General features: G+C 43.2%; 3 protein-coding genes across 5 annotated transcripts; 1 reads left to right on the top strand and 2 right to left on the bottom strand.

Annotated features, from left to right (window-relative positions):
• The first annotated feature begins 27,543 nt into the window (after window positions 1-27,543).
• On the top strand, window positions 27,544-52,085 carry LOC310645777 (ligand of Numb protein X 2-like). Of its 2 annotated transcripts, none has more exons than XM_083371774.1 (9): window positions 27,544-27,999; window positions 30,325-30,551; window positions 34,222-34,418; window positions 35,966-36,322; window positions 41,922-42,107; window positions 44,966-45,140; window positions 45,712-45,940; window positions 47,144-47,302; window positions 49,368-52,085. In XM_083371774.1, the coding sequence occupies exons 1-9, from the start codon at window positions 27,611-27,613 to the stop codon at window positions 49,501-49,503; spliced, it is 2,055 nt and encodes a 684-aa protein (XP_083227900.1). In that variant the 5' UTR covers window positions 27,544-27,610; the 3' UTR covers window positions 49,504-52,085. The 2 variants fall into 2 exon arrangements, with proteins under 2 accessions (XP_083227900.1, XP_083227899.1); XM_083371773.1 differs by having other exon boundaries at window positions 41,892-42,107.
• Window positions 52,086-53,233: 1,148 nt separating this feature from the next.
• LOC310646102 (pre-mRNA 3'-end-processing factor FIP1-like) lies at window positions 53,234-96,188 on the bottom strand. The gene is made up of 15 exons (XM_083372333.1): window positions 96,062-96,188; window positions 88,649-88,685; window positions 87,641-87,722; window positions 84,395-84,495; window positions 83,448-83,506; window positions 82,667-82,777; window positions 79,482-79,612; window positions 72,825-72,949; window positions 71,350-71,455; window positions 68,030-68,195; window positions 66,049-66,106; window positions 63,642-63,697; window positions 58,602-58,770; window positions 56,387-56,545; window positions 53,234-54,606 (listed from the first exon to the last, which is right to left on the bottom strand). The coding sequence occupies exons 1-15, from the start codon at window positions 96,132-96,134 to the stop codon at window positions 54,477-54,479; spliced, it is 1,563 nt and encodes a 520-aa protein (XP_083228459.1). The 5' UTR covers window positions 96,135-96,188; the 3' UTR covers window positions 53,234-54,476.
• Window positions 96,189-103,305: 7,117 nt separating this feature from the next.
• CHIC1 (cysteine rich hydrophobic domain 1) lies at window positions 103,306-128,497 on the bottom strand (the record flags this gene model as incomplete). Of its 2 annotated transcripts, XM_083372253.1 has the most annotated exons (6): window positions 103,306-103,948; window positions 107,249-107,308; window positions 107,888-107,944; window positions 109,156-109,311; window positions 113,336-113,390; window positions 128,304-128,497. In XM_083372253.1, the coding sequence occupies 6 exons, from the start codon at window positions 128,495-128,497 to the stop codon at window positions 103,898-103,900; spliced, it is 573 nt and encodes a 190-aa protein (XP_083228379.1). In that variant the 3' UTR covers window positions 103,306-103,897. The 2 variants fall into 2 exon arrangements, with proteins under 2 accessions (XP_083228379.1, XP_083228380.1); XM_083372254.1 differs by lacking the exon at window positions 107,249-107,308.
• Window positions 128,498-136,908: the final 8,411 nt, after the last annotated feature.

Genomic DNA, 136,908 nt, shown 5'->3' with positions numbered 1-136,908 from the left:
ACCTTAGGAACTTGAAGATGCGTGGACTTCAACTCCCAGAATTCCCCAGCCAGCTATGCTGGCTGGGGAATTCTGGGAGTTGAAGTCCACGCATCTTCAAGTTCCTAAGGTTGGGAAACGCTGGTTTAGAGGTATCCTCACTGGTCAAACCATGATGGAGAGGAAGCTGGTTTATTTATTAGTCTACCAGTGAGTTTCTGCGGTTGAGAATGGAAGGAATCTGGCTCTTCCTTGCCTAGCTTCGCTGTGATAATATGCTTGGGAAAGGAGGATGCCTCAATTCCTGGCTTGGTGCGAGTGCCTTTTGTTTATCTTACAAGGAGTCTTGTTCATCAAGAAATTTAGACAACTGCTGATAATTGGGGGGCAGTCATTAGGGGTAGTCCTCATTTAGTAACCGCAATTGGGACTGGCAATTCAGCTGTTAAGTGAAGTGGTGGCTACGTGAAATGTAACCATGTTTATGAGCTTCCTTTAGCTTTCCTTTGCTTTACAAACTTGCAAAGATAGTTAGTGTGAGGCTCGGTCACAAAGTTCCTTTTTCATCACTGTTGTAATTGCAAACAGTGGCTTTAACAAGATAGTCACTAAACAAAGAAAACCTGTAATTTTTAGCCTGGGTACTTACAGGGTTGCTGGGAGGGGAAAATTTTTCTCTGCCTTGGGGATAAAGCAAATAGCTACAAACACACAAAAATATATTCTGTACAAACTATCAGTATGTTGGACAAAAACACAAATGGGGGTTGCATTTATTACAGCTCTGTACAGGGCAAACAGTTTTTAATTTCTCAAAGTGTTTTGAGCTGCCCGCAAGCTACAGGAAGAGTGGGGATTAGAGATTTAAACTTTTAAAAACACTTTTTGCCTGCATAATCAGCATGATTAAAGAGTCCTTGAGATTTCCTCCCCCCCCATTTACTTACTCAGTAGCAACAGCTTTTGTTACTTGGTGCATCCCTGCATTGTTGAAACTACATATATTATCCATTTCGGACCCAGTATTAACTATTTCCCCCCCAATGTGAGAAACCATGTTTTTTTTTAGCCCTGTTGCACCTTTTGCCATTTCTGTTTGTGCATTCTTGACCTGTACCTGAAGGGCAGTAGCTGTGCTACTCCTGGATACTGTGTAATAAATAAAGTTCTAATAAATGTATTTAGGAGCATAATTCAGGATTGCTTTTAATTGGAACTGCCATATGCTCCTGTTATACCTAATAGGGATGCTTTAAGAAATAGTAGCTGACTGTAGAAATGCAGTAATTGTTCCTGAGCCAATCATATTTTTTTAATAATTTTTATTAGGTTTTTTTATGTTTACTGTTCATAAATGTTTATTAAACAACATGTTGTCTGGGTCTTAGTCTAATAACATAATAAAATCCTAATCTCTACCCCATTTTCCCAGCCATTGGTAAAATACATCCTATATTTGAAAATATTCTGTATCTTCTTTTTCTTTAATCTTCAACACGAGTCTATCCATTTCTGCACATTCCAGTATTTTCTTAATTATGTCATCTTCAAATGGCGTTTCTTCATTTTTCCAATGCTGCGCAAAAACAATTCTTGCTGCTGTTAATACATGTACCATTAAATATGCATTTTGTTTCTCATACTTTCCTGAGATTATACCTAATAGAAAAAGTTCTGGCTTAAAATCTACATGCTTTCTTAACACTTTTCTAACTAGGTATGAATTTTTGTCCCAATTTTTTTTGCTTTGCTTTTGCTGAGCCAATCATATTAATACGCATTACCTGATATAATTGTCCATCTTGCTTTCCTCTTTCTCTCCTTTTTTTGTTGTTGATACGTTTAACACCTGGGTTCCCATGGAAAGGCTGTATTTGGAATAACATTGTGATTCACGGTTGCCTTTTTCATTGGTTTAAATGTGGACTCTGCCCTTTTTGATTAGGTAACCACTTGTTTGTCTTCCATTTGAAAGAGAATTAACTGAATTTGCTCAGCTTTAAGGAGAGCTTTGAAATGAAGGGATAACTTGCTGTTTTGCAAGTATAGTTCGTTTTTGAATGTTAAATGTTTCACCTATGTGTAAAAACTGTGTAAAACATTCTGAAATAGCATCTTTCATTTTACAATCACTCCAGTAAGAAAGGTGCATAATGACACAGGAATGAAGTAGGTATGAAAAATGTACATGCAAGGAAGAAATGTTTCTGATAATGTTTTACTTGGGTGAGGCTAATAAAACACATCCAAATAAACATTTCATACATGGCAAAATATGCAGCAATTTTAATGTAAAGTTCCATCTGGGCTGGGATAAAATAGGGCATTTCTTATATTTGAGTATGTAGTGGGGGGAAAAATCTGCATTTGTAATTTATAATCCAGAGGTTAGAAACATGGATAGAAAATGCTGCAATGTCAACATCTGGTGATTAAAAAGAGCCCCATTGATATTCCCATAAAAATGTTCTTTTTAAAATTCAGATAAAGATGTTTTTGGTTCTCTAAAGAACTCGCCTTATAAAATCCCTTGTGTTGCACAGGAAATTCCTGGGTAAAGAAAGTGGAGCCTTTGCATTTAGAGGCAGCATAATAGCTATACTTCTTTACTGAAAAGAATTAGGTGGAGCCTTAGATGGTGTGCTGATGTATTATATAAAAACATAAATTTGAGACTGGGAAGTATAGAATACATAACTGTTGTATCATAATTTTGGAGATGTATCTTTAGTAACAAAGGTAGCTTTATGCCATCAATAATGTTATAACTGAAGAACATTGGGTCATTTTTAGCGGCATGATGCTGCTGGCTTTTCTTCCAATTTATGCTATTTTCATTCCCTAAGCATTCAAACAATCTTTGCAGAGAAATATTACAGTAGTATTATTACCTATTAAGAACCGATTAAGATCCAAATCATGGCACTTGGTTTGGGTATAGTTGTGAAAAACAAATTTGCTCAAAATGAGAATGGAGGTCTGTGGTTTAACAGTTCAGAAATTACGTTTTACCAAAGTTTGATTCAGTTGTCATTAGATTTGCCAATATGCTTTTCTGCCACGTATTAGCTATCTGAGTACTGTATATTTATTTTGGAATATGATACTCTCCTAATAAACATGACACAGGAAAGGCCAACTGAAGTGAGAAACATTGACTTTCCAGTAATACAACTAACCAATAGCTGATGTTATATGCCCTAAAATGCTAATTTTTATAAATTCAGTGATTTCTAATATTATCTGCTAAAGCCTATTGTGGCAATGTTGAGGTCTGATAGCTTATATAAGATGGAAATGTATATGATGGCGATCAGACAAGTCTGAATTAAAGAAACAATGTATGTCCAGAATTTTCTTTTTCTTCAATTGTACTTGATTCTCAGAGAGTGCCTGGACAAGTTCTTGTAGTTTTCTTGGTAAGGTTTTTCAGAATAGTTTGCCATTGCTTCCTTCGTAGGACTAAGAGAAAATGATGGGCCTAGGGCAGCGATGGCGAACCTTTTAGAGACCGAGAGCCCAAACTGCAACCCGAAACCCACTTATGTATCATCGGGTGCTGGGTGGGCATGGCCAGTTGGGTGGGCATGGCCAATTGGGTAGGTGTGGCTGCAGTGGTAACTGCACACTGGGTGGGACTAAAAAGTTCAATCAATCAATTCCAACTTTGTGAGAATTTTTTTTCCCATGAGAAGTTGATTAATGGAACCTTTTTTGTGGGGTACATGGCGGCAGAGGCCTAAAGCGAAAAGGTTTGATAAAACCCAGCTGAAGGCCTAGGACTGGGGCGATGGCATGCGTGCCCACAGAGAGGGCTCTGCGTGCCACCTGTGGCACCCGTGCCACAGGTTCGCCACCACGGGCCTAGGTTCATTCAGCCAGTTTTGTGCCCAAGGCAGGATTACAAGTCCCTTAAGCACTAAACCAAATTGGCACTCATGAGTCCAGAATAAATTATACTAATATGTGTATTTGGCCTGTTGTTAATTTTCGGGAAATAATAGCAAAACCTCTAGGCTGGAGGACTATTTCAATTAAAAACATCTTGTTCTAGAATTGATATAACACAGCCGTTCTCCAGTTAACTGTCCTCAGAAGAGCTTACTCACCATCTGTATAGGTCTTTGTGCTGTACCTGTTGAATATCACCTGCAGCTTTGGTGAGAGTTGGAGATTCATTGTTAACTGTTATGGCATCGTTTTTGTAAATCTGGACTGAACTAGTATTATCCCCATCAGGCCTTGATGCTGGCAGAACTGTGTCCTATAAAGCTTAATATCTTTGCCTTCAAGAGTTTTACTGCCACTGAGACAAAATTATCGCCTCTGCAAGCTGGCAAATTGACCTGGATGTCATTTGGGCAGGGGAACTGATATATTTGTTAAGGAAGATTTTTTTTGTTGTCGTTCAATCTCAAAGACTGCCTAGACAAATCCCCACACTTTTCTTGGCAAGGTTTTTCAGAAGTGGTTTGCCATTGCTTCCTTCCTGGGGCAGAATGAGAGTGACTGGCCCAAGGTCCCCCAGCTGACATCTTGCCCAAGGCAGGACTAGATGTCACGGTCTCACAGTTTCTGGCCTGGTGCCTTAAGCATACACCAAACTGGCTCTCATAGTAATTATGCTAAATAATGTGTGTATTTGGCATATAGTTTTCAGGAGTAGATGTGTTTTGGACAGCCATTGTAGGGGAAAGGAGTAATGGAAAAATGTATTATTGGTTATGACCAGGCCTTGAAGTAGTGCACAGTTACAGGGAGCAGTCATAGGGAAAGGAAGACAAATTGTATAAATAAATTGACATTTCAACTATTCAAAATTACTTCGCTTGTTTCTAAAAAAAACCTTTGAAATTAGGCCATTCTTAACATATTTTGCAAAGGTAAGAAAATGGCCTTAAAATGGTGAGATATATCAGGACGCTGACAAAAATAAAATTTTTGGGAGTCCTGTCCTGTGCTGTCACTGTAATTGTGTGAATGAAGAATGTGGTTTCACAACAGAATCATAGAATTATAAGGGTGGAAGGGGTCTTTTATTCCAAACCCCAGTCTGACCTTGGAGGTCTGGAATGGTATAGGAGACCCTATACCAGGGGTAGGCAACCTTGGCTCTTTTATGACTCGTGGACTTCAACTCCCAGAATTCCTGAGCCAGCATGGCTCAGCTTGGAAACCTCTCCCTTTGCTCTCAGCATGGCTGGCTCAGGAATTCTGGGAGTTGAAGTCCACGAGCCATAAAAGAGCCAAGGTTGCCTACCCCTGCGTCTATACCATTCCAGACAAATGGTTATCCAGTCTGTTCTTAAAAGCCTCCAGTGATGGAGCACCCACAACTTCTGGAGGCAACCCGTTCGATTGATGAATGCTCTCACTGTCAGGAAATCTTCCTTTGTTCCAGAGTGATTCTCTCTTAAATCTTCCACTTTACTTCTTGCCCTGCCCTCAGGTGCTTTGGTGGATAAGTCGACCCCCTCTTCTCTGTGGTAGCTCCTCAAGTACCAGAAGACAGTTATCATCCCTAATCCTTCTCTTTATTAAGCTAGACACATCCATATCCATCAACTGTTCATACAAGCGGCACTAACACTCCATGTGATCTTGATACTACAGGTAGTCCTCAGCTTACAACAGTTCATTTAGTGATTGTACAACGGCACTGAAAAAAGTGACTTATGACCATTTTTCACACTTGCAGCCAGGGTCATGTGATCAAAATTTGGAGGTTTGGCAACTGACTCATATTTATGACGGTCGCAGTGCCCCAGGGTCATGTGTTCACCTTTTGCAACCTTCCGACAAGTCAATGGGGAAGCCAGATTCACTTAACAACCGTGTTAATAATTTAATAATTGCAGTGATTCACTTAGCAACTGTTGCAAGAAAGGTGGTAAAATGGGACAAAACTCAGTTAATGAATGTCTTAGCAACAGACATTTTGGGCTCAGCTGTGATTGTAATTCGAGGACTACCTGTATCCTTCTATTTATTGATGTAGCTTAGGATTTCATTGGCTTGTTTGGCCGTTGGTGGTTCATACTTAAATGGTTGTCCAATATGACTCCTAGATCCCTCTCACAGTTACTACTGTTGAGCATTTGGTTTTTCTTACATAAGTGCAAGACCTTAATTTTCTCACCTCTGAACTGCATCTAGAATTATTGTCGAATTCCAAACAGAAGCTGTTGTTTCTTATCACCGTTCTGTTTCTGGCATGAGTTGTTCGTGGTATGGTATGCTAAGGAGTGTCTGACTATCTCTTCTGAATAATATTTCCAAATTATATTAGATAAGAGGATTTATTGCTATGCCACCTTTGAGGAATGATTGGGTACGGGAAGGTGCATTACTGTTTGGCTAGACACTCTGATTAACATTTCAAAATTCTGTTGGATAAGGAGTTTTTCTTGCCAAGTAATTTTCAGGGAGTATTAATGACGAGGTAGGGCAAGGAGTGTATCTGTGATTAGTATTGTATGGACAGCTTGCCATTTCCAACCATCTCTTTCATGTCTGAGGCTGCTAAAAATGTTCTACGTGGCATGATTGGGCTAGAGTGAAAAAAAGGGCCAAACTAAAAATGTGGCTGTAGGCATTGTACTTCGCTAATACTTCTTAAGATAGAATAATTATTTAGGATTAACTCTTGTAAAAGCAACTAAATGTAATTTTCTAATAGTGATTGAATGATGCCGGTATTGAAATGGGCTTCTTAAGAAAATTGTTGGTAGACATTCAGTCTCAACCTTGTATTTGTTGTTTAGAAGCTAAACATTTTATTGCTAAATCTTTTCAGTGAATGTGCTAAATCCTTTCTCATTTTCTTTTGTTTAGGGATTTTTTGTTTTAATTGCAGCAGACGTGATTTGTTCAATCTTGGTCCTTAAAACTGCATAGCAAATTCTTTTCTCTCTTCTCTGAAATGAAAAATATAGAGAGTAAGGTGTGACATATTGTGTCAAGACTTCAGTGTTTAAGAGTGAAGGAATATATTTTTGAAGATAACTTAGTTTGAGAGTAGAAAATATCTATAGCTACTGAAATAATCATTTTTTTCAGAAATTTCATTTCTAGAGTAAACAAAGCTAATCAACTAAGAGGAATTAAAAATATCTGGGTATGTTATTATATGACTATTTATTTATTTGATACAATTAGTTTTTTGTATCCTGTTTTAGTTTGATATTTGCAAAAGGTTCTTAAAAGCAATATTCATACTAAAACCTAAGAGTAATCACAGTCCCCAAACAATTAGAGCATCATGTGAACACCACTGGCATTGACAAGATCACCATCAGTCAGTTGCAAAAGGCAGCTTTGTTTAGAATAGCTTACATCCTGCAGTGATACCTTTAACACCAACGACTTCTGCTATCCCAAGTCCTTGGGAAGGATAGGAGGACGAAAATGTCAAATCCAGTCTAAACATCTGTGTGACAAACCATAATTACAAATCAAGTTCAACAAGAAGAGGATATCTGAAAAAGAATGTCACAGTTCTGGAAAGAACATCACCCAGAATCAGAAAGAACAGAACAGTGGCTAGCAGATCAGTGTTGATTTGTATTATCAAATAAATGATTGGTGGAAGCAGACTTGGTAGAACTGCAAAGGTATAACTAGGGCAAAGAAATCGAAGCCTTGTCAGAAGAAGCTCAGATTGTAGAGGCAAATCGGGGGGAGTCAGCAGGAAGAGGAAGCCAGTATAATTTCTGAATTCTTTTCATCCCCAAAGCAAGCATCCCCTCCTCTGCCTTCTCAGAAAAACCAATGTCCTCTAACTAAAGAAGTAGAAGAATTGAAACACAGAATGACTGAGCACCTAGGACAGCACAAAAATAACTGAATATAGTTGCCTGCATTGAAGCTTGTTCCAAAGAAACAGCTAGCAGAAGCTTTACAAAATGCCAATACTGTAATATCAAATATAAATACTAGTTCACTGCAAGAGAAAAGGTAAAGGTTCCCCCGCACATGCGTGCTAGTCGTTTCCGACTCTAGGGGCCGGTGCTCATCTCCATTTCAAAGCCGAAGAACCAGCACTTGTCCGAGGACGTCTCCGTGGTCATGTGGCGGGCATGACTAGACGCCTGCCAAAGGCGCACGGAACGCTGTTACCTTCCCACCGTAGTGGTCCCTATTTTTCTACTTGCATTTTGATGTGCTTTCGGACTGCTAGGTTGGCAGAAGCTGGGACGAGTAACAGGCGCTCACTCTGCTACGCGGCACTTGGGATTCGACCGGCCTTCTGATCGACAAGCTCAGCGTCCTTACCCACTGAGCCACTGTGTCCCTTTCACTGCAAGAAACAAACCAACTAATTTACAGCATGGCTGCAATTCTATCTGAATATCTGTGATGCAAAATCAAGAAAAGTCAAACAGCGCATCACCAAAATGAAAGATTTGCCTGGGAAATAAGATCAGCATGCTAAGATCCAATGCAAGCCAAGCTAGAAAGAATGAAACAAAAGAAGCTGAAGTACAAGAAGACCAAAGAATACTTGATCAATACTTAAGGAAGCTCTGGAAAGAATAAAGCAGCAAACAACAGCTATTAGCCAAAGAAGATCAGCAGATGCAAAGCTCAAATTGCCCATTACAGACAGAATCTCCAAATTCAGCCAAATCAGAAACGTTTCTACTACTTTACCATCTGTGGAGAGACTATAATGAACAAATCAACATCTGACAAGAAGAATGTAGCTTGGATAAAGGAGATAGATAACAATAAAATAAAGGTGAAATGAAAGAACTTGTAATAAAAGCAGAAATGGTGGGAAAAAGGTAAGAATTATTCAGTGCCAGGTGAAGATGAACTGCATGGTTTTTGTTTGAAACATCTGACTGATCTACGCCCACTCATTGCCAAGTAGTTTAACAGCATACTGCAAGCAGATGCAATTGAAGATTGGTTAACACCTGGCAAAACCTACCTGATAATGAAAGATTCAAAAACGGGGCAACACCAGGCAACTATAGACCAATTAATTGTAATTGCAATTGCACACTGAAGTCAAGAAGAAGGTTAGAAGTGACATATATCATGAGAGTGATGAGAGAGATTTTAACATTCAAACTCAGTGGAGGAAATATCCTTAAGACAATACCTAGGCAATTCCGGTCATTAGATACACAGCTGGAATAATGGGCTGAAGTCAAGCAGAACTAAAAGCTCTGGATAGAAAAACCGCAAAAAATAATGTCAATGAATCATGCCCTTCATGTTGACAGACTCTACTTACCAAGGAAAATAGATGGGCGTGGAATGTTGCAGATACATCAGGCAGTTGAAGAAGAAAAAAGGGCGCTGGGAGAATATCAGAAGGCCGTGAAGAAGATGTGCTGAAGCTAGCAGACCACGATGGCTTACTGAATACTGGTGTGGGAAGTCAGCTCCCCAGAGAAGGAAATATTAAAAGGGCAGGAAAATATATTTCCTAAAAGGATCTTAAAGAGACAGAAAAGCACCCCAAGTCTCCCTCCCCCAAGCGGAAACCAACTCTATAGAAATGCAGATGTCAACCATTCAGGGAAGTTGAAGCTAAGAAGACTAAAATCTACATACCTCTGCTCCAGGGAGGTGGGCTGGGACAGACAACCAGCGAGAATCCTAGAGTGGCACACCTAGGCTCAGGACAGAATACATGACAAAGGAAATACAAAGCTTGAAACAGGAAATAACTCCAGACAATAGAGTCCAGGGGGTATAAAAACCCACTACCCACATGTGCTCAGCCCTTCTTTTCCTGTTGGATCCATCTTTCTGTCTGCCTTTCCTCTGCAATAAACTACAACCTTCTTCCCAAAACAGTTGCCATGTTTATTCCCCGCTTGGAGGAACCATGATGGACACTTTTCTTCCTACACTGGAGAGGCCACAATGGCCCACAAGAAAGAACAGATGAAAATAGAAAAGAGAGTGTCAAGCATTACAACAGGGGTGTCAAACTGCCGCGGGCCGGATGCGTCATTCTAAAACACTGCCCACCCCATTGCCGGCCATGGAAAAAAAGTCACGCTAGGTCGCGACATGTCACGTGACGCTGCAAGTTTGACACCCCTGCATTACAAAGTACTTTAAAAACAAACCTAACAGGTAAGGCAGATAACAAGAACACCTGGCAATGGCTGCGAGCAGTAAAGTTGGATAAAGAGGCAGAGGGGCTAATTCTGTCCGATTTAAATGGCTTATTAAATTAAATGCACACAAAACCAGAATTGAGAAGACAGCAACAGACAGCAAAGAACCTCTGCAAAGAAGCTGAAGAAGCAGTGGAGCCCTTATTTAGCTGCCGCAAGAAGATCGCACAGACTGACTACAAACAACGGCATGACAAAGTAGCAACAACGGTGCATTGGAAGATCTGCAAGAAATGCTATTTGTCTGCAAGCAAGAACTGTTGGGACCTCAAGAGTAGAAAAAGTAATAGAAAATGAAGAAGCAAAAGTGTTCTGAGACCTTAGAATTAAAAGAGACAAGTACCAGACGTTACAATTGTTGAGGAGAAAGCCAAAAAAAAAAAAATCTGGATAGTGGATGTTGCAGTACTTGGAGACAACAGAATAAGGGAAAGAACTGAAGAAAATAAAAAAAAAACAAAGACCTGCCAATAAGACTAGAGTGACTGTGGCAAAGAAAGTACAAATAGTAACAGATGCCTTGGATGAATCCGAAAACATCTGGAGCACCACTTGAATACCATCGGCATTGGCAAAATCACCATCAGTCAATTGCAGAAGGCAGCTTTAGTTGGAGCAGCTTACATCCTGCAGTGTTACCCCTAATACCATGAAACAACATCTGTAAACAACATCTGCCTATCCCAGATCCTTGGAAAAAACTCAACAGCTGGATAAAAATATCAGATTCAGTCTAAACATCTGACTGACATTGTGACCAACCATTATACTGTAGCTCAGACATGTCAAACACAAGGCCCAGGGGCCGGATCCGGCCCGCAAAGTGGTTTCATGTGGCCCGCGAAGCCATCCTGGAAACAGTGAGGGAACGGCCCCCACTGCCTTGGCCCTGGCCCAGAGACCCTCCTTCTGCCAGAGACCCCCAGATTTGTCCCACTCCTGCCCAGGCCCCCATAGGCCCCCTTCATGCGAACGTTGTAGAGCTGGCCATGCCCACCCAGTAGGCCATACGTACTCTAGCCACGCCCACCCAGTAGGCCATGCCCACCCTGGCCATACTCACCCGGCCCCCTGAGGGCAACTGCAATGCTGATGCGGCCCTCAATGAAATTGAGTTTGACACCCCTGCTGTAGCTAAACGGCACAAAGTAGCACAGAATACTAAAACTAGCAATTGGAGCAGTGGGCTAATGCCTCCTTAAGTAACAACAGCTGCCTGCCATTAGTGCAAGGTTCGAGTCCCACCAGGCTCAAGGTTGACTCAGCCTTCCATCCTTCCCAGGTAGGTAAAATGAGGACCCAGATTGTTGGGGGCAATTAAGCTGACTTTGTAATAATGCCGCTTGGGGGCCCCCAAAAGCCCTAATAAGCAGGCATATACATAGAATGAAGGCTATTGCTAAGCACATTGATTTGTGCTTCTTAGATTGTAAGCCGCCCTGAGTCTTCGGAGAAGGGCGGGATATAAATGGGATTAAAAAAAATTAAAAAAAATTTGAGAGCCTGTTTTGGGAAAATAAAGATTTTAACCTGGCTTTGCACATACCAGTGCTAACTACTTCTCTTTATATTGTGTGTTGTGTTGTATTTCATAATTGAAGAATCACAGCAGAGGTCTGATGAATTAATAAGTGCTCTTCTCATTTCAGAAGATGAGACTATACAGAATATAACTGAGAGGAAGGAATTTAAAACTCTAGCAGGTTTCGGCACGTAGAGATAGGCCTTTCAGGGTGACCAGAGACTTAAAAGTAAAACCTGGTATTTTGAATTGTGAGCAAAAATGAAGTTTTTCAACTCTGGTTCGATGTGTCTTTGAAATCTTGTCCAAGCATAAATTTAACTGCTTTCGTGCAAGCTTAATACTTTCAAGTTGTCTTGTATGAAGTTTAAGCAATTAGAGAGTCACCTTTAGAAGACAGAATTAAAAGGTACTTGAGCTTCTTTGGGGCTAACATATTATTAACAAAACAGGTTTCCTTCATTTTATAACTGTCCATTTCTTCCCCCCCATGTGTAATGTGAAACATCAAAACGGGGGGGGGGGGAAGGGAGTTGGAGTAAGGTGGCAGATTTTGCAACCCAAATTCATTGGCAGATGTGCTCATAAATTGTCAGAGCTGTATTCTTAAAGCTCTACATTCCTCAAATGGGCTTCCTTCTTTGTCTCGTACTATTTGGAGTATTTTATCCATCTTTTTTTCAGCTGGATTTCTAACTTGTGTAGCTGTGACAGTGGCAGAATGCATCACAGCCCTACAGATTTTATTAGCATTCTTCTTACATTGGTTCACAGTAGATTCCCCAGGTCAAGAGCTCATTTTAGGGCTGAAGATCCTTTTCCAGCTTTGGAACCCAAGGTGGTATATCCAACTTACTTTCTAGCGTTCTGGTGTCCCTTTATATTTTGCTAAATGTGTTGGACAAGATGTTGATGGCCCTTTTGATCTCATAGTAACAATACAGTTTTTGTTCAGCGACCATTCAGAGTTAACAACAGCGCTGAATGAGGGAACATATTACTTTTCCTGCTGAAACCACATTGGATTTGTCTAATTATGACAACTGGAGCTGCCAGAACTGCCAAAATTGCCATTGCAAGTCGGCACAGTCATGCTTAGCAATGGAGTTGCTGGCTCCACAATTGGGTCCAGAATTTCTCTTGCTAAGCAAAACTGTTTCCAAGTGATTTCACAACCTTTTTTCCATGGATAAGCAAATCAGTACAGTTGTTAAGTGAATCACACGGTCATTAAGTAAATCCATCCCCCCCTATTCGTTTTGCATATTGGAAGGGTCACAAATGGCAGTCACAAGACCCTGTAACAGTTATAAGTGCTGTTGTGATTTTGAATGGTCACTAAGCAAATGTTATAAGTTGAGGACTAGCTCAATAACAGGTACAGAAGTAAGTGGGAAATGGGACACAACACTGCACAATATGAAGGTAAATGGAGAAAGGAGTTTTGGCAAGGTGATCCCTTGGCACATTTCCAGACCTCTGGCACAAATTCAGTGTGCTGGTGCAGATTCCACAGAGCAGTTTTTTCTGTTTGAATTCTTGGATGAAAATGATCAACTGCATTATAGCACATTTGCATAAAAATATTTCTGTCAAACAAGGGAAAACCCTACCTCCTTTTCTTTTGATTGAACATCACAACGTAAACTCTCGGTCCATAATTTATTCCAGTTTCTTGTTCAGCCCTGTCACCCCTTCAGTTAAATGTTAGCAAGGTGAAAAGAGAATGGAATATTTGTGCACTGATGACCCTTCAGTTCAGGTATTCTGGTCAGCTCGTTTATCGTGTTCATACAGTTCTTAAATAGACAAAAGCTAAACTTGGTAAATAGGAAAAGTTTAAAATTCAACAAGCAGGCTAGAAATAAAACACCCACTAAGTAAGTCGTTGGTAGAGGACAGGAAGGCCTGGAGGAATGTTGTCCATAGGGTCGCGATGGGTCGGACACGACTTCGCAGCTAACAACAACAACAAAGTAAGTCGTATTTCTTTGAATGTTAAGATTTTCTCCCTTCAAGAAATGCTCTCCTTTGTACATTTGTGCCTGGATCTTTTGGCATTTTGGACCATTTTGGGTGACTTAGTGCAGAGGTCCCCAACCTTTTGGGCACCAGGGACCAGTTCCGTGGGGAGAGGTTTTTCCGTGGACCAGAGAGTGCATGGTTTGGTGTGCTGCCTGCATCTCGCGGATAGGGGTTTGCTTGTTTGGGCGGACCGGTTCCTGGCATGCTGCAGCCTGGTACTGGTCCACGGTTGGGGACCCCTGACTTAGTGTGCATTGACAGTTTATACAAAATGTATTTAAGCTTCTTTGATGTCTCCTTTGGCTTTCTGTGAACTTAAACAAGCAACATATTACAAGCGGTACTCTGCCAAAAATTGGTGGCTGAGGGGAGATTCTTGTCCTGAATCTGATGCCCTGAAAAACCTCCTGAGGCCTCTAGAAGCCGAAGGCTTCAAATGTGCACAGAATGGGACAACTCGCTGTGGGGCAATTCGCCATGGTCTCTCGTGGTTCCGACAAATGAAACTCTTGAAAAGAACTTTGAAGCATTGTTTAAAGAATCTTATTCCAGAAGCATAATGTCGGCACTACATAATTCCCTCCTCCAACTAAAGGTCATAAATCACATTCCCCAATTAGCTTGAAACCTGGCTCCAGCCTGCCAAATCGTTATCACCTCTGGGCTCAGTAACCTTGAATTCTCACGACTTGAAATTGTTGTTGTGACTAACCGGACTCTCATCCACATCCCCCCTCCCAGCATCAATCAGCTCTAAAAGCAAAAGAGAAAAATGAATTCATTTCCATCTGTTGTCAAAGCAAGAACACCCGAGCATTGACACGGTCAAGTTGCCGTGGGACAACTCACTGCAGGGCAATTTTAACAATTCAATTTAATTATTTAAATATTTTAAATTTTTGTCGTTCACCTTTCATTTTGTCCCTCTTTTTGCGTCTGTTCTGTAATGATTCTATTCCACCATTTCTTTGATATTAGTGGAACTCTTGTTCCGCAGTGAGTTTTCCCATAGCGAGTTGTCTAGTGACGAGTTGGCCATGGTGAGTTGGCTGTGGCGAATTGTCATGGACCCAAATGTGCAAACCGTACGCCATCTCCCAGAAAAAGGGCTATAATTTTGTGGTAGAGAAATTACAAGGATTCTAGTTTTGATTTTGGCCCTCTGGAGACCGAGCTAAGAAATGCTGCTCTACGAAGTATCCAACAGCGATTTCCAGTCAGTGTGTGGACTATTGAATTACAGATAGTCCTCAACTTACGGCTGGCTGCTTAGCAACCTTTTTTTTAATTATAACAGACCTCCAAAAGTAAGTTACAACCCAGTTTATTTATTTATTTATTTATTTATTTATTTATTTATTAGTTTTTATAAACCGCCCTTCTCCCGAGGGACTTGGGGCGGTGTACAGAGGAAGGAATGTATACAGATTGAACAATAAAAATAATAAGAAACACTAATGAAAACAAACTGGGACCCCAATTAACGCTATCATGCCAGGCCGGACTGCTGGAACAGGAAAGTTTTTAAGTCGCGACGGAAGGTACGGAGGTCAGGGGCCATCCGGATTTCGGTTGGTAAGCTGTTCCAGAGGGCTGGCGCACCCACTGAGAATGCCCTCCCCCTGGGGGCCACCAGCCGACATTCCTTGAGCGGTGGCACCCTGAGGAGGCCCTCTCTGTGGGAGCGCACAGGACGGTGGGGTGCTGACATTGGCCGAAGGTGCTCCCGTAGGTAGTCCGGACCCATGCCATGTAGGGCTTTGTATGTTTCCAAGTTCTGATGTCACACACACCCTGTGATCATGTGCCTGCATTTTTGGTGCCCGGCAACCAGCTCTCATTGACAGCCAGTTGTTGTCCTTTGTGGTTACGTGACTGTGATTTGGGACGTTTTTGCTGGAAATCAGCATTTATTTCTGGTTTCTGGCAATAGAGTACAGAGCCCTGTAGTGAACAATGGGTTCTCTTCACAACTGCCATATTCGCTTAATGACTGCCACAAAACGGGGCATCGAATTGTGTTCTGTCATGGGGCGATCTGTTTTACAGTCATCACGACTTAAAACCGTAATTGCTGGGCTCACTTGTGGTCCTAACTTGAGGACTATCTGTAGGTCCAATGCTTTGATTTAGTGTAGAGAATTTTTCTTTGTTTCTATATTGCTAACTATTCTCTTGCCCTACATTCTGTTATTTTTATATTCCTCCCACACTGTGTCAGTAAATACAAGCTGCTTGGTTTGAATTCTTCTTCCTCTTGAAGTTTTTCTAAACTTCTATCGCAGTTCCTTTCCTGTGTAACCTGACATACAAAATACCTGTCAAGATCCTTACAGCAGATAAATTTAGGCTGAGCAGAAATGCCTAGGCTTTAAGCAGTGGAAAGGGAGTTATCTACAACTTAGTGCTTGGGTTTAATTATTCAGAAAGCTAAATTGTTTATAGATTTGAGGCTAGGGAAGTTATTTTCTAGCTAAGGAGGCCATGAACGAAAAAGAATAAAGATCAGTACTCGCACTTCCTACACCTGTACAGTATTTGATCATTCTGATATTTACATAACCATATCTGCATTGTACTGTTGCAATATTATTTCTTAGAATATTGTTGGCATTGTATTGTTGGTTATCTCTCTGATGCCGTTTTGCGATAATTGAAATGATGGTGAAACTTATTTGCCTCAAAAGGGCTTCGATAGGTTTGTTAGGATACAAGACATGCAGTTATATTGCAAGTGCTTTAATATGTGTGTGTGTGTGTGTGTGTGTGTATTGAATATATATATTGAAGCTACAAGTGCTTTTTGTTGTTGCCATCTTTACAACAAACCTGTGAATAGCTGCTCAGGGTGTGCAGAATATGGGTGGCTGATAAGACAGGGCTGGGGATCTAAATTCACCTGTTAGGCTGCCTCTTGGTTGTCATTTTGGTCAGAGCTCAGTGGCAGAAAAATGGCCGTGATTCCATGCTGATATGGATGCAGAAAGTGATAGATAGATAGATAGATAGATAGATAGATAGATAGATAGATAGATAAACTTTATTGTCATTTTTTTACTGTGGGCACAATGGCACAATGAAATTTAGTTGCTCTGCATACATAACGCACATTTAAATACACTATATAAACATATGTATAGACCTACACTCTTACATATAAGTAACATATAAATATTAATCGCTGTCCATCTTGAATACATAACAGAAGGAGGAAGCATCAGTACAATACAGGTACTCCTTGACTTACAACCATAGGCAAGGTAACAGTTTCAGGAGTGAGAGCACGGTGTTAGAAATGCCTCTCCCAGGAAATTCCAGATTTTCTTGCACCCTGCACCTTCTGTTATGCCTTGCAAGTAGTCCTCAAGTTACAACCATTCATTAATGATTTATTTGAAGTTACAAAATGGCACTGACAAAAGAGACAGCGGGTCCATTTACTTATGACCCAATTGTCACCGCCTCCATCACATGAATGAATTTCAGGCACATGGCCATCACTAGACATTGGCAACGGCTGCAGCAGCCCAGGGTCTGGTGATAGCCACTTGCAACCTTCCCAGCTGGCTTCTGAATAGATGATGAAAGTCAGATTCGCTTAACAGTTGCGTAATTCACTTAGCAACTGCAGTGATTCACTTAACAACCATGGCAAAACTTGTCAGGTGCTTCACGACCATCTTGTCTTAGCATTGGAAATTCTGGTCCCAGCTGTGGTTGTAAACAAAGGACTTAACCTGTACCCTTGTTTTAGATTGCCTGGGGTTTCCAGACCTTTAACTAGTCCTAGGCAGTTGCATAGGCAGTTGCAATAATACCGGTATATTTGTGAGACTGGAATTTATAGAAGTATTTCCACCTTACTCAGCAACATAAGCAACATATTCAGCATGTGGTCCTTAATGGAACTGCATCTAAATGGAGGGAAGTGTGTAATGGGGTGCCCCACGGCTCTGATCTGGGTCCAGTGCTCTTCAACATCTTCATCAATGATTTGGATGAGGGGATAGATGGGAAACTCATGAAATTTGCAGACAACACCAAGCTGGCAGGAATAGCCAACATTCCAGAAGATAGGCTTAAGATACAGAAGGATCTGGACAGACTTGAACACTGGGCACTATCTAACAAAGTGAAATTCAATGGTGAAAAAAGTAAGGTTCTACATTTAGGCAAGAAAAACCAAATGCACAGGTACAGTATATGTGGTACCTTGCTCAATAGTAGTAACTGTGAGAGGGATCTCGGAGTCCTAGTGGACAATCCCTTCAATATGAGCAGGCAGTGTGCTGCAGCTGCCAAAAAAGCCAACAGAGTGCTAGGCTGCATTAACAGAGGGATAGAATCAAGATCATGTGAAGTGTTAATACCACTTTATAACGCCTTGGTAAGGCCACACTTGGAATACTGCATCCAGTCATGGTCACCGCAACGTAAAAAAGACGTTGAGACTCTAGAAAGAATGCAGAGAAAAACAACAAAGATGATCAGGGGACTGGGGGCTAAAACATATAAAGAACGGTTGCTGAAATTGGGTGTGTCCAGTTTAATAAAGAGAAGGACCAGGGGTGACATGATAGCAGTCTTCCAATATCTCAGGGGTTGCCCCAAAGAAAAGGGAGTCAAGCTATTCTCCAAAGCACCTGAAGGCAAGACAAGAAACTATGGATGGAAACTAATCAAAGATAGAAGCAACCTAGAACTAAAGAGAAACTTCCTGACAGAACAATTAACCAGTGGAACAACCTGCCTCCAGAAGTTGTGAATGCTCCAACACTGGAAGTTTTTAAAAAGGGACTGGACAACTATTTGTCTGAAATGGTGTAGGGTTTCCTGCCTGAGCAGGGGGTTGGACTAGATGACCTCCAAGGTCCCTTCCAACTTTACTACTACTACTACTACTACTACTACTACTACTAACCAGACTTTTCAAGATCAGATGTCATTAGTCACCAGGTGGCAATTGTATGTGTTTATGTACAGCCTTTACTGCAAGAAATGTTCCTTTGTCATCAGCTGATACTTCCTGTTTAGCTGTCATTTCTTCTTTCTGATCTTTGCCATAATTTCAGTTCCTTCTCACTGTACAGTCCAGTGCTGCAGTATTTTTCTAATGGCATCTTTTTTAGAGCTATTTTAGTTGTATTACCATATTAAATGTATCCTATTAAATGCAAATATTAAATGGGGTCAAGATATACTGTGGTGTCTTGGCTGCATCATCTTTCAATTTATTAAAATTGCTTGGGAAAATGAGGCAATTTGAGTACCTTCCTATAATTAATATTTGTACTTTGAGCAGGCTGCTAGCCTATTAAATGCATTTGTATCTGCATTGTGCTGAATTGCGGGTTTCCAAATGGTGCTTTATGGAACCCTGGTCAGTGATAAAGGTTAAGCTGATTGCGGCTTTCTCCCAATTATAGCCTGAAAAAAGCCAGTGTGCTCAATTTGGACATCAGCAATGAGACAGGCCCATGTATCCACCAATCAGAATAAGAAATAGATCTTCCTTTAGGGCAGTGCTTGAATTAAAAGGCTAAGAGCCAGAATTTCAAGGTCACTGCTTTTTATAAGCTAGTTTTATTACAGATACTGGAAAAGCCACATCTAGCTACTCCCAACTATAAACCTCAGGTTTTATATATATTAATAGTTCCAGGATTCAGAGCTTACATCTGTTTTTATTAAAGCACCTTAATGGAATAAAAGCAGGGGAGGAGGGGGCTTAACATGTCCGCCATTTATTATTACAGAATAAAACCTCGGGCTCTTTGCTTGGTCCTTGTAGCCCTTACGCCAACTTTTATTTATGTCCTCTTCTCCCAAGAACAGATTAAGCATCTTAAGGTCTAAAAAGAGAGATTTGTGGTAAATCAAAATTTTAAGCACTGAGAACCAAAGCACGGTTTGCTGTTGTAGAAGCAATTTCCCGGTAAGCTCAAACAACGGTGAAAGTGTTTTACCAAACTTTGCGTGCAGTGGCCCAAATATTTACCTATTTTTTGTGATAATGTCACGATGCAGATGTTTTTACATCCCTTCGATAACCTGTTCTCCAGCAGACATTCCTCAGGATTGAAGAATACCTGTGCTCTGGGCCACTTCTGTTTGCTCAGTGTACGGCAGGGGTCCCCGAACCCCTGTCTGCAGTCCAGTGCTGGAACCGGGCTGTGGAAGTGATGCATGTGTGTGCAAAGCTGCATTTGTGAAAGTGGTGCACGCATGCATGAAACCATCCCCTCTTCCCCTACCCCGCTGTCGCCTCTGCCAGTCTGCCGAGCTGGAAAGTTTGGGCAACACTGGTCTATGGGGTAGAGGCAGTCAGAGCTCCAGAGAGACCACTTACTAGTCACTAGTTCCATGAGGAACTGTGGGATATGAACCGACTGGACAGCTGCATAGCATCATAGCGAAAAGCAGAAGTGGCATTGACTTGAGTTCTGGTAAGAGCTAAGTCTGAACCTGTGCACTGGTGATAACAGTGGGAAAACTTTGGTTCATGTCTGCAAATTCTGGCCTAGCAGCTATCTTCAGCAGCTTTAATCTGGATCCTGCTGTGGAAAGATGGCTGGGACGAAGCTCCTGCTGGTATGCCTGATAAATCATGAGCAGAGTACCTTGTATTTATTCTGGGCTGGAATAATTAGGGCAGGGCCCCTGGGGTTGAACAAGGCAGAGTCTTGTGATGTGATCTGGATTCTTTCAAGCATGTGGAACATGAGGAAGTGGATAGGGTTCTCTGCAGTTTGAGTCAGTAGGCTTGAGCTGTGCATTTTTCTGGTTCTTTTTGGTGGTCAGACAGGGTGTAAGATAATTAACACTTCCTTGTGTGAGGAGGCGGCAATGCTACCTGCCCTAATCAGATAGTAATCCTTTGGAATCTCTCAGAGTAACTCGGTACCATCAACAGTATCTTTGTACTGTTAGTTAAAGTGATTAATGTTAGTGATGGCTGTTGGCAGCAATCAACCCTCTTGCCTAAGTGAGTGATTCCAATCAGTAATTGTTTGTGCAGAGAATGCAGAATAATGGAATTGGATGGGACGTTGGAGGTCTTGTAGTCCAACCCTCTGCTCAAACAGGAGACCAGGGGTCTTCAAATGTGGCCCTTTGATGACTTGTGGACTTCAACTCCCAGAATTCCTCACCCAGGCATGCTGGCTGAGGAATTCTGGGAGTTGAAGTCCACAAGTCATCAAAGGGCCACGTTTGAAGACCCCTGCCTTACACCATTCTGGATACATGGCTGTCCAACTTCTTTGTAAAAACCTCCAGTGAAAAAGCACCGTTGAAGTCCTCAAGTCTTGAAGTTTGCCAAGTTTGGAGGCCCTTGTTGTTAGAGGGCAAGGAAGATGATCTACATGGAGACACTCAAGTGATGTTGCTGAGGCAAAATAGTGCAGGACATGTTTAGATCATGTTCAGAAGCTGCTGAGACAGATGCCTCCCTCAGAGGAAGGAGGAGGTGCAGCATGATCAGACTTGCAAGTTTCTGTTCTTATAGCCAATCTCAAAAAAAATATGGTTGTGGTGGTGTTGATTTCATGGTCTGGTCTACCTACAGTTCTTCTTTTGGCCCGAGCTCATGGTGGACTCTTGAGTATTTGTTGGGCATACGTTGGATCTAATTTAAGACATGGAACCCTGCCCAGAATTCATTAGTTAGAAATGTTTAAGAAATAAATAAATACAGCGTTTCACTATGCAGAGAGGTAATGAATAAGAGATAATTAATTGTCTACCCGTAACCACAAAGGGCAAATTTGCCACAGCTGAAGAATGAAAGTAATTCTGGGCTTGTTGCTCTGGCTGTTACTGGGTTGTGGGTCAGGAGGATTGGAAACCCTTTTATTTTCCTCCTGTGTCCTATCTTGGATTCTCCACCAGCCCCGTGTTTTTATAGAAGTCACACATGCTTCTTTTTCTGGTTGGCTTTGTAAACTAACTCTCCTTTGGGGAATACCAGGAAGTGAGTGTAGTTTTGTCTGTTGGTTCATAGTACAATAGAGTTTTGAAAATAAAAATAAAAAACTTGGTTCTGTGTCAGGAAAATCCTGATCTAGAATAATAACGCCCATTTCTTCCTGGGTTAAGAACAAATTGAGCTCAAATGTCCAAAGTATCACTTTCTGTCTTTCCTAAAGCAAAGGAGACTTTGTTGAATTTGGACCAAACTTGAATTCCCAGTTGACCTCAATGCTCAGAGGATGACTCTGGACAAAGTCTCTCCTGTTTGGGTCACTAGATCTTTTTTAGCAGGGGTAGGCAACTATGGCAACTTTATTTTTGATTTTTATTTTTATTTTAATTCCATTTATATCCCGCCCTTCTCCGAAGACTCAGGGCGGTTTACAAGCTTAGCAGTAGCCTTCATTCTATGTATATGCCTGCTTATTAGGGCTTTCACACACACCCCGAGCGGCATTATTACAAAGTCAGCTTAATTGCCCCCAACAATCTGGGTCCTGTGTACCTGTGTACCAACTCTCCAAATTCCTGAATCAGCCATGCTGGCTTGGGAATTCTGGGAGTTGAAGTCCACATGTTTTAAAGTTGGGATAGTTGCCCAGCCCAGCTTATAAAATGATTATACTTTCCTTAACATACCTATTGCTTCTTTTTCCTTTCTCTCTCTTCCCTCGTGAAGAGAATACAGGGCACCCTCAGCTTACAATTTACAGGCATCAGCACCAACAAATTGGAAAGCAAAAGTTCTCTGACTCTTTGTAGGCTGTGAATGGTGTGATTTTGAGTAGGTTACAGTAGGATTAGGGACGCGATGGCTCAGTGGGTTAGGACGCAGTTAGGTCAGCAGTTTGGCGGGTCGAATCCTGAGTGCTGCGTAACAGAGTGAGCGCCTGTTACTCGTCCCAGCTTCTGCCAACCTAGCAGTTTGAAAGCACGTAAAATGCAAGTAGAAAAATAGGGACCACCACGGTGGGAAGGTAACAGCGTTCCGTGCGCCTTTGGCGTCTAGTCATACCGGCCACATGACCACGGAGACGTCCTCGGACAAGCGCTGGCTCTTCGGCTTTGAAACGGAGATGAGCACCGGCCCCTAGAGTCGGAAACGACTAGCACGCATGTGCAGGGGAACCTTTACCTTTACCTTTACCTTACAGTAGGATTAGATTCTGACCCATATGGGACAGAAAGGCATTTCAATATTCCACGAATGGTACTGTGAAGTTGGCTGTTAGTGAACTCAGTAGGAAAGAAATGTTGGAAGGGTTTTGCAAATCCTTCTTTTGGGGAAAGATCCTTTGGTCCTGTAAACTCCTGGTTTTTCTGGTTTCCATATAGGACACTGATTTGTTGCATATGTCCGTTGTTCTTAATCTCTGGTGGAATTGTTTGGCAGTCTTGGCTGTAAAAACAGAATATATCTCAGCCAGCAGGCTTAGTTATATCTTTTTATCTACTACACACCAAAGCAGTATTGGGGGTTGCTACCCTGGTTTGTTCTGGAATGTTGTACCTCCTGCCTCATATTCCTATCTGGCAATTTGCTTTTCTTCTGCTTTTCGTCGAAATGATTACAGAATTAACTATGCGCAGGCTTGCAGAGGTATTAGGATTAGAACTAGAAAATTAAATTAGATCTAAATTCTAAATTAGAACTGGCTAGCGATATATTGAGTGGGCAACCATCTGTAGAAGCAAATTCTCAAAACGGTCTTAATTAAATACAAAAGTTAAAAAAAAGCAGACTTCCTTTGGACCATTGTGTTCCATTGTTTATTTGTCGATTGAAAATTCAATCGAAATAAAACTCAACTAAAAAGACGCCTTGCTTTGTTTCTTTCAAATGTTTCCTGAAATTACTGATTAAGTAAATACCTAGAGAAGGTTGTGTGACTCAATTAAAGATGAAAAGCACCATGAGGCAGGCATGGTAAAAAAAACCAAGAATGAGCAACTTGCTAATATTGTAGTGAATAATTTTAACCAACCAGTAGAGCTGGGCTGGTTTTGAAGAGCAAGGTGTGATGTGGAACGTCTGTAGGTGTGCGCAGAGCACCTGTCCATACCATCTCAAGCCAGACACATCGTTCTCTGTGGTCACATGGCAACTGCAAAAGGAGCTGTGCAAATTGGGCTGCTGCTTTAAGATCCTCTGGGCAGGTGTGATAGATGTGACTGCCTGGGCTCCAATCATGTTTTCTCATCCTGTTCCTTGCGTATGCAGGTAGTTCTCGGGTTATGACCCAACATTTCTGTTGCTAAGTGAGACATTTGTTATACCAAATCACCCTTGAAAGGAGGGCGTGGAGGAACCCATGGGTAGCTAGCTGCCAAAGGGAGTCGATGCATTCCCTAGTACAGGGGTAGGCAACCTTGGCTCTTTTATGACTCGTGGACATCAACTCCCAGAATTCCTGAGCCAGCATCGGTTAGGGTTAGGGCTGGGGCTCAGGAATTCTGGGAGTTGAAGTCCATGAGTCATAAAAGGGCCAAGGTTGCCTACCCCTGCCCTAGTTCAACAACTCTCATGCTGGATGTGACACCCAGCAGACCTTACTATGCTTCTGCAGTTTTTTTGGTTTTGGTTTTGGAGGTTGGGAAAACCTCAGCCATTGGGCTCTTACTGTTCCCTTTCAAAAAAAATCTTCAAAAATCAGAATGATGTTTTTTTGTTTCAAGGCAAGAGAATGGAGAATGAGATTTGACTAACCGGTGCATTCTGACAAGGCAGGAAGATACAGCATTGATCTAAACTTAGATCAGCATAGTATGAAAATGAATATCGCATCAATTGAAGTTTTCTCCAACTTTCCCTTTTTTTCTGGAAAATGATGAAAAACAATACTCTCTCCCCCAGCCTCATAGTATCAATTTTTTTCTAGAATATTTGCACCTCTAGAAGGGTTCCATTTTTATTCTCTGGAACTTATCCAAAACTGATTTCTTTGTCCTTGAGTGTCTGCTGTGGTTTGCAGAATATTTTGGAATAGATTCAGATATGCAGGTGATAGTGACAGAAAACCTCAGGGCTTTGCAGAAGCTAAAAATGTGCTTGGTATAGATGTAGGTTGTTTGTTGAGGCTCTGTGTTGCCAATAAAAATTGGCATTTTTACTGCTGCCCTTCTACTAGAGCTATTTTTAAAAACTTCCCAGGGAAGCAAGCTTTCTTAAGGCAGGCTTGAAAAAAAGGGTGGGCTAGGTCTGTAGGGGACCCCCCCTCCCTTTCTCCATACCCAAGTAGAAAAACTGAATAAATGAAATCCACAATAATGAAACGAAATCTTCAACAAAATTAATTGAAACCCCCATTAAATACATGTTTAGCGTTGCAGACTGAAGGAGCGTTGACTGTAAGATTCTTTTTTCAGGAGACCCAATTGACCAGTTGGAGCTTGTTGTCTCCAAGAAGGCTGCTCAATTTCCCGTTTTGCAGACAGGTGTGGATTACCTTTTATCTCCAGCTTCAAGTCTGATTTCCAGGAATTTAAAGCAGCTTCGTTTGATGTGTCAAAGAGATTATTGAAGCTACATCCAGCAGTTGCTTGAATGCTAAAAAACTGAATGAATGCTCAGTGATGAAACTCTAAATCAGAGGTGGGGAACTATGGCCTCTTTATGAGTTGGCTGGCTTGGCATGCTGGCTTGGGAATTCTGGGAGTTGAAGTCCACAAGTCATAAAGGGCCGTAGATCCCCACCCCTTCTGTAAAATAGATCAAGAAGAATGGTGATGTTCAGGCAGAAATTAACTGATTAATGCAGGACCAAACAATAAAAAGGCTCAGAGTGTTTCTTTTTAAATCTTAGAATTCCTTCCTTCCTTCCTTCCTTCCTTCCTTCCTTCCTTCCTTCCTTCCTTCCTTCCTTCCTTCCTTCCTTCCTTCCTTCCTTCCTTTATAAATATTTCAGTTTCTCCCATGTATAGTTTGTTTTGATTTGCATACTTGACATCTTACCTACTTGTCTAGACCAGGGGTCCCCAACCCTCGGTCTGTGGATCGGCACTGGGCCACAACATGCTAGAAACCAGGCCACGCAAACAAGCAAAGCCCCATCCACGGGACGCAGGCAGTACACGATACCAGGCCCCCTCCGGTCTGCAGAAAAACCTCTCTCCACAGAACCGGTCCCTGGTGCCCCAAAAGTTGGGGACCTCTGGTCTAGACTAGTTAAGACTAGATCGGATATGCGTCTAGTCGTGTATATCCTTTCAATCCAATTGCAGTTCTTAGTTTTAATATACCAGAAAATATCTTTCAGTTCAATGTACAAGGTGGGTCGTAGATTGCGTTCGTCTTTCTTCCTCTTTTAATCGATGTGTTCTCCTGCTGGCTTCTAAGAAATCTTGCCATCAATGGACAAAATTGGAAAGCTAGGGATCATTGAATTACATGTTCATGCCATTACATGTTAGTTAACTGTGCTTTAGAAAATCACATTTTTGTTTTACAAATACAGGTAATTCTTGACTTAACAACAGTTTGTTTAGTGATCGTTTGAAGTTACGACGGCACTGGAAAAAGTGACTTATGACCATTTTTCACACTTGCGACTGTTGCGGCATCCCCATGGTCGTGCAATTTACATTTGGATACTTGACAAACCGACTCACATTTATGACGGTTGCAGCGTCCTGGAGTCATGTGATCCCCTTTTGTGTCTTTCTGACACACAAAGTCGACGGGGAAGCCAGATTCACGTAACAGCCACGTTACTAATTTAACAAATGCAGTGATTCACTTTACAAATGTGGTTTTAAAAAGCCATAAAACGGGGCAAAACTCACTTAACAAATTTCTCACTTAACAACAAAAATTTTGGGCTCGATTCAGTCAAGGACTCCTTGTGGAATAAATAAAATCCTTTTCTATTTCATGTTTACAGTAGATGTGGTGTATTTGTCAGCCATCCTTGGTAGATGAAAACAGCGGATTGCACACGAATTGTGCTTTATTGAACTAGATTAGATTAACTGAACTTTACAAATCTGGTTGTGTTTTTCCTCTCTCCCCCCACTGAGTCAGGGAGAAGCCAGCCCGAACTTCTTCCTAATACCATCTCCTTTCCCGGGCTTAAGAAATGATTCTGCCCTTCTGATTTCTGTAAAGGCTTCTGAATATTCCCTTCAAGGTCATCTCTTTGGCTTTCCAGAGTACTTCAGAGGAAACCGTGCAATGTGAAAGTCTGTTTCCCCCACCCCAGAAAAGATTGGCATTTGTTAAATAGCTGATGGATAGAATAAGAAGTATGTTAATTTAGATAAGAGACAATACGTATTAAAGGAAAAAAGAGAGGAACTATTGGCTACAACAAATTGGAGATTTGTAATAACATACATCTGTGTGAAATGGAACTGTGGTAACCCAGACACCACGTTGCTTTTCAAAGATAGATGCCATGTTTCCGATTAATGAGACAGTTCAAACAAAATTCAGGCCTTGTTTATTTAAAAAGCCTTAGTAATGAAACGAAACATCGGCACTCATAGAGGGATGCCAGAATCTGAAACCTCCTCTCCCCTCAAACCCATCCTATCATACACAATTCCCACCCTTGTTTACACGTCATTAATCACGTTGTCCAATTAGTTTTACATATGAAGTTTCACTTCCCTTTCTGTGCACGGCTATTTCTTCTCTTCTCCAAATAGCCGTTTGACATTTCCCTCCCTTCTGTGATTCAAAGCGAAGCAGCTTTAGCAAAAGGCTGCCTCTTATATCGTCGGTGCAAAAACACGTCAATGTTTGCAGCATTGGCAATATAATTGTAATATTGGGAAATTAATTTAAAAAATTGTAAAAAAAAAGAGAGAGAAAAGATTGGAATTTGACCATCCTACGGGTGATTTTACCAATCTAGCCTGATCTAAAGCGGTACAGTTCTCATTTTCTCTTTTCGTTTTAGGAACTTGCTGTTCATCCACGCCAGCTGAAAAGGAAGAGCGGCTGACGTCGGCTCATTAAACGTTTGACGCCATGGCCAATCCTGCGGGAGGAGAGCCGGTCTCCAAAGCTCGGGATCTCTGCCATGAATGTGGACAAATTCACCTGTTGCCAGACAATCATCTTTACAACTTCCAAGATGAAGTAGATGATGACTTGACTTGTCACATTTGCCTTCAGCCTTTGCTCCAGCCGATGGACACGCCTTGTGGGCACACCTACTGTTTCATATGTCTTGAAAACTTCATGCAGGAGTACAACTTCTGTCCTATGGATCGGAAGAAACTGTCCTTCCAGAGCTGCCGGAGGTCTAGCTTGTTGGTACGGAATCTGCTGGATAAGCTCATTGTCCTTTGTCCTTTTCAAGAAGACTGTGCACAGACGATGCAACGGTGTGAACTCGAAGCTCATTTGAAGAACAGGTGTGCCTAATTTTTCCTTGCGGCCTCAGCGGCGCTTGCAGGTTATTCTTTATCCTTGACACGGTTAGGAACTTAACCATTTTCTGTCAGCCTTGTGCTGAAGGTTGCACATAAGAATGACACATTCAGAGGGAAACGTCCTCGAGTGACTCATTTTCTGTCCACACGACTGAGCTCAAAAGTCGTTAGGTGTCAGAATGACTCTAGGATGACATTCTGCTTAGTTGCCTTTTAGTTTTGGGAAGAAGCTGAAGCTAATTAAAAAAGGTTGGGCGGAAGACGTTGAATTGAGAAATTTAGGTAGGGAGTTATTAAAGGATGTTTTTTGAAAACAGAATAACAGAGTTGGAAGGGACTCGGGAGGTCTTCTAGTCCAGCCCCTTGGATACTGGACCCGTGGTGGTGAACCTATGGCACAGGTGGCACGCAGAGCCTCTCTGTGGGCACTCTTCCCGTTGCCTCAGTCCTAGCCTTCAGCTGGGTTTTATAAAACTTTTTCGCTTTAGGCCTCTGCCACCATGTGCAAAAAAAAAAAGGTTCAATCAATCAATTTCAACTTCTTGCGGGGGAAAAAAAAGATCTTGCAAAGTTGGAATTGATTGAACTTTTTAATCCCACCCAGTCTGCCGTTAACCACCACAGCCACACCCACACAATGGGCCACGCCCACCCGGCAACCGACGATACATAAGTGGGTTTTGGGTTGCAGTTTGGGCGCTCGGTCTCTAAAAAGTTCACCATCACTGTCTTAGACCATACATATATGGTGGACGGCCTGAGTTTGGGCTGATACAGGCAAAAAGATTTGGGCCGGCAAGGTGTTCAAAATACTCAAGACATATCTTGAATATATCTATATATATCTTAAGATATATCTCTATCTCTATCTCTATCTGTCTGTCTATCTATCTATCTATCTATCTATCTATCTATCTATCTATCTATCTATCTTAAATTAAATAAGCAATCCATTGCCGCTTGGCCTATTTTTTTAATCCAGATGACTACAAAATTGTATAGAACTGGTCCTTTGCTTAAATTTAAATTTTAAAATTGACAAAGCTTAAGATACCTGTAAGTTACCTATAGCCTTGATTTTAAACACACATTTTGACCTGGTGGACAGCATTGATACACCCCCCCGCCTCCCCCCCTCCAAAAAAAGAAAAAAAAAGAAGCTCAGTGACAGTTGGGGTCATCTTGACATCCCATTGACCTGGGGCAACTCATTCCAACCAAGACTCTGGAAGTACTCATCTGTACTTTTTTTTTTTTTTTTTTGCTTCTTGGAAGTTTTAGAAGGAATGTGATACTTGGGGAAAAATATACTTGGCTCAAGGTAAAAATATTTCTGACCATTTACATAATGCACTTGAGGAAATCTGGCACATAAGAAGCATCTGTTCAGACATGTAAACTGCCCATGTGCCTGCTTCTTCTCTGTTGCCACTGTCTTTCTCGGACTCACCTATTTACTTATATCTCAAAAATAGTCTACAGCCATACCTGGGTACCTGACTGCTTTGAAACTGGTCGAATGTGGGATGCGTCGAATATTGATGTGAAAATTTTGTCCCAGTGCAGGTAGTCCTCAGCGTACGACCACAATTGAGCCCTGAATTTCCATTGCTAAGCGAGACAGCTGATAAGTGAATTTGCCCCATTTTGTGACCTTTCTTGTTGAATCGCTGCAGTTGTTAGGTGAATCTGGCTTCCCCATTGACTTTGCTTGTCAGAAGGTTGCAAAAGGGGAATCACATGATCCTGGGACACTCTGCAACCGTCATAAAGAAGAGTTGTTGCCATAAGTGGGAGAAATGGTCATAAGTCACTTTTTCAGTGCCGTTGTAACTTTCAGTGGTCACTAAATGAACTGTTGTAAGCCGAGGACTGCCTGTACTTGTTGTTTGGCATTTGATACTTAAGCTAGAACTTTGTCAGTGTTGATTGCCTTGTGACTTTCCAGCCAAAACAGAGGGTCACACATTTTTCACGCTTACAACGTCACATTCAGGGGTAGGCAACCTCGGCTCTTTTATGTCTCGTGGACTTCAACTCCCAGAATTCCTGAGCCAGCCACGCTGAGGGGAAAGGGAAAGGTTTCCAAGCTGAGCCACGCTGGCTCAGGAATTCTGGGAGTTGAAGTCCACGAGTCATAAAAGAACCGAGGTTGCCTACCCCTGGCTTAGACTTTCTGCTGCACTTATTAACCTGATTGCTGTTCTTAATAGAGTTTGGATGGTGGAAAACATCCGTTTCCACCCAAACTCGGACCCAAGACAGACATGGAACTCTTTTGGGAATCGGTTTTGCTGTCTAATGCAGGTGCCCTGGCTTCAAGAAATACACGGCGCGCCTGGAAAGGAAGAGGAACCCTCAGTCCAGGGCGAAGGGAGAGTCTCTTTCCAGGCTGGAAGCAAAGGTCGTCAAAGATCCCGAGGTATCAAATGGAGGGTCCTCTTCAGAGACCGGAAGCTCAGGAGCTGCTGTTCTGTCGCCAGAGACCCCAGACCCTGGAGTGGTGAACCCAGCCTTTGTTGGGAGCGAAGAAGGTAGGTGTGCATCTCTTAGGCTGCTGGAGAAATGAAGGCTGGTGTAGGAGCACGTGTGAGCAAGTTTCCAGAATAACAGAGCAGAACAAGAGAGTTGGAAGGGGGACCATGGAGGTCTTCTAGTCCAACCCCCTGCTCAAGAAGAGGCCCTATACCAGGGGTAGGCAACCTTGGCTCTTTTATGACTCATGGACTTCAACTCCCAGAATTCCTGAGCCAGATATGCTGGCTCAGGAATTCTGTGAGTTGAAGTCCATGAGTCATAAAAGAGCCAAGGTTGCCTACCCCTGCCCTATACCATTTCAGACGCATGGCTGCCTAGTCTCTTCCTAAAAACCTCCAGTGTTGGAGCACCCTCAACTTCCAGTGGCAAGCTGTTCCACCGGTTAATTGCTCTCAGGGACCCTGGAGGTCTTCTAGTCCAACCCCCTGCTCAAGCAGGAGACCCTATACCATGGGTAGGCAACCTTGGCTTTTTTATGACTCATGGACTTCAACTCCCAGAAATCCTGAGCCAGATATGCTGGCTCAGGAATTCTGGGAGTTGAAGTCCATGAGTCAAAAAGAGCCAAGGTTGCCTACCCCTGTCCTATACCATTCCAGACAAGGTCGAGGTCATCCAGTGGTGTCAGGGGACAGCCCACCTCCAAGGTCCCTTCCAGCTCTATTCTATTCCATGTTTCTGGTTGTTTACTTCTGGTTGCCAGCAAAAAAATTGCCCCTTTAGTGAATAATGTCCTTGTTTAACAACCCGCGCAAAAAAGATAATAAAATCAGATGTGGTCACATAGTCACCTGCTGCTTAATATGTCCATCGTGACTCATGACTGAAATTTCAGGTTCAATTTGGTTGTAACTTGAGGACTGCCTTAATAAATATCCACTGATCTGATAGATGGCAAATCTGTAATTTTAATTTACAAAATTGTGTTTATCTTCTAGTTCTGTGGGTTCTCAGAATGTGATGCAACTTACCTTTCAAAGGCATTATTTCGGTTTTTTCTCCTTGGCAGCTTTAAGACTTGCGGAATTCTGGGAGTTGAAGTCCACAAGTCTTAACGTTGCCAAGTTTGTAGACCCCTGCTGTAGGGAATGAAAAAGTGAGATTCAAATTTTCAAATTCTCCTCTTGGGGTGGTTCATGAAGTGTGCGAGTAGTGTGGCCACGTTGCAGCTCAATTTCCTTCTTCTGATTCTGAACTTAATCATTGTTTCAAAATGTCAAGGGTTGCGGCCCTCTGCTCTGAGTTGATAGTGGTTCCAAATTCAAGGAAATCCTTGGGAATAACACCATCTGCCTCCCAGAAAATTGTCACCATGAATTTTGCTTGCAAAGACTAGATTTATTATTTTTATCCCATGGAACCTTTGTAATTATATGCTGTAAACTGACATTCATTTCCCAGGTCGGTCTACTGCAGGAGTTGAAGTCTGCGAGTCATAAAAGAGCCAAGGTTGCCTACCCCTGGTCTAGCGGTTAAGGCACTAGGCCAGAAACTGGGAGACGGTGAATTCTAGTCCTGCCTTAGGCTTGAAAGCTGGTTGGGTGACCTTGGGCCATTCAATATCTCACCTCACAGGGTTGTTGTTGTGGGGAAAATAGTAGGAGGAAGGAGTATTAGGGATGTTTGCTGCCTTGAGTCATTTATAAAAAATAAAGGCGGGATAGAAATAAATATATGATCCCATGTTTTGTCAGCTGTCCTTCTCTTCCTTCTCATTGTTTCTTTCATTCCCATGGGAAAAATGCACGTAGCTCAGGGTAGAATTCTGGACTCTGGAATTCAACCGCTAGCACCGACGATGAGAATGAACCGCCTGCAAAAAAAATACCAGCCTCAGAGAGCACCAAGGACTCCATGGTTCTTTCATTCCCATAAGATGAAAATGGTTGGAAGAATTGGGCACGGCTAGTTTAACGAAGAGAAGGGTGAGGGGTGACATGATAGCAGTGTTCCAATATCTCAGGGGCTGCCCCAAAGAAGAGGGAGCCAAGCTATTCTCCAAAGCACCTGAAAGCAGGACAAGAAGCCACGGATGGAAACTGATCAAGGAGAGAAGCAACCTAGAACTAAGGAGGAATTTCCTGACAGTGAGAACAATTAACCAGTGGAACAACCTGCCTCCAGAAGTTGTGAATGCTCCAACACTGGAAGTTTCTAAGAAGAGACTGGACCGCCATTTGCCTGAAATGGTAAAAGGTTTCCTGCCTGAGCAATGGGTTGGACTAGAAGACCTCCAGGGTGCCTTCCAACTCTGCTATTCTGTTATCTGTTCTCTGCTAGCAATTTTCAGCTGCGAAGCTCTCTACTCACCCACCGGCGTTTCATCTTTGCACAAGCCTTCCCATATTGAAGAACATCGGTGACATGACCCACGTGTTCCTGTGAAATGCCAAATGTCCCTTTGAGTGATACGGTGATTGTCCTTCATCAGTTTATCAGTCTTTCTCATGTGCAGAAATGCATCTGAGCATTTTTTTGGCCAAGTGATGCATTGTAACCATGTCAACAAAACCAGAATTTCAATTGGAAGGACTCCTAAAAATTCAGTCACAGCGCTTAGCTTTTATGCACATTAAGGAGTACTCAGCGCAGGCTTCCATTTAACAGAATAACCGGGATGGAAGGGACCTTGGAGGTCTTCTAGTCCAACCACCCTGTTCAAGCAGGAGTCCCTATACCAGGGGTCTTCAAACTTGGCCCTTTTATGACTTGTGGACTTCAACTCCCAGAATTCCTTAGCCAGCTTTGCTGGCTGAGGAATTCTGGGAGTTGAAGTCCACAAGTCATAAAAGGGCCAAGTTTGAAGACCCCTGCCCTATACCATTCCAGACATGTGGCTGTTCATTATCTTCATAAACAGTAACAAGACAAGATTTTTACACAACAAATACCCACCAACTGAACTGAAACCACAAATATTGTTATCTGTTGCCAACATACTAAATTAGAGGCATTATTTTTTATTTTAACCCTGTAATGTCTGTCTATAGGCCATTATCACGAATGGACAGTGGACAATTAATACTTGCAGATGTAACAAGGAGGCAAAATGCAAAAATATATTTGGCCTCTTTTTCCATTTTATGTTCCTTTTAAGAGTTGTAAGATATCCAGGAAAAATTCTATATCACTTAAAAAATTTTAATTGGGAGTGTAAACTAGCCAGAAGGCAGAGTGAGATTTATGGTAGATAAATCTGTATGAATTTCTGTAGAATTGCAAAAAAAACTTTAATTAAAGTTTGTAATTCTGTTCTTCTTATGGTTATACTTGCGTTGATGGAATAGGACTGTGGGATTATGTTGTTCAATATGAAAATTGTGTCTTGTAATTTTCATTCGTAATAACACTTCTACTTACGCATCTTGGCTCACAAATATAGTGGGTCAAAGTTTTTCCAAACTTTTCTGCTTTGAAAGCTTTTCCAAAGTAGATTTCAGAGACCCGAAGTCAAGTTATTCCGGGGTTTAGGTACTAGCTGCTAGAAACGAGGAAGGACAAACTCTAGATACAAAATTGCATCTTCAAAAAGTTGGAGATTGCAGGATTACTGGTGAGAAAGGATGGGATGGATGCAGGTTGCCGTATTTGCTGTAAATTGTTAAAAAAATAATAATAATCCAGCACTTTAATCCTGACATACACTTTCTGACTTTGCTCTGTCAGATTTACCTCAGAGAGCAAGTCTTCTGGCGGAGACGAGCACAATCGAACTCCGCCGAGAGGACCCCGAGGAAGAGCTTGGCATGCGTATAGTCGGTGGCAAAGACACACCTCTCGGGAACATCGTTGTGCAGGAGATATTTCAGGATTCCGTGGCAGCCACAGATGGAAAACTCGCGCCTGGAGACCACATCCTGGAGGTGGGTTTGCTGTCATGAAAACATCGAGGCAACATGACTAGTTGATAATTGGCTGTAGCAGATCTTAATCAGATTTTTTGGAAGGTTGTACAAGATAGTCCTTGGCTTACGATCACAATGGAGCCCAAAATTTCTAAGCAAGACAGTTGTTAAAGGATTATCACCCTGTTTTACAACCTTTCTCGCCCCGGTTATTGAATGAATCGCTATAACCGTTCAGGTAGTAACACGGTTGTTAAATGAATCTGGCTTACCCATTAGACTTGTCAGAAGGTTGCAAAAGGGGACACGGCAGCGGTCAGAAGTAGGAACCAGTTGCCAAGTGTCTGGAGTTTGATCATGTGGCCTTGGGGATGCTGCAGTGGTCATAAGTGTGAGAAACGGTCATGTCACTTTTTTTTAGTGGCGTTGTAACTTGGAACGGTCACAGAACGAATGTCAAGGACTAATTGTAAAGCAAGGAGGAATGGTAGGAGTGGAAGGCATAAAATAGACACGGAGGTCGGAGGTGTGTGGGAACTGGACAGAGCTTTGCTAAGCTTTTTGAATGAACACCTGTGTTCTACATACCTTTGCAACTTTTCTGGTTTACTTTTTCTGATTTTTATGAGAGAGAAAAAAATGCTGCCATTGGTCCGTTGTCTTCCTTACTTTCATAAGGGATTTTCATGACCTTCCCTGGCCATGATCTGCAGCTGTCCTCCATGAATGACCTCTGGCACAACCAGTATATTTCATATTTCAGAATAATGCGAGCCATGGTGATGCAGTGGTTAGAATGCAGAATTGCAGGCTAACTCACTGCTCGCTGCCAGCAGTTCGATCCTGACTGGCTCAAGGGTGGCTCAGCCTTCCGTCCTTCCCAGGTCGGTAAATTGAGGACTTGGATTGTTGGGAATAACATGCTGACTCTGTAAACTGCTTAGAGAGGGCTGTAAAGGACTATGAAGCGGTATATAAATCTAGTGCTATTAATACCTTACCTGCCTTTCCCATTTCCTTCCTTCCTTCCTTCCTTCCTTCCTTCCTTCCTTCCTTCGCTCCCTCCCTTCCTTCCTTCCTTCCTTCCTTCCTTCCTTCCTTCCTTCCTTCCTTCCTTCCTTCGCTCCCTCCCTCTTTTTCTTCCTACTGAGCTGTGATTGCACAGAGGTTAGAATGAAGTATTGCAGGCTAGCTCACTGCCCACTGCCAGCAGTTTGATCCTGACGGGGCTCAAGGTTGACTCCGCCTTCCATCCTTCCGAGGTTGATAAAATGAGGACCCGGATTGTTGGGGGCAACAGGCCGACTCTGTAAACTGCTTAGAGAGGGGCTGTAAAGCCCCGTGAAGCGGTATATAAGTTAAGTGCTCTTGCTCTCATCCTATTTTATTTGCTCTTATGGAAGCAAGTCAGGACAAACTCCTGGAGAAGTCCCCTGCTTCTTCGTAGGATTTCCTTCCTACAGTGCTTAAACCCCGTTGTTTTCTTTTGCCCGTGATGCAGAAAGGAGGGAAGGGCCTTTAGGAGGCCATCTTCTGACCAGCCGCTGTTTCTGCCCTTCTCCCAGGTGAACGGTGTGAACATCAGCAGCGTGAGCCACTGCCAAGCCATCTCGCTCTTACGCCAGCCCTGCGAGGAGCTCCGCCTTCTGGTGCTTCAAGAGAAGGGCTTCACCAACCGGACAGGGCCGCCAGTCGTCAACCAGGAAGTGGTCCATGTGGTGCTCGTCAAAAGAGACCGATCCGAACCCCTGGGCATTAAACTGATCAGAAAAAACGACGAACCTGGGATCTTCATCCTGGACTTGTTAGACGGAGGATTGGCAGCCAAGAACGGGAAGCTGCGTCAGAACGACAAAGTCCTTTCTATCAACGGTCAGGATCTGCGCCAAGGGACGCCAGAAGCAGCTGCCCAGATCATCCAGGTGAGTTTGAAGGACAGCAGACAGGTAGCCCTCTACTGATAACACTTCACTTAGTGACCGTTCGAAGGAACAACAGCGCTGGAGAAAAGTGACTTGAAGTTGGAATTGTAGTCCACAAGTCGTAAAAGGGCCGGGTTTGAAGGGCCATGTTCTAAACTTGAGGACTACCTGTGCTTAGTGTTGTGCTTCAGGGTCAGCCTGTGGGTTCGGGAGTTGGGTCGGACGACTCAGAGGAGGAGGAGGGGGGTGTTGAAGAGCTTGATGAGGGGGTTGGACAGCTTGATGAGAGCCCTCAGCCAGGCCCCTCCCACCTGGTCACGACGGAGACCCAGCTGTGTGAGCCTGACAGCGTGGATGAAGATGACCCACAGCTGGCCCTGTTCAAGGACGCCCGACACAGGAGGCAGTCAATCAGGAGTAAACAGAGGAAGGCAATGGGGCACCTCGGAAGGAGGCAGAGAGAAGCCACGCCCTGAACTGTTTAAAAGGGGAATGCGTGGGAGGGCTGGTTTGCTGAAGGCAACCGCTTGGATTGTTCCTGCTTCTTAGCTCCTGTTTTATGGTTGGTGTCTTGTCTTGCTCTTGTTTTATGTGAATAAATTTGGCAGGCTTTATTCCAGCCTCTTGCCGTTTGTAAAGGGGTCGTCCCTGCTTTTGCTGCAGGGCCGGTAGCAGGCTGGTACAGAACACTTAGTAAGAAATAAGAGGGATAAATGAATCTGCAAGAAAGGTTGGGCAAAATAAGCTAAGTGTGTTGCTTTGTAAATTCATGGTGGTGATGAGGAATTAAACAATAAAATGAAATAATGACAGCTAGTCCTCAACTTCATTTCATTTAGTGACCGCTCAAAGTTACAACGGCACTGAAAAAAAGTGACTTTGGGCCGTTTTTCACACTTAAGACCGTTGCAGCGTCCCCACGGTCCTGTGATCAAAATTCAGTTGCTTGGCAGCTGACTCACATTTACGACGGTCGCAGCGTCCCGGGGGTGACGTGATCCCCTTTGGCGACCTTCTGACAAGCAGAGTCTATGGGGGAGCCAGATTCATTTAATAACGGTGTTACCAACTTAACTGCAGTGATTCACTTAACAACTGTGGCAGGAAAGGTTTGCAAAGTGAGGCAAAGTTCACCTAACAACTGTCTCACTTAGCAACAGAAATTTGGGGCTCAGTTGTGGCTGTAAATCGAGGGCTACTTCCAATCTGGAGAAGCTCAAGACCGAGCCTTGATCCACATCCTGTAGTGTTGACAAATATTTTGGATGGCTGCAGCTGTCCAGGAAATCCTGTCAAGGGTTTCTTCACCCTTGGAGAATACAAAGTCCTCGACTTTGGACCGCGAATGGAACCAAGCAAGACCATCGTTGTCACACCTGATTTTGTGACCTTTATGCCAGAGTTAAGCACTTGTTAACTTTGCTGGTCGGAAGCTGTTCACAGGACCCCAGCATGCTACGAGGGCGGCCAATGCCCGCCAGTGGCCAAGTGCCCAGATTTTGATCACCTGAGTGTGGGGGCGCTGCGACGATCCTAAATGTGAAGACTGGCCTTAAGTCACTTTTTTCAGCGCTGTTGCAACTTTGAATGGTCGCTGAGCAAAGGGTTGTAAGCCGAGGACCGCCTGTCGTGACTGAAGGTGGCTCGTCCTGCAGTCAGAGCGTGTTTGCCAGCGAGGAGACAGGGTCTCTCCCCAAGACGAGCAACACACACACACACACACACACACACACACACAGACACACACACACGTGATCAATCCGGTTAATTGCCTCGCACTGCTTCATTTTCCTGTAGGCTCAGAAACAGACACATCAAAGCAAATTGGAGTCTGGCGTTGGGTGCTTTTTTTGGTTTTTATTTTGGCAGGGAATTCCTGGAATTTGTTCTTCTTGCGCATGGTGTTTTTTTCCCCCCTAAATGAGGTTAAGCGTTTTATAAATACTTCATAAATAACAGAAACCTGAGATGATTTAAATTTTCAGCTGCAGAATTGGGAAGAGACAAATAAGTCTTTGACTTAACAACCACATCTGAGGCCAGAATTTATGTTGCTAAGTGAGAAATTTGTTATGTGAGTTTTGTCCCATGATATGACTTTGCTTGCCACGGTTGTTAAGGGAATCCCTGCAGTGGTTGTGTTAGGGACTTGGTGGTTAAGTGGATCTGGCTTCCCTCGTTGACTTTGCTTGTCAGAAGGTCGCAGAAGGGGATCACGTGACCCCAGGACGCTGCAACTGTCATAAGTACGAGTCAGTTTCCAAGCATCTGAATGTAAACCACATGACCCCGGGGATGCTGCAATGGTCATAAGAGTGAAAAATGATCCCAAGTTCTTTTTTTTTCTTTTCATTTCAAATCTGGGAGTTGAAGTCCACAAGTCGTAAAAGGGCCGTGTTTGAAGGCCCCTGTTCTAAACTTGAGGACTACCTGTGCTTAGTAAGAAATAAGAGGGATAAATGAATCGGCAGGAAAGGTTGGGGAAAATAAGCTAAGTGGGTCGCTTTGTAAATTCATGGCGGTGATGAGGAGTTAAACAATAAAATAAAATAATTACAGCTAGTCCTCGACTTACAACAGTTCATCTAGTGACCGTTCAAAGTTACAACGGCACTGAAAAAAGTGACTTTGGGCCGTTTTTCACACTTACGACCGTTGCAGCATCCCCACGGTCCTGTGATCAAAATTCAGTTGCTTGGCAGCTGACTCCCATTTACGACGGTTGCAGCGTCCTGGGGATCACTTGATCTCCTTTTGCGACCTTCTGACAAACAGAGTCAATGGGGGAAGCCAGATTCACTTAACAACCGTGTTACTAACTTAACAACCGCAGTGATTCCCTTAACAAATGTGGGGAGAAAAGTCGAGGACACTTATCTTTACTGGTAAAAGAGGAAAGAGTTGGGCCATGCCACATTTTATGGAGTAAGGATTGCGAGCACGTGTGAAGAAACACACATACAATAGAAAGACAAATACAAGGAGTTAGAGCAAATATTTATGTAACTGAGCAATCTATTTATTTATTTACTAGATTGATAGAGCCGCCCATCTCATGCTTGTGACTCTGGGCGGTGCACACAGCTAAAAGGAAAAAAAACCCACCATGACAATAATTAAAAAACCATTAAAAATGCAGTTAAAATTAAATTACCCGCCCAGAGTTGCTGTTGCAGTCAGATGGGTGGCATATGCATTTAATAAATAAATCGAGTTAAAGCTATAATAACAAAGATATGAGAGGATACCATGCACACCACACAACCATTTAATGGGCCCCGCACTGCCACGGGATTGTTAGAACTTGCTCTCGTGGCTTCAGTGACCTCTTAAATTAAACAAAGAAAAACACCCCTTAGGTGTATCTTTTTTATTTTTAAAATTCCAAGAAACTGAAGTTTTAAGCTGAATGTGTGATTACTACAACAGGAAGATAGTCCCCCATTTGAGGGCAAAAATTTCAGCTTAGATTGAAAAGGTATAAATGTATGTAGTGAGACAGACCCACAGACCTCAAATGCAGCATGCAGCCGCTTGCAGATATTCCTTTATTTACAACCATTCATTTAGCAACCGTTGGAAATTACCGTGGCTCTAAAAAAAAGTGACTTTCCACTGCTGTTCATGCTTACGGCTGTTAGAGCATTGATTAAAATTTGGGCACTTTGCAACTGGCGTCAATGGGGTGTGGGGAAGTTGGATTTGCTTAATGAGTGATGTTTCACTTAACAACTGCAGTGATTCACTTAACAACCCTGGCAAAAGGGTTGTAAAATTGGGTGTGATTCATTTAGCAACTGCCCTTGCTTAGCAATGGAAATTCCTGTTTCAATTGTGGTCATAAGTCAAGGACTACGTGTATTTATAGAAGGGAATATTTGTAGCTGAGGGTTGAAGCGTGGGTTCCTTGGTGACCTCTGAGTTTGGTGGTTTCCTCGCAGACTTTTCATTACCAAACTAGGTAACCCCACCAGTGCTGCTGCTTATGCTCCCTTGTTTGGTAATGAAGCATCTCCCCAAAAAAAGCCTACCAAGCTCAGAGTCCATCAAAGACCCCAGTATGTGTTGTAGTTTGGATGCTGATGATAAATAGCAGCGGAAGAAATGCTGCATTGTTCCTTAGGAATTCCATTTGGTGATTAAGATAATGGGTAACTAATCCCATCTTTCTTTCCAACAATGCCAAGAGAAACTCTGTTGACAGCTTTGGCACGCTGACTCATATTTTTATTGTGTAAACCATAATTGGTGGGGATGTGCAAACCTTAAGCTTTATACTGTGGTTTACAAACCGTAATTACGGGATCGCATCGAGTAAACAACAACACTGTGCTCCAGTGTGATGTATCAACAGGCTTTGGAATAAGTGTATTAGTAAATGAGCAATTATTTTAGGCCACAGTTTAAGTATTCACTTGAGCTGGCTTAAGGGTAAATCCAAGACTTTATGACAGAATAAACTAACTGCTAACTTGCATTAACATTTCAAGGTTATGCATTGTAAGCTGCAGTTGTCCATTCTGACTGTTTTTTTTCTAGATGTGTATCGTAATCTTGACCCCTCCTGTTATAAGATAGGGATTTTTTTGGGGCAGCGGGAATCAGGAACTCCTTCTCGGCCTTTTCCACGTTGATTTCTTGTTCTGTCCCTAAATTTTGGATTCAAGACTATGTAGCTGAAAGAGAAACTGCTGCTGTTTTGTAACATGCCTGTGTCATGCTTAATAGTTACGTAAAGCCAATTTGGTTTAATGGTGAACTGTGAGTTCTAGTCCCACCTTAGGCAGGGCCGGCAGCTTAATTGCCAAGAGATGATGAGTTCATGCTTTAGGCATGAATGGTGGCTGGGGGGACTTTGGGCCAGTCCATCTCCCTTAGCCCAACCCACCTCACAGGGTGGTGGGGAAAATAGAAGGAGCATTAGGTGTGTTTGTCACCTTGAGTTATTTATATACAAATAATAAGGTTGGGATATAATAAATAATGACATTCCACAGTTGTGTATTGATTGTGGAAATGGCTAGTTGTTCAGTCAAACACTATTATTTCACTTATTTTAGTTCCCTGTGTTTATATATACATACATACATACATACATACATACATACATACATACATACATCACTCTCTCTGTCTCTCTCTTTACACACACACACACACAATTGTGTGTGTTATATATAACACATTTGTTTACAATGTATATTTCATTTTTTAAAACTGGCTTTATGACAGCCTTAGAAACAGGAAATTCAATATATATCAAAAGTGGGCATCCTATGTGGATGGATGGAGATGGATGGATAGATGGATGGAGATGGATGGATGGATGGATGGATAGATAGATAGATGATAGATAGATGATAGATAGATAGATAGATAGATAGATAGATAGATAGATAGATAGATAGATAGATAGATATGTATTGGAGGCCCACAAATACACATTGAAAACAAACCCTTAATGGAAGCATCCTCTAGCTTTCCCGGAGACCCTTGGGGGTCCTTAAAAGCCTCTGAGAGTAAGGAACTCATCAGGTGCTAAGGTGGTTTGGGTTATTTCTCTCCTAAGCTTCTCCTTTTTCGTGATGTCCCCCGACAGGGCAGTGAAGCCCAGGTGACCTTTGTGGTTCTCCGCCAGTCCGGTGTGCAGCTCTCGGAAGCCGCTGAGGACAGCAGCGCCTCCAACGCCAGCAGCAGCAGCAGCAGCAGCAACGGGGGAAGCCCCCGGCACAGTCGCAGGAAGCCGGAGCAAAGTCACTTCCGGCAAAGGTCCAACTATCAGAAGGTATTGGTTGACGTGATCACTTCTCTACTTGAGCCGAGAGCGCTACGAAAATGGCGTCTGTGCAGAGAGAGTATGACATACAACCGTTTGTTTATTAACCATTTGAAGTTACTGTGGTGCTGGAAAAAGTGACTTGTGACGACCGTTTTTCACACTTACGACCTTTGCAGCATCCCCACGGTCACGTGATCCAAGTTCAGCCACCGGGCAACTGGTTCATACTTATGACGGTCGCAGTGCCCCACCAGGGGTGATCCCCTTTGGCGGCCTTCGGACAAGCAAAGTCGAGGGTTCATTTAACAACCGTGTGACTAACTTAACAACCGTGGCTAGCAAGGTCACAAAATGGGGCAAAACTCAGAACAGCGGTCTCGCTTAACAACGAATGTGGGGCTCAGTTGTGGTCATACGTTGAGGACTACCTGTAAATGGTTAAAGATCTTTCCACGGGAATGTTTTTAACTTGCAGGGTTAAGATGATCTCCTCTACAGAGGTCTAGATTGCTCCGGGTTGCAGACGCTACCCTTTTATTTTAATGTGGAATGTAGCCCCCACCCATCCCCCCAAAGCCTTAAGCCCCTCCACCCACCCCCGGGCCCTCAAACATGGCTCTCAGATTGTAACGTTTAAAACATGACCTGGGTGGGATTGTTAAGTACATTGTGCAAGAGTAATTATATTAACCACATTTATGTAAACGGAAGTGAAGTGAGATGAAATTTTAATTTTTCGCCTTGGCTCTGCTCTCTGCTTTTGGAATGCAGCCTTTGATCGTGGGCCCCTCTCAGCCTGGCAAGGGGGAGCGCCATTTTGTGTAATGGCTTGGGGGGGCCTAATGGAGGCGCTCTGGGCTGGAGGTGGTCGGCGCCGCGACTTAGGAGGCGCCAGGCCACTTCAGTAGCGAGATGGGCAGCAAATAAATTTAATAAATAAATAACTAGGAACTTAGAAGTTGTGCAGAATAGGAAACTGATGACCGCAGATAAGAGAAGAGCAGGCGACAGGCAGCCATTTGCAGTGATTTGATGTTCTAATATCATTTTAAAGTGACTTCACAACATTTCTCCCCTGGCCACTTAATAAGGGCTCGTGTGGAATCTTCTGGGTAAAAACACGAAGAATGTTGTGAAAATGGTACAAAGTGGCCAGTCATTAAAGCAGCAGAGAAAGTGAAAAGTAAGGCAAGGCAGAATAGAATGTAGAGGGGGGAAAAGAAGAAAGGTGTGTGTGTCTGTGTGTGTGTGTCTGTGTCTGTGTATAACTAAATCTGTGTTGGTTTAGGGAGAGAAATTCAGCAGTGGAAGTGCTGTTTGTGTGAAGGCCTCTTCCAGCGTCACCATCAAGGTCTTCTGGTAGAGAAACATTTATTCCACTGGAAGGGATCAGGTGAAAACCTGATCATAGAACAGAAGGCTGGAAGGGACTTTGGAGGCCTTACAGCATCCTGGACTAATGGTTGTCTAATGTCTTCTTGAAAGCTTCCAGTGATGGAGCACCCACAGCTTCTGGAGGCAACTTCCGTTCCATTGACGAATTGTTCTCATTCCTTCTTCATGCCAAGTTGGAGCTCTCTCTAATGATCTACCTATTGATTCTCATCCCGACATCAGATGCTTTGGAGAATAGGTTGACCCCCTCTTCTGTGTAGCGGCCCCTCAAATATTAGAACACTGCTATCATGTCACCCCTAGTCCTTCTTTTCACTAGACTAGACATACTTAGTTCCTTCAATTGTCCCCAGACTCCTTATCATGGTTAATTAAAGCATAATTAAAGGAGCCGTGGTGGCACAGAGGTTAGAATTCTGCCAGCTGCCAGCAGTTTAATCCTGACCGGCTCATGGTTGACTCCACCTTCCATCCTTCTGAGGTCAGTAAAATGAGGACCCAGATTATTGGGGGCAAGAGGCCGACTCTCTAAACCGCTTGGAGAGGGCTGTAAAGCGCTGTGAAGCGGTATATAAGTCTAAGTGCTAGTGCTATGAGGTTCCACGGGAGAAAAAGACGGGAGAGAGAGAATAGGCAACAATTGTAAGGGTGTCTGAACGTGTTTTGAATACATCGTTCTAGCCTTCTCTTAGCCTACTACCTAGGAATTCAAACCTAAAAAATAGGTTTTCAACTCTGAAAGTTGTCCCAGACAAAATACCTCTGGGTGTCATTTAAAAATAACTCTTTTTTTTTCCTTTCTCCAAACCAAACTTTTTAGAATTTCTCATGAGAAATGTCTATGGAGATTCTCAGTCATCCCGGTCATGGTTGTCTCAAAGATGCTTTTTCAAAAGGCAACTGGACTTTTTTTTTCCTTTTCCCCTTGAAGACGTTTCACTTCTCATCCAAGAAGCTTCTTCAGTTCTGACTCAATGGTGGAGAATGGAAGGATTTATATTCCTTGCACTATTCAGGTGATCTTGAGGGCAGATAAACCTCCAAGTGGCCTCAACGACTCTCAGAGAGAGTGCTAATGACCAGAGGACTGCAAGGAATATAAATCCATCCATTCTTCACCATTCAGCCAGAACTGAAGAAGCTTCTTGGATGAGAAGTGAAACGTCTTCAAGGAAAAACAAAGTCCAGTTGCCTTTTGAAAAAGCACCTCTGGGATTCTCATGAGAAACCTCTTCTAATGTTTTTAATCACGGTGTAGCTCCTTTGGCTGTTGCCATGGTATCCTCCATCCTTTGCAAAATCTCCCTTGGGAATGAAAAAAAAAGAAAAAAAAGAGCTGTTTCAGTCTGGCGTAATGGGGAGTCCGCTGGCTTGGGATTTACATCTCCTCAACGTAATTAACATTAATTATTCTACATTTAATATACGGGTTGTTTTTCTTAATTCCCTGTTCTCCTCTGAACTTTTAGATACTCCCTCAAGGATACTTCAGCCAGGAAAAGGTGGTTACCATAAAAAAGGACCCCAAAGAGTCTTTGGGAATAACTATAGGGGGAGGAAGAGATAGCAAAGCGAAACTCCCCATTTATGTAACCAGCGTCCAGCCCGTTGGATGTCTCTTCCGGGATAGGAGAATTAAGAAAGGTAGGATTGTCAAGGTAAAAATCACCTTTGTAGAGGGCGACGGACCGTGCTTCGGAGAATGCATGATACACTTGCAGGAAGGCAAGAAAAACACGACGCATAATCTTACTAAATACCTTTTACTAACAAAAATATAAAAACTAAATATATATTATACAGAGAGCTGGCTAGCTACATCCTAACGTAATAGACAGTAACAGCAAAGTGAAGAAAAACAATACAGATAATAACTCTGGGAACTTCTTCTAGACATGCGCACTAAACAGACTGAAACCATAACATAGCTAGTCATATGGGATTCACTATGGTTACCAGATAAGTTATCACAACAGGTGCAGAGAACAGGGGAAATGTACAGTTAGAAATGCACTTTTCTGACGAACAAAAAAAAAAAACGTGCAGTGACAAGGATACCTCCTTTTAAAAAAAAAACATTTGTTGATTAAGCTATCCCTGACACAGGGAATGTTGCTTCCATGAATTCGTAAAGCGTGAACCAAACTAGGAAGGTACCGTATTTTGTTTACCCAAATCTTGGTTCTAATCTGTCTCCTTTGGATTTCTGTAACAGGAGATGTACTTCTGAGCATCAACAATGTCGATTTGACTCATCTGAATTATAATGAAGCCGTCTCTGCTCTGAAATCAAATGCGGCCTTACAGACGGTGGTGCTGAAAGCGCTGGAGGTTGTCATCCCAGAGAAGGCATCGGAAGGGGCCGAGAGCCTGGACAGCCGGGAAAACGGGCACCGCTGGGCCAGCTGGTCTCCTGTCTGGATCACCTGGCTCGGGTTGCCAAGGTCAGCCTGGTGATGGCAGTGATAAGAGGTTCTTGCTTACTTTAGCCTGATCAAAAAAACCGTAGGCGTTTTTCTTGACTTAGCCTTTCAAAAATCGTGCTTGAGAGTCTTCTTAGAATGCCACCAGAATTAAAATCCAGAGCGCAGAATAATAGAGGTGGAAGGGATTCTGGAGTCTTCTAGTCCAGTGATGGCGAACCTTTTAGAGACCAAGTGCCCAAACTGCAACCCAAAGCCGACTTATGTATCGTCGGGTGTCGGGTGGGCATGGCCCATTGGGTGGGTGTGGCCCATCGGGTGGGCATGGCTGCGGTGGTAATGGCAGACTGAGTGGGACTAAACATTTCCACCAATCAATTCCAACTTTGCAAGATCTTTTTTTTTCCCCGCAAGAAGTTGAAATTGATTGATTGAACTTTTTTTCTTTTTTTGCACACGGCGGCGGAGGCCTAAAGCAAAAAGGACTTATAAAACCAAGCTGAAGGCCTAGGACTGGGGCAATGGCGCGTGTGCCCACAGAGAGGGCTAGGCGTGCCACCTGTGGCACCTGTGCCATAGGTTCGCCGCCACGGTTCTAGTCCAACCCCCTGCTTGAATGGGAGACCCTGTACCATTCTGGACAAAGGGATGCCCAGTCTCTTCTTGGTGAGTGATGGAGCACCCACAACTTCTGAAGGCAACGTGGCAGAACCTGCTTTGAGGAAAGAGATGATGGACCTTGGCGTGATTGAGTGAAGCAAGTAAAGCAGGGTGGACTAGAATAATTGAAGCTGACCCTGCTTCAGTTACGGTGGGATGGACGCTTGTGTGTTCATGACTGCAGCTGATGAAACTCAGGGGAATGGGAATATAAACTACAGAAGCCCACTTTGACATCCCCACTTTGACAGGTCCATTTCCTGGACACTGCAGGGAATGTTACCTGAGATGCCTGCAGGGTTGCCTTGTGTCAGAGTTCTGTCACCTGGTGCGCTTCCCCACCTCTACATTACAGGAAGTTCAAATCCACAGGTCGTAAAGTGTACTTTTGGCAAACCAAGTCTTTTCTTTTCTAAATGGTTGAGTTGGAACGGCTGACAGTTGCCATAGTTACCCACTCCTGCCGTGGTGCTTCTTTCATCTCCCTACCAAAGGTAAGCGATAACGCCGAGGGGCTGTTCTACCCAGAAAAGCAAGCCGTGTTTGTTTGTTTGTTCCTTTCAGCCACCTCCATTGCTGTCAAGATGTCGTCTTGCGCAAGAGCAACTCGGACAGCTGGGGATTCAGCATCGTGGGCGGATTCGAAGAGAGCAAAGGAAACCAGCCCTTCTTCATCAAAACCATTGTGCCTGCCACTCCTGCCTTCTGGGACAGCCGGCTGAAGTGCGTGCGTTCTTGCTCCTACGGTTTGGGTTTTCTGCTTGAGAGGCAGTTTGGTGTAGGGGTTAGAGGCCCCAGGGCGGAAGCTGAGAGATCCTGAGTTCCAGCCCTGCCCTAGGCACAAACCAGCGGGCTGACCCTGGACCACCCTGTCTCTCCCACTCGTAGGAAAGAGAGGGCAAGACCAAGCTGAAAAATGTTGTCTAGAAAACTGCAGGGCTAGTCTGGGCAGGCGCCAGAAGACAAGATTGACTTAGGGAGGAAAAAGTCAACATTTAAGATTTCCCCAGAGCATGCAAAAATTGCATCTGCCTTTATGCAATTCAGCTAGCTTTTCATGACCCTACAGCCAACAGCACTAGCGACAGACTTATATGCCCCTTCACAGTGCTTTACAGTCCTCTGTAAGCAGTTTACATCGGAGGCCCCCAACCCTTTGGACACCAGGGACCGTTTACATGGCAAGAGTTTTTTCCGCGGACCGGAGGGGGCCTGGTTTTGTGTACTGCCTGCATCCCGCAGATGGGGTTTTGCTTGTTTGTGTGGCCGGGTTGCTGGCATGCCGTGGTCCAGTACCGGTTGGGGACCCCTGGTTTACAGAGTCAGCATATTACCCCCAACAATTTGGGTCCTCATTTTACTGACCATGGAAGGATGGAAGGCTGAGTCAACCTTGAGCCAGTGAGAATTGGAACTGCTGGCAGTTGGCACAATTAGCCTGCAATTCTGCATTCTAACCACTGTGCCACCACTGCTCAGTGTTTGGGAAGGAAGCATAGTTCCCCCCCTTTTTTCCCCCCTGAAAAACGGAGTGTGCAGCATGTAAGAAGCAAGGCTGCAATTGATTGGGAGAGTCAGCAAATGTCACCTTTGTAAGCTGTGTTACATACCCGTCGTATAGTGGTACCTGAGTACTCATTGTTAATTGGTTTTGGGAGGTACGATGAGTACCAAAAGTGATGAGTACCAAACAAATTATTTCCCTAAGGCGGGTAGGCAACCTTGGCTCTTTTATGACTGGTGGACTTCAACTCCCAGAATTCCTGAGCCAGCCATGCTGAGGGGAAAGGGAGAGGTTTCCAAGCTGAGCCATGCTGGCTCAGGAATTCTGGGAGTTGAAGTCCATGAGTCATAAAAGAGCCAAGGTTGCCTACCCCTGCCCTAAGGAATAATGTAGTGAGTCACAAGGCAGTCGACACCGACAAGTTTTAGCTTATGTGTTGAGTACCAAGCAAATGATGGGTACCGGAGCAAAATTTTTCCATCAAAATGTCTTGAGAACCAAATTCAATGAGTTTCCAAGCAGTTGAAACATATTTTACAGGAACCGCTGTAAACTCATTTGCAATGGGGAGTTACTGTGCGAGTTGGCTTGAAAACCTTTTGGGCTGATTGTTTGTCCTTGTTTGTGTGTTTGATCACATGGTATTTAAATACTTTAATATTTTTTATAAAACAGGAAGATTAGAAGCTAACAAAAACAAATGGCTAGAGAAAGAAAGAAATAGAAAAAATAAGTGCAAAAACGTAAACACGATAGGAACAAACAAAAATGTACAAGAAACATGGCTTGTGTGTGTTTAAAAGTGTTGTAGGGCAGAGGTCCTCAACCTTGGTGACTTTTTAAGACTTATTTTTTATTTATTTATTAAATTTCTATACCGCCCTTCTCCCGAAGGACTCAGGGCGGTGCACAGGGCAATAAATATTAAAAAACAAAGTACAAAAGTTAAAAACAATTAAATATTGTGCCCGATATATACAATAATTAAAACCATGTTAAAAACCCCAACCCCAACCCCATCAAACCAGGCCGGATTGCTCAAATAAGTAAGTTTTTAGATCCCGCCGGAAGGAGCGAAGGTCGGGGGCCATCCGGAGCTCAACCGGCAAGCGGTTCCACAGGTCTGGCGCGCCCACAGAGAACGCCAGCTGGCTGAGGAATTCTGGAAGCTGAAGTCCACAAGTCTTAAAGTTGCCAAGGTTGAGGACCCCTGTTGTAGGGGATTTAGCATGATGCACGTCGAGAATGTTGTTGTAACAGTGCTGGTTCGTTTTCCCCCACTAGGTGCGGGGACGAAATTGTGGCTGTCAACGGAGTGTCTGCGGTGGGAATGAGCAACAGTCAGCTCATTCCAATGCTGAAGGAACAACGGAATAAAGTGACTCTAACTGTGGTCTCCTGGCCTGGCAGCCTCATCTAAGGGGCCGATTGTAATAATAGGATGCTTAATCGGAAACGCCTCTGGGGGAGCTTTTCACTGGAGTGAACCAATCAACCAACCGATGAATGGCTGAGCTGGTCTCAGATAGGCTTCCTCCAAGGTGCAGATTTTTCTACGGAAAAGACCCAAAAAACATAGCTTGTTGTTGTTGTGTGTGGTTTTAGATCCATCCACTCAGTAAGTGGAAAGCTGTCCTGCGATCAGCAGTTGGAGGTGCATCGTGGCAGGGTTATTTTTTGTTGTTGTTGAAACTCTGAGCCACTGCCTGCTTCTCCCGAATTCTTCTCTTCAACCTGCTGAACTGAAGGACAGCCAGCCAAAAGGTAATCTTGGCTCCTAGTGAACTGAAGTAGCAACCTTGAAGATCCTGACTGATCATTGCAACGGGTGAATCATTTAGATCTGCCGCACTGTGCCTTGCAAAGTAGGAGGCCTGGGAAGGCTCAGCCATTGTTGAGGTCTGTTTATGCCTCTTGCTCAATCCGACTGTTCTGCCTTGAGCCAATCTCCCAGTTATGTAACGTGTCACAGCCTTGTTTGACTTCAGGAGTTGCTTTCAAGAAGATCTGGAAGCCCAACAGAAGGGTGTCCTCACTCAGCTGATCCCCTTTGCAGGCTTTCTCTCCTGTCACTTTATTTCCCACGTTAGAGGGGGTGTGAACGACCTCGGGAAGAGCTGTTCATTCCGGAGGAACGCCACTAAAAGGCAGACTTTGGCCATTGGATATACATTAAATAGAGGCCCGCTGTGACTCTGCAGACAATGGGGGCTTTCCGAACAGGGCCAGCTGCCCAATTTCCCCCCCCCCCCCCCAGTGTCTTGAAGAAAAATTCTCTTCCGGTTCATTCCCATCCCGGCACGCTCATCAGGACCCCAATCCTGGTTAACTTCTGATCACAGCAGCTTATTAAGACGGCCAAAGGCAACACTTAGGAGGAAATAAAGCCATCTACCCACACTGTCCTTTTAAGCGTGTTCTCCCTCTGCAGAGAGAAATTTGCAGACCTTCAAGCGGTCTCTTTTCTCTCTGCGGTTTACTAGAAAAAGGAGGAGATGACCAGGTGTTCAGCATATCAACCTTGCCCGCTTGAGGGGAAAAAAGCAATCAAAAGCCAACTAACTCCCTGTGTTGTTTTCCTTTTGATCTGATCCCTGCAGTGTTTGCTTGTTTTTTTTTAAGATCGGTCATATCCCTTAACTAATGGAGCATCCTTGTGACTGCTTAACAAGTGTGATGAACAGTCTTAGCAGGATTGCTTAACAAGTGTGTCCTTTTGTCCGTGGCAGAGACTTTGTCCTGTGAACAGTTGCACACCGAATTAAAAAAAGGAACAAGCAGCCCGCCCTACAGAAAGGTAGTAAGAACTGGGCCTAAGGAAGGCGTTTGCAATGTTTTCTTGCACATGCTGACACTTGAACATAGAAATTTTCTTTTTGTAAAAGTAATCTCTTTTTTCCTTAAATAGCCTTAATAACAATTATTTTTCTAAGCATAGGATACACTACATTTGTTTCACCAGTTTGAGGACCTGCTTTCTGTTGTCCGTGATCTACGACGTTTCATGATTTACAAAGCGATTCCACCAGCCCGTTTGCAAATATTTTGTGGTTGTGGAATAAGTTAAGAGAATTTATTAGGTTGTCGTAATCAGGAAATTAAATAGGGCCTGCTACCTCCAGTTAAAGGATTTCTCAGACCTTGATTTGCACAGAAATTTTAAGTTGCTGACGGCAAATGGTCTACTACGGAGGTCTCCAACCGTGGCAACTTTTAAGACTTACAGACTTCAACTTCCAGAATTCCCCAGCCAGCATGGCTAGATGAGGAATTCTGGGAGTTGAAATCCACAAGTCTTAAAGTTGCCAAGGTTGGAGGCCCTTGCTTCTCTCACTTGCTGACAAGATGGGTGGGTGGGAGGTACACACATCTCAGGAAACAACTTGCAAGGGCATTCTGCTTCCCTCAGGAACATGGGACCTCCACCTCCTGGAAGGTCAGGTGTGTCTTTCAGTTTATTTCAACTGAACAGCAAGTCAGGCTGATGGAAACACAGGGCTTAATATTCACATGGGCTGCGTGAAATAGCAAATAAAAAAGATCTTATGGTTTATGTTTAAATCTGATTCACGCTTGGACTCCGTTGCCTCATTTGAATCTGGCAAGTAGGTACTAGTGCTCCATTTAAGGAGGTTGATTCACTTAAAAATGTATTTGTCGAAGTATATTTCCGAAAGTCAGCATCTGCATTCAGATCTGCTTTCAAAGGATATTGGTCTGCCTAATTGATAAGAATATTGACTTCCGTCTTTGAGTCGTGTGTGACCACTGTACTGTGTGACTCTTGCAATGGCTATAACAAGGACGTCAAGCCTTTTTTGTTTTTGTTTCCAAATGAAGGGGGTGCGCATTTTCATTTCATTGTATTGTCTGATTTCAATGTGCCTTCAACAATCAGCAGGAAATCTAGTAGCTACTGTATTATTTTGCACCAAAGAATTTGTTGAAATGTACAGAATGTTTGTCACTGCTCTGATACATTGATAAATTATTCTGAAGTTACTGAAGACGTTTAGGTTCTCTGTTCGGGCCAGATCAACTTCCACAGACTTCTTTCGTTTCTCCTTGTGACGAGTTGCAAGCTATTTTCCTATTACGCAGAGAGTTCTGAGCTGCTGCAAACGTGAGGTATATTCTTACCTTAGCTGTGGTGTGTGGAAGGTCATATCCCTTCCTAGCTCTTAAGCATCTGAAATATTCCATGAATGTAAAACACCACGGCCTGCCCTCCTCGATGCTTGTTTATCAAGATGTTTTAAATTGCTATTCAGTTTGGAAGGAGAAGGCAGAGTTACGCCAGCCCTTCTCTTTCAGAGTGATGAGTTTTTAATCTTGCAAAACATTTGAAGGGACAAAGATAGATTGGGTCCTTAACAACATCCCTATTGAAACATTAGGGTAGCTTTTATCAGCCATAAAGGTAAAAGACTTAAGAACCATACACTTTATAAGTAGTCACCTTTGAAGGCGGCAAAGCCGTTGAGACAACCAAGTTGCTGGAGGTTTTCTTCTTTTTTTTAACAAAATGCTCTTTTTAAAAAAAAGACCTTTTGGCTATTCTGCAGTATCCTTTCCGTGACTATACAGCATGTCTAGAACAGTGTTTCTCAATCTCAGAAAATTAAGAGACGCAGATTTCAACTCTCCAGAATTCCCCAGCCAGCATGGCCACACGTAAACAATACTCTGGAGCAATGTTTCTCGACCTGGTGACTGGATGATGTGAGAACCAACTTCCAGAACTGCCCCCCCTCCCCATTCAAGGGGCCGCCACAAAGAGGAGGGGGTCAACCTATTTTCCAAAGCGCCAGAAGGCTGGATAAGAAACGATGGAGGGAAACTAATCAAGGAGAGAAGCAACCTGGAATTAAGGAGAAACTTCCTAATAGTGAGAACAATTAGCCAGTGGAACAACCTGCCTCCAGAAGTGGTGGGTGGCCCATCACTGGAGGCTTTGTCTCAAAATGTATAGGGTCCCCTACTTGTGCAGGGGGTTGGACTAGATGATCTCCAAGGTCCCTTCCAGCTCTATTTTGATTCTGACTGATTGCTAAGGTTGAGAAACAGTACTCTAGAAAGTGAAAAGGGAACTTCTGGGGTCATTCTTTGCCCTTCTGAAGACGCTGTTAGCCTGTATCATCTGAAGACGCTTAAGAACACACGACTTCCACGTAACAAACGAAACAGCAAGCGAGCTTCTATGAATTAAGTTTGCAGTGTAAAATTTAGTATTAAGTGCTGCTTTCGCCGAGTCCTAGATGCCATGGCCACAAGAAACCAATCACATTTTCCAAAAAAAAAATTCTTTCCTACGTATTTTCTGTTGACCCATTCACTGCACCATCATGGCATACAAATCAAAATACAATGGGTATACTGGCTCACGTGTCCAAGGTTGTTAGTTTCATATAAACACTCAAACTCGCATAACTACAATACAAAATAAGTATAAATTTGAAATGAATTTTTTTTAGGAAGTGTTTTTAAACTTTTCCCACGGGTGGAAGATAATGCAAGGATGGATGTGCGCAAAAGAGCGATGTCCTTAAGAGTCTCTCACGTATTCTCACGGAAACCACGAATCCTATGCCTACATTTAGGGTTTTAAGAGTTGTGAAAAGTGACTCAGAGACTTACAGATAAGTTGCCCATTTTTAAACTTCGCCTGGGTAAAAAAAAGAGAGGCTCTTGATAGCCACAGCAAGTAGCTTGTGTCCAACTACTTAAAGGCCGACTTTGAAAGGGTGGCCTTACTGAAGTTCACCACGAAACCCACTCAACCTGGTCATAATAAAACACTCTGATCTGGAAGGTTCCAGAAGCCTAGGTAGAAATAGCCTTCTCGGAAAAACTGGACGTTTCATGGGGCAGAACTGTCCCACTGGCTGACTTGTGATGTCCCATCAAGCTTTCCTTGAATGAAGTCCAAAGTTCAAAGCTACAATTAAGGGGCAAAGGAGAAATGGGACTAGCTTATAGGAGCCAGATTGCCTGGCAAGGAGGATGATCCCTAACACTTGTTTCTTCTTGTACCAAAACAGTTCCACGTGGTTGCTGTCCTGCTTCTTTAAAAAAAAAAGGAAACAGTAAATAATTGCCAAATATTGTCCTGGTCTCTAAATGCATTCATTCCTGCTGAAGCGGACTCCCATCAGAAGCCATAGGATCTGACACGGTGGAGCTGGCCTGCATATAGAACCACTCCAGGCCAGAGGGGCTGGATTGGGTCCTCTCCGCAAAGTCCTGCCGTTTGGCTTTCCATGTTGGCAGCCCAGCCTGTGTTCACGTTTGGGCGCCTCTGTCGTCTCAGACCACCTCCCAGGAAGGAGACGGTCACCCAAAATGGAAACGTTGGCCGGAGAGGCCAACTCTTGGTTGCAGAGTCCAAATTTGCTACTCCTTGGCGTCCTGTTCGTTGCCTTCTGCAAGTCCATCTTCACTCGCTTCCTTCTCTTTGCTGCGCTTGTTCTTTTTGTGCTTGTGTCGACGATGGCTTTCCCCTTCTTCACTCTCATGCTGCTTGCTGGGGGGGGGCGGGGAGTGGGAAAGAAACACAGCATTAAGCTCTAATGACGGATATGTGGCAGGGTTCAATCTGGGTCAGTCATTGGAACCAGAGGTTTCGTCTTCCGAGCTTTTGGACTTGTGCTGGAGCCCATCCTCAAGGAACTTCTCTCTCTCCAGGATGTTCTTACCAAATTCTGGTGTGAGATAAGAGAAGTTCCCCGAGGACGGGCTCCAGCACAAGTCCAAAAGCTCAGAAGACGACCGACCCAGATTGGATTCCGCAACATTACCCTGGGACACGTATATTTGCCTTCATTCGTGAGGGCTGTTGACGTTGAGCTTTTTCAAGCCCTAACCCAGAAGATAACACTTCTTTCAAGAGATTCCACAGTATATTAGAATTCAGTAGCTCCAGGCGATAGGCAAGGAAAGTATTGCAGTCGATGGAAAGAACTGCTTCCAGTATTCAGATAAAGTCAAAGAGAATACGTGAGTGTGGTCATCCCAAATGAGGCTGACCAGCAGGTTCTCAATGGAATATCTTGCCTCCTGGGGTGGTGGATGTTCCGTCACTGGAGCTTTTCAAAAATAGCCTGGATAACCATTTGACTGGGATGGCATAAAATCTCCTGCCTCAAGCAGGGGTGGGGTTGGACCTCTGAGGTCCCCTCCCGCCCTACGATTCTATGTTCTACCTTTTCACGGTGAGGGTCACCAATTCATTACCTGCTGTAGCAGAGACATTTTTGCAGCCACTGCTACGACCAGCCCTACAAGACAAGACTAGCCAAAGAAACTAAAATGATATATAGACAGTGATGACAGTAATGGGAGCCTACCTATCGTGGTTGCAAGTTATGATGGTCATAAAATGGGTTGTTCATGTGATTTTACCTTTTTTTTTGCATACATTGGAAGCAAATCACTCGGTCATTAAGCAAATCTTCATTGGTGGTCATTATGCAAACCGATGGCTTGCTATGGATACAGTTTTGCCCAAAATCGGAAGGAAGTGTATGACAATCGTAAAACACTACCGTGTGATTTTGAGACGCTGCAAACAGGTGTAAATGTGACCTGGTGCCCCAAGGGCAACAAGTGAGCACAGAGGAATTTTGAATCCGGGTCATAAGTAACTGAGGTAAGTCCAACTGGTCTCTTAAGTGACTGGTAACAAGTCAAGGACTACCTGTAGATCAAGGCTACCTTCATTGTAAAGCTTTAGTAACTCCTCCTCCTCCCCTTCATATTCATGTAGGAACCAGACACGGCCTGATGGAGGCATTCTCTCAGGTAACTTCCTTGACCAGGGCTCAAGAGTCTTATCCAGAGGTCTTCAAACTTGGCCCTTTTATGACTTGTGGACTTCAACTCCCAGAATTCCTCAGCCAGGCACGCGTGCTTGGCTGAGGAATTCTGGGAGTTGAAGTCCACAAGTCATAAAAGGGCCAAGTTTGAAGACCTCTGCTCTTATCTAACTGTTGTCTTGGCGATGGCTCTTCCTCCTGTCCTCCCTCGGCCCTCTGCAGCTACACTACATGGCAATGCTGGCCGAGGGATTCCCTGTGGTGGAGACTCCAGACTTGTGAAGAGTTTACTCCAAATCTGACTGAAAGATATGGGAACAATATGGGAACAACCTTTAACTGACCAAAAGCTTTTAACTAGCGCAGTTTAGGGAGAGGTTTGTTTTCATTAATTCAAACTTAGTTTGGAATACAATTCAGTGCTACTCTTATCAGGGATTTGGCCTACACCAAAAAGAGGAGCTAGCTGAGGAGCAGGCAATGACCTACCGGCGTGACGATTTATGTTTGCTGCCCTCTTCTTTGTCTCTATGCCTCCTTTCCCGGTGACGGTCTTCACGCTCCCGACTGCGATCTCTACTCCTGCGGTAGTCGCGCTCAAAATCGTAACTGCGTTCCCGGCTGTAATAACGGTATCTCTCATCGTCACTAGGACAGAAGAATGAAGTATAGGCGTCAGGCATAAAAACCAAGAAGAACACGTGGACAACTTCTGAGTAACAGAATAACAGAGTTGGAAGGGACCCTGAAGGTCTTCTAGTCCACCCCCTGCTCAGGCAGCGAGACCCTATATCAGTGATGGCGAACCTTTTAGAGACCGAGTGCCCAAACTGCAACCCAAAACCCACTTATGTATCGTTGGGTGCCGGGTGGGCGTGGCCCATTGGATGGGCATGGCCCACTGGATGGGCGTGACTGTGGTGGTGACGGCAGACTGGGTGGGACTAAAAAGTTCAATCAATCAATTCCAACTTTGTAAGATTTTTTTTCCCCGCAAGAAGTTGAAATTGATTGATTGATTGAAGCTTTTTTTTTTTGCACATGGCGGCGGAGGCCCAAAGCGAAAAGGTTTTATAAAACCCAGCTGAAGGAGTAGGACTGGGGCGACGATGCATGTGCCCACAGAGAGGACTCTGCCCCGTGGCATGCGTGCCATAGGTTCGCCACCACGGCCCTATATCATTTCAGATAAATGTCCAATCTCTTAAAAGTTTCCAGTGTTGGAGCATTCACAGCTTCTGGAGGCAGGTGGTTCCAGTGGTTAATTGTTCTGTCAGGAAATTCCTCCTTAGTTCCAGGTTGCTTCTCTCCTTGACTAGTTTCCATCCGTTGCTTCTTGTCCTGCCTTCAGGCGCTTTGGAGAATAGCTTGACTCCCTCTTCTTTGTGGCAACCCCTGAGATATTGGAAGACTGCTATCATGTCACCCCTAGTCCTTCTCTTTGTAAGACTACTTTGTTGTTCACCTACAGACAGAATCTTGCCAGACTAAAGCAACTATCTGCATAAATATGAATATACTCCATAGATGCTCTTCCTGCCTACCAGACATTCCAACCTCCGCTGCCCCTTTGCCCTCTGGGGGGGGGGGCAGCCCTTCCCTCCTGGGGCTCCAGACTACATTCCACCACAACAGAACAGGAATTGGGAGGTTATTCACTGTTCAAACTGATTTCTGATCTAGAGTAAGGCCATCTGTGGGGTCAACATCTTAATTTTCTGCAGGAGCACAAAAAATCCGTGACATGCCTATACAGTGCAGGAGCTGGCTGGGGGAAGACAGGAATTTCACACTCCGAATTTGAGAATCCAACAATGGGCATCCCCATTTTTAAAATGCTAATCCCAGCAAACAATTTGGGAGGTCTAAGGAAGGGGTGTGATCAGCTTGTCTCCCCAAAGCTTCCTTTTCCATTTCTACTTTTAAACCCAAATAAATTCTTTTAAAAGCTGAAAAACTGAAAGCCTATCATTATGGCCTCAGGTAGTCTCAACCTAGTTACTCATTTCTTGTCATTGTTGTTTATTCTCGGAATTTCCACTTGTGATACTTAGTGGATTTAAGATTACACTGTCAAAAGAACTTGACTTCGCTGCCAAGAAAAACTGAAGTGTGTACCTGCAATTACACTAAGCTTATCTCTTAGCAGCCATGAAATTTAACTTCCCAGCTCTTTCTACATTAGTTCACACTTTGTCTTACAACATGAAAGGGCTACGTTCTTATTTGAAATACAAGCCTAAATCTTGAGTGTGCAGATTGTTGACCAGAAAGAAAGGACAGAAAGAAAAGAATGAATACGGATAGTCCTTGACTTAACAACCATTCATTTAGCGGCCATTCAAAGTTACATTGCAGCATCCCCATGGTCAAAAGATCAAAATCTGGATGCTTGGCAACTGATTCGTATTTATGACGGTTGCAGTGTCCCGGGATCGTGCGACTACCTTTCGCCACCATTCGAAAAGCAAAGTTAATGGGGAAGCCAGATTCACTTAACAACCACGCTAACCACTGCAGCGACTCACTCAATAACCGTGGCAACCGTCTTGCTTAACAACATACATTTTGGGCTCAATTGCGATTGCACGTCGAGGACTACTTGTGTATTATTGTAATGAGTAAGTTGTGAGTCCAGCGTCTGTTGCAAACTTGAATTATGTAGCTGTACAATGACTAATATTGTTGCAGAACCCACACTCACTTGTTATATTCGCTTGTGGTGGGCGTCCGGTCCCGGTCTCTGTCCCTCTCTCTCCTTGAGCCTGAGTATTCCCAGTGGCTGCTGTCTGAAGCGCTGGAGGCCTTGTCAACTGTGGTCACCCAGGGGGTGTGTGAGGTCGAAATGGGCGGGTAGCTGATGAAACCTGAATCTAGAGAGGAAATGGGAGAGCTTTGCATCAGCTGGTTTGGACCCTCATGGAGGACATGAGAGACGTTATCCCTAGCCTGATGGAGCTAGGAAAGTAGAAATAATATCAGGTTTGTAAGGAAAGAGGAATTTCATCAGTGCATTAAACCATCGCAGATATATTCAGCTCAAACTCTTTATCAGGAAGAGGTGGGGGTCTTCATATAGAGCTGGGGACTCCAAACGTGGCAACTTTTAAGAAGCAGGCTTGGCTTGCTGGGGAATTCTGGGAGTTGGAAGTCCACAAGTCTTAAAGTTGCCAAGGTTGGAGGCCCCTGACACACAGAAGGGCTAATCCTGCTCATTTTAGAAAGCACCTTTCCACAAGATATGGCGACAGGAAGAGGAATATGATCAATGGTGAGCTAGTGAATATGAATATGAGCCATGGCGACCGGATTCCTGACAAATATGAATGAATGAATGAACCTTTATTGTCGTACAACCATGTATACATTGAGATTGGCTGAGCATCCCTTCGTGCCCCCACCACACAGCTTACAGTGACACAAATCCTCCATCTTATTACACCATGTGAACTAATTGCACAACACACCGGCCTCGCAAGTCAATTATGCATAAAGTTTATAAAAATTATTTCCCGTTCAAAGGCCTAACAGCCCATGGATAAAAGCTGTTTTTCAGCCCGTTGGTGTGGCTGGCTATACTCCTATATCTCCTGCCCGATGGTGTGTTGAATGTACTCTCCTTCTGTTTTTTTTAAATCCTGCACTGTAATAGGCATGTCACAGATTGTTGTGCTTCTCCAGAAAATTAAGATGTTGACCTTACCTAATGACCTTACCCTAAATCAGAAATCAGCTTGAACACCTAATAACTTCCCGATTCCTGTTCTGTTGTAGTGGAATGTAGTCTGGAGTCCCAGGAGGGAAAGGTTGCCCCCCCCTCCAGAGGGCAAAGGGGCAGCAGAGCTTGGAATGTCTGGTAGGCAGGAAGAGGATCCAGATGGCCCCTCTTGATCCGTGGAGCATATTCATATTTATGCAGATAGTTGCTTTACTCTGGCAAGATTCTGTCTGTAGGTGAACAATGAAAAAAATCTAACAGAGAAGGACTAGGGGCGATATGATAGCAGTCTTCCAATATTTGAGGGGCCACCACAAAGAAGAGGGGGTCAACCTATTCTCCAAAGCACCTGAGGGCAGGAGAAGGAAGTGACAGATCAAGTGACCTATCAGCAGCAACAGCCTGCACAGCTGTAGCATCAGGCAGTCTCCAAGGATAATCCCAGCTGGGGGAAAAAACAAACCAACATAGGTTCTTTTTTCTCAAGAAAGTAAGAAGCCTTTCTAAGTTGAAAGATGACCAAATTGGGATTTCCCAGTTGGAAAATATTTATAGCTACCCGATTCTGTTTTCTCAAGAAATAAGTCTATCTAAGCTTAAAGATAACCCAGTGGGATTTCATAGGGGCTACTTCTTTGTTTAAAGTGCCTGCCCCACTCAATCAGGTTCTGAGACAGCCCTAGATACTGCTGAAAGGATCATATCTACCCCGCTAGGATTCACTATAAGGATTGTCCTCGACTCACGACCGCTAATGAGCCCAACTTTTCTGTTGCTAAGTCAGACATTTCTCGAGTTTTGTCTCATTTTGTGACCTTTGTTGCCACAGTTGCTAAGGGAATCATTGCAATTGTTAAATTAGTAATGCAGTTCTAGAATGAATCTGGCTTCCCCACATTGACCTGGCTGGTCAGGTGGTCGCCAAAGGGGATCACGTGACCCCCAGGGACGCCGCAACCATCATAAATGGGAACCAGTTGCCAAGCGTCCGAATTTTGATCATGTGACTGTGGGGGGAATGCTGCAGCGGTCTTTTAAGTGTGAGAAATGGTCAAAAGCCACTTTTTCCAGTGCCGTTGTAACTTCGAACAGTCACTAAATGAAATTATAGTCTTACTCAACACATCTGTTGGTACACAGCCTTTAGGGATGTGAATTAAAGGCCAATAAAAACAAACTCCTTCAGGATGCAAAGATGAGCATTGATGCTGTGTGGATGATACCTATCTGAACCTCTTCATGTAGTCTGTTTATAGACATTTAGTTATAAAGTCAGGCTCCTGTGGCTGAGTTTTTAGTGCGACAAACTCTTATTAGCCTTCAGGAGGGATGTGAAAAGCTGGTTCTGTGCACAGGCATTGAGCTAGGATGGAAATGAACCCAGCAAATTGCCTCCAGAAGTTCTGGATGTGTCAACACTGGAAGTTTTTAAGAAGAGATTGGACAACTATTTGTCTGAAATGGTATAGGTTTCATGCCTGAGCAGGGGGTTGGACTAGAAGACCTCCAGGGTCCCTTCCAACTCTGTCATTCTAAATTAAATGTATAGAGTTGGTGGGAGGCTGTGGTGCTATGATGGGTTATATGATGGCATTGGGGGATTTTGTATGTTATATTTATTCCAATTTTATGGAATGTTTGGAGCTGTGGAGAATTGTCATGTATGTGATAAGTGGCAATAAAAGCTTTCTAAACAATAAACCTCTTTTGGTCAACTCGCACTCTTAAGCCCAGAAGGCTCGGAGGCTACACCAAGCTTAACACAAGGGTAGCATCCACCACCACTACACAAATATCAAGAGGGAAGGATCTTCTTGCCCACTTCAGACACAGCAATCCACTAGAACAGGGGTCCCCAGTCCATGGACTGGCCCAGTCTGCAGCCTGTTAGGAACTGTTCATGCACGTGAGCAAAGCTTCACCTGTGCGTGCACAGATCTAGGTAGCATGTGAAACCATTCCCCCACCACCACTGCTGCTGGTCCATGGAAAAAGCTGGTCCCTGGTTAAAAAAAAAAAGTTAGGGGGCTGATGCAAGAACAGGGGTCTCCAGCCTTGGTAACTTTAAGATTTGTGGACGTCAACTCCTAGAATTCCTCAGCCAGCCAAGTCTTAAAAGTTGCTATGGTTGGAGACCCCTGCACTACAAGCATGAAGACTGAGCTCTTCTTAACACCTTAATGACTAGAACAGGCGGAGAATCTTGCTTATCTGAAGATGCTTCTTGCTTGTACGTCACCCCTCATTAAGCTCATTAGAAGTGGAAGCGGACAGCCAGAGCTTTCCTATTCAGGCAGACGTTTAATTTCAAGCATCTATTCAAGCAAGATGGGACCTTCTTAGAATTTATTGATCAGAAATTTTTTTTCTAACTTCTAACCAAAATTTGCCTTCCTGTATCTTTAGGCCATTATTCCAGGTCCTCAACTATAGCGCAATGGAGAAGAATATTATATATCCCCTATTTTTTTCTTATTAACGTGACCAGGTCCTTCAGTCTCTTCTCTTGAGTTGTCAGTCCATTGATTCTTCAAGTCCTTCTCTGCAGCTGATCCATTCTGACTGAATCCTTCTTAAATTTATGGCATTGAGAAGCAGGCATAGTGACCAAGTGGGGCCAGGTGCAGTTAAAAGAAGATTTGAAAGTTGTTTTCAAGCAAATAGGCTGTCCATTAATCAAATTCCTTCAGAACTGGGCAGAACAAGAGATATAGAATGGAGGAACAGACATCTTCTACTTTCTCCCACAGGCTTGACACTAATTTTAAATGAAGGGGGATGTTTACAATCCCAAGCATTAAAATATCTGACATCCTCAAAGTTGAAAAGCTGCTAGGATAAGTAGCTGCAACCCTGTCCCAGACTGTTACAACTATGATGAGTAAATCAGTTGTGCCTTCCTTATGCCAAAGAAGAGGGAGGAAACTTACACAGCTATAGAAGCTCCACTATCTTGATGTAAAAAGTCCTGCTAAACATTTTACTATTGCAGTGATGGACAAAGTATTTACTCACTTCCGCCTGACCTTTAAAGAGATGGTCTGTCAGTTCTAAGTGCCACTTCAGGGTAAAAAATGTCTCAATGTCTCCTTTTGCCACAAATCCTGTTTCATGATAAATCCTGCTATGGCAAATGTTTCTTTCTTGGAGCCTTTGTCGTTCTGTCCTTGACGGGTTCAGCTATACTATACACAGATCACTGAACATTGTAATACATCTTGATGTCACAATAGTCACCATATCTCTGATCCCCACTAAGTCCTTCAGGATGAAGGCCACAAAGCTCTAGGATTTCAAGAAATTAGACTTACAGGAGATGATATGATTATCTCTCTCTATATACATCATTTAGTATAATTAAAGAATCATAGTAGATATTATTTGACATGGTATGGAATCCTTACGTTAACTTTTCCTTTTGAGGTAGTCCTGAATTCAGAAAATCAATCACACAGAAATGCACAGAACTAGGTATAACCTGCAACTGCTTTGCACAGAGGTTTCCCTTTGTCTGCTACCTAAAAGGAATATTAGGGTTTTAGCCTGAATGAAGCCTGATACAAGTCAGTGGTAACAGCTTGCAACACGCACGGACAGTGAAAAGTAAATTGTGATCCATTGGAATACAATTTGAGGGAGTGGGTGGGGTCTTTTTCAGGTCGCAAGAATAAGGCATTGTGTGGAAAAGTGAAAATCCTTGCAAATAAATTCATTGACATGTTGAAGGAGGAGATTATTGCTAAGGGTCAAGCGCAGGTATAAATAACATTACAAAACTCCAGTTTAACAATGGTAACCCAAGTGATGCCCTGAGGGAAGAAACAGGACCCTGCAGCACTGCAGGATGCTCTACTAACTCTAGTTTGGCAGCTGATGGCTTCCTAGATCAGCCAATGCAGGACAATCACAGAAGAGTCCAGAGCTGTCCCCCAAGAGCTGAACTGGCCAATCCTTGTGACCCATCATGGGTTACGCAAAACAACAATCCACTCCGCCTCTCTGCTGCAAGGCCTCGGAGGGGCTCACCTGTGGAGTTGTAGCCAAAGGGAGGTGGCTGCCGGTTGCTGTAGCTGGCCGGCTGGCTTTGGGGAAAGAGGGAGAGAACACACAAGAAGAGTTAGCAACATCTAATCCCCATCATTAATTCAGGCTGAAAAATAAAATCATAAAGGAAAGGGATAATCCCGTTCCCTCACTGTAAACAATGCTCTCCTTCCTTATAGCTTCCTGTATTCTTTATCCAATGCCTAGCCAAACATATCTCGGTTAACTGATCCACTGGGACCAGCACAGTGGTGAGAAGCACTAAGCAATTCAAATACAGGTAGTCCTCGACATACGAGTACAACGTTTCCATTGCTAAGCAAGTAAGTTGCTAAGTGAGTTTTGCTCCGGTTTACATCATTCTATTCTATTCTATTCTATTCTATTCTATTCTATTCTATTCTATTCTATTCTATTCTATTCTATTCTATTCTATTCTATTCTATTCTATTCTATTCTACTATCTGTCTATTCTATTCTATTCTATTCTATTCTATTCTATTCTATTCTATTCTATTCTATTCTATTCTATTCTATTCTATTCTATTCTATTCTATTCTATTCCATTCCATTCCATTCTATATTTCTATTCTATTCTGTTCCATTCCATTCCGTTCCGTTCCGATTCTATTCTATTCTATTCTATTCTATTCTATTCTATTCTATTCTATTCCATTCCATTCCATTCCATTCCAATTATTCTATTCCATTTTTATTATTCTGTTCTATTCTAATTCTAATTCTAATACTAATCCCTATTCTATTCTATTCCTATTCTATTCTATTCTATTCTATTCTATTCTATTCTATTCTATTCTATTCTACTATCTGTCTATTCTATTCTATTCTATTCTATTCTATTCTATTCTATTCTATTCTATTCTATTCTATTCTATTCTATTCTATTCTATTCCATTCCATTCCATTCCATTCCGTTCCGATTCTATTCTATTCCATTCCGTTCCGATTCTATTCTATTCTATTCTATTCTATTCTATTCTATTCTATTCTATTCTATTCTATTCTATTCTATTCTATTCTATTCTATTCTATTCCTTTCCATTCCAATTATTCTATTCCATTTTTATTATTCTATTCTATTCTATTCCATTCCATTCCATTCCATTCCATTCCATTCTATATTTCTATTCTATTCTGTTCCATTCCATTCCATTCCGATTCTATTCTATTCTATTCTATTCTATTCTATTCTATTCTATTCTATTCTATTCTATTCTATTCTATTCTATTCTATTCTATTCTATTCTATTCTATTCTATTCTATTCTATTCCATTCCATTCCACTCCACTCCACTCCACTCCACTCCACTCCACTCTAGGCAATATACAGAATGACAAGAACTATTTAGGCAAAGTATGAAAAGAGAGCCATGAAAAGGATTATGGTTAGGGCTACATTTAGGGTTAACCCTAACCCTTTATTGAAAAGACATGTATGAAAATAAAAGATGAAATGCAAAAAAAGTACAGAACTTTCTTACTGGAAAAAAAACCAAGAGAAAATGACCAGTATTCATCTACTTGTTACAACAAGGAAGGCTAGGATGGCATTTTAGCAGGAGTATTTTATACTTTGCCTGTTTGCCTTTTGGCAGTGCATATAATACCTAAGAAATGTGTGAAATATTAAGCATTTCATACTTTGATCCCCCATTTTTGGCATCCTATAGATTTCCTAAGGATTCTATAAAATGCCTAATTTCACACACTGACGGCTAACAGTGAACTGAACATGTGACCTGCTGTGTCATCGTTTCAGAGAGATCTCCTTGCCAGATCCCTCAATGCTTTCCATAATGTCTGAGCTTCTAAAGCAGACACGTCAAACTCACGATGTCACGTGACATCGCACAACGTTATCGGGACAGTTTTGCCATTGCCAGCAATAGGGTAGGCACGCCTTCTGCATGACGCATCTGGCTCGCAGGCCAGCAGTTTGACCATCCCTGTTCTAAAGGAACTGGGAAAGTTCTTAAAAATTCAGGGACCTATCCAGAGATGTATCTGCCTTGAAAGGAGCCCACGACGAACTGTTATAGCACAGTCAAACACCAGCAGCAGAACACAGGGAATGTTTTACGGCATTTTGTATTCTGCCATATACAAAATGCTTTATAATTTTTTATGTCATAAAGCATGTTATCAAAATTGCCAAATTTCAACCCCTCAGGAGTCATGGATCCTGGAAAGTGGAGCCTTCTGCAAGTTAGCCCATTCAAGGTACCTTAGCTGAAAAAGTTTTGTCCTGGGGTGCCCTGTTTCGCCCAGTTAAAGGTTACAGAGGGGAGAGTTTCAATGGTATCCAGATTCAAAAACTGAGCGAATGGCAAGAACCAGCAACAATGGTGCCCATCTAATTCTCACTTACCCATCCAGAGTTGGAATCAAGAGAGCTGGTGGTGGAGCAAGTGGGGGAGGAAACAGCCCTGTTAATAAAACAATTAGTGATAACTGTTAGAAGACATGATGGCCACTGTATGGCAAGCCCTTTCTCTTTGGGGACCACTGAAAAAGATTCCCATCTTTCCCCTTGTGTCTTATTCCAGTAATTGACTCACTTAACATAGCGGTCCCCAGCCTTGGCAACTTTAAGACTTGTGGACTTCTGGGAGTTGAAATCCACAAGTCTTAAAGTTGCCACAGTTGGGGACCCCTGACTTAACACACCAATGTCCAGGCGCCAGAAGTCAGCACATTGCACCTTCCTCCAATTCCGTCAACTGATAACGCTAAATGGGATAAGACTAAGAGAAGCAGGACACGTGGATCTGGTGGCCAGGGGTGATGCCATCGTGGGATGTCACCTGTAGCCTTTGACTGATCCATGTAAAGTAAATCAGATCGAATCAGAGTAGGTCAGCAACATCTGAGGAACAACTTCATTTTGGTGGCTTCAGCGAAGAATTAGCCAGGACCATGGACAGAGGTCCTAGACCAGGGGTAGGCAACCTCGGCTCTTTTATGACTCATGGACTTCAACTCCCAGAATTCCTGAGCTGCCTCAGGAATTCTGGGAGTTGAAGTCCATGAGTCATAAAAGAGCCGAGGTTGCCTACCCCTGTCCTAGACCAATGGAGCCCCAAATTTCTGTTGCTCAGTGAGAGACTTCTTAGGTGAGTTTTGCCCTGTTGTACGACCTTTCTTGCCACAGTTCTTAAGTGAATCACTGCAGCTGTTAAGTTACTAACGCGGTTGTTAAGTAAATCTGGATTCCCTGTTGACTTCGCTTGTCAGAAGGCCGCAAAAGGGGATCACATGACCCCGGGACACGGCAGCCATCATAAATCTGAGTCAGTTGCCAAGGGCTTGCGATTTCGATCACAGGACCGTGGGGATGCTGCAACGGTCGTTAAGTGTGAAAGATGGTCATCAATCACTTATTTTTTTGGGTGCCGTGGTAACTTTCAATGGTCACTAAATGAACTGCTGCAAGTTGAGGACTGCCTGTGCAGATTCTGGAAGGGCTTGGCTGTCTCAAATGAGAAAAATATGGCAAAAGACCATGCCTTTAAAAAAAGCAGGAAAGGCTTGATTTGCCATTGGCTCCAACCCACCAAATCTCAATATTGCTGACTCAGCAATCTCCAGATCCTGAGTAGCTCAGACCGGGACAAATTGTTCTCTTTTCTAGGAAAGAGTCTTTACTTTCAAGAAACTAATGATGGTTATCCTACACACTGTGTACGTACATACCTACAAGAACTACATTATATCCCCTTTACAACCCAGTTTAAAGTTAGCCAGGATAAAGATCACCAAGACATATGTGTGTGTGAATCTAAATCAAAATGGGAACGTTTTGAAAAGGTCACTCTGATGCTTACAGGGGGATGTGCCTTATGATGGTAAGAGAAATGTCCCTTATTTCTTTAGATAATCTCAGAAAGACTAAAGAGGACCTGACCTTAGTCCTTGGGTGGGAGACCACTAGGTAATATTAGGGATTTGAGCTAGCCAGAGACATACAAGCAATTAGAAATGGGAGGAGACCACATCAAACCACTTCTTGGTGGATGACAGAAATGGCCATGGAGACCCAGGAGTTGAGCTTGAGTTGAACGAGAATTTCTCTTTCAATCCCAATCTAAGCAATCCATGGACAAAGCTGCCTATTTGCACAGTACCCTGATCTGGACTGGCCTCTTTCCAATCTTCTCGGCAGAAACAAGAGTTCTCCTAAGGAGTAAATCATTCTTCTTATGCAACGGAAAAGTAAAAGCATCTCCAGCTTTAATTCCAAGGCAATTCTCCTGCAAATGTCTGCCAGAATTGATTCCTGGCTCAACTCATCGTCTTTAAAGACCCAGATGGTTTTGTGTCCTGATTCTGGTTTTAGTATCTGCACCTACCTGGAGGGTGGAGGGGTGGTGGGACGGAGGCAACTGGCGGCGGAGGAGGGTGGAGGAAGTGGGGGGGAGGCCCACTTAGTGCTGGAGGTGGGCCTGCCGGGGGCACAAATGGCTGCTGCTGAGGGGGCTGAGCAGGCTGAGGTTTGCTCCCGTGGTCTCCAAGTACCTTTCAAAAGAAAGTCCAGAAGAATAATCAGGTTACATTTTAAGAAAAGAAAGAAAGAATCAAAGAGCAAGTCTCAAAACAGGAAATGTATCTGGTGACCTCGTGCTGCAATGCCATGGGAATGCAGAAGAATGGAAGAATGAGGTCCTGGAGGTGGAATGCAGCTGAACTTCAAAAGAAACCCAACCGAATCAAGTCAACCCTTGAAGGACATTTGAAATGCCCAAACGCTGGTGGCGATTAAAGAAGACTTCCAAATTTTCAGATCTCCTGCGTAAGTTCTTATCTGTTCATTCGTTTGCCTAATTTATTTCAGCCACAGAGTCCAGACTTCATTGCTGCTGAGTGAATGCTTTTGAAGCAGGGAATACATGCAGCCCTTGGTTGAAGAATGCCTCCTGACTGATGATACCTACTTGGGTCATGATACCTACTTGGGTCATGAAAGCTCAAGAGCACCAAGGACCCCCACAGTCCTCCCCCTTCCCCTCCCCTTCCTCCCTGCAAACCCCACTCCCCTCTAGCACTGATGATGTTACCTAGTTGGGTCATGAAACGTCTGCAAGCTCAGAGAGCACCAAGGACCCCTCATTTCAACCCTGAGCTACAAAGGTTCTCCTTTATTGCTGTCTCTTTTTACCAGAACATCTCAAGAAGCAGAAACAATTCAGGAGTGAAAGAAGAATGATGAGGCTTTTCATAGCACTAAAGACCTCGGGTGCACGAGATCCAATCTGAGTTGATCATTGGGACCAAAGGTTTATTCTTCCAAGCTTTCCGGCTTGTGCTGGAGACCAAGATCAGGAAACTTCTCTCTCTGCAAAATGTGTGACTGGGCTATTCTCTGTGTTGTAGTTCTAGAACAAGACATGTAGTATACACACACATTTTTGAATGTCTAGTCTAGTGAAAATAAAGACTAGGGGTGATAAGATAGCAGTGTTCCAGTATTTGAGGGGCTCCTACAAAGACGAGGTGATCAACCGATTCTCCAAAGTACCAGAAGGCAAGACAAAAAACAATGGATGGAGACTAATCAAGAAGAGAAGCAAACTGGAATTAAATAGAAACTTCCTAACAATAAGGACAATTAACCAGTGGAATTGCTTGTCTCCAGACGTTGTGGGTGCTCCATCACTGGAGGTTTTCAAGAAGAGACTGGACAATCATTTATCTGAAATGGTATAGAGTCTCCTGCTTGAGCAGGGGGCTAGACTAGAAGACCTCTAAGGTCCCTTCCAACTCTGTTATTCATGTTCTATTTAGATGGTTCATGTTGTGTGTGGCATTTAGTGGTTATTTACGGTGTTGATGGCTGGCTATTAAGTCATTTAACATTCATGAGCCCAAAAGCATGAGCCTAAAAGCTTGGAAGAATAAACCTTGGTCTCCGTGACCGACTAAGATTGGATCCTGCAATATTACCCTGGGATGTGTGTATTTACCTTCATTCATCTCAGGTTTCATTAAAAATATCCACGTTGGTTCAGTTCAGATCAAGTGCACTTGCTTTAAAGATATGTCCTCATGAAACTATTCGGACAGGATATTTTTACTTTGGGATACGTGTTGGTGAAGTTTTGCATCATTACCCAATTGATGTCACATTTGGGGGGATATGTCCAGTCAGTTTGGGAGAGAAGTTACTAGAAATTATAGATTGCTCTTCTCACGTAACTTTTCCCAGCATGGTTGTTTGAAAAACTGAGATTTTATCTACAGAAGATTTGGAAACCTAGAATCTGGAGAGAGGGGAGGAAGCAGTCCCCTCTCAATTCGAAAACAGTATTTAAAAGAAAGAACGAGTTACAGCAATGGTTAGGTAATTTACAATTTGAGGAAAACAAAAGGAAAGATGGCGGTAGATTTACACAAAAACCGATTATTATTTTTTTGGCTTAACATATTGAGACAGATCTCCAGATGACATTCAATACAGTTTGAAAGAGGAGGGACATTTTAAAATGGAATAAAATGGAGGAAAACCCAATCTTGCACAAACGATACAGAATAACAGAATGAAAGGGGACCCTGGAGGTCTTCCAGTCCAACCCCCTGCTCAAACAGGAGACCCTATAACTTTTCAGACAAATGGTTGTCCAATTTCTTCTTAAAAACCTCTAGTTCTGGGGCACCCAGAACCTCTGAAGGCAAGCCACTTGACCGATAAATTGTTCTCACTGATGAGAAAGTTTCTCCTTAGTTCTAGGTTGAATCTCTCTTTCACAATCTTCCACCCATTACTTTTTGTCCTGCTTTGGAGAATTGGTTGATCTCTCTGTGGCAGCCCCTCAGATATTGGAAGACTTCTATCAGGTCGCCCCCTGGTCCTTCTTTCTTAGACTTTACTTTGTTTTACACCTACAGACAGAATCTTACTAGACCTGGGGTGGCGAACCCAGTCCTAGGCCTTCAGCTGGGTTTTATAAAACCTTTTCGCTTTAGGCCTCCGCCGCCATGTGCAAAAAAAAAGAAAAAAGGTTCAATCAATCCATTTCAACTTCTCGTGGGGAAAAAAGATCTCGCAAAGTTGGAATTGATTGAACTTTTTAGTCCCACCCAGTCTGCCGTTACCACCACAGCCACACCCATCCAATGGGCCATGCCCACCGCACCCACCCAATGGGCCATGCCCACCCGGCAACTGACAATACATAAGTGGGTTTTGGGTTGAAGTTTGGGCACTCAGCCTCTAAAAGTTTCTCCATCACTGTACTAGACTAAAGCAACTAACTGCATAAATATGAATATACTCTGTGAATCAAGAGGCCATCTGGATCCTCTAGACCAGGGGTGTCCAACTTGGCAACTTTAAGACTTGTGGACTTCAACTTCCAGAATCCCTCAGCCAGCAAAGCAAAGCTGCCTGAGGAATTCTGGGAGTTGAAGTCCACAAGTCTTAAAGATGCCAAGGTTGAGGACCCTGGGCTCTAGACTAGACATACTTAGCTTCCTCAACCATTCATCATACAAGTTAGCCTCCTCTTTGTTGCTCTTCTCTGCACACTTTCTATGGTCTGAACATCTTTTTTGTATTTTGGTGACCAGAACTGGATGCATTGTTCCAAGTCTGGTCCTACCTCCATCCGATACGTGCAATCTGGATTGAAAGTTAAGAGTGTGCAAGGCCTGAAATCCGCTTTTCAGTTCTTACCTGAATGGGATTTTCTTCAGAAGCGTGTTTGTCACGCCGCCTTCCTTCGACCCTCCGGATGGTGCCAGCCTGACCACCAATCACGTCGATTGTCCCACCCAGCTTCCTGTTTCCAAAAGAAGACCCAATCAGCACCAGCAGCTGATCTTGATCGCATTGTCCTTCCTGTAACACAGCTCACCATTGGACTAATGGATGCTATAACACACTCAACTCCCACGTTGTGACAACTGCACACTGCACACCATCCACCAGTAGACCCTTATAATTTGAGCATCCCTTTACGTTCCAATGCACTGACCACCAAATTTCTTTTGTACCATGCTGTGGGCATTTGCTTCCCAATTGCTGGGATAAAGCTCAGTAAAGCAGAATTTACTATCAAAAGACCCGTCAAAGACTGACCTGCCTGCAAGTTGCTTTTTGGGACATTATTATACGTTATGCTAGAGACAGGAGTGTTGCAATACTTTCTCTAGCAGTAAACTGATGGGGCTATTGCTCACAAGTTCATAATGTTCCAAGGACTTAGTGCAGAGGTGAGCAACATGGGATCTTGGATTTGCACCCAAGACCAACTGCCACACCCCAAAGATTTCTTGGTGCCCACCAGCCTCGTTCTCCTTCCTTAGTTTTTAAAAAATAAAAATAAATCTATTTTTTTCAATGCCTCTGGGCTTCCTAAAGATCTGCATTTATCTATGGGGCCATTTCTGTTCTGATTAATGGTATTTTAGAACCAGCTATACTTACTGTGGGCGGCACTGAGGGATTAGTTGTCTCCTCTGGGACCCATTTCCACCCTTCTGGACCTGCATTCAAACTTTCAATTGGTCACCATCTCCAAAGCTGCCTATCTTTTCTTTAGAGCAGGGTTTGTCAATCTTGACAAGTTTTAAAATGCGTAGATGTCAACTCCCAAAATTCTCCAGCCAGCAATTCTGGGAGTTCCAGTCCACGCATCTTATGAGTTGCTAAGGTTGACAAACCCTGCTTTAGAACCTTAACTATCTACAAGACTTCAGGGGATGGACGATATTTGTTCAAATACTTGTTCAAATAACAATATTGGATGGGCAGATGACCGAGCCTTTTGCTTTGAGGCATTTGCTATTTCTATCTCATAAACAAACAATGGTGATAAGCATTGAGGTTGCGGAGAAATCTGATGGATCTGTCTCCAGGTCAGCCACCTTCCTGTCCACAGCATTCTTTTGATAACCATCTAGAAGGATCAATCCTTCCTGGATGGGTTGGATCTGGGCTTCCCTAAATTGTAGCTTGGCTGGGAGCTTGGAAGCTTAAGATTCTTCATCTGACATTCAGTGTCCTGAGACCATCCATGGGAAACTTTAAGCTGCTGGAACTCTTGCAAAGAAGAAAGCTGGAGACGTATGCTTCAAATCCTTGAAAAAGCAAAAGTCCTTCAAAAAACAGCCCTCCGAGTGACCAAAAAGTGGTTGTCCCTTCAGTACCTGTTCGGAGGAGGCCCGGCTTTTATCCTTCCGCCAACGAGAGCAACAAAATCAGTTTTAAAATCCATCTTGACGATGTTGTTCTCGGGTTCTTTCTCGGCATTGCCTGTTCTTCCTTGTTGAACCTTTAAAACAACAACGCAGTGCTTGTCTGTCAAGATTCTCAGACACTCAGGTCATAGTTATCCCAAAGATGCTTTTTCACAAGGCCATGGGGGGTGAGCTATTACCCCCCGTAGATAGGGCCCACAACTTGGGGGTCCTTCTAGACTCACAGCTCTCTTTGGAAGAGCATATTGGAGCTGTGACTAGGGGGGCCTTTGCCCAGGTTCGCCTGGTGCGCCAGTTGCGGCCCTATCTAGACCGGGATGCCTTGCGCGCAGTCACTCATGCGCTCGTGACCTCTCGTCTAGACTACTGTAATGATCTCTACATGGGGCTGCCCTTGAGGTCCACCCGGAGACTCCAGCTTGTGCAGAATGCAGCCGCGCGAGTTGTCTTGGGAGTTTCCCGATACTCCCATGTTACACCTTTGCTCCGCGAGCTGCATTGGCTACCAGTTGCTCTCCGGGTGAGGTTCAAGGTGTTAGTTATGACTTACAAAGCCCTTCATGGCATGGGTCCGGATTACCTACGGCAACACCTGCGGCCGGCGTCAACTTCCCTCCGTCCAGTGCGCTCCCACAGAGAGGGCCTCCTCAGGGTGCTGCCGATCAAAGAATGCCGATTGGTGACCCCCAGGGGGAGAGCGTTCTCTGTGGGCGCGCCAGACCTTTGGAACCGCTTACCGGTTGAGCTCCGGATGGCCCCCGACCTTCCCTCCTTCCGGCGCAATCTCAAAACATTCTTTTTTGAACAAGCTGGCCTGGTCTGACGGGATGGGGTTGGGTTTTTAAAACTAGTTTTAATCTTTAATATGTATTGATTTTATGGGCATGATGTTTAATGGCTTTTTAATTTTTGTATTCGATTTTTATTGTGTATTGCCCTGTTCACCGCCCTGAGTCCTTCGGGAGAAGGGCGGTATAGAAATCAAATTATTAATTATTATTAAATTAAACTGGACTTTGTTTTTCCTCTGAAGCCATTTCGCTTCTCATCCAAGAAGCTTCTTCAGCTCTGCCTGGATGGTGGGGAAATGGAAGGATTTATACTCCTTGCAGAGAGCTAGTCATTTGCATTTTTTTAGAGAGTCACTAATGCCACCTAGAGGTTTGTCTATGTCCTCAGGCTCACCTGAGTAGTGCAAATGGGTGTGGAGCCTTCCTGGAACTGCTGAAAGGATTGTGTTGTAGACTGGAGATAGATGATATTGTAACCTCCCCCTCCGTTGAGAGAACTGTGTCAAAATTGTCCTTTCAACAGCTCCAAGACGGCTCCACACCTTTGTACTACTCAGGTAAACCTGCAAGTAGCCTCAATGACTCTAAAAGAATGCAAACGACAAGCAGTCTGCAAGGAGTATAACTCTTTCTGTTCCCCACCATCCAGTCAGAGCTGAAGAAGCTTCTTGGATGAGAAGCGAAATGCCTTCAAAGAAAGAACAAATCAATCCAGTTGCCTCATAAAAACCATCCTTGGGACATTGCAGTGCTTCAATGACCTTTTAAATCATATTTTTCCTTACCCTCCAATTGAAATCATCAATTTTTCACTAACTAAAGGGGTCGACTTTAAATGGACACAGCAACCATTCTACACCTGCTGCTTTCCAGGAGATGCGATTCTACTCTGCAGCCACTACCCCACCATGCCAGGCGGTCCTTGGCTGACAACCCTTCATTTAGGGACTGTTTGAAATTACAACAGAACTGGAAAAAGTGACCTACAACCATCTGGAAATGGATTCATTGAGTGAATCACTGCAGTTGTTAAGTTAGCAACACAGTTGTTTAAGGGAATCTGGCTTCCCCCTTGACTTTGCCTGTCAGAAGGTCGCAAAAGGGGATCAGGTGACCCCGGGACACTGCGACCATCATAAATGGGAGTCAGTTGCCAAGTGTTTGAATGTTGATCACGTGAGCATGGAGATGCTCCAATGGTCATTAAGTGTGAAAAAGTCACTTTTTTCACTGCCGTAACTTTGAGCAGTCACTAAATGAATTGTTGTAAGTCAAGGACAACCTGTATTTATGACGGTTGCAGCATCCCGGGGTCATCTGACTGCTCTCTGTGACCTTCCTAGCCAGCTTCCGACAGGGAAATCAGTGGGGAAAAGCCAGATTCACTTGACAATTGTGTTATTAACAGCTGCAAGTGATTCGCTTAACAACCATGGCAAAAAGGTCATAAAGTTGGATGTGACTCACTTAACAAATGCCTTGCTTAACAATGGAAAACCCAGTCTCAGTTGTGGTCGTAAGTCAAGGACCACCTTCATAAAGCACCTTAATGTGGAGAGGGATTTGGTTCTCCCGCAGAAGGGAGCAGATGGATCTACCTTTTAATCTGGAATTCCTAAACTTTCTGTGTTCACATACTGGCTATTTTTATCGGACTGGAAAGCCTTCTGCTATTTTCACACCGACCCGTTTGCCAAATGTTCTTCAGAGAGCAACGGCCTACTGAGGTTTTTTTTTTTTTTTAAAATAGTACATTCTGGTTTTTATTATTTTTAATTAAGATTATTGTAGTAAAAAATACAAATGAAAATAAAGATGGCCGCAAAAGGGGAAAAGGGGAAAGGAAGTGAAGGAAAAGTGTAGGGTAAAGGGGAAAGGGGAAAAAAAATAAGCACTAACTTCCAACTTTTTTCAGTGCAGTAGAATACAGTATATTTTTTTCCTCACTCTTAGTAGATGCTAGCCACTTCTATAACAGTGACTAATCTAACTGGCAAATCCCAAAATTAAGATTTCGTTGTTTTCCATCCCAAAGATGCTTTTTCAAAGATGCTTTTTTTTAAAAGAGGGGGTCAAAGAGGCCATCTAGGTCAAAATTGAACCATCCTCCCTCAACAGAGGGGGAGGGATACAACATCACCTATCTCCAGTCTACAACAGAGTCCTTTCAACAGTTCCAAGAAGGCTCCACACCCATTTGCACCAACGACCCTCTAAAACAGGGGTGTCAAACTCAATTTCATTGAGGGCCGCATCAGCATTGCGGTTGCCCTCAGGGGCCTGGGTGGGCGTGGCCAGGGTGGGTGTGGCCTACTGGGTGGGCGTGGCTAGAGTGCGTATGGCCTACTGGGTGGGCGTGGCCTACTGGGTGGGCGTGGCTAGAGTGCGTATGGCCTACTGGGTGGGCGTGGCCAGCTCTACATCGTTCGCATCAAGGGTGCCTATGGGGGCCTGGGCAGGAGTGGGACAGATCTGAGGGTCTCTGGCAGAAGGAGGGTCTCTGGGCCAGGGCCAAGGCAGTGGGGGCCGTTCCCTCACTGTTTCCAGGATGGCTTCGTGGGCCGCATGAAACCACTTCGCGGGCCGGATTCAGCCCCCGGGCCTTGTGTTTGACATGTCTGCTCTAAAAGAATGCAGGTGACCAGCTTCTCTGCAAGGAGTATAAATCTTTCCATTCCCCACCATTCAGTCAGAGCTGAAGAAGCTTCTTGGATGAGAAGCGAAACGTCTTCAAAGAAAAACAAGAAAGTCCGCTTGCCTCCTGAAAAAGCATCTTTGGGATAACTGTGACCTGGATGATTGAGAATCTCCATAGATAGTTGTTTTCTGTCTCAAACACAAAGCTCAGGTAGATATTCAAGTAGAAACAAAAACTGGACATATTCTTTTCTCTGACTAAAAGAGTTTAATTTTGCTCTCTCAGAGACTCCCATCATTTTTTCCGTCCATTCTTCTATCGTGGGAACAGAGGACAGGGCCTGGGGATAACCCTAACCCTAATTGTGCATTTTAATGCTGAGGAGGCAAAAATTTAATGCTTCTCAACCTTGACAACTTTAATATGTGTGTACTTCAACTCCCAGAATTACCCAGTTCACGTGCTTTGAGATCTGTGGGTTTCAACCAGTGGTGGGATTCAGCCGGTTTGCACCACTTCAGCAGAACCGGTAGCTAATTCTGTGTTGCCCAGGCCCAGAACAGACCTCCGGAAGCGGCATCCACACAGAGAACTGGTTGTTCACCTATTTGAATCCCACCGCTGGTTTCAACTCCCAGAAATTGACTGGGGAATTCTGGGAATTTGAAGTCCACGCATGTTAAGTTTGAGAAACTCTGGCTGGGTCCACAGGCTAGAACAGGGGTAGGCAACCTCGGCTCTTTTATGACTCATGGACTTCAACTCCCAGAATTCCTGAGTCAGCACAGCTGACTCAGGAATTCTGGGAGTTGAAGTCCATGAGTCATAAAAGAGCCGAGGTTGCCTACCCCTGGGCTAGAAGCAACTTATTGCCTTCTGCCTGCCTCCGAAGGGTCCAAACGTTGCGATCCGAAACTGACTTGCTTTCCATCTTCATTGCATTTAAAATCTACGTTCTTGTACAGGTAGTCCTTGATTTACAACCACAGTTGAGCCAAAAAATTCTGTTGCTAAGTGAAACATTTGTTAAGTGAATTTTGGCCTGTTTTACGACCCTTCTTGCCTCAATTGTTACTGTAAGTAAATCACTGCAACTGTTAGCACCGTTGTTAAGTGAATCTGGCTTCCCCATTGACTTTGCTGATAAGGTCACAAAAGTTGATCGCATGACCTCAGGACACTGGAACCGTCCTAAACAGGAGGCATCCCAATTTTGATCACGTGACCATGGGGATGCTGAAATGGTTGTTAAGTGTGAAAAATGGTCATAGGTCGCTCTTTTCAATGACGTTGCAACTTTGGTCATTAGGTGAACTGCTGCAATTCAAGGACCACCTGTACGTCATTGCAGCTTTTGGATTACAGGAAGTCCTCAATTGACAACATTTCATTTAGTGACTGTTCGAGGTTGCAACAGCGCTGAAAAACAGTGGCTTAGGACCATTTTTCACACTTACGACTGCTACGGCATCCCCATGGTCAGGTGATCAAAATTCAGACGCTTGGCAACTGACTCATATTTATGACGGTCGCAGTGTCCCGAGGAATCAGGTGATCCCCTTCTGCGACCTTCTGACAAGCAAAGTTGACGGGGGAAGCCAGATTCACTTAACAACCGTGTTACTAACTTGAACCACTTCAGCGATTCACTTAACCACCGGGGCGAGAAAGGTCGTGAAATGGGGCAAAATTCACCCAACTGTCTCGCATATAAATGCTGTGGCTATTAAGTTGAGGAATGCCTGTATCCTGTCAGGGGAGGCAAGACTCAACCGGGGAAGAGGACGGGCCCTGGGTGCAATGAAAGTGCCGGCCGGGGGCTGCTTCGCAGGCGACATCTGGCCCCCCCTCAGGAGAGGCCGTTGCCAGAGGCTCCACCCGAACCGCCTCCGCCGTTCACCTCCGCCGAGAAGGGAAGAGCTCATTGGTGTGTCTGGTTTATGCAGGCAGTCCTCGACTTACAACAGTTTAGTGACTGTTCAAACTTACGGCGACACTGAAAAAAAGACTTATGACCATTTTTCACAGTTACGACCTTTGCAGCACTGCCATGGTCACATGATCTACATTTGGACGCTTGGCAGCTGACTCACATTTATGACAGTCGCAGTGGCATATGTTTATTGGATAAAAATCTGAACGAGGGATCCTTAGGGCTCTCTGAGCTTGGTTGTCCCAAAGTTGCTTTTTCAAAAGGCAACTGGCCTGGTTGCAGCCATCTTTGTTTTTACTTGAAGATGTTTTGTTTCTCATCCAAGAAGCTTCTTCGGTTCTGAATGAAGAAGCTTGAAGTCGGAAGGAGCTTCTTGGATGAGAAGTGAATCTCTCAGAAAAAGCATCGATCCTAGGCCAGGGATAGGCAACCTTGGCTCTTTTATGGCTCGTGGACTTCAATTCCCAGAATTCCTGAGCCAGCCACGCTGAGGGGAAAGAGAGGGGTTTCCAAGCTGACCCATGCTGGTTCAGGAATTCTGGGAGTTGAAGTCCACAAGCCATAAAAGAGCCAAGGTTGCCTAGCCCTGGCCCTAGGCCAATGAAACTAAAAGGATTCTGTGAGGAAACTGCTTATGCCGAACCTGACAGAAAGCAATTTTTATTCCTTTACCCTGAATCTGGGCCTGCCGTCAAGTGATTCATGGCTAACGAACAACCCTTTGCATCTCCCATTCAAATGCAGGTGGTCCTCGACTTACAACAGTTCATTTAGTGACTTTGTAGTTACAACGGGACTGAAAAAAGCAACCATATTTCACCGTTGCACCATGGTCATGTGATTGAAATTCAGATGCTTGGCAACTGACTCATACCTATGACGGTTGCAGTGTCCCGGAGTCACGTGATCCCATTTTGTGACCTTCTGACAAGCGAAGTCAATGGGGAAGCCAGATTCACTTAACAACCGGATGACTAACTTCTCAACTGCAATGGTTCACTTAATAAATATGGCAAGAAAGGTCGTAAATTGGGGGAAAACTCACTTTACAAATGTTTCACTTAACAACAGAAATTTGGGGCTCAGTTGCGGTCGTAAATTGAGGACTACCGGTACGCCTCTCCAGCCATTTCAAAACCATGCCTATTGATCAAATTCACTCTGAACGGGAACAGTCAAAACGAAGGGGTCCTGTTGGTCCGTGGGGGTGTCTGTTTGTGTGCGTCCAAGCTCTGCATTTTTACCGTGATCTTATTTTCGGCGCAGATGGGGACCGAAGGCTCCAGGCCCAGCTGAAGCCGGCGCTGTTTTTCACAATAGGCTTTCCATGTTTCCTCGTTGAATCCGTAATTGAAATAATCGGAAAGGTCGGCACCTGGAAAGAAATGAAGCACGTTGAGGAAAAAGAGGGTCCTCCGGGACAAGTCGACTCTTCCGGCAAGAAAGAAATGGGGGCCCCTGAACTGGAGAAGTGGCTTGTACCCACTTCCTTTTGCAGCAGAGAAATCGTCTTTTGGGATTCTTCCACTAAAAATAAATAGCAAGTTACCAGGAAGAAGAAAAGGAGAACAGCAAGGAGATGCTGACATATTACACCTGTAGTTCAGTGCTCTCCAAACATGGCAACTTTAAGACTTGTAGACTTCAACTCCCAGAATTCCCCAGCCAGGCATATTCTGGGACTTGAAGTCCACAAGTCTTACAGTTGCCAAGTTTGGAGAGCCCTGCCCTAGTTAAAGTGAATTATAAAAGATGATCTGGAGAATAATCCAAGAACCGTATCCTTCAACGCTCCACCACACTCTCCTACCTCGGAAGACTCTCTCTGTCTTTCGATGACTCACAGGGAATTTTAACGACCTTTTTCATCATTGCCAATCATCTCTGCTGTCATATTTCACCAAAATGGGAGCCAGCTGTTGCTACAGTTAAGCATAATTGCAAGATATTTTTTTGTTTCCAGGGAGTGGACATTTTTAATACTCCAAATCTTACTGGAGGATAATTTCCATATATGTTACGACCAGACACATTCATTAGGTCCTAGTGCAGGCCGAAGGTCACCTGGTTAACCTTCACGAGTTGCCTGCAGGCCACCTGCAAGCCCCACACATTTTTGTGGCCCACAAACCAGATGACCCCCCACGAGTTGGTGGGACCATTATTTTAGCACCATTTTTTTTTGTTTAGGTTGGTGATTGTGAAGTGTTTCATCTTTTAAACATTCTCATGCTCCTGAAATCTGGGAACATTTGTGGTGAAATATATTTAGAATTCGAAGACACGCTCACACGCATGCTAATGGCAATAATCCCAAAGACTGAAATGTCTGAATGGCATCCAACTTCAATGCAACAATGCAAATCATAGCCACAATTTCTGAAACTAGGATTCAAAGCAGGTTCACAAATCGGGGTAACAAATTAACCAGAATTTGTAGCGGTGGCCCTCGACATAGAACCATTTGTTTAAATGACTGTTTGAAGCCACAACAGAGCTGAATAAAGTACCGTAACTGGCTGGGGCAATTTATGCTGGCTGGGGAATTCTGGGAGTTGAATTCCACAAGTGGCAAAGCTGCCAAGTTTGGAGACCCCTGGGAGGAGAGGAATCCAAAGAGGTTGCAGACTCCAGAGAGAGGATTGTGCAACAGGAGACAAGCCATTCACACCTATGTTTGTGGTTCTTTGGACTAGATAGGTGCACAAAATGCCACACTCTAGCCAAGAGGTTTTCTCTGAAATTCTCTTCTTCCCCTTTGGAAAAAATAAATAAATTCCCCAACAAGGTCTGTTTCTTTAAGTGCTGTGAGAGTAACCTTCCAAGGGGAAAGTGATGCAAGTTAGATAAGAGAAATCTGAGCTCAAAACAGAAATGTAACCTGAGAAAGTGTTTCAGGATGCACCCTCCCTAGTTCTGTTTAGGAGAAAGTGGGGAGCGGGAGATGCATTGAGTGTGGCCAAATTCTGTTACTGCAACCCCACAGTAAAAGTAGACTTTTATTGTTCATCTCTTTGGTGTTCAAGTCTGAACTTGTGATGGAATGTGGTGAGGAGGGGGATTCCCAGGAGGGAGGGGGTCAATTCCAGAGGAGGAAGAGGCAGCTTAGCCCAGAGATTATATGTGACAGAAAGAGGGTGAAGACAGCTCCTCCCTAATGGTGCCCAGAGTATATTGTACATGCAGAAAGTAAACTCTTCAGTCTGCTAAGAATTCGGTCTATAGTACAGTAGGTGTGAAAACAAGAAAGATCTCAGCTTGGAAAAATGGTTCCTGGTTTTCAGCCTGACACAGGCTGACTGTGCAATTCTGGGAGCTGACGTCCACACATGATGGCTGATGAATTCTAGGAACTGACTGAGGGATTCTGGGAGCTGAAGCCCACCATCTTTCTCTCATGCATGATCTCTAGGCTGAGTTTGCCAAAATTTGGTCTATAGGTGTGAAAACAATAAAGAACTCAGCTTGGAAGAAAGTGTCATTCTGGCTTTGAAGCCTGACAGCTCTACCTGAAAAGTACATCAATCTTACAACTTTAAATGTGCCTTTCCCCCCTCCCCCCCGCCATGCATTCATGTTCAAGAGAACTAGGGAGGTCCCATCTAAGACTCCCTCCAGTTACATTTTTGGTTTGGTCTCAAATTTCTCTTTTCTGAGGCTCTTCCTCAAGGTTATCCTCATTTCAGTTTCTAAATGAGGAGCCACAAGAAAAAAAGGCGGGAGAAATTCTCTGTAGGACACTATCTGAAAATAGGTAGGCCACAGCCGCTGAAAGCTCAGTAGCTGAGCTCTAATGACTAAAATTGCCCATCCCTGATTGATCTGAGGGGGTCCAAAATCAAGGAGCAGCGTGGTGGCTCAGAGTTTAAGATGCTGGGTTCGTTGGCTGGAAAGACAGCACCCAGGTTCAAGACCCGAGCGCCACGCGATGGAGTGAGCTCCCGTTCCGTGCCCCAGCTCCTGACAACCTAGCAGCTCGAAAGCATGCAAATGTGGGTAGATAAATAGGTACCACTTCAGTGGGAGGGTAACAGCGCTCCGTGGTGTCATGCTGGTCACGTGACTGTGGAAATGTCTTCGGACAGCTCTGATTAATGGCCTTGAAATGGAGATGAGCATCGCCCCCTAGAGTCGGCAATGAGTAGCGGTGTAAAATCCGCAGGGACTCCTTTTATCCAACCCCAAGTAAACAGATCAGGTGGTCCTACTGCACAGACAAAGATCTCCCCATTTCCAAAAATGATAGTGCTGCTCTTAAATTTCACCGCACCACGTTATGGAGAGCAGGCCCATAAATTTGAGATTGTATCCACCTGTCCCACCTCTCCTCACCAAGGACCAGCGATGCCAGGCCAAGCCAAACCAAATAACGGGGGGAAAAAAAGAAAGCTGTTGATCATATTTACCACAAGAAACTTTGAGGCCCCACCTGGTTTCCTCCACGGTTTGTCTTCAAACGATTCTAAATCCACCTCGATTACCGGCAAGCCGTTAATATTCCCCGAAGCCTCTAAATCAATACCTTTAGGCTGCGACTTGGCTTTGAATAAAAGAAAACAGATGGTTAGTGCTTAAGGCTGACTAGGGAGCTGTTCCCAGGGTGAGGAAACTGTGCAGCTCAAAAAAAGATAAATCTCTTCCTGGATAAATTTAGCTTCGGCTCCTGCCCATTTGCAAATAAAATAGCTTTGCATGTGTGTGTGTGCTTCTCAACACAATGCATTGTTTTGCTCCATGGAGAAAAAATGGCGAGGAAGGAAGGAAGGAAGGAAGGAAGGAAGAAAGGAAGGAAGGAAGGAAGGAAGGAAGGAAGGAAGGAAGGAAGGAGAGAGAGAGAGAGGAAGGAAGGAAGGAAGGAAGGAAGGAAGGAAGGAAGGAAGGAAGGAAGGAAGGAAAGAAGGAAAGAAGGAAAGAAGGAAGGAAGGAGAGAGAGAGAGGAAGGAAGGAAGGAAGGAAGGAAGGAAGGAAGGAGGAAGGGAGGGAGAGACAGAGACGAAGGAAATAAGAAAGGGAAGGGACACGAAGGAAGGCGTGAAGGAAAGAACAGAATCAGCATGCTAATTAAATAAGCCTAATTAATTAATAGCATACCTTACAAGGACTGATGTGGTCTGAGATAGCCATTTTGATTGTACTGAGAAATAATGCAGAATAAAAGATTCATTTGCCCAAAGAAAAAAAGATAACCGGAAATAATGCTCCGTTCATACCTGATGCTGGTGCTCCGTAGCCTCGACCCATTTTTAGATTCAGATTCATTGGAGTCCCCCTAAAAAAGAATAAAAACAAAATTGTAGTTTCTGGGCAATCTATGCAGGGTTTAGTTCCAATAACCATCATTAGGGTCTTCAACCAGTTCAAATCAAACCATAATGCCCACTAAAAATAATAATTACTGGATAGTTCCAATCATCTGCGGAGCGGACAGGCTGACCCGGGAGAAGGGGTGAGTGGAGACAACCCTGCTGGGCTGGGAGCCCCCTCCCCAATTCTAACTGGGAGTGGAAGGCCTGCCCAGCTGGTTGGTGTCAGGTTGAGTCACTCTTGTTTAACTGAAAGCTGCTTTGGTGACTTTGTACATCCAGCAGAAATTTGATCTAGTGGTCAAGGCACCAGCTGGAAAATAGAACATGGTGAGTTCCAGTCTTGCCTTAGACATGAAAAACTGGGTGAATTTGGGCCAATGGTGAGTTCTAGTCCCACCTTAGGCTTGAAAGCCAGGTGGGTGACTTTCAGCCAATCACCAGGAGATGGTGAGTTCTAGTCCTGCTTTAAGCATGAAAGCCAACTGGGTGACTTTGGCCAATCATCAAGAGACAATGAGTTCTGGTCCTGCCTTAGGCATACAAGCTACCTTGGGTGACTTTGGGTCAATCACCAGGAGATAGTGAGTTCTAGTCCTGCCTTAGGCACGAAAGGCAGCTGGGTGATTTGGGGCTAGTCAAGTCTCTCTTAGCCCAATCCACCTTCCAGGGTTAAGGTTAGGGTTGTGGGAAAAATAGGAAGAAGGAGGATAGCTTCACCTCCTTGAGTTATTTATAAAAATAATCGAGGCAGGATAAAAATGAAATAAACAAAGCATTGCAGATCTCAAGAACCTTGCGCAACGATGGCACAAAGAAAAGAAGAGGATTTGGGAGAAGGTGCAAACACATACATATAAGATGGGGCTCCAGTCTTGATGTTGCCAATCGTGACGCGAATGTCATCATCGTCACTGTCACTCTCCTCCTCCTCATCTTCCCCGCTTGGGATGGTCTACAGCACAAAAACAAGTCCAGCATGAGAAATTAGGCTAGAAACTGGAAGTCAGGCTAGGCGAGTTGTACAAAAAAGAACGTGGGGAAAAAAGAGAGTAGAGGTAGCTCCATCTATTTTATTTAATCCCATTTATATCCCGCCCTTCTCCGAAGACTCAGGGTGGCTTACAATCTAAGAAGCACAAATCAATGTGCTTAGCAATTTGGATTTGTGGCCCACCTGATTATGCATAATCAGATTAGTGTGTTGACTGTTACCAACCAGAGTGACAGCATTTTCCCCAAGGCAATTTGTCCCTAAGCTGGTCTTTCAAGTCTTCTAACAGTGCCCCAAACACCACTGTGATTGGACCTATGAACCTACCTGATGGTCATCTTCCTCCTCTTCTCCTTCCTGCCACCCTGCCCAGCACCAGAGCCTTCTCCAGAGAGCTAGGTCTTCTCATAACCCTTCCAAAGTGGGATGATTGGAACTTGGTCCTTTGTGCATCGCGTGAGAACTCTGGGTTGGTTGGTTGGTCTTCTTGGTTAACCCACGGATTTCTTGGGAGTCTTGTCCAACACCAAACGTGAGAAGTATCAATATTCTTTCTGTCCTGTCCCTTCAAAATCCAACTTTTACTTCCACAGAATGTCACAGGGGAAAAAAAAAGTCTTGTGTAATTCTGATTTTTCTGGGTACAGACACATCCGGGCATCTGAATGCCTTTTCTAAGGCTTCCTTAGATACCCTAGCAAATGCTAGTCTTTGGAATACTTGACTGGTGGTCCCTGTACTCTTGACGGTTGGCCCTACAAGGCAAAAGCCATCCACCACTTCAATATTTTCATTGTCAACTATAGCGCTGGCTGCTGGACCAGTTATCACTACTTTGGTTTATATTTAATCTTAGCCCTACTTTTTTCCACCGTGCTCCTTGTTTTCATTAATGAAGCCTCCAGATTATTTGCATTTTTAATGATCAGAGTAGTATCATCAGCACTGTGCAAATTATGTTTCTTCCTTCAGTTTTATAACCACATTCATCCTCTTCCAATCCAGCTTGTCAGTAAAAATTCCACAGGTGGGTTGACTAATTAAGAACATATACTCTTATATATGTGTAGTAATAGTTTATAAAGAGAATGATTAATTAGGGGAACAGCTTGCCTCATGAAGTTCTGGGTGCTCCATCGCTGGAGGTTTTTAAGAAAAGATTGGACAGCCATTTCTCAGAAATGGGATAGCATCTCCTGCTTCAGCAGGGGGTTGGACTAGAAGACCTCCAGGGTCCCTTCCAAATCTGTTATTCTCTGGTCTCGTCTCTCTTATTTGCAATTTCAAGCCAATTTTGCCATGTTCTGTCTGGACTGTGGCTTTCTGACTGCATATACGTAAATGAGAACAATGAGATCTTCTGGAATTCCCATTTTTCTAGTGACATTCCATAGCCTGACATTGTCAGCACAATCATTTTGTCAACTAAGCATATACCACCTAATTTTTTGGTATTCTTTGGCTTTTTCAATTATGCAGCATGCATCGGTCTCTTATTCCTCGAACGTTTCTAAAATCAGCTTTGTAAGTTCTTCCGCGTGGCGCTCTAATTTGTGCCAGATGATCCTAACCGTTGCTAGCATGAGAAAATAAGATAATGTACAATAGCATCTGCACTCTGTTGAAGTCTCATTTTTTGGGTATCCACGTGTAGTCCAACATCTCTGTTGGCCACTTTGTTATTCTCCAGATTTGCTGCTACAGAATGGTTGGAACCTTTACGATTACTTTTTTGTTGTTGTTGCTTGTCATATTTCTGTAGTTCTTCTGTCAATTGTTGTAGCCTTCTAACTTGGTAATAATGGAAACACTGATCTAACTTCATCTATACTAAAGCTACTCTAAAGAATCTGGATGTTGACACCTGCACTGTACAGAATTTCAATCTACTTATTATTGGTTGATAGAGCCTTGGTGGAGCAGTGGGCTAATGCCTCCTTAAGTAACACCAGCTGCCTACCATTAGTGCAGGTTCGAGTCCCACCAGGCTCAAGGTTGACTCAGCCTTTCAGCCTTCCAAGGTAGGTAAAATGAGGACCCAGATTGTTGGGGGCAATAAGCTGACTTTGTAATAATGCCGCTTGGGGGGTGTATGAAAGCCCTAACAAGCAGGCATATACATAGAATGAAGGCTACTGCTAAGCTTGTAAGCCGCCCTGAGTCTTCGGAGAAGGGCGGGATATAAATGGAATTAAAAAAAATAAAAAAAAAATAAATCTTCACTGAACTGGTTAGCGTTTGTCCATCGGTGTCTCTCAGCATGACAATGTGAGGTTGGAACTTCTGTGTTCCAACCAAGGTCTTCGATCTTTTAGAAAATGTTTCTTGTTTCTCCATGTTTTTCAGTCTTCAGGGTTTTTAAAGCTGTTGTTGTAATACCGCTTCTTGTCTCTGGAACTCTTAATTAATTGTCTTTCAGGAGGGTTTTTTTTTGGGGGGGGGTCTTTCTCAGCACTGGCTTCTTTCTCTCCCCTTCTTGGCAGTTTCCATGGTTTGTTCTGACATCCAGTTTGCTTTCTTCTCTTTTTTCCCCCTCTTCAGTGGTATTTTTCCCCATTTATTTATTTATTTTTATTTTAATCCCATTTATATCCCGCCCTTCTCCTTAACTGCTTCTTTAAATCCAATCCATAGTTCCTCTGGTTGTCTATCAATTACCAATCAATCCAATATTTATTGCAGTCATAGACTTGCATGGTATCTATCAATGATGTTCACGATTTCCAAATAACTCTTGATGCTCTGCTTGAAAATGATGGCTATGTGCTTGAGGCCATATAATGGAAACTGGTTGACTTTCTTCCTCTACTTTAGCTTGACACTCCCAGTTCTGCTCCTCTCTCCCAGGAACACCCCACCCCTGCTAGAATGATGCAACAAAGTAGGACATGAAGAAGTAGGTCCCAACTATTGTTAGTGTGAGCTCTGACCGTCATTGCCCATCAATCTCTTCGTGGATTTCTCCTAGGAGTGTAGCCAGCCCTCGACAGAAAAATACCCAACGATTGTCTGTTTTGGACAAGACGAGAATGAAGTCCAACACGTTTGCCAGACACATGATTGGAAAAGGCTGTGCTGGACTTTCTACTTGAGGATCGTCACTTACCTGCTGCAACAGTTCTTGGTCTTCACTGATAACGATCCTGGTCTCCTTAGGAATGTCTTGCAACGGATGAGATTCGGTGTGCCTGATAAAAATAAACGCAACAATAAGGGCAACTCGTATTTCTTTGGGCCGTGTCCCAAGGTTTCCCATTTGCAGCAGTTTCTACCCAACAGGATACAGATTACATTGGCCGATCAGTAGGACAACTGACCCTCCAGCATAGCAAGTATTCCTTTCTAGGCAGATGTCAATATATAGGGTTATCTTTGGCACGCTCAACTGCAGCCAGAACTAAGCTTCTGCGGGACCCTGGACTTGCAGTCCAAGGTGTCCATGGAACCATCAATGGGCATGGCTTGACCAGGAAGAGGCTTGTTTTCCATCCACTTGGCCAACTTTTTCATTGATTTCAAGAATTCCCATCTTCTTCTTAAGAAAAGTCCAAGACAGTTAACCAGAAAGTTGGAAAGAAAGCTTGCTCCCGTTCAATACACACATACATACATACCATGCATACACACATGCACACACACACACACACATACATACAAAAAAGAAATGTGGCTGAAACAGAGTTTAGAACTCCAAACGATAAAATAAAATGCAAATAAAACAAGTATATGAAAAGCACTTTAGGTTTTTTTTTAAGTAATGAGGTTTTGATACTGGGAATAAGCCCAAGTGACAAAGCTACACTTAAGCTTTTACAATTAATGCAACATTAATTTAATCTAAGGTAATGTAAATGTAATGTAATTAAATTAATTTAATGTAACATAAAAGTACCTCCATCACCTGATGTGCTCCAGAAACATTATATAATGTTATAAGAAATATAACATTTATACATAAATCATGTTATGTGCTATGATGTTCAATTAGCATGGCAAAAGCTTGCCGGGTGTGATGGGACTGAAGTCCAACAGACCCAAAGAGTTGGGTCATGTTACAGAAAGTTGCCACTTGATCTAAAAGTTTGGCTCTAAATGAAAAACTTGGAAGATTTACCCAGATATTGGTCCATCTTCTGGCTTACCATTGTCATCTGAAAATAGGGAGAAAGACAAATACTAATTAAAGGCAAAGATAAATCCTTCAACATTTGCAAATAAAAAAAGAACTCAGCGTTGACTCATGAGATGTTCCTGTTCAGCAATTTCTATGAAGTATGAAAGGGTGGTGGGGATGTAGACAAACGAGTGAGTGAGAAGGGAACAATTGCTCTCCTTGGCTTGTCCCTCTACTCAGCCTCTTCCTAGCTTATGTCTCACTTCTTCTAACCACAGCGTCACCCAAGCACCAATCCTTCTTAAAGTCTCCTGATGACTTCAGGGACCTTTCCACCGAGTTTTCTTGGCAGCTACGTGGAAGTGCTTTGCTGCTACTCTCTTCAAGATATTGTGTTGTGTTTACAACCTCCAAGGATTTCCTAACTTCCCAGATCAGGAGACGGCGGCGTAACACTCTCAATTTCAAAAGACAGCAAATTCCAGTTGGACAAGTGATAAAAGGACAAGTGAGAAGAGCAATTTGGCAGTTAGAAGCAACGACCAATCAGCTTCCTTTTGCTGGATGTGTTTGGACAGAGACTTAGACAGCTTTCTGTAGGGGATGCTTTGATCTGGATTCCTGCCTCTAGCAGAAATGAGAATGGAGGGTTTTCCAATTGAAGGGTTTCCAAATGGGTAGTCAGGGAAGTTTTCTGAAGCAACAGAACCCATCATCCTTCTGAACCTGTGCCTGGAGTCTGGACTCCACCGACTCCGAGGATTGGTAAGGAGTCACACCTCAGACATCTCATTCATAAATAATTACTTCTTGTGCTTAGAAATCAGGGAGGAAGCCGCGTTCACACCGTTTCCTGCCTCACGTTTCCCGGGCAAAGAGGATGCACATGAAATTTGATCTGTGGCCTGTTTTGACATTAGCAGGCTGACTGTATAATTTATGTTTATACAAATGGATCTGCATGCCTCGCTCATGCAGAAACTCCTTAAAACTTTTGCAAACTAAAACTCATACTTCCCCTAGAAGAGAATATTGGTAGCTCAGGGTTGAACGGTGGAGTCCTTGCTGCTCTCTGAGCTTGATGCTTTTCTTGTGGGCGTTTCATTACCCAACTATGTAACCTCATCAGTGTGATTGGGGGGGGGGCTTGCTCCCTGTTTATATACAGTAGCTTGCCCTGCCAGTGTTGGTGAAGGGGTGGGTTCTTTGATTAAAATATTGTTTTCTGCTTGGTCGATCCTTGGTGTTAATCCCCGCTTATCTGGCTGTTGGCTGATAGAGAGGATGTGTTCTGTTCTTGTTTTCCCCCTTCTTATTTTTTTATTGTCTCTTTTAAATGTAAATGTGGTTTACCTCTGTCTACAGATTGGAACATCTCACTAAGACCAACTGGCCATGGGACATTTCAACAAATACAGGCAGTCCTCAATTTACAACAGCTCATTTAGTGACAGTTCGAAGTTTACAACATCGCTGAAAAAAGTGATTTATGACCGTTTTTCACACTTACAACCATTACAGCATCCCCATGGTCACGTGATCGAAATTCGGGCACTTGGCAACTGACTCGTATTTATGACGGTCACAGTGTCCCAGAATCATGTGATCCCCTTTTTCAACCTTCTGACAAGCAAAGTCGGAAGCCAGATTTGCTTAGCAACCGTGTTATGAATTTAACAACTACAGTGATTCGCTTAACAAATGTGGCGGGAAAAATGGTAAAAGGGGGCAAAACTCACTTATCAAATGTCTCACCTAACAACAGCAATTTTGGGCTCAATTGTGGTCGTACGTTGAGGACTGCCTGTACAAACGTTAAATTAATTTCGACGGAAGCATGGCCAATAATAATAAAGTCAATCCAGAAATATGAGTGTTACAATAATTTTGACAAAAACATGGTCACCAATAATAAAAGCATGAATGAAACGATTAATATAGCATTGAACTGTCCTGTGATGAAGTGTCTTAGATCCCTCTATGTGGTGGCTGGCATATGTTTATTGCATCTATGTATTTATGAATGGCTGACACATGTTCACTTGATTTTGTTGGTTTTTTTTAATGGATGGCTGACATGTATCTATGGATGACTGACAATATAGAGATAAACCTAGTTAAGCAGGGATCAACACCAAACCATCCAGTAGAAAACAATACTCTAATCAAGGAACTTGGAAGGAGCAAAACCACACCTCCACCAACAGTGGCAGGGTAAGCTACTATTAGTAGGTTAGTAATGACCTACAAAGCCCTTCATGGCATGGGTCCGGAATACCTTGGGGAGCACCTGCAGCCGGCGTCAACTTCCCTCCACCCAGTACACTCCCACAGAGAGGGCCTCCTCAGGGTGCCATCGGTCAAAGAATGCCGACTGGTGGCCCCCAGGGGGAGGGCGTTCTCTGTGGGTGCACTGGATTTATGGAATCGGTTGTCGGTTGAGCTCCGGATGGCGCCTGATCTCCGCTCCTTCCGGCGCGATCTTAAAACCCATCTCTTTAAACAAGCTGGCCTGGCCTGATGGGACGGGGTGGGATTTTTATAAATGAACTTCAATTTTAATCTGTATTAATTTATTATGGGCATTGTTTAATCACGTTTTAATAATTTTTAATTTTTGTATCTAGTTTTTATATATTGCCCTGTTCACCGCCCTGAGTCCTCCGGGAGAAGGGTGGTATATAAATTAAATTAATAAAATAAATAAATAAATAATAAAATACATGAGGACCCAGATTGTTGGGGGCAATTAAGCTGACTTTGTAATAATGCCGCTTGGGGTGTGTATGAAAGCCCTAATAAGCAGGCATATACATAGAATGAAGGCTACTGCTAAGCTTGTAAGCCGCCCTGAGTCTTCGGAGAAGGGCGGGATATAAATGGAATTAAAATAAATAAATAAATAAACAGGGGGCAAATCCTACATTCCCTTGCACTGATGATATTACCTAGCTGGGTAACGAAATGTCTGCAGGAAACAACCAAGCTCAGAGAGCACCATAAGATTCGCACGACTATACCGGGATAATAGTAACAGTTTCAATCAAGCAAATGCCAAAGAAGTGGTGTTTTCTTTGGTACTGATCTGACAAACAGCTTACAAAATCAATTTGGATTGTGATGGCATGTATGACAGTTCATTTCCTCTATACAACCCGTTTCTTCCTCCTTAGGTGCTCTGCCTGTTTAAATAGTTCACTGGAGACATTTGCAACATTAATTCATTCTGGGTGCAATTACCTATCTTTGTTTATTTAAAGCACACCTGCTTCAAATAAGAAAGGATGGAAACTCTGCACGGATGGCACATCTGCAAAGCCAAAGACTCAATTGCAGCTTCTGAAGAGTAACACACGGCCTGATGACTCAGTTCTTAAAATCCTTTTCATAGAGACCTGGAACCAATCTGCTTCAACAACTATGCCACTATAATAACCTAAACACATTAGGAAATGAAACAAAACCCTATTTATCCAAGTAAGATGCTTAAAGTCCCCACAATGTTATTTTGATACCATCCAAGAGATGTATTATGGTTTACATTACCTAAGGAAACAAAATTGGATGGCTTTTTGTTGGTATATGTCTAGAAACACCTGGCTAACTATTCTAACTAGAGAGTATCACCACATCAACAATGCTAAGCGGTAGAGCATAAAAGTCACCCTTGATGACCACCAGGAAACCCAAAATATAGACTGATGATAGATAAGAGAGTTAGCAGTTTGCAATGTAATGAAGACTTTTCTTCTGAAAGAGACAGAGCAGCCTTATTTCATTCTTGTTCTCCTGGCTCAATACGAGTAACTGCGAGAGGGACCTTGGAGACCTAGTGGACGATCACTTGACTCTGAGCCAGCAGTGTGCAGCAGCAACCGAAAAAGCTAATACAATCCTGGGTTGTATAAACAGAGGCATAGAATCAAGATCGTGCAAAGTATTAGTACCGCTTTATAAAGCCCTAGTGAGACCACACCTGGAATACTGCAATACTGACACTGCCTATTGATTAAACACAGCCACTGCATATATCTTTTTGGAAACAAAAGTGGGGGGGGGAAATAAAAATTGAGAAATATCTGCAACATGTTCCTTAGCCTACAATACCGCATAACTTGATCCCATGACCCAATTATATCTATGTTTGTTTAGATCTGCAGCTAGAACTCAGCTAGAACTGCAGAGATGGATCCATAAGGCTGCTTCTGTTCACACCCAAAGCACCAACGTGCTACTACTGGAATTTGCTGCACTAATTTTACAAAGCCAACAATGGCCCAGAAACATTTGAATCGCTGTATGTTTCCACCAAGAATGTAAAACTGCGTATCCTTATTAATACTCTGATAAAGCCAAATAAACCAAACAGTCTAATAATAAAAATCACCTTGCACTCAAACAAGGATTGCCTTTTTGTTTTACATTCTTAATTTAATATTCCAACTACTGAATTACAGATAGTCCTCGACTCATGACCAAAATTGAGCCCTAAATGTCCGTTCCTAAGCCAGTGTTTCCCAACCTTAGGAACTTGAAGATGCGTGGACTTCAACTCCCAGAATTCCCCAGCCAGCATAGCTGGCTGGGGAATTCTGGGAGTTGAAGTCCACGCATCTTCAAGTTCCTAAGGTTGGGAAACGCTGTCCTAAGCAACATAGTTGCCAAGTGAGTTTTGTCCCACAGTTTCTTGCCATAGTTGTTAAGTGAATCACTGCTGTTGTTAAGTTAGTAACACGGCGATTAAATAAATCTGGCTTCCCACTGACTTTGCTTATCAGAAGGTCGCAAAAGGGGAACATGTGACCCCGGGACACACTGCAACTGTCATAAATATGAGTCAGTTGCCAAGCCTCTGAATTTTTATCACGTGACCAGGGGTACGCTGCAACAATTGTAAGTGTGAAAACCAGTTGTAAGTCACTTTTTTCAGTGCTACTGTAACCTTGAATGGTGACTAAATGGATGGCTGTAAGTCAAGGACTACTGTGCTGTACTGAATGACGGAACTTTGAGGGCTAAACGTTCTCTCTGACTGTATTCAGGCACGATGCTAAAGCACAGTTCTAAAAGTGGAAGGAAAAAAAAGAATCTATAGGAAAACCATCTAGTTAGCTCTGATGCCCAGAATGTTATTATATAAACCAGGAAATCTTGGCCTGATAGCAATGCAAGCTATTTTTTTTAACAAGGTTAAACAATACAAGGTTTGCAAAGGGCTAGATTAACAATTAGCAAGTGTTACATTTTACTGAACCAAGAGCAAGCAACTAGGAGAAATAAAACGGAACAATTTCTTTGTTATCTGTAAGAAGAGAACTAAAGCTTTGCTCAGTATGGGGTTGGTGTTTGTTTGTTTTTTTGCTTGTGCACTTAACTTTAAATCATGGTTTAATGCAGGGTTTCCCAACCTTGGCAACTTTTAAGACCTGTGGACTTCAACTCCCAGAATTCCTCAGCCAGCAATGGCTGGCTGGGGATTTCTGGGATTTGCAGTCCACAATGGTTGGCTGGGGAATTCTGCGGGTTGAATTCCACAGATCTTAAAGTTGCCAAGGTCGGGAAACCCTGGTTTAACGTTAAACTACTGTATTGAAAAATCAACTCACCCCCATAAAAGAATACCCCATTCTTGTCAGCTCTCCCTGAATTTCAGAAACCACAATGAAAACGGACATTCTTTTAGCATAGTTATGAAAGTCCACAAGCCGGTTTCATCTGGAAGTCCTGGGCAGAACGGTTCCCACGGCATGTCCTTCTACCAACCCATTCTGGGCAAGTGTGAATCCGTCTCCTCCAACCAATCTCCTGAATCCCCTAGTAATGCTGCAAGTTTTGTTTGAATTACTTACTTGGGAAAGAACTCTTCCTTTTTTTCCCCACCGGGCATTTCAATTTTTGCAAGCAGTTGGGCCTGAATGTTCCAACCGGGGTCTTGCAGGCGCCTCTCCTGAAATTCTGTTCCCTCTGAAGGGCCACCCACTAGCCATGCTTCCCCTTATTCCTACAACTGTCCCCTATGGCAAATCACGTCTCCCAATCCCTCCTTAAAACCTCCCCTAAGTTTTTTGAAGTCTCCACTTCATCGTTGTTTCTTGTGATTAGCTCTAGGGAGGTGTCAGCCCACCTGAACGTAGATTCTCCAACCACCCCTTAAGAGTTTAAGGCCATCTTCCATTCGTGGTCTTCTCCCTGCTGCTCACTTTCCTATCAAATTATACTGTCACCCCCACGGGGCAGGCACCCCTCTTCTTCATTCATCTACAACTGACAGATGTTATGATCAACCTGGGTTGGACTAGGTGAGAGGTTAGGGAGGACTCACGCTCAGGTGAGTTTTTACTTCTTTACTTTAAGGCAGGACTCTCCCAAACTTGAGACTTGTGGACTTCAGCTCCCCAGCAAGTCATACTAAACCTGAGAATTTTGGGAGCTGAAGTCCACAAGTCTTAAAGTTGTCAAGTTTGGAGACCCCTGCTTTAAAGCACTGACTCATCCTAAGGTGAAACCTGGTTTCATTAATCCCATGTCTTGGTTCACGTGAGACAAGAGGCCAGGATCACACAGCAGCCTGGATGAAAATGTGGCTGGCTACTTTTGAGGTCCGATCTGTTGTGTAAACCCAGCCCACGTGTGAATCACGCAAATGATCAATTGTTTCTTCTGAAAGTGGTTGTCCAGTCTCTAAGAAAAGACTGGACAGCTGCTTGTCTGGAAACACATAGTGGTCTCCGGTTCCAACAGGGGGTTGGACTAGAAGACCTCCAAGGTCCCTTCCAACTCTGTTATTCTGATAAAGGCAAGATTGAAATATTTCCAAGCCAGCAGGTTTCCTGCTGCCCCTTCCCATCTTCTTGGGGGGGAGGGGACACCCGCAGCGGGCTGGAGCCCTCCCCATTTGCTCGGATTCCCCAAGGTTTTGACCTTGCGGTCGTGCCGTTGGGTTCCCAACCCTCCCCTGCCCTTTGGGGGGTCTCACCGCGACCGCAGGGCCTTCGTGCAGCTCGGCCCGGCGGAGGGTTGGCCCCTCGCGCCGAGCATCCCTGAGCCGGAGCGTCCCCGGACCGCGCATTCCTGCGCCTGGGGGGCGCCCACGCTCCGAGAAGCCCCCGGCCGGCTCTTCCTCCCGACTCCCGTCCAGGGGGCGGCGGCCGAGAGAGCCGGGAGACCAATCCCATCACCCCCAGGCAGCCCGGGGATTATGGGCTTCCAAGCCCGGCCCGACGAGCAAGCCTTGTCCGGCGGGCGAAGCGCCCAGCGCTCCAATCTCCCCGTGCCCCGCCGGGTTGCATCCCGGTCCGGAAACGCCCGGCAAGGCGGTCGGGAAGCAGCCCCGGGACTCGCCCGCTGCCCAGCCCGGGAGAGCCGTCGGCCTGCGCCCGGCCTCCCCGCCGCCGCCGCCGCCGCCGCCCCCACCTCCGTAGAGCCACTGCTCCTCGTCCTCCTCCGCCTCCAGCTGCACGGCGGCGGGCTCCAGCTCGGTGGCCATGGCGGGGCCGGGGCCGCGCGGGCCGCGCCTGCAGCCAAAGGGACCGAGCCGGCCGGGCTCAGCGCCGCCCCGCCTGCCGCATCCTGCGCCCAGCGCTCGCTAAAACGCCGCCGCCGCCGCCATCCCCGCCCGGCTGCTCCCCGCAGGCGCCGCCGCAGCAGCAGCGGCCGGGCGCGCTCTCGCTCCTCCGCTCGCTCGCCACAAAAAGAGCCCAGCTCCGGCGGGGGAGCCGCAGCCGGCGGCGCCCAGGCCGGGAGAGGGAGGCGGCGGCGGCGGCTCCTGCAGCGAGCGAGGGAGCGAGCGGCCGGCCGGGTCCTAGCGCCCCGCCGAAGCAGGCGAGCCCGAGCGCGCCGCCGAGCTGCAGGTTGCCCGGGACGGGGCGAGCCCTGGGCTGCGGGGTGGCCGGGAGCGCCCAAGGGGGTCGGGGGTCGGTCCGCAGGTCTGGATGGGTCTGTGTGTAAGCTGGGACGAAGGAGAAACTTCCCGACGGTCAGGACGATTAACCAGCGGGACGGCTGGCTTCCCGAAGTTGTGGGGGGCTCCATCACTGGAGGCCTTGAAGAAGAGACTGGACAGCCACTTGTCTGAGATGGTATAGGGCAGGGGTAGGCAACCTCGGCTCTTTTAGGACTCATGGACTTCAACTCCCAGAATTCCTGAGTCAGCTATGCTGACTCAGGAATTCTGGGAGTTGAAGTCCATGAGTCCTAAAAGAGCCGAGGTTGCCTAGCCCTGGTATAGGGTCTCCTGCTCGAGCAGGGGGCGAAGAGAAGAGAATCTGGAAGGGACCTTGGAGGTCTTCTAGTCCAGCCCCCTGCTCAAGCAGGGTAAAAGGTAAAGGTTCCCCCGCACAGGCATGCGAGTCGTTTCCGACTCTAGGGGCCGGTGCTCATCTCCGTTTCAAAGCCAAAGAGCCGGCGCTTGTCCGAGGACGTCTCCGTGGTCATGTGGCCGGCGTGACTAGACGCCAAAGGCGCACGGAACGCTGTTACCTTCCCACCGGAGTGGTCCCTATTTTTCTACTTGCATTTTTATGTGCTTTCGAACTGCTAGGTTGGCAGAAGCTGGGACGAGTAACAGGCGCTCACTCTGTTACGCGGCACTCGGGATTCGACCCGCCAAACTGCCGACCTTCCGATTGACAAGCTCAGCGTCCTAACCCACTGAGCCACCGCATCCCTTTCAAGCAGGGTAACCTATACCATTTCAGACAAGTGACTGTCTAGTCTCTCTTCTTAAAAACCTCCAGCGATGGAGCACCCATGATTTCTGAAGGCAAAGCTGTTCCACTGGTTAATTGTCCTCACTGTCAGGAAGTTTCCCCTCAGTTCCAGGTTGCTTCTCAGTTTGGTCAGTTTCCATCCATTGTTTCTCATCCTTCCCTCTGGTGCTTTGGAGAATAATGTGACCCCTCTTCTTTGTGGCAGCCCCTCAAATACTGGATCACTGCTATCATGTCTCCCCTATTTCTTCTTTTCATTAGACTAGCCAAACCGAAGTCCCACAGCCATTCTTCGTATGTTTTAGTCTCCAGGCCTTGGATCATCTTAGCTGCTCTTCTCTGAACTTTTTCCAAGGTCTCAACATCTTTTTTTGTGATAAGGTGATCAAAATTGGTTGCAGGACTAGAAGACCTCCAAGGTCCCTTCCAAGTCCGTTATTCTGTTAACCCCATGTTTGCATTTCTGAGGGCAAACACCTTTCCTGGATTGGGCTTGTAGCTTCAGAGACACCGGGCAACCCCTCTGTTGGTCTTGCCCAGGGGTAGGCAACCTCGGCTTTTATGACTCATGGACTTCAACTCCCAGAATTCCTGAGTCAGCTATGCTGACTCAGGAATTCTGGGAGTTGAAGTCCATGAGTCGTAAAAGAGCCGAGGTTGCCTACCCCTGGTCTTGCCTAACAGGGCTTTTCAGAAATCTGGGTCCGCGGACATTATGTTAGGTCGCATCTTTGCTTGCCATGTTTCACACTTATGACTACTGCAGCATCCCCATGGTCACGTGATCAAAATTCAGACACTTGGCAACTGGCATGTGTTTATGGCGGTTGCGGTGTCCTGGGATCACATGATCACCTTTTGAGTCCTTTTCACAAGCAAAGTCGCAAAGTCAATGGGGAAACCAACTGTGTTACTAACTTAACAACTACAATGATTCACTTAACAACTGTGGCAAGAACTCACTTCACATACCTCTTGGCTCAGCAGAAATTTTGGGCTCCATTGTGATTGTCAACAGAGGTCAATCTGTTGGCCAAACTTTATCAAACCGAAAAAGGCTGCAGAGTCTGCCAAACCCAGTCAGTCCGGCATCCAAAAGTTCCTGGCTTGAAACTTTGGGGGGGAACCTGTACTAAGAGTTGGGGGATCCTGGGGATGCCTGGCATTTAGTCTGGGGCACGAGGAGCCCCCGAGTGAAGCCTCAGGCCTTCTGCTTCAGAATCGACTGCAAAGCTGAGACATGGCAGGAGATGCTGCAAGAAAGTCCCAGTTTGCACTGGCTGCATTCCCATGATCAACTGACCTGCAAATTAGCTAATTATGTTGGGTGTTACATTGGCCTGGCCAATTAATTCCATACACCAGTATTCAGACTCTCCCACGGAAGAAGGTACTATGCCACGTCTAGATACTAATGCCACTTCATAATGGTCAAGCCCAGGTTTAGATGTTCATCAACCAAGTTCCACCTCCTGATTCATTGGCTTTCCTTGAATAGCTACTTGGTCACTGCTCCCCTGTTGGCTGTGCATCATGGGGATTTAATAGGAGGGCATGTGATTGGGGGAAGAGCTTGTGTGAGTATCAGGCTAAATGTGGGACAACCCATTTTCAGGTCTGCCTCAAGCCTGAAACAAGTGTTAAATCTTCTGCGAGTGAAACAAGACATCTCAGCCAGTGTCATCTGCCAGATGTTGTGGTCGCAGCTTCAGTCTTTCCGCAGGCTGGTTCCAGAGTTGAAGGGCTACAAGCCAGGTTTATCTCATGATTGATTAGACTTGCACATCATGGAGTAATAAGGATGCCACAGATTCTTGGAATGTTGACTATAGGAATGGGGGCCAGTGTGCTGCCTGAATGCTTACAAAATAGTTACAAAGGCTTGATTCTGCTTTCCCATAGAAGGGAGGGGGGGGAAAGAATTTTTTGCAACTGATGGGCAGGATTAAAACTGAACCAAAACCACCATTTCACACATATATATGTGAAAAGCCAAATAATGAAATTATACACACAACGGTTATTTAAGCATTTATTTTTTACAAAATCTTCAAGGCATGAGGTCCTATTAAAAAAAGTAGCTATTACTTCATAAAGTGTAAGGAAACATAATTAAAATGTATACAGTTTAACAACAAAGCTTCATGGAATTACAAATTGTGGTTATAGCCATAAACAAATAATTCACAAAACTTGCAAAGTATGAATGTATTATACAACATTGTTTCCTAAACTGTTAAATATTTACACTGAATATCAATACTTAAGATCTTATTGCTCAATGCTAATATTTCCAGGCTAATGCAATTAATTAGCATGATACTAAAATACAATATTCACAGTTAAGCATACAAAGTGTGTTTAATCAAGACAAGAAAATGGATGGCTAAATTTATTAGTGATAAATTTATTGAAAACTTTTCTTGAGATTTGGAATGAAACAGAATAAAGGATGCTTACTCCGTAATACATTAGCATGACGGATGTCCTATTCATTTGGATTTTTGCAGAAGTGTGCAAGAATTACACTACTGTCACACTTATCTTTGTTTCCCAATTTTGCACAATAGGTAAAACTAATTTATCAATCTACTCATTACACAAAAACATGTGGAATGTTATACCATAAACATTCTCCTACATTAGAGATTTTTGTATATAGGACGGAATAAATTAGGAGAAAGCATTAATTAGTAACCTACTTCTCGGCAAACCAAGGTATTTTTTTGGGGGGGGAAAGGGAGAGCATTTGTGCATATGATAAACCCTGTGACATTTTATAATAAACTCTAAATTTCATAGGAATCAAGGGTATAAAGTCAGGGTTGGCTGCTTGGGGTTTTCAATTCTATCAAAGAAATACAATCTCAAAATGAATTCAATTCAATTTGCTTTGTTTGAACAATTCCAGACACTTTTTCCTCCCTTCCCCCATTAGAAGCCTACAAAATAAAAAGAAAAGTGATTTCAAACATTGTAATCTTGAGGGGCATCATGGAAGAAATAATTCAAAGCTGGACTACTGAACTTCAGAAAAGAAGAATCAGCACATGGGAGGGAATAAAGAACTGCATCTCCCAATTGTCTACTAGCTCCCCAAATTCTGAATGCATTTCTCAAGACAGGACAAAAACCACCCTTAAAATGAATTTGCCTCTTCAAGAATTGGGCTCAGATGTTACTCACTTTTAAGGCAACCACTGCTCTATTTTACATATTTATATAATCTACACCATGATCAACACAGAACATGATCAGAACTTCACAGACCGGACCATCTGATATGACATCCCAAGAGCTACACTGCAGGGGTGTCAAACTGCCGGCCCGTGAGCCGGATGCGTCATGGCAAAACCACGCCCACCCCATTGCCGGCAATGGGAAAAAAGTCGTGCTCTGTCGTGTGATGTTGTGAGTTTGACACCTCAAGAGCTACAGGAACAAACAGCAGCTTTTCATCACTTCTTGCAGCTTAGGGCAGGGGTAGGCAACCTCGGCTCTTTTATGACTCATGGACTTCAACTCCCAGAATTCCTGAGCCAGCTGGCTCAGGAATTCTGGGAGTTGAAGTCCATGAGTCATAAAAGAGCCGAGGTTGCCTACCCCTGGCTTAGGGCAAAGTGAAAGGACCCGTTTCCCATATTCCACTGCTGATGAATCTTGGGGGGGGGGAGGGAGAGAGGAATGGGGAACTTATACTTCCTAAAAAAAGTCCCCCATTTGAAGCTAGATTTGCCCAAAGCACACAGTTTGGGAAAAAGTAAAGGTGTCACAACACATTAACCATTTACTACCAATCAGCTGCGCTCAGCCACATCTGCTGCATTAGACACCTCTTGTTTGTCACTTGCATACCTGAGAAAAGATGCAAGTATGGCCCCCTTAACAGAGAAAGACGGGGAGTCTACAGAGTGTAAAAAATGGGAAGTATTTTTTTACTACATTATTAATTCTACAAAGAAAAGAAAAGCTGAATTGGAAGTCAATCCCATTCATGCTGACGGAAGCTGCTTCCAGCTAGCCTGGTGAGAAGGGTGGTCAAAGGGGAGACAGGTAATTCCTACATCTGGATTAGGAGGTATTAAGTGTTGCGTTCAGACACTGACAGGATCAAAAAAGCCATAATGTTTCTTGGCACAATGTTTAAAACAATATCGAAATAAAATCTCCAAGCCAACCTGGCTTGGAAGGTGTGAGGGGTTTCACAAAGTGCTGAAGACCTATCAAAGTAGACTTTGCTAGGATGAGGGGAAAGATGAGGTAACACTCAAATGAAGCTGCTCTTGCCACAGCAACAGCATAATTGGAATATGTATATTATACAACATAACTCGGTAACAACAACGTAAGTAACACAAGCTGGAGTAACCTTTTCAGCAAAGCAGGATTTTTAACACTATTTGTGAAAGAACAGGCTCAACTTCACCATGCGTCGTATTGTCTTCTGTGGGTTTGTGTGGCTCTTCAACTCTCTAATGAGTTTACAAGCCTTACAATCCAAGAAGCAGCTTGAAAAGTTCTAGGGATGATTGGTTCCCCACCCCACCCTTTAATTATTCTACAGTTCTCATACTAAACATTTCCTCTGGAACTCGGGAGAGGAAAACAGCAGTTCAAAGCTCCAGTCTGCAAATGTGTTGAATTTATAGCCTGCCATAAAGTTTTTGAGGCGATATTTCCATGGGTATTTTGTGATGCATGCACACAGCACCCAGGAACAGAGGCTTCTGCATTCAGCTAATTGCGATGGGCAACTCTGTGCATGCATGATGTACAAAGTTACAGGAAAGATGCATGTGCTGTGGTGTCCACAACAGCTAAATGAGAAGGTGCTTATTTATACTGGAGCTCTGATGCACAGATTTTGCTACCTGTCAGCCTAAACTTGCTTTCCTTGTTAAGGATGTTACGGGATTTGCAAATGCAAACAACTGAAATCACAAATATTCTCAACTCTCCAACATTTTAGCTACATAACTGCTAAAAGCAGGGACTGAAAGAACTACAGTAGCCAAACCAGATGCACAGTGTATCAGATGAATTTTGTGGTTCTTGATTTCTGGAACTCTACGCTAACTAATTTATGTCTATAATCTCTTATTTATAACCAAACAACAGGAAAGGCACCCAAATGAGAAGCTATTGGCACAAAGCCTTAAAACGGGAGGATCTCAAAATACTGACCGTGAGCAGGTTCTAGCAACTGTCCTGCTATTTGAGAAATACTTTTATGTAGATTTTGGTGTAATACTTTATGATTTAAACATCAGATGGACCAGTCTTTCTCAATGTTGGCAACTTGAAGATGTGTGGACTTCAACTTCCAGAATTCCCCAGCCAGCAGAGAATTCTGGGAGTTGAAGTCCACACATCTTCCAAGTTGCCAACGTTGAGAAGCACTGATAGACTAACATAAAAATGTAGGCCACCAAGCCAATTTTTTTTAAATGTTGCCTTCCATCAATTATAGGGTTCCCAATGCCAGATCCTCAACTTCCTTTGAATTTCTGCCAGTGTTCTGGTAGAATTGTTTAGAGGCCCGTTGTGCAGGGGCCTCTAATCCAGGGGCTCTTATGGGCACTGGGGTCTTTGGGTTACATATAAATTCAAGGAATTACATCTTTTAAGTGTTTTACCAGCAATTTCATGGAGCAAGAACTACAATGGGTCTTTATGTTTGCTTAGCAAACCGCACCTGAGTCCAACTGTCAGTAGCATCTGCAAAGCCCTCATGGCTTCACTGTGTGGCCCATAAATGGCCAATACAATCAGAAACATATGCACAACATCAATTGTAACAAATCTATGCAAAGCCATTGGCATGATATCACAATTCGTAAACCTTGGTGTTAATACCACACTTTATATATTATACAATGAGGTAATATTTACAAACCCAACCCTTCCCCTCCCCCCACCCCTCCCCCTCCCAGCAAAGAGAAAGGAAAACGAACAACTTTGCAAATGAAAGAAGATGGCACTGCTGTTCACTGTTAATCTTGGGGCAAAGCAGACCATCGGTACAGAGAAGAAGATATTAATTACTGTATGCTAACCTTGATCATCCCTATCAAGAATTCAAAGTGCCCGAAGATGCCATTTTTCCTCTCTTCTTGGTGCCCTCCAGATGTGTCAGGACTACAGCCTCCAGAAGTCCCAGCCAGCAGACCGGTAGAACGCTGGTTACACAGACCCTCTCTGGGAGCGTGTTTGCAAGACCGAGTTTTGGAAATGAATAAGGCAGCAAGTCAGAACAAGACTACAAGCAGCACTGATATAAGATAATCTCCATAGTGACCATGTTCATCAAGTAAAGTTTATGCCTTGGGAGTGCACAAACAAGCCTTAGCATCGCAACCTTTTTGGAAAGTGCAATTTTCTTCTTTTTTAAAAAAAGTAACACAGCAATGAAGATACTCTACTGACGAACACTTTTTTGAAAAACAATATCAGAGCAAAGTAGATAAATCTTCTCGTCAATATCCCTTACAAGGCACTACAGGTAGGATGTGACAGGTAACACGAAAGGTAATACTGCTCCTCAGTCAGGTCGAAATATAGGGTATTTTGGTAGGAATTCTATGAGTATTACCTATAAAAAAGGGGAAACACAAAAGACACATTAAACAATACGTCCAGCTTTTCCTTGAATGTCAGAAAATTTTAGAAGTTAAGGGTGCTTGGCCAAAGAGTGGGGAGCTGACCATGGCGGGGCTGACCTCACTCAGCCTGGTCTGACCAGATGGGTATTTCAGAAAAGGGTTTCTCCCCCCCCCCCCCTCCTACCACCAATTGCACTTGGGACCTTGATAAATCAAGCCCTCTACAACCTTGGAACTTCTAATCACAATAAAATGTTCTCCCCAAAAAGTAACAAATTGTCATCCAATGCCTATTAGGTTAGAAAAAAGGGGCTTGGCTTCTTTTAATAGAGTTTGATGAGACAGTTTTCAGTGGCAAGAAGAGATTGGCTTCCGGATAGTCGTTTGGCTTCCATGTGTTTGCTTTCCCCCCTAGGTGGCACCAACAACTCAGGTTTAAATCTTGGGATGGATCCCTCCTTGCTCAGGTTAACAGCCCAGCTCCTTAACGGAGCGGAGCCTATGTGTCATCAAAGGAGCTAACCTCCCCCACAAAAGGCAAAACTTGCTGCTGAAGTTTTGTGTATGTCCACCTTGGACTTGAAATTAAAAGACGCTTGCTCCTGGGGAGGAAAGCCATGGCAAATCTAGACAGCACACTAAAAAGCAGAGATATCACCCTGTCAACAAAAGTGCGTATAGTCAAGGCTATGGTCTTCCCATTTGAAACGTATGGCAGTGAAAGTTGGACCATAAGAAACGCTGAGTGCCAAAGAATTGAGGCCTTTGAACTCTGGTGCTGGAGAAGACTCCTGCGAGTCCCTTGGACTGCAAGGCGATCAAACCGGTCAGTCCTAGAGGAGATCAACCCTGACTGCTCTTTAGAAGGCCAGATCCTGAAGCTAAAACTCAAACACTTTGGCCACCTAATGAGAAGGAAGGACTCACTGGAGAAGAGCCTCATGCTGGGAAAGGTTGAGGGCAAGAGAAGAAGGGGACGACAGAGAATGAGGTGGCTGGATGGAGTCACTGAAGCAGGAGGCGTGAGCTTAAATGGACTCCAGAAATGGTAGAGGACAGGAAGGCCTGGAGGAACATTGTCCATTGGGGTCGCGATGGGTCAGACACGACTTCACAGCTAACAACAACAACAACCTTGGACTTGCTATTGATGGGAGCCCACTGAGCAATGGAAGCAATTCTACTGGAGAGAAAATTTTCTGATAGGGAGAAAGAACCTTAATCAGTGGAACGGCTTGCCTCCGGGAGCTGCGGATGCTCCATCGCTGCAGGTTTTCAAGCAAAGATTGAACAACAAACAGTTGGTCTTGGATGGAATAGGGATTCCTGCCTTGGGCAAGGGGGTTGGGCTAGGAGACCTCTGAGGTCCCTTCCAGCCCTGTGTTCTAATTCAATTCAAAGCTACTTGGCATTTTCTTTTTACATAAAAAGCAGCAAGTAATTTGACACAGAAAATATCCGAGCACATTTTCATAAAAGTAGAGTGGGGAAAAGTCTCGACTCATCCTTTCAGACTCCCAAGAGGGCTATACTACTTTTCCAACATGTTTTGATTACAAAGTCAGTATTAAAAACAATTGGGTCCCTCAATATCCTTCAGAGCCACGGTGATATTTACTTCTCTGTATTCCAGAATACTTAGGAAACAGCGAACAAACAAGAGGAAGCTAAGTAAGTTCAACCAGACATTTATGCTTTAAAAATGGGGAAAAAAACCATGTGTTTATAAGCTTGAACATTGCACAACATGCCATCTTAGACGAGGTCGTGATCTGGCCTATAAAGGTTCACATATGAGCTATGGGTAAGTTTTACAATAGTACTTATTTTAACCGAATTAAATAGTACTAGCTATTTTAAGGATATTTATGCTGAAAAACCATTTTGTATTTTAATAAACTAAGATAACAAAGAACAATGACCAACACAGAGCAGACAAATTCAAAAGAAAATCAGCTGGTACGTTTGACATTATTCAGAACGATACAGGTTTGCTTGTGCACATGTATCTGTCAACCATATAAAGCCTCCATGTAAACAAAGATCTGTGTGGCAGACAGAAGGCCGGGTGTATAAAGGCACTTAAAATTTATGTTGGAAACATAAATGGGACATTTTATCATATTGGTGGGCATGTAAAAAAAGCTACTTATTCAAAGGACTTTAATGATCTTTAATTAGCATAATTGAGGCAGAGGTCTTTCTTTTGGGACTGATGAGCAGAATTTGAAAAAAGTCATGGAACTTTGTTTTTGTAATGATAATTGCAGAGATTATTGTATGCACAATATATATTGTGCACAATACACACACACACCCCATGTTTATTGCTGACTAGAAACCGCTTATGGATTTTTTTGTGTATAACAGAAAAAAGTGAAACTTATTTTGGATTCTATATTATAGAAAGAAGAGATATATGACCATAAGGAACAGGTAAATTTAAAATTGTAGCTATAATCACTACAAAGAGAAAAGTTATTTCTTGATATCTTTTTTTCTATTTTTGTTATTACTTTTGCCCCCTTACTTGCACTTTTAGCTTTCTCTTTGATTTCTTTCTTTTTCTTACTTTAAATTAGTTTACATTGGTTTTTATCTTTCCTCTTTAAAATATTTAATAAGAATTATATATTAAAAAAAAGGGGAAGGGGAGCTGGAGAAGAAAGACATGTGTAGAACGAAATTAAAACCTGGAAAGATAATACTAAGTTTGCTAACAGCTAGCTTTGATTTTATAAGTCGGTGTATCTGCTAATTCCACTTTCAGATGAATGACTGCGCCATGCTAGGCATATCCTAATTCACATATATAATCATGTACACATTCCTAGAAAGTAGAATTATGTCTCCAATCACTAAAGACAGGAATGAATTAATCAGAAGGGGAAAGTGATACTGATACAGGTCCTTGACTTACAACCACAACTGAGCCCCAAATTTTTGCTGCTAAGTGAGAAATTTTACCCCATTTTATGACCTTTCTTGCCACAGTTGTTAAGTGAATCACTGCAGTTGTTAAATTAGTAACATGGTTGTTAAGTGAATCTGGCTACCAACATTGACTTCTGTTTGTCAGAAGGTCGCAAAAGGGGATCACATGACCCCAGGACGCTGTAACCGTCGTAAATGTGAGTCAGTTCCCCAGCCTCTTAATTTTGATCACATAACCATGGGGATGCTGAAACGGTCACGAGTCATTTTTTTTTCAGTGCCATTCTGACTTCAGTCACTAAATGAACTCTTGTAAGTTGAGGACTACGTGTACCGATAACTTCAAACATACTTACATATTCCATCATATTGCTACTTTCGCATTTCCGTTTACGCAACTTCCAATGCAAGCCAAGCTTAAAAAAAGAAAAAGATACTGCATTATCTTAACCAATAACATTCTTTAGACTGACAAACAGGCCTCTATGTCCCTTTGACCTATTTATTAAAATTCCTATATATGCTGCCCAGCACAAGATTATTTCTGGATTAGCTGTAACTGTTAATACTTCAGCTTTCTAAATCAGCCTGCCCCTGAGATGTGGCGTGGAATTCCTCTCAAGCAAAGCATGATGCAATTCTAATGCTGCAAATCTGAAAGACATTGATCAGGAAAAAAACCACTCTCTATGTACAGATTTTTCTCATTCCTTCAATAAGAGCCACATTAGAAACTTCAGTCAGCTAGGACGATTCGCCTCCCTAAGGCAGCTAGATATGAGCAAGCAACTGGTTTCAATCCCTTAACATTAAGACATCTGGCAAACAAATGAATCGAAACACCAGTTAATGAGATGACTACTCACATAATCAGAGTTCTGGGATTATGAATTAGTCTCACCTGTGATTTTGCAGTCCACACAGAACAATCTTTGATTTGTTAAGTGAAACATATTATTTCCTACCATAAATAAGGCAACTGCTCCTTATATTACCTTGTGATACAATCTGTTATTTTCCCATTGTAACAACTTCTGAATAGATCTTCTTGTCTAGGAAAAAAACAACAAGTTCCTGTTAAGTTTTTTAGTATTGCCACTGACCAGAATTATACACAATTTTTATAAAAGGGGTTAGAGACTTTAGGTACAAAAACAGTAAGAGCTCAAGAGTAAGCTGGGGGGGGAAATAAAATGGAGCAAACTGTTATAAATACAATTACCTAACTATGGAATACTAAAAACTTAAAATTAAGTCGCAAGGTTGTAAAACTGTACACGCTGTTGAGATGGCCGCTATTATCTTCCCTCTGCTGTGGTCTGTATCAGAATCCATCAGCATTTCCGGCTTTGTGGATGGGGGGGGGAGGAGGAGAGGGGATGCACGAGTAGCAGGAAAGCGTGCACACCCATCGCTCGTGCAAATACGAGCATGAACGCACACACTCACCCACTGCTCACACAAATGGGGATGCCCACCTACATGTGCATGCTCGCCCTGCACTTCCACAGCCTTGTTTCGAACGGCTCAAGGCCCGGTAGTGGGCCACAGCCCAGAGGTTGGGGATCCCTGGTCTATATTGCTTGCCTTTCTGGTACTTATTAATATGGATTTTTAAGTTTTGTTTGTTGTTTGTTATCTGATTGTTGTTTGTCCCCCAGAGTTGCGTCCAATGAAGTGAGCAGCTATACAGGTAGTCCTTGAATCGTGACCTCAATTGAGCCCAACATTTCTGTCGCTGAGGCATTTCTTAAGTGAATTTTGCCCCATTTTACGACCTTTCATGCCCTACTCATGAAGTGAATCACTGCAGCTGTTAAGTTTAGTAACACAATTGTTAAGTGAGTCTGGTTCCCCCACTGACTTGGCTTGTCCGAAGATCTCAAAAAAATAATAATGATGGCATGACCTCAGAACACGGCAAGGTGCCCAGTTTTGATCAGGCGAGCACAGGGGTGCTGCAACAGTTGTCAAGTGTGAAAAATGGTCACGTCACTTTTTCCCGTGCCGTTGTAACTTCAAACGGTCACTAAATGAATTGTTGTAACAGCTTGGAAACTGGCTCATATTTACGATGGTTGCATTGTGCCAGAGTTGTGTGATCACCTTTTGCGACCTTCTGACAAAGGAATTCATCTTGACATCTAAGACTACCCTTCCCCATGGACCCCCCCCCCACACTTTAAAAGCCACCTGTGCCTGGGCAACTAATAAGCCACTTAGAAGAGAGGGAACAGCTGCACTGGCTGGTTGGCATACTTACTCTTTTGTTAAGACAGACGGCCGGCCAGAGGCTGCATCCCAGCGTGCAGCAGCAGCACAAACAGCCACAGAGAAGCCATTTTACAGTGATGGGCAGATTCTTCCTTAAACACGAATTCACACGGCTGATACTGGTCTTGAATTCTTCAGGGGCAACCTGGAAAAAGAGGACAAGGGGTGACCCCACACTGGGAACTAAAACCTGTTCTATATCTAAATATACAGATATATCTTGTGACTTTATTATTTTTTTTCCATTAAGACTAAGATTTGTGTTAAATTTAGTCAATCTAAAATTGATTTCCTTTTAAGCTCAGTTATTTTTTGCCCTTGTCCCCTGCCTACACAAATGGCCTAAAATGTTTTTGTTAATGTTGAATGTAATCTTTGGTGAAGAAAAAAAAAAGAACAATATTAGGGATGCATCTACATATGCTGAGAGCCTGTAACTGAAACAGAATCTCCACGAATTCTTACCTGAATGGGAATAATTGAATAAAAAGAACAAGAGAATACTTTTGGTATCCTTTGGGTGACACAAAATTCATTCTTTTTTCAGTATTCAGTTCTAGATTCAATTACAGATCCCTTCAACTGAAACCAAGGGTTGTAAGAGTATGGATATTAAAATTATATTGCAATCAGCTCACCACTTTTTTCAAAACATATGAATGTGCCATAACCTTTAGCAGACTGTTGAAGTTTATGTCATAATAAATTGGTTGCGCCTTGAGGCATTTTTACACTGTTTCTGATGGAAAAGTTTAACTCTTCGTGTATGTGCTGGGCTTCAGTTTTTCTAGGAATTAAAATAAAAAAAAATTCAGCCATTCTTAACAATGGATATTTTTCACGAATCCCCTCAAGACAGGAGGTAAAGACAACAATACCTGAGCACTTCATGTACCTACAAAGGGGGAGCAAAAAAAGGAGAATGGCCTGAACTATCTAAAACTTCATCTCTATTTAAACTGTTTTCAAAGTGGAGGGGAAAAGCAGCAAATCGCTTGAGGAAAGTTCTAACAGGTTTTTATTTCAGAAAAGCTTTTCTTGCATCTGAAGCCTAGAACCACTGGGCCATTTTTTTAAAAAAAACTTTGCTTCATTCTAGAGCACATCAGCACACCAGGCGACAGGATGCTCTTATCCATATCAACAGCCACTTTACATACGTGCACACTGCGCAGACGGTGTTTTTTTTTTGGCTGAACAAATTTTAGAAACGACAAGGGTGGCATTCCAAACTAGCAAAGGGAAGTGCAGCTATTCTGACGTGCAAAACAATGCCATGCCGTGGTTGTGTCTTTTTTTTGTGTGGTTATTCGGGAGTCTTTTTAAGCATCCTGTGATGCTGTAAATAACATGCTATTGTTCTTAAAAAACAAGTAAACCAGGTAAGCCCCCCCCAGTACACTAGCTGTAAGAAATCCATCTCTGCCTGAAGAGAACAGCTGCATTCCAAAGAGTTCCTTTTTTGCCAACAAGCCATAAAAGGGGTGGAAGGTGGACGGAAGGGCCATAATGTTTTACAACAGCGGGCAAGAAAGGAAGTGATCGCCAAAAGCCAGCAGGCCTGCTCTGCTTTCTTTGACCATGGTGATCACGGCCCCTATCCATCACACCTTCTGCTGAATCATAATACCAAAGGGAGGTTTTATGACTTGCACTTCCCTGCATTGCTCACTAAAGTCCGTATTGTTTCAACATCAGAGCAGGAAGCTGGACTTTTTCCCCCTTAAGGATGACCAACAGCACCAGGTGGCAGAACTATGGAAGCCCCATTTAAGACCAAATTGCAAGCTTACATTTTTAATCAATAAGACCAAAAAAAAAAAAAAGACAAAAGGTCCAAGGAGTTGAGTTGTGTAAACAGGCCACTCTAAGCTAGGCAGTCAATGTTGAAAAGCTTACAGTGCTATGAAAATAATTAAATGAACAGAAAAGGGGCTAGGGAAATTTAGAAGGTAAGTAGAATTCCCTAACTTCTGAAGATTGAAATGAATGTTTCTCTTCTTTTTAGTATTTTTATTGTCCAAAGACTGCGATATGCTCCAGTTGGAAAAAAGCCACGTATTACTTTCCAAGAAAGAGTATTATCAGCACCTACAGTAATAGAAAAATAATAACCAGGATTCTGAAATACAGAGACAAAAACATGGTTATAACGTAATTTGGGCTTCCACTTGAGAGCAATTGACTTAATTCAGTTGGGTTCTCATTTGAAAGAAAAAAGCACTTTCAGATACAAAGATCTTAAGCTACTCTGAATTAAACCTACAGCTACAGCCTGAAAATCAGTGACTTCGTCCTTGAAGTGGGTTCCTTAAATAATGCTCAGCTTGGCTGCCCCCATTTAACTATTTTTAATTTTGCATCAAAATGCCTGGCATGGAAGAGCGGTTGCCAAGCAAAACACATGCTACTAAGAGAATACACAAATGCATAAACTTTGCTATCTCTGACCTAGTTTTTACAGGATTAAAAATAGAAAGAAACCTCCCTCTACCCTCAGTCAGTTTATGCCACGTTCCAATTTCTGGGTAGCTTTTGCCCGACTTTGACGACGAAATGTTGTTTTCTGGGTATCGGAGGTGTTTTTAAGAGAGCACAGGTAGTCCTGTACAACAGCTCATTTAGTGACCATTTGAAGTTACAACGGCACTGAAAAAAAATGACCTATGGCTATTTTTCATACTGATGATCGTTGCAGCAACCCCCTGATCACGTGACCAAAATCCAGACACTTGACAGCTGGCTCATGTTTATGAAGATTGCAGTGTCCGGGGGTCATGTGGTCACCTTTTGCAACATAAAAGGTAAAGGTTCCCCCGCACATGCGTGCTAGTCGTTTCCGACTGTAGGGGCCGATGCTCATCTCTGTTTCAAAGCCGAAGAGCCAGCGCTTGTCCGAGGACGTCTCCGTGGTCATGTGGCCGGCATGACTAGACGCCAAAGGTGCACGGAGCGCTGTTACCTTCCCAGTGGAGTGGTCCCTATTTTTCTACTTGCATTTTTACGTTCTTTCGAACTGCTAGGTTGGCAGAAGCTGGGACGCGTAACAGGTGCTCACTGCTACGCGGCACTCGGGTTTCGACCCGCCAAACTGCCGACCTTCTGATCGACAAGCTCAGCGTCCTAACCCACTGAGCCACATACTGACAAGCAAAGTCAATGGAAAAGCCAGATTCACTTAACGCTCGCGTCACTAACTTCACGACTGCAGTGATTCACTTGACAGTTGTGGCAAGAAAGTGGGGCAAATTCACTTAACAAATGTCTCGCTGAGCAATATACATTTGGGGCTTAATTGTGGTCATAAGTCGAGGACCCCCTGTATAAAATCAATTAATAAAATAAAATAAATAAATAAAATAATATGGGGGAATCTTTATGTAGTCTTTGGGGATGATGTCCCTGCCCCCGTATAGCACAGAGCAGGTCCACTGATGCTTCACTCGGCATAAGGGAGCACACGCCCATCCAATACATTCCAGCCAACATTTCTAAAAATACTCTTTCAAGTTAAATTCAATCAATCTGGCAGAGTAGCTCCCATCCCGGTTGCCACGTCAAATGAACACAACTTAGCCACCTCTGATTAGAGATGCTGTCACAGACAATAGCTATGAGTCTACGCTGACAAATGGAGCCTACTCTTAACAGTACTGCAAAAAAAAGCAGGTCTGCCTTTTGCTTCATTTTTTAAAGATTTACCCAAAAGGGGGGGGGGAGAGAGGGAGGGAGGGATGAAGAAATGGAGGGTGGGTGTGAGAGAGTTACTGAAGTAAGCAAAGAGAATGCAAGTATAGACTGCCCAACCATTTAATATTTGTAAAAAGACTTGAACTATAGAAAGCACTCTAAACTGGGATAAGAGTAGACAACTCTCATTCTTGCACATGTTCTACTCATGGAAGAACTCTCAAACTGAAGAAAGGAAAACTCACACGTTTGGAGTGAGGGGAAGGGAGAGCAACAAATTCTGAATCTAACAGAGTGAAAGGCGCATCTACACAAAAGCGGCTCTTGAACCCATTTTTTGAATCCACATTCTGCAGAAATCAGAATATCTTAGATTCTATCTGTTTGTGGTCCCTGTGGATCATCTCGAGAGCATTCCTTGACAAATGCGGCAAGGTGACAAGAAACTCAGGTTTAGGATCAAGGCAATTCCAACTTACCTTCCCTGTCAGAACAGAGGGAAATTCTGTGTCAAATCTGTTGCTCAAGCCAAACCTTGAAAAAACAAAGAACAAAAAGTATTTCCACCGAACCTATAGAATGTTTACAACTTTTGTTATACCTGTTTTGCAATTCGAGATTACAATTTGCTATGGCTTTATACCTCATTCAACTCTGTATCAAATAATTTTACATATAGCAGAGGATAATCAAAGGAAGAAACATGTATGTCTCTTGTTATTAGTAAGTAGTTACTAATATAAAGATAAATATAATTGGGTGTTCATCCTTCCTAATGTCTTTTCTAAATAAAGTCCATCAAATTAATCAGGTCCTCGACAGATCCTTGTAGGAATTCAAATAAAGTTTGCAAATTATGACACACACACACAAGAACATTTCAACACACACTTCATCTTCTGACTTTTCTTCTACGAGTTAGTAAGAATGATGAAGGTTGTAATGTGTTAACAGGGAAAACAAGATTCCTTCCAGGAGAGGATCCCAAAGTGGTATTATCTTGACTTTGCAAGCTCTGCGCTAACGTTAAAGAACCATATAGATGACACATATTATATATACACACTTTCACTTAGAGAAAATACTGCTGTAGATATTTTGACGTATACAGATTACACAAAACGTAATCTCCACAGCTCAATACTTTGCAAGGAATATAAAATAATATACAAACCTAAAGTCATAGAACAAATGTATCTTGGCTTCACAATGAAGAGATTAAGCAATACGGTAATTTGCAGCACTGTCTATTAACTCTGGGAGGACCTCAGAAGCAGGATGATGAGTGTTGTATAGCATTATAAAATACAAAACGTAGGACATGCTTTATTGATTCAACCTCCTGAAGCTGCAAAGACAAAGTCATATATAATACGGATTTTTTTTTCTGAATCTCCCAAACAGAAGCAAAGAAGGTCAAAGCATTGGCCCTTGCCCACACTGAAGGACCTTCTATAATTGGAAACTGATAACCTGTTAGCTTCAGAAAGCAATGTGTTCCACTAATATTACAGAAACCTGGAACCAATGACATATTTAATTAGCAGTCCATGCCTCTTATTCCTTAATATGGACTTTGGCACTATACACTCCTAAAACTAGCTAGGTAGTCCTCAATGTATGACCACAATTGAACCCAACATTTGTGTTGCTAAGACAGTTGTTTTGGCCTATTTTACCACCTTTTTTGCCATAGTTGTAAGTGAATCACGTGGCCATAAAGTGAATCTGGTTTCCCCCATTGACTTTGCGTGTCAGAAAGTGGTTGGGAAAGTCACAAATGATGATCACATGGCCCCTAGGACAATACAACTATCATAAATATATGCCAGTTGTGTCAAGTGCCTGAATTTTGGTCACATGACTGTGGGGATACTATGACAGTTGTAAGTGTGAAAAATGTTCACAAGTCACTTTTTTAATGCCACTGTAACTTCAAACAACAGTCACTAAATGAATGGTTGTAAGTTGAGGACTACCTCTATAGAGAAATCCTTATTTCAGAGCCTAGCTTCCAAAAGATATCTCCCAAACTGCCGATAGGAATTTTTCAGGATAACGGCAGCTTAACCTAAGCATAGTAAAATTCAACGACGGTCATTATTTAAGGACTATGATCCAGATCTTTCCCTCTATTTTAGAAGTCCAGCCTCACAGCAACAATACTGATACAGCTTTCAAGTTAAATATACTTTGATTTTCTCCATAATAAATTACATTAGCCTTGGTCTTGTTTGTTGCACAGTATTAAATTCTTGAAGTTTTCTTTGGAGCTTCAGCAGAAACAAAGAAGGCAATTTAAAATGTTTCCAACTTAATTCTACACTGTTCTTTCTTTCAATTCACTTACTAATATGCTGAAAAACTGAACCCATGTAGAAGAATAGCATGGTTTCTTTGAGCTATTAACTACTTAAAAGTGGCAAATGCTGAAATTGTATATTAGTACAAATAAAAAAAAGGGAATATTTTTTAAATGATCAGGATGGTACCATTTCAGCCTTGCTATGCTGTTCTGCCATATCAGAGCCTCATTTAACTTTTTGTCAAACATTGCATTACATTACATAGTATTATATTATTGACAGCACACACATTAAACTAATAGCCATCCTTTTTGTAGTATCTTTTAAACAAAGTTGGCAAATACTATAAAAATTAATTGTTGCTTCTTTAAAATATGTTAATATTTAGTGATAATTCAAGAATATAACCCTAAAAGTGAATGACTGGAAAGTGAATGTTTTAACACTGAAGCATCACAATAGAAAGATCTATTTGAGTAGCTTTCTTTCCATTTTACTCAACAAACGCAACTTAAAGGAATGGAAATTCTTACATAATCAATTCTGTAGGGAAATGATCTATTTTCATACCATAGTCTCTGGAGACAGCCTGAAAACCTGCTTCAATGTCAAGTCTTCTTGACAAGTAAACGCCATTAATTCCAAATGAGTGGCTACCACACCATCCAAATACACTTAAAGGATGCAATTGTAGTCTTGGAAACGCATCTTATAAATAAGCCTGTGAAAATGTTTGACCACCCTATAATGTCTGTTTAGGATCTCCATTAAACAAAGCATTTAGATACAGTACTTATTGTTCAATATTCTCATAGCTTATCATGTGAGTGTTTTATAAACAAAATCGAAGTGCTACTTCAACACTCCCCTTCATGGATTACTGCCTTGTCGTGGCGAAGGGGCTTGCGTAATTCAATGAAGCTATGAGCTATGCCGTGCAGGGCCACCCAAGACGGACAGGTCATAGCAGAGAGTTCTGACAAAACGTGATCCACTGGAGAAGGAAATGGCAACCCACTCCAGTATCTTTGCCATGAAAACCCTATGGACAGTACCAAAAGGCAAAACGATATGACGCTGGAAGATGAGCCCCTCAGGTCGGAAGGCGTCCAATATGCTACTGGGGAAGAGCAGAGGGCTAGTACTAGTAGCGCCAGAAAGAATGAAGCGATTGGGCCAAAGCTGAAAGGACGCTCAGCTGTGGATGTGTCTGGTGGTGAAAGGAAAGTCCGATGCTGTAAAGATTTTTTCTCCATAGGAACCTGGAATGTAAGATCCATGAATCAAGGAAAGCTGGACGTGGTCAAACAAGAGATGACAAGACTAAACATCGACATCTTAGGTATCAGCGAACTAAAATGGACAGGAATGGGTGAATTTAATTCAGATGACCATCAGGTATACTACTGCGGGCAAGAATCCCTCAGAAGAAATGGAGTAGCCTTCATAGTCAATAAAAGAGTAGGAAAAGCAATACTGGGATACAATCCCCAAAATGACAGAATGATCTCAGTTCGAATCCAAGGCAAACCATTCAATATCACAGTAGTCCAAGTCTATGCCCCAACCACCAGTGCTGAAGAGGATGAAATTGACCGGTTCTATGAAGCCCTACAGCACCTTATAGAACTAACACCAAAAAATGATGTTCTTATCATCATGGGGGATTGGAATGCTAAAGTAGGAAGCCAAAAGATAACCGGAATAACAGGCAAGTTTGGCCTTGGAGTACAAAATGAAGCAGGGCACAGGGTGATAGAATTTTGTCAAGAGAATGCAATGGTCATAGCAAACACTCTTTTCCAACAACCCAAGAGACGGCTTTACACATGGACATCACCAAATGATCAACACAGAAATCAGATTGACTATATGCTCTGCAGCCAAAGATGGAGAAGCTCTATACAGTAAGTAAAAACAAGACCAGGAGCTGACTGTGGCTCAGACCATGAGCTTCTCATTGCAAAGTTTAGGCTTAAACTGTAGGGAAAAGCACTAGGCCACTCAGGTATGAATTAAATCATATCCCTGTTGAATATGCAGTAGAGGTAACAAATAGATTTAAGGAATTAGATCTGATAGACAGAGTGCCTGAAGAACTATGGACAGAGGTTCGCAACATTGTACAAGAGGTAGCAACTAAAACCATCCCAAAGAAAAAGAAATGCAAGAAAGCAAAATGGCTGTCTGAGGAAGCTTTGCAAATAGCTGAGGAAAGGAGGGAAGCGAAAGGCAAGGGAAAAAAAGAAAGATACGCCCAATTGAATGCAGAATTCCAGAGAATAGCTAGAAGAGATAAGAATGCCTTCTTAAATGAACAGTGCAAAGAAATAGAAGAAAACAATAGAACAGGGAGGACCAGAGATCTTTTCAAGAAAATTGGAGAGGTGAAGGGAGCATTTCGTGCAAAAATGGGCATGATAAAGGACCAAAATGGCAGGGACCTACCAGAGGCAGAAGAGATTAAGAAGAGGTGGCAAAATTATGCAGAAGAACTATACAAGAATGAGCTTAACATCCCTGATAATCACAGTAAGGTGGTCATTGACCTCGAGCCAGACATCCTAGAATGTGAAGTGAAGTGGGCCTTAGAAAAGCTCAGCAACAACAAAGCTAGTGGAGGTGATAGTATTCCAGCTGAACTACAGGGAGTGCAGAATTATTAGGCAAATGAGTATTTTGACCACATCATCCTCTTTATGCATGTTGTCTTACTCCAAGCTGTATAGGCTCGAAAGCCTACTACCAATTAAGCATATTAGGTGATGTGCATCTCTGTAATGAGAAGGGGTGTGGTCTAATGACATCAACACCCTGTATCAGGTGTGCATAATTATTAGGCAACTTCCTTTCCTTTGGCAAAATGGGTCAAAAGAAGGACTTGACAGGCTCAGAAAAGTCAAAAATAGTGAGATATCTTGCAGAGGGATGCAGCACTCTTAAAATTGCAAAGCTTCTGAAGCGTGATCATCGAACAATCAAGCGTTTCATTCAAAATAGTCAACAGGGTCGCAAGAAGCGTGTGGAGAAACCAAGGCGCAAAATAACTGCCCATGAACTGAGAAAAGTCAAGCGTGCAGCTGCCAAGATGCCACTTGCCACCAGTTTGGCCATATTTCAGAGCTGCAACATCACTGGAGTGCCCAAAAGCACAAGGTGTGCAATACTCAGAGACATGGCCAAGGTAAGAAAGGCTGAAAGACGACCACCACTGAACAAGACACACAAGCTGAAACGTCAAGACTGGGCCAAGAAATATCTCAAGACTGATTTTTCTAAGGTTTTATGGACTGATGAAATGAGAGTGAGTCTTCATGGGCCAGATGGATGGGCCCGTGGCTGGATTGGTAAAGGGCAGAGAGCTCCAGTCCGACTCAGACGCCAGCAAGGTGGAGGTGGAGTACTGGTTTGGGCTGGTATCATCAAAGATGAGCTTGTGGGGCCTTTTCGGGTTGAGGATGGAGTCAAGCTCAACTCCCAGTCCTACTGCCAGTTTCTGGAAGACACCTTCTTCAAGCAGTGGTACAGGAAGAAGTCTGCATCCTTCAAGAAAAACATGATTTTCATGCAGGACAATGCTCCATCACACGCGTCCAAGTACTCCACAGCGTGGCTGGCAAGAAAGGGTATAAAAGAAGGAAATCTAATGACATGGCCTCCTGGTTCACCTGATCTGAACCCCATTGAGAACCTGTGGTCTATCATCAAATGTGAGATTTACAAGGAGGGAAAACAGTACACCTCTCTGAACAGTGTCTGGGAGGCTGTGGTTGCTGCTGCACGCAATGTTGATGGTGAACAGATCAAAACACTGACAGAATCCATGGATGGCAGGCTTTTGAGTGTCCTTGCAAAGAAAGGTGGCTATATTGGTCACTGATTTGTTTTTGTTATGTTTTTGAATGTCAGAAATGTATATTTGTGAATGTTGAGATGTTCTATTGGTTTCACTGGTAAAAATAAATAATTGAAATGGGTATATATTTGTTTTTTGTTAAGTTGCCTAATAATTATGCACAGTAATAGTCACCTGCACACACAGATATCCCCCTAAAATAGCTATAACTAAAAACAAACTAAAAACTACTTCCAAAAATATTCAGCTTTGATATTAATGAGTTTTTTGGGTTCATTGAGAACATGGTTGTTGTTCAATAATAAAATTAATCCTCAAAAATACAACTTGCCTAATAATTCTGCACTCCCTGTATTCAAAATCTTAAAAGACGATGCAGTAAAAGTGCTACACTCAATTTGCCACCAAATTTGGAAAACTCAACAGTGGCCACAGGATTAGAAAAGATCAGTTTATATTCCAATTCCAAAGAAAGGCAGTGCCAAAGAATGTTCAAAATATCGCACCATTGCACTCATTTCTCACGCTAGTAAAGTTATGCTTAAAATCCTACAAGCTAGACTCCAGTAATATGTGGATCGAGAACTACCAGAAGTACAGGCAGGATTTTGAAGAGGCAGAGGAACTAGAGATCAAATTTCCAATATACGCTGGATCATGGAGAAAGCTAGAGAGTTCCAGAAAAACATCTACTTATGCTTCATTGATTATGCTAAAGCTTTTGATTGTGTGGATCACAACAAACTGTGGCAAGTTCTTAAAGAGATGGGAGTACCAGACTATCTTATTTCTCTCTTGAGAAACCTATATGTGGGCCAAGAAGCAACAGTGAGAATTGGACATGGAACCACTGATTGGTTCAAAATTGGGAAAGGAGTCTGGCAAGGCTGTATACTGTCGCCCTGCCTATTTAACTTATATGCAGAGCACATCATGAGAAAGGCAGAGCTAGATGAATCAAAAGTTGGAATTAAGATTGCTGGGAGAAATATCAACAACCTAAGATATGCAGATGATACCACTCTAATGGCAGAAAGTGAAGAAGAACTAAAGAGCCTCTTGTTGCAGGTGAAGAAGGAGAGTGCAAAAGTTGGGTTGAAACTTAACATTAAGAAAACCAAGATCATGGCATCCAGCCCTCTCAATTCCTGGCAAATAGATGGGGAAGAAATGGAGGTAGTGACAGATTTTATTTTCCTGGGCTCCAAGATCACTGCAGATGGGGACTGTAGCCAAGAAATTAAAAGACGCTTGCTCCTCGGGAGGAAAGCCATGACAAATCTAGACAGCACACTAAAAAGCAGAGACATCACCCTGTCAACAAAAGTGCGTATAGTCAAGGCTATGGTCTTTCCAGTTGGAATGTATGGCAGTGAAAGTTGGACCATAAGAAACGCTGAGCGCCAAAGAATTGAGGCCTTTGAACTATGGTGCTGGAGAAGACTCCTGCGAGTCCCTTGGACTGCAAGGCGATCAAACCGGTCAGTCCTAGAGGAAATCAACCCTGACTGCTCTTTAGAAGGCCAGATCCTGAAGCTAAAACTCAAATACTTTGGCCACCTAATGAGAAGGAAGGACTCACTGGAGAAGAGCCTCATGCTGGGAAAGATTGAGGGCAATAGAAGAAGGGGACGACAGAGAATGAGGTGGCTGGATGGAGTCACTGAAGAAGTAGGCGTGAGCTTAAATGGACTCCAGAAGATGGTAGAGGATAGGAAGGCCTGGAGGAACGTAGTCTATAGGGTCGCGATGAGTCGGACACGACTTCGCAGCTAACAACAACAAAATTTCAACACTTAGTAATTTACTATAATTTATTGTGCATACAATAGTAATTTATTTGGCAGTAGAACTGTAACCGTTTTCTCATTCCAAAACCCACATTTTAAAAAGAAGAACTAGTAGGTTGACTGTAAAATCTTAAATGACTCGAGGCATGTTTTCACTCAGTCTACCATCCCAAGTTTTCTGATGACACAAACTAACACTTATAGCAGGAGCAATAGCACTACTGCTTCACAGTGCTTTACAGCCCTCTCTAAGTGGTTTAGAAATGTCAGCATCTGGCTCCTCACTTTTACCACCTGAGAAGGAGGGAAGGCTGAGTCAACCTTAAGCCCATAAGAATCGAACCCCAGGCTGTGGGCAGAGTCAGCCTGCAATGCTGCATTCTAACCACTGCCCCACCAGGTCTCTTTCTTAATTTTTTGAAATATATACAGTAAATGGAAACCATCACTGACTCAACTTCCAAAAAAGAAAAAAGAAAAAAAGATCTCAATACATCTGGGGGGGTCTCCTCACTGAAGGTAAGAGTCCACACAAAGCGCATGCAATCCAAGACCACAGAGAATGCCTGCTGAAGGGCCCACCTATTGGGAGGTAGGATAGCCCCCTGCAAAGCAGGCGTTCTCCACGGGGGTTGCCTTCCTCTCAAAAAGCCGGCAGCTCCCATCTCCTGACCACGGGGAACAGAGTGCTGTGGACTCCCAGTGCTTTTGTAGCCCAGCTTGGGTTACCTTAACTGAAGCAGGTAATAAGTTCATAAATAAATAAACAAAAAAGAGCTAATGGGTAACCATGTTAGAATCTATTAAGGAGTGAGCTGAAGATAGATTTTTGGAAGAAAAAAATAATCATGCTCTTTATACCTGGAGAAATGGCCAATGCCAAAAAGTAAGAGCCAGAATTTGAAAACCAGGGTTAAATGAAATCGGTGCTAACTGGAAATGACTATCATTCTCAATCTGGATCACGTACAACTAGAATGTACCAACCAACTAGACCAGGGGTCCCCAACCCCCAGTCCGTGGACTGGTACTGGGCCGCGGCATGCCAGGAACCGGTCCGCACAAACAAGCAAAGCCCCATCTGCGCGATGCAGGCAGCAGACCAAGCCAGGCCCCCTCTGGTCCGCGGAAAAACCTCTCTCCACAGAACTGGTCCCTGCTGCCCAAAAGGTTGGGGACCTCTGAACTAGACAAACAAGGTTTCAAGCAAAAAGAAAATTCAAATTCTATTTCAACATAATTTTTGGAAAGGTTACAGCTAAAAATAGTGAAAATCAGTTTGGTCTAGTGGCTAAAAACTAGGAAACCATGAGTTCTAGTCCCACCATAGGCATGAAAGCCAGCTGGGTGACCTTGGGCCACTGTCTCCCCTCTTTCTCAGCCGAACTCAACTCACAGAGTTGTTGTTGTAGAGAAAATAGGAGGAGGAAGGCGTATTAGATATGCTTGCTGTTTTAAGTTGTTTATAATAATAATAATAAAGGAAGGATATAAATGAAGCATTTGTACAAGTGTGCAGCCACCTTGATACCAACTTTTCATATCCCATCAACTCCCCTGCCCAATTTGTTTCTTAAAAAGCTATACAAATCCTATTATTTTAATCCAATGCTTTAGCAGCACACATTGAACAATTTACTTTACCCAACTTGCAATACCCTGATGCAATGGACTAAAATCCCCCTCACCTTCTGCCATCATGTTTATAAAACATGCTGGCTAGGGATCAGTACATCTGGAGGCCATAACAGGAATTTAAAAGAGGAGAGAGGGTGCTCCCAAAAAGTTATACCTGAGATTCTTATGATAAGAAAGATAAGCGTAAACTTCAAAATCATCTAAAAATTAAAAGTCGCTTTGTTGCTTTGTTCAATTCATGCCAGAGTTAAAAATATGTAAAATTCCAATGAGACTTACAGTGCACAGATTGAAACAACATGGGATTGTCTTTCCTCCCATTCTATTTTGTTTAACAACAGAACCGAAGGAAAGTTGTACAAAACATTATTTTTAACAACAGCTCTTCCTTTGGAAAACTGGTCTCTCCTATCTAGTTGCACAATTCGTTGTTTATCTACGTTATTTCCTGGTAAAGATGGAAATTATATTGTCAACTGTATGCTAGAGTCTATTACACTACTAGGATCTGCTCATATGAAGCTAAGGATTACATTAGCTCTAACCACTTGAATTATTTGAAAAAAGAGACTATAAAGTTATTAGAAATGCAGATGAGCCACCAAATGATAAAAGCTTTGTCCTCTGGCTTAATTTATACCCTTCCAGGAGTGTCATGAAAAACAAGACCTTCTCAATATACCTTGGCACACAGTTTTATTAATATATAAGCTATTTAAATATGGTTCAAATATTCTGCTCACATGTATATGCCATTGTCCTTATTATTTAGCTTATCATAAAGTTGTTTTATGCAATATGAAGAGATAAATAAAGTTATATGCTTTGTAATTAGGCTTTTCATTACTTGAGCCATGATCCAGAACTGGGGTATGGGGAGATGACTCTCCAAAGGGTATGGTCAAACACCGAGGATTGGTGACACCCAGAAATACGGGCAAAGATTTCACAGCAGTACAAATACAGGGCTTTAAGCAAGTGGGGGACACAGAGCGATCTAGTCAGGGGGCTCTAGAACCAAAACTATAGTATAATATGGGGAGAACACTGACAAAAATGAGAAAGTTACAGATAAAATGTAAAATATATTGTACCCTACAGAAAGAAGTGGAGGTAAGAAATGGAAATAATAAATTCAGAGGCAAGGAATTCTGGGTAAGTTTTTTTTTAAAAAAAATAGTACACAGAAAGCTCACTCTATATAAGTAGTTGGTTTTTTTTTTAAAAAAAGAAGGTGGTCAATGACCATTTAAGAACTACTAGATCAAGATACTGGTTCCTTTCATCTCTTAATGTAAATGCAATTGAAGAACAAAAACTAAAATACATAATGAAGATATCTAAAGCAAATGTCCTCTTAAAAAGAATGAGTTCAGCAACAGAACAAAAAAAAAAGAAATATCAAGGCGAGCGCAATTCAAAACATCCCATTTGATACATATAATAAGCAAACAGAACAATAAGATACATTCCAATCACTGTATTCCCAATTATTTACAAGACAATAATCTTTGAATGGATAATGAATTAAATATAAAATGACAAATGATGCCAAGGGAGTTTAAAATTTAAATAAAGCCATTAACATTTAATAAGAGTTAAAAGAATGTTTTTAAATTATGGGGAAAATATAAATGCATATAACAAAGACATTAAGTTGGACTTCCGGTGGCTCCGCGGCGACGGAGGGAGCCTTCCCGGGCTGCCCGCGGCTCAGCTGGTGTTTTTTCGCCCGAAACAGCGCCGATCAGCTGTTCGGGCGAATCTGAAGCCCCCTCCTCGGGAGAAGAGGAGGAGGTGAGCCCCCAGGTGGGGGTTGAGTTCTCCGGGGCCGCCTGAGCTTGGAGCTTGGGCGGCTGAAGGATTGAACTCCCCCGTAGCCTGGGCTGCTCCCAGCTGGCTAGCGTCTCTGCTCCGGACTTCATGGAGCAGAGCCAGGCGTCTGCGACCATCCCTGCTTGAAGGAGAGACTATGAAAGGGAAAGAGCAGGCAGAGCAGTACAAGAGGGAAAGATGAAGAGATGAAGAAGATTTTATTTTACTCTCAAGCTTGATGGACTTTGCTTAAAACTTAAAGTGAAAGTGCGTCACAATTGTAAGTAAAAGATGGCGGCTAAACCTCCCCCTAGAACTTTTCGGAGTGCTGGAAATTCTCCGGTGCAACAACAATCATTGCTGCAGGCGTTGCATTCTCCTGATGTATTGACATCGAAGGATCTTGAAAAACATACCCAGTTAATTTTGGAGTCAATGGGTGTTAAATTTCTACAGATGGAGGAGAAATTGGAGAAATTGGAGCAGAGAATGGAAGAAAGGATGGAACAGAAACTTAGAGAAATGAAGGTAGACATTTTGTCCTCAGTGCAAAAAGTTGCTAAATGTGTGGAGGTGCTGGATGATCAAGTGCAAGATTTGATTCAAAAGAATGCTTTATTAGAAGCAAAAGTATTGGAAATTGAAGATTTAAAAGACAAAATCGACAGTGAACAGAGCTTGGCTCAATTTTACCAGATGCAGTTTGCTGTGAGAATTAGAGGCCTAAAAGAGAATATTAAGGAAGATTTAAAGCAGCTGGTTTCTGAGGCTTTTGAGGGAGTATTGAACCATCCAGCATCTGAATTAAAACAAGGTATGGACAAAGTGTTTCGTGTGAATTCGTGGATTGCTAAACAGAGAAAGTTGCCTAGAGATGTGGTGGTTTATTTTGTAAAAAGGGAAATTAGAGATGAAGTTATACAAGCTGCCTACGATACCAAAGTTGTGATTGCTGGTCAACAAGTTTTGGTTCTAAAAGAAATTCCTCCAAAGATTTTAAAGAGAAGGAAGGATTTTATATTTCTTGTGCAAGAGCTCAAGCAAAGAGATATAAGGTTCAGATGGGAGATCCCAGCTGGGTTGAGCTTCATGTATGATGGCAAAAGGTACTGTTTGAGTAATGTGAAGCAAGCGCATGATTTTTATAATAATGTCTTGAAAGTAACCCCATCAACACTTCTGGAAGCTGCAGAGGGATCTGGAGAAGGAGAACATCAAGAGGATGAAGATGCACAGATAGACGAGAAGGGTACAGGAGGAGTTCAAGCTGCAACTCTTTTGGATGATCTTAGAGAACAGAGGGTGACGCGTGCTGCCTTAAAACGCTCAAAAAAGGAAAAAAAATAAGATCAGTAGAAATCTATGGAACTTCCACAAAATATTTATAGTTAAGTGGTAGTTGTGTTTTTTTTTAAAAAAAAAAAGTTTTGGGATGCTATGTATGGTAATAGATTTTTTTTTTTAATTTGGAATTAATGGACAACTTACTACAGAGGAAGAGGAAGAAAGTTTTGTGGGTTAATGTGGGTTAATTTGTGTAAGAACTATTTATTAATGTGCAAATGAGAATATGTTAAGGTAATAGTGAATTGTGGAAGAATATAGATGGGAATGATGCTAGTTTTCTTTTATTTTAGTTTTTTATATATATTTAGTATTATTAAGGATTGGTTTACTATATACAAGCTAGAGAGTGATGGATTTTAGAGTTTATAATTGTTAGTATATGATTGTTTATGATTGCCTTTTAGATATATACCTTGTATTTTGCTCTGGGAAGTCGGGGGGGGGGGAGGGGGGAGGAGGGGAAGTGGAGGGGGGGAGGTAGGGGAGGGAGGAGGGGGAGGGGGAGGGGGGGAGATAGGGGGGAGGTAGGGAGGGGAGGAGGGAGGGGGAAGGTGGGTTTTTTTAAAGGAAAATTGTATTTTATAAAACTTTTCAATAAAAAAAAAAAAAAAAAAAACAAAGACATTAAGTTATTTGCTTTACAGAAAGCAGGGCAAGATGTAAAAATAGACACTGTGACGAACAATTGCATTTAACACACATTTGATGATTACAATTGAAAACAAAATGTCTTTCTTCCCATTCTATTTTGTTTAACCACAGAACAAGCATATAAAGAAACAGAGAGCTAGCAATGTTTTTTCAAATGACCTCTTTAGGATCATTTTCTCTCATATCCCAGAGTCACAGTTTGGAAAACATTCACAACTTTTGAACGGTAACTCTGCTAAGTATCACCCAAGCCTTTGCAATGTCACACCCTTCTTTATTCATTTATTTCTATTGCGCCTATATATTTTTTTACAAGTAATTCAAGGCAGCGAAGATACCCAACGCATCTTCCTGGGCCTATGTTGCTCCAGCACCTTTTTAACAGATAGCTACATCTGGTTCTGGCTTTATTTCAATACAGACAATATTAAAATATGCCCTTCTTGTCTGCAGTGCAGCATCAATTTCAAGCCCAAATGTAAACCCAGGAAAGGGGGGGGCAGGGCGAGGGGCATAGCCCTGCAAATCTGGAGAATTTGGGACTGCCTGTCTGCTGGCCCCATGGGCCCCCCAGCCTTCTCCTCCAGAGAGAGGCAATGGCAGGGTCTCTCCCCATCTTATCACAGACACCCCAAATGGTGAAAGTGAGAGAAGGGGTTACCCTAAGGAAAGCTCCGGGCCCCTTTCAGCACAGGCACTCCAGAAAGCAACTACAGGCAGTCCTTGACTTAGGACCACAATTGAGGCCAACATTTCTGTTGCTAATTGAGATATTTGTCAAGTGCCCCATTTTACCACCTTTCTTGCCACAGTGGTTGTGAAACGCTGCGCTTAAGTTAGTCACAGGTTGTTAAGCGAATCTGGCTTCCGCATTGATTTTGCTTGTCAGAAAGTTGCAAAAAGGGGCCATGTGACCCCGGGACAGCGCAACCGTCGTAAATCTGAGTCAGCTGCCAAACGTCTAAATTTTGATCATGTGACCATGAGGATGCTGCTGCCGCAGTCGTGTGGGCAAAAAGGTCATAAGCCCCTTTTTTAGTGATGTAAACCTCGAACGGACACTTAAACGAAGTGTTGTGAGTTGAGGACTAGCTGTAGTTGAATTGCACGCTATGGCAAGATGCGACTACGAATTTTATGATGATGATTATTTTTGGGATAGTTTTCTACACGCTTTTATATTGGCTTTTCCCTGTTGTTGTTTTTTAAATGCTCATCTTGCTCTTCTTTGCTCTATTTATTTATTTATTTATTTATTGATTTGATTTGATTTGATTGATTTGATTTGATTTGTATACCGCCCTTCTCCCTAAGGACTCAGGGCGGTGAACAGTGACATAAATGTCAAAATGCACAAATACAGAAAATTGAGAATATTTTAATGGTCTGAAAGAGTCCAGAAGAGTCAGACATGTATGAGAAAGCCGGCTGTATCCATTTGAAGAATTAATAAATAAAAAAGAAAAAGAAAACAAAAAAAACCCCACTGCTCCACTCCTGTCAGGCTGGCTCCCTCCCTGAGGGACCCTGGAAGACCCCTCTGCGGCCCCCCCCAAGAAACAGCCGCTCAGGGAAAGGTGCGCGGGGGGGGGGCAGGCAAGAGAGGCGCTCTGCACACGCTCAGGAACCCTGACATTCCCGCAGCTCCCTTCACTCCTAAGGGGAAAAAGGGGGCGGGGGTCGCGGATTCCTCCCCACGAGGGTCTTCTGCTCCTCCTAGAGCAGGGGTCTTCAAACGTGGCCCTTTTATGACTTGTGGACTTCAAGTCCCAGAATTCCTCAGCCAGCTTTGCTGGCTGAGGAATTCTGGGAGTTGAAGTCCACAAGTCATAAAAGGGCCACGTTTGAAGACCCCTGTCCTAGAGGGACGCCTCAGAGGGTCCCGGCGCTCTGCACATGCCCAGGGGACCCTCCCCCTTCCCCCCAGCGCCCTCTGCACGCGCTCAGAGGCACGCCTCCCCACCCACCCACCCAAAGCCCGCCTGCAGGCCCCGCGGCCCCGCCCCACCCGCCCACCGCCTTCGCCCCCTCCGCGGGTCCTTACACGGTGATCTGCCCGGCGCCCCTCACAGCCACGGGTTCGGGCGCGTCCCGGGGCCGCGGCAGCTCCTGACTCCTCACCACAGTCCGGGAGGCCTCCGTCCGCTCCTCTTCGTCCTCCTCCTCCTCCTCCTCCTCTTCCTCCTCCAGCTCGTAGATGGTGTCGAAGTCCGCCATGTTGGGGAGCAGGACGCTCATCGCCCCCCCCCTTTCGCGCCGCGCGCGCTATTGCGCAAGCGCGGCGGCGGCGCGCGCGTGCCAGACCCAACGGATGGACCAGCGCGCGCGCACGCGAGGCAGAGGGAGTTGGAGGGAGCGTGCTCTCCCTGGTGCGCAGGCGCCGCGTGGCTTGCCCGCCCCCCCCTTCCCTTCACTGTAATAATAAATAATAATAAAACCTTTATTGTCAAAGTACAACATGTATACATTGAGATTAGCTGAGCCTCCCCCCCCTCCCGTGCTCTCTCCCCCCAACACACAGTGACAACAAACCCTCCATCCCACCACACTACGTGAACCAACTACACCACACACCGGCCTCCCAAGTCAATTCTGCATAAGATTATGTCCCATTTAAAAGCCTAACAGCCCATGGATAAAAGCTGTTTTTCAGCCTGTTGGTACGGCTGGCCATATTCCTATATCTCCTACCGGATGGTAGGAGAGTAAAGAGATACCGTCCAGGGTGTGAGTCATCCCTGAGAATCGTAACATTACTACAGTGTAATATTATCAATCTCAGTGCATGCTATTATTTCAATGGAGTTCTACTTATGGAATATGTATGATTTTAAATTGTGGAGGTTCTGTGATTTAGAAAGCGTAACGCCTTTCTCCTTTATTGCAATAAGATAACATGGCCTTGACTGTCACTTTTTTTCTGCGAACACACTAGCACGCGATAGAAAATGAAATTCTAATGCCCACATAATGAAGTATTACATAATAGTATAGTAGGATATTATGAATCTCGACACATGCTATTATTTCAGTGCAGCCCTATTTGTGTGATTCTAAATTGTGAAGGGACTGTAGCCAAGAAATTAAAAGACGCTTGCTCCTTGGGAGGAAAGCCATGGCAAATCTAGACAGCACACTAAAAAGCAGAGACGTCACCCTGCCAACAGAAGTGCGCATAGTCAAGGCTATGGTCTTCCCAGTTGCAATGTATGGCAGTGAAAGTTGGACCATAAGAAAGGCTGAGCGCCAAAGAATTGAGGCCTTTGAACTCTGGTGCTGGAGAAGACTCCTGCGAGTCCCTTGGACTGCAAGGCGATCAAACCGGTCAGTCCTAGAGGAGATCAACCCTGACTGCTCTTTAGAAGGCCAGATCCTGAAGCTAAAACTCAAATACTTTGGCCACCTAATGAGAAGGAAGGACTCACTGGAGAAGAGCCTAATGCTGGGAAAGATTGAGGGCAATAGAAGAAGGGGACGACAGAGAATGAGGTGGCTGGATGCAGTCACTGAAGCAGTAGGTGTGAGCCTAGATGGACTCCAGAAGATGGTAGAGGACAGGAAGGCCTGGAGGAACATTGTCCATAGGGTCGCGATGGGTCGGACACGACTTCGCAACTAACAACAACAACAACAACAACAAATTGTGAAGTTTCCATGATTTAGAAAGCGTAACATTGTGAGCGAATGGAAGCCAATCTTGGTTTTTAAGCCACGCAAAAGACCTGTATGTCCCATATTATGCTCGGCACATTTGCACTATTACTCCGCTGATAAAACTGGGTGAATTTATAAGTAAGGGGAGTAGATGTTTGTATCTCAGTGACCTACTCCCATTTCAAGCATATGAGTAGGCTGCATTAACAGGATAGAATCAAGATCATACGAAATGTTTATAATGCCTGGGTAAGACCCACACTTGGAATACTGCATTCAGGTTTGGTTACCACAGTATAAAAAGATGTTAAGACCCTAGAGAAGAGCAATCATCATATGGCTGGAGGCTAAAACATATGCAGAACAGTTGCAGGAATTGGGTATGGCTTGTCTAGTGAAAAGAAGGACTAGGGCGACATGATAGCAGTATTCCAATATTTGAAGGGCTGCTACAAAGAAGAGGGGGTCAACCAATTCTCCAAGGCATCTGAGGGCAGTACACGAAGCATAACTAATCAAGGAGACAATCAATCTAGAAATGAGAAATTTCCTGACAGAACAATAAAGTAGTGGAAAGGCTTGCCTCATGAAGTTGTGATGCTACATTCCTGGATATTTTTAAAGAAGAGATTGGACAGCTATCTGTCTGAAACTGGTGTAGGATCTCCTGCTTGAGTGGGAGGATTGGACTAGAAGACCTCCAAAGTCCCTTCCAACTCTGTTAACTGTTATTCTGTTAAATTCTTTTTCTACTTCTAGCTTCTGCTGATCAGTGTAAACCAACTGGCATTTTTCTTTTGTCCTTGTTTTTCCTGGGAGATAAAACATGCCTCATGCTTCATGAGCCCTTATCTAGTACCAGTTCTTTACACACTGATTTTTGGATGAAAATTTCACCATATTTGGCTCTTGGTCCTTTTCTCTTGCAAAATCTAAGCTAGACTTGATCCAGAAAGAAGGGTGTTTATTTTTTTGTTATTTTTTTTGTTCTCACTGAAACATTTACACAGAGTGCCAATGACCTTGGTGCAAGAGATATAAATAGAGTAATACATAGAGGGAATCTTGCTCTCGGTTTAAGAAGAAATAAAACACTACTGCATTTTCTAAGAATGCTTGCAAAATTGAAATAGTAGTTTAAAAGAACCTCTGATCAGTTGCTAAACAAGTTAAACACCAATCTTTGATTGTGAGCCAGAGCAGGGGTCTCCAAACTTGGCAACTTTAGGACTTGTGGACTTCAGTTCCCAGCCAGCCATGAATTCCCAGGGAATTCTGGGAGTTGAAATACCAACCACATCACGTTTTTGGTCCATGATATAATATAATATTATAATCACATCATAATATTTGATCCACATCCGGTTTTGGTCACCACAATAATAAAAAGCTGTTGAGACACTGGAAAGCAGAAAAGCAACAAAGATGATTAAGAAGCTGGAGCCTAAAACATATGAAGAAAGGTTGCTGGAATTGGGTGTCTCTAGTCTAACAAAGAGAAGGACTAGCGGTGACATGATAGCATCTTTCAGTGCTTGAGGGGCTGCAACAGAAAAGAGGGGGGGTTGACTTATTTTCCAAAGCACCTGAGGGCAGGACAAGAAAGGATGAATGGAAGCTTGTTAAAGAGAGAGATGCAACTTAGAATGAAGGAGAAATTTGCTGACAGTAAGAACAATTGATTAGTAGAATGGCTTGCTTCCAGAAGTTGTGGATGCTCCAAAACTGGAAGTTTTTAAGAAGAGACTGGACAGCCACATGTCTGGAATAGTATAGGGTCTCCTGCTTGAGCAGGTTGCTGGACTAGAAGACCTCCAAGGCTCCTTCCAACTCCGTTATCCTGTTCTTCTGTTACGGCTTAATCGGATGGCCTCTAAAGCAGGGCTTTTCAACCAGTGGTACGGGTACCACTTGTGGTACATTGGCACCTGGCAGGTGGTATGCGACCATCCTAGAAAAGTGGTAGTGGGGGAGGGGAATGAGCTGAACCGGTGGCAGCACCGCACAAGCCTGAGCGAGAGATGGCTGGAGCTGCAGGGCTGTCAGGGCTCAGTGGAAGCACCAGGATCAGCACCAGGCTCCAGCTGGAGCTCGGCACTGTTCCCGGCACATCTGCTGAGCCCAGAAGAAGCGCCGATCAGCTGGAATGTTGCAGCATTTCCAGGGTCTTGTGATTTACATTCAGATGCTTGGCAACTGATTCATATTTATGATGGTCACAGTGTCCCAGGGTCATGTGAAGTGACCAAAACCTGCTGCCACCACCCAGCAGACAGGGGGAATAAAAACCAAACACCCCCTCACCCTACCCCCGCTGTCAATCCTCAACAGAAATGCTCACAACAATGAAAACTTCGGACAGGAGGAAGAGTGCCGCCAGTCGGGCAGGCAGGTGTCTTGCTCGGCTGTGGCTTGGGGGGCACTTTTTTGAGTGCCATTGTAACTTAGAACAGTCACTGAGCAAGCTGTTGTAAGTCAGGGAGTACCTGTACTTCATCACTTTTTTCCCTGGGGGGAGTCATCAAGTTTCTGACACCTTGCTAGGCGACTGATGGTCCTCGGATGTTGCCATATCCTAAAAGTGGCCCAATGAGTGAAAAGGTTGAAAAGCCCTGCTCTGAAGTAACCTGGTTTCACATTAATTGGCCATAGGAGTTTCTGTCTGGATGGCCTGATCCCCATGAATGTTTTCCTGGGGTGAATGAGTACCCTTCTCCATCCTGCCCCCTTTCCGCCTCTCTAAACAGTGGAATAACTTCACTTCTCTGGGCATCACTTTGATGGTGGTGATGGAAAGCTCTTCCTCGGGAGAGAGATGCCTTGCGTGGCGGAGTGATCAATGATTAACCCTTCCTGGGACATCAAGAGGGGTGCTCCTTGTCTAACGTCATTGTTGCTTTATCACTTCCCAGGCTTCATTTGGGGTTTCAAATGAGCCTTCTGATCTTCCCAGGCTGTTTTTGATCTGAGGGCTTTGGACAAACTGCAAGACAAAGGCCCTTTTAAAGTGGCTCCCTAAACTCCAAGGAGGTGTTAAGAATGAAGCACTCGGCTCACAAAGGGGCAGCAAGCCGATCTTATCAAAGCTTCCTTTCACATTCAGATACCCGAGCCAATTGGTTTGGAATTTACAAGCCCTAAACAAATGTCGGCCTGGCTTTCATCTCCTCAAGAACAAGGGGGCATCAGTCTTGGGAACGCCCCTCCTGTTTCCTTTTCTGGAGGAGGAAGCTCTGCTTCAACGGCAGCAGGGCAGCAGTGGCGGAGGAATCTTCTCCATACTGCCATACTTGAGCGTTAACCCTCCAGGGAAGACTATGCGTCTCTTCTTGGCATTTATCCATCCTACTTGCAGATCGTCTGAAGTTTTCCAACTCACACATTTTATTAAAAGGCAGAAGTTTTCCAAAGTTTCCTCTCCAACCCTCCGTGGGAACTTAGAATGAAGGCTATTGCTAAGCACATTGATTTGTGCTTTAGATTGTAAGCCGCCCTGAGTCTTCGGAGAAGGGCGGGATATAAATGGGATTTTTTTAAAAAAAAAAACTTAGAAATTTACGTACTGCATGAAGCCATGATTTGTTTTAGCTGTTTGTCATTGCCCTAGGCTGTAAACCATGGTTTCTAGCCTCTGGTTTGGGTTCATATTGGTATCTTATGATTATATCACTTTGGATGTACAGTATGCTGAGAGTTTATGCACCAGAGATAAATTCCTTGTGTGTCCAATAACATTTGGCCAATAAAGAATATTCTTCTACTCTACTCTACTCTACTCTACTCTACTCTACTCTACTCTACTCTACTCTACTCTATTCTATTCTATTCTATTCTATTCTATTCTATTCTATTCTATTCTATTCTCACGTTTGGCCTTAGCAGGCAGTACAACCTCAGTAATCTTACATGATTTACTTGAGAGGAGATTGTATAGATGACAGAGGACAACAGATTGAGGCACCAAGCTAGAAAGTGAGAGACTGTGAGTTCAAGTGCCACTTTAGCCACAAAAGCTAGTTGAGGGAGCTTAGGCCAGTCCCTCTCTCTTAGGCCAGATCACCTCAAAGGTTTGTTGTGGGGAAAATAGGAGGAGAATGGAGAATTAGATGTTTTTACTGTCTTGAGATGAGAAATATATAAATAAAATAAATAAATAAATAAATAAATAAATAAAAGAAAAAGAAAGCTGCTTGAGATCCCATTATCAAGAATCCAGCTATTGTGATAGGGCTTAGCCTTGATTTGGGATTTCAGACACCATTGCTGAGAGTATGTTAGTGAAAAGAACATGCAAGAGGGAACACTAATTCCTTGGCCCATATATGGAGTGGGTTGGCATTCATGGCATCCTACACAAGCCACAGTGATGTCAAATCCATCATGAAGTCACTGCACAAATGTCTTGAAATAAAATCTTTGGTATCTCATTCTTGGAGACATTTGTATGACATCAAGATGTGTGCAGTCCTTCACTCAAGAGGTTTGTAGATTTCAGTATTTTTCAAGGGAGCAAAAAATCTTCTAAATATCCAAGAGATTAATTCAGTATTCTGAGGACCACGTTTCTCTTTACTCAGGTACATCACTTTGGGGGGGGGGGGGGGAGAAACCCAACCATATAGGTTGCAGAGGAAAAAAAGAGGGTTTCAAATGAATCTTTGGTCCCCTCCTGTCTCAAAATCTTAAAAATGCCTTGAGGAAAGATAACAGTGCATGAAATTAAGCAATAGCTCTAATATTGCCATAAGATATTTGCAAGGAAGGAAGCTTTGTAAATCTTATTGCCACTTTACACCCAGAGTAACAGAATAACAGAGTTGGAAGGGACCTTGGAGGTCTTCTAGTTCAAACACTGCTTGAGCAGAAGACCCTATTCCAGTGATGGAGCACCCATACTTTTGGGAGGCAAGCTGTAACACTGATTAACTGTTCTCACTGTCAAGAAATTTTTCCTTAGTTCTGGGTTGGTTCTCTCCTTGATTAGTTTCCATTCATTGCTTCTTGTCCTGCCTTTTGGTGCTTTGGAGAATAGGTTGACCCCCCTCTTCTGTGTTGCAGCCCCTCAAATATTGGAATACTGCTATCAAATCACCCTAGTCCTTCTCTTCATTAGACTAGACGTACCCAAATCCTGCAACCATTCTTTTTAACTTTTGTATTTATATTTTGATATTTATTGCCCTGTACACCGCCCTGAGTCCTTCGGGAGAAGGGCGGTATAAAAATTTAATAAATAAATAAATAAATAAATAAATAAATAAATAAATAAATAAATGTTTTAATCTCCAGCCCCCTAATCATCTTTGTTGCTCTTCTCTGAACTCTTTCCAGAATTTCAACATCCTTTTTATATCATAGTGACCAAAACTGGATGCAATATTTCAAGTCTGGTCTTACCAAAGCCTTATAAAGCTGTACTAACACTTCACGTGATCTTGATTCTACCCTTCTGTGAATGCAATTGACAGACAGTTGTTTTTATTACTAAAACCTGCATTTTCTGAATTATGCCAAATGTCGGTGAAATGCTTGTTGCATTTCACATTCTAGAGCCTCTGTGACCTATTCTAGTTGAGCAAATAAGACATGCAAGATGATTGGAAACCTTTCTGTGTGTGTGTGTGTGTGTATGTGTGTGTGTGTGAGAAAGAGAGAGAGAGGAAGGGAGAGGGAGGGATGCTGTGTGTGCATATGTGTTTCTATGTGAACCCTCTGTAGGATTCTCCTGGGTCATAAAATTTGCTGAACGTTTCTTCTGAAGACAATAAAGCCGGGGAAAGCTGCTTTTCCCCCCAAAATTGTTTGCTGTGAAAATTGACACCCTTTCCGGCCATATAACTTACCCAACAAAAGAAAAGGAAGGGACAGTTTTGCATATCAAAGCTGAAGAAGTGTCAGAAGACGTTGTGGTGGGCGTCCTGGCAGATATCCCAAAATCCAAGGAAACCTAGAGATGGCACCGTGGTTGGCAAAGGGAAAGCCACTGTGGCCAGGGATCTGTTTCTGGGGGCAGGGATCCCAACTCCGAATAACCTAAAGGCATAATACAGAATGTTTGATATTGGTGTGATGGGATCTTATGCGAACCCCAAGTTTTGCTTCAGGTTGGGTGTTAAACCTAACCCATAAGTAGGATAATTCAGGATGTTTGGAGAACGACGGAATTTGTTTATTAATTCCATTTTAGTTATTGCTTTCTTCAGATTTTTTTTTTTTCAAATTTTCTTTACTATTGGATGTTTACCCTATGTTTTATTTATTTTTTTTATTGGCTGTGCTAGCGCTTTGCTCATATAAATGTAATAAATAAATAGAAAAGACAAAAGACAATATGTATTTGTGTTTTTGCCTTTTGTCTTTTCTAATGCACTTTTTTAACGTTTTGTCAAACTTTTGTTTTGTTTTTGTAAAATTTCATTTTTTCCTTTTTGGGGGGAGTTTGTGTTTTAAGCTTTCTGAATAAAAAAAATCAAAAATTAACCAGTAAAAATTATAAATAAATAAATAAATACACAGCTCTGGTCTATACATTTTCAAAGCAGCAAAATAATGTTATGATCACTATTTAAAAAAGAGGTGAAAAGTAGACCATCTAGCCAAGGTTATGATTATTCCCCACCCCGCCCCAAAGATCCATTTGGGATCTCCACTTTTCCAGTATACAGGAAAATAACAAAACCGACCTTACTGTCTTTCTCATTGTCCATTATGTCAATGAAAGGTTTCAGGTAGGTCTTTATTTTGACTGCATTCATTGTGTTGTGTTTTTTTTACTCCCTGAATTTTAAAACTCGCTTAAATGGTTTTAAATATTGGAAAGGCAGGTTGTAAACTCAATAAAACCACAAGGAGATTGGAAGGTTTTGCTTCTGTTTTAGATTAATCTCAATTTAGGGTTTTGTTCAGTTCTTCAACTCTATTTAACATAAATGATCATTTGCAGAGAGCTAATACCCACAGATGACCTGTTTTAATGACGCCGTAATTAAGATCAA

Source organism: Vipera ursinii (genome assembly GCF_947247035.1).
Source record: "Vipera ursinii genome assembly, chromosome: 12".
Taxonomy (NCBI): Eukaryota; Metazoa; Chordata; class Lepidosauria; order Squamata; family Viperidae; genus Vipera; species Vipera ursinii.
Note: the sequence above shows the minus strand (reverse complement) of the source record. Positions and strands in the feature narration are given on the sequence as shown.

Bases quoted from the DNA above. Each gene is read 5' to 3' on its own strand.
- LOC310645777 (XM_083371773.1), top strand. From the start codon at position 27,611: ATGGCCAATCCTGCGGGAGGAGAGCCGGTCTCCAAAGCTCGGGATCTC. The intron at 30,552-34,221 runs GTAGGTGTGCAT...TTGCTCTGTCAG, and splicing joins CTTTGTTGGGAGCGAAGAAG to ATTTACCTCAGAGAGCAAGT. The intron at 45,941-47,143 runs GTCAGCCTGGTG...TGTTCCTTTCAG, and splicing joins ACCTGGCTCGGGTTGCCAAG to CCACCTCCATTGCTGTCAAG.
- LOC310646102 (XM_083372333.1), bottom strand. From the start codon at position 96,134: ATGGCCACCGAGCTGGAGCCCGCCGCCGTGCAGCTGGAGGCGGAGGAG. The intron at 72,950-79,481 runs GTAAAAATGCAG...GTTGTTTTAAAG, and splicing joins GCGCCGAAAATAAGATCACG to GTTCAACAAGGAAGAACAGG. The intron at 63,698-66,048 runs GTAAGTGAGAAT...CTTTCCCCAAAG, and splicing joins TTGATTCCAACTCTGGATGG to CCAGCCGGCCAGCTACAGCA.